The sequence below is a fragment of the Sinohyriopsis cumingii genome, chromosome 12 (genome assembly GCF_028554795.1).
Source record: "Sinohyriopsis cumingii isolate HCF-2022 chromosome 12, ASM2855479v2, whole genome shotgun sequence".
In the NCBI taxonomy this organism is placed as follows: domain Eukaryota; kingdom Metazoa; phylum Mollusca; class Bivalvia; order Unionida; family Unionidae; genus Sinohyriopsis; species Sinohyriopsis cumingii.
Genome location: NC_142972.1, coordinates 36,684,897 through 36,807,925, shown reverse-complemented (window position 1 = coordinate 36,807,925; position 123,029 = coordinate 36,684,897). Strand labels below are relative to the sequence as shown.

The following is a 123,029-nucleotide window of genomic DNA, read 5'->3' as shown; positions in this document are numbered from 1 at the left end:
AATTAAACACTTTACTCCAGACTTTGATTTCCGGATCCAGAGCGCGGATTTCGGATCGCGAGGTTACCGGTTAAACGGAGTCCGGATTAACGAGGCAATACACACACAGACACACGCACACTCACACACACACACACACACACACACACACACACACACACACATATATATATATATATATATATATATATATATATATATATATATATATATATATATATATATATATATATATATATATATGATGTGAAAGTAAATATACCTTATAATATTCTCAACTGAAAAGGTGGCTGCCTTGCTCTGCGTAATTCAAGACCATAAGTAACTTTCCATAATAAGAGAATAAATAACTTAAGAACTTTACATTTTCAGCAATATGACACTATCAGATGTTGATCACGTGATTATTGGCAGATCAGAAGTCATAGCTAGAGTATTCGGACAAACGTTGACCAACGCAAATCACAAACCATACAACTCTTTAAGACAGCAACTTTCACACGTGAAGGAGAAAACAGAATTTGAGAAAGGTTGTATGGTTTATTATATCAAATGTAATGAATGTTTGAGACTGACTTCATCGGAGAAACAAATAGAATGTTAGAAACAAGGATTAAGGATCACATCAGTTTGAGAGGTATCGGTCATACATGAACATAAATCGTTCCTAGTCACACCAATGTCATCAGATCAGAGGATAACATATGGAAAAGAAAGGTGAAGTAGGCCATCTAAATACGACAGCGAAGGTCAACATTAAACAGTTCCTCGTATCACGTGATCATTATAGGTCGCGTTATCAGCATGATGAAGGTAATATTGCCGAAAATGTCGTATTCTTAAGATATTTATGATCCACGTATGGTAAATAACTAATACATTATAATATGTATTGTTATATGCTATTTGTATTATCATTTATTTCGTATAGTCGAAAGAAATAATCATTATAATAATCAAAGTAAATAAATAAAAAATAGGCTGAAATCATCTGGAGACATTATTTTCCAGTCAACAGTTAAACTATATTATTTAAAACTGCCAAAGTAACACGAAGGTCACAACATAGTGTACGCCTGAGAACCACAAGTAAAAGGAAAGCTTGATGGATGGACATAGCGATATACGGATATGCTGTTAATGGTAACACTACAAGCACCACATTATAAATGTGATAAAAAAAATATTAAGTCCCCCATATATGTACAGCCCTGAAGGTTGGCTAGCACAACAAAATATATTTGTAGAAATCTTCATGGTCAAACCAAGCTAAACACTTCCAGTATCTAAGACTCGTACGTCATTGCTCATGGACTGTGCTTGTATGATGTTTAGTATGTTTTGTATCTATATACATCATAGGCAAGATGATAATTACTGTAAACATTGTGATCTTGAACCCAAGGTCAAACTGGTGATTGAGCATATCACAGAATTAATTACCTTTGCGATATTACTGATATGCCGATTTACCGCCGTCTTTTGTTTTCGGTGAACCGTACCAGGGTAATTTTTCGCTGTACCGGTACTTTGGACCTTTCTGTGAGTAATGAATGTACGGAAATTACAATGTAATATTTTAGGAATTCAAGGAAATTTATAGAATGTTTTCGTTTTTCATGACAAAATCATTCTAAATTATTATTATTATTATTATTGGAATAAAGCACTAATATTAGTAGCAATAATTTCAAATATTACAAATATAGTAATGCCCCATTAGTCACATGTTTGACACGTGTCATTAATGTCAATTGGTGGACATATGTTAGAAAAATATTAGAGCCAAATACAACTTCTGGACAAATATCGGATTAAAATAAATAATTTATTTTCATTATTTACTAGCGTATGCTAACGTGTTAAGTGCACGTATTCATGTGGTAATGCTAATCATTCAAAGATTTGATGACAGCACTTGTTTACATAATTTCAAGTCTATTGAATATATTTTCTTGTTTGTTGACTGTATTTTGTGCTTACTGACCCTCTCGGATGAATATCTTAACCGGGTATTGGCATGCCACTCAAAGCCTACATGTCTAATCTATAACAGTGTAGGTGTCAACACTTCTTATTTTTATCAATATGATCTCTATTGTTAGCGCAATGTATTTCATGGGGTGTCAACTAAAGTGTTTGATTGCCAACATTAGTTACATATTTTAGATTACAGTTTGTTCAACAATTAACACACACATACAAAATTCAAGTACTTAAAGTACTTATCATTCATTTGGGGGGGGGATGTCTGGGGAGGTTGTGCTACGTGGCCGCTGCAATTTTTGTATGAGCCGAGATATTTTGTTTGTCATTATTATTATTATTATTATTAAGAAACCGTAAGGAATAAAATCGATTAAAATGCTTTAGATCAAGGCAAGATATTATTTTTGCTACTCATAGAAGGACGTTTAAAAAGAAAATATCAGACCACAGACCAAGAAATTTAAATTATTGTTCCCTAATCCATACAATATCCATAACATATCTGCGGTTTACCATGGTACATACAGCGGTATGTTCAGAAATACCGCAGTGCACAATTGTTTGTGGTACCCAGCTCTAATAATGAGAATCTCTAGTCAAACAGAGCATATCAACATGGCTTAGGTCGTATAAGCACATGAAAAATTCGAGAATCAAAAATTGTAATGAAAATCTTATATGACTGCGACCTTGAAACCGAGGTCAAAGGGCCAAGTGAGTATTTCGCCGATTAAGTAGTCATTACTAGCCAATGATTCATCCCAAGTATCAATATAAACCGTCTATTGATTTAGGAATTAATAAGCAAAAGGAACTGACACGCAAATATCGTGGCAGTATGACACTGAGCACAACGTGGAAAGGGTGAGAAAATATAGTACTGACTAAATTATTTTTGCTAATTAACTATTCACAACATGTATGAAAAGAAATCCATAAAGGGATTTATGGCATACATGCATATGAAAAAGGCAAGCTAAAACCTTAGCAAAACTATTAATGCTGCTGTCGCTACGAGCAAAGAAGCTACTATTGCCTGGCCATTCCATTTATACAGGCGTTCAATTAGTTTGATTAGCATATATGCTATCTGAAATGTAAACTTACCGCTTCTGAGGCCTAGTGGTTAGAGGGACCGCCTCGGATGCGGGAGGTCGTGGGTTCGATCTCAGCCGAGTCATACCAAAGACTTACAAAAATGGCACTAATAACTGCCTCGCTTACCGCTCAGCGTTAAGAGGTTAGTGTTAGGACTGGTCAGCCTGGTGTCAGGATAATGTGACTGGGCGGGATATCATGCTCCTTGTCTGTGGCATGATGCCCCAGTGCTAGACATCACTATAAACTACCATACTGCAGACGTCGTAGTGATATGACTGAAAAATTGTTAAAGCTAAGTTAAAAATCCAAATAACATCACATGAACTGTAAAATTATACTCCTCAATTTGGATGAAGGAGTGCTACTGGTCAGCAATAATTTCCAAATTATTTATTTATAATTTATTTAACTTTGTTTCTAGTCTAAACTAATGTAGTACATTTAAAGAAAAAAACAAATACAAAAATTTAAAACAAAAATTTCTTTAGTGACACACGTTCTTACCATCATATTCTTATCTATTGTGCTGTCGTTCAAACTATTTAAACGAAAATACTTATACAATGGGTATCTTAGAGTAATTGAAAATAAACGAAAATACGTATACGATCACATCAGATTTTTTGTTTTAAATCAAATATAAAAAATCGTTGTGCGATTAGATATCATATTGTACTAAGTATGACTCCCACTCTCCTATCAAGATTTGAAATTATAACATAGTTAAACATCTTCCTGATGAAACTGAGAACGGTATGAGCTGCCGTATCGAGTGAACATTAAATTGAACTTAATGGATGGAATAAAGGGACGTCTGAGTGGCACTAATATTAGTACCCTTTCTCGTTCCTCGTGGACAGGGTACTAACATGAGCATATACGTGTTAATGGAGCAAGCCGGGTGTGATTCACACCTGGCACTCTTTTAGATTAATAATAACACTTTAAACATATTCCTTGCATATAATCCAATAAAATGAGTAGTCCTCTTATTTAATACCGGATGTATCGAAAATCATTGTAGAAATAGTTGTAAAATCTCGTTTACCTTTTTTAGGCGATATTTTCGTTTAGATCGTCCGCCGTATTATTTCAAATAATAATTACTTCCGCTCTCAGCTTCGTTTGTTTGTTTGCCATATAAGCACATTAACGCCTTATTTGGAAATGTAAACAAATCTTAGTAAAAATTTGGCTCCGTTTGGGTCAGAAATTCTGCGCATTAAAAGTAAATACGGTTTATCGGCAACTTTGAAATTCCACCAAGAAGCGATTATTCGCACTTGATTGATAATAATATAGCGTAGAATATCCAAAATATGGTCTGGCAAGCCTTACGTAGAAAAGGGGTCACGGCGAGAGTCTCGCGTTATCTGTCATGGCGGACAGGATACGGTTAGAGTAACCATGCCAATTTATTTTATTGTGTAAGGGCTTAATAAATTCAAAATAAGCCAAACTTCTTTCACAACATGATAATACTTATGTAGTTGATTTCTACAGTTTTTGTTTTTCTGACTTTAGTGACGATTTTTATTTGCTCCATTACATGATATGGGATCAGTTCGTAGCCTCAACCACAACAAATCAAGTTAAGGCTACGACATCGTAGCTAACGTCTGAGCAGAGATAGAATAGAAAAAACCGAGACCCCTGTATACAGAGAGAGAGAGAGAGAGACTGATTCATGTCGCATTTCTTTCGACTACATGGTATTCAACAAAGTGACAGAAAAAGAGCGAAAAGCGACAAAAGCTTAATAGAATTCAATAAATGGTTTATTTCTCTAGAATAGAAAGTGAAAATATGAATACAAAATACAATTATTCGTAGCATTTAATGAACACAAAACTAAGCAAAATCCCCCAAATTAAATGTACATAACACATTAAAACTACTTGAAGGAATGCATAATTGAATATTTATACAAAACTAAATTTCAATTTGTCCTTCATGGTCTAATACCAGTTATTTTACAAAATAAACAAAATTTCAATTGTTGTTTAATATCGTTATAGGGTCAGAAGAATATTTCCAGTAGAGCCAATTATAGCCTCGTTTCACGTTCTATTTCAGTGTGTATTTAGTCTTTCATTTTAGAAACAAATCTAACCCTATCGACATATCCAAACGGTTTACGCGGCTTAATAATAATAATAATAATAATAATAATAGTTCAGTAAAGTCCTTCTTTGGTCATCCACAAACCAGAAACGTGCAAATATATTTGAAGGAACCAGCTCAGATTGATCAGACACATTCAGCAAGATCAGAGTAATTTTTTATTCTACTTGAAACAATAATGAGGAGAAAACGACGACGACGAGAACAATAACGAGAGAAAACGAAACAAAAGATCAACGTATCTTTAGTCCATGTTTTTGTTTTGCTTTACTTAAGGCATGGCATATTGTATTTTTTCCCAAAACCAAGCATCGTCCTGGTTTACGTACGTATTTGTCTGTATATATTTTTGCAATTCAGGGACTAGCTTAGATTGATCTATATCACCTAACATAATCATAATGATCCTGTTTTTCTTTTCTGTTAGTAGCCTATGATGAGCTATCTGAAATTGGTAATGGCACCACGCACTCTCGACAAAATTATTCGATAATACCACTATTACACGCTTACTGGACTCAACGCTAGACATAATATTGTCTGCAATCGCTGCTCCGACCGGGAAATCCCTATAATTAACGCAGAGTCTGTACTCCAAATTATCTTCCAGAACCGGAACTAATTCGTGCATCACATAGTCCTCATCTTTACTGCTGTAGGAAACAAAAGCATCATATGGTTTTTTCACATCTGCTGTGTCCAATACTCGCTTATCGAATCGAAAGCCGAACTTCACGTAAATCCATACTTTCAAAACATCACGGTTCCAAACGACAACAAAGACAGTAATTAGTACAATCACGAAGACCCCAAGTAAAGTCGTTAGCGTCGACACCAAAGTGACACTATGAATCACTTCCTCAGTTTGATGCACTCTTACACTTGGGCATAAATCCACTATTGAGTTATTCGCCAGTAATATGGTCGTGTTGGAGCGTGAAGTTGTGTTTGTGGTGCAAGTCAGTGCAGATATATCATTTAGTTTCTTAACGTTGGACAATGTGAAATGGGCAAAGTCTATTAGAAATTCACAATCACATGTCCAGTGATGATGCAAAAGACATTTCGTAGAATAAAAATCGGTCTACTTTGCGGAGCAGGTTGTTGGACAAGTCCAGCTGGTATTTCGCAGTAAAATGGCTGAAAGATCCAGCATCTATAAACGTTATACGGTTGGAACTAAGTAATAATTGATGCAACTTGTTTAATCCAAAAAAAGTCTTTGAGAAAATTGTAGATATATAGTTCCCATTAAGTTGCAGTGTCTTCAGTGATGATAATGTCGCAAATGCGTAATCATGTAATGTGTATATATTGGAATCATTCATGGAAAGATATTCAAGGTATGTCATATTTGTGAAGAACTGTCTCGACACGACACTAATGTTATTTCTGTCCAGGTACACATGAGTTGCTTCTGGTGTTATTTGCTTTGGAAGTTCATCAAATCCCTTTCCGTCACATTGGACCGAGTTCACCGATCTGTCACTACTCCGAAAACACAAGCACTTATCTGGACAAGGGTACGAACATACACACTTATCTAAGGCACAGCACGAACATTTCGAAATGTCACAATCACTTTCATATTGACAAATAAAATCTTCGGTAGCAAGTCTGAAGAGCAATGAATAACTGGTACCATCGAAACCTGTACACGTGAGCATATCCAGATCCATAATAAACATACCATATGTATCTATAGAAAACAGCCATCCCTTTACCCATTCTATATTACAATCACAGTTGAATGGATTTCCTTGTAGTTTTACTATAGCATTCATTCTTGATGATGTCAAGGAAGATTGCTGAAGATGTCTTATCTCATTATATGTAAGATCGAGTTCACGAAGGTTAAGAAGTGGTTCGAACGCACCCGTATGTATTCTATGAATTTTATTATTTGAAATATTTAAAGTTTCAATATTTTGAAATTTGCTAAAATAATCAGGGGATAGAGACATTTTAACATTATTGAAACTCAGATCAAGCTTACGAAGATGTGGGAAATTACTATGTCGGAAAACATTTATGTCGGATATATTATTATTTCGTAAATATAGTCCCAAAATTGGCGAGTCTCCAAATGCACTATAGTCTATGAAGTCTATTTCATTATTTTCTATCGAAAGCTTGAACAGATTTTGTAAATTTCTGAACGTTCCTCCCCCGATAATTTTAATTCTGTTGTTATTCAGGTTGATTATTTCAATGCCACTGGTACCTGCGAAAGCTGAACTATCAAGGTACTTTATATAGTTATGCGACAGATCCAAAATAAGCAGATTATGGAGTCCTTGAAACGATGGCAGATGTTCTATAGTATTATAAGAAAGAATGAGCATGCGTAGTGCTAGGAGTTGTTGAAGACACTCTCTGTGTAAATTGCGGATCTTATTATGTTGTAAAGCAAGGATTTCCAATTTTGATAGCCCACTAAACGCTTCCTCGTCTATTGTGGCAATAACATTTCTTGACATATCTATTGCTATAAGATTCCTTAGGGACAGAAATACATTGTTGAGTAACGTTCTGATGTAGTTGCTAGAAAGATTCAAATATTCTAACAATGACAATGGACTAAAAAAGGTCATCACCAGGTTTTCAACACAGTTGCTTTTTAGATCCAGGATATGCAAATATTGAAGAATTTTAATCTCATTAAAAATGGACGTATTTAGTGATAGATCAGATAAGTGGAGATCCGTTAAGTTTCGGAGATGGCTCAGTAGTCCAGAATAAAAAGATGACATTTTGTTCTTCGTCAAGATCAAGCCATTTAAAGCATTGACGCCCTGGAATATGTAACTTGATAATGATGATATGAAGTTTTTTCCGATGTCCAGCCATAACAACGAATATAATCCTCTGAAAGAATGCTCTGAGATCTGTTCTATTTTATTATCACTGACGGAAAAATATTGAAGATTATCTGAAATTGCAGAAATATTTATTGCTATTTTTCGAAGGTTATTTTTGCTTAATTCAATTACTTGTAAGTTTTGGAAAGGGACATTGCACAGAAGACCCGTGTCGTCTAATGTTCCGATATTGTTATCAGTGAAATTGACGAATTGCAGATTTTGCAGATGGCACAAAGAAGGTACAGACGACATTTCGCTCTCTACAATCGACAACTCCTGGAGCGATTGTAGCATCTCAAATGCAGCCATGTGGAAAGTTATTTTTGTAGCATTTATTATGTAAAGTTCTTTCAGACTTATCAAGCCATGAAACGATTTTTCCGGCACATAATCCAAATGACAGTTTATAATAGCAAGTCCTAAGAATGAATGAAGTCCTCTGAACATGAAAGGATAAAGCTTGCTCTTCATCAAAGTAAAAGGGTCACAAAGAAGAAAGATGGTACTGGGAAATGTATTTCTGATGAAGACGTCGAATTTAGCTCCATCATGGATGTACTGAATAGTACAGGTGACCTGCACGTGGCGACTGGGATTCCCGATAAGCCGACACGTACACTCTGGGTGGCAAAAGTAGTTTTCTGTTTCATTGTCGATCTTACTTGCTGATGATTTGTGCTTAATTGAAGTGTATGATGTTAACGTACTGTTCACGGGAAGTAGTGAAGGTAGTTCTGCTTTTAATATTTGACTTGCAAAAATCCATTTTGCAACTCTTAGTGCCCCTTTAGTTATATTCGCGTCTAATACAGAGACTACCCCATTGGATGGAACCTGGGTAGTGTGAGACAGTGTGTATTGGATGGACTGAATTGCACCTGTTGCTTTGGAATGTCTTTCTGTAGCCATAATTCCTGTGTCACTGGTTGCTGCAGATGAAGTTGAAACATTATCATGGCTTCCCGTAGATAATGCAATCACTTCTGGCAAAATTGCACATAGGCAAAATAGTTTTGCTGAAGCCATGGACGAATACATTCCGAGGGCCACTGCGCCTGTGAGCCTGTAAAGAACATAAATCAGATATGTATGTTTGTTTTCTTCTAGACATGCACACATAACATCACACCACACGTATGAAAAGATTATACCGCCACCTGTTGGAAATTATGTGTTGTATTGGACAGTAAGTGTAAGACACTCTCCCATTTGTTTGTGTTTTTGTTGTATTATGGAATGATAGGTGTATGTATGTGAGCTACTTCCTAATTTTGCACGTGATTTGGTGTGTTTGTATGAAAATGTATTTGTGCACTACCTCTTCCATTTTGTATGTGATGGTATATACTTATATTATGATGCGATAGCTGACAGAGATTCTAGCTAAAGTGTATCAGTTCTACTACTAATTATTGCAATTGTTGGATATTCATGCGGGTGGATACTTAGGGATGCATACATTCCAGTTATGATATAGTATTTCCGTTATTTGATTTAGAACATATGTGCACCACTGTGTCATCCGTCCTGTTTGAATTCTTATTTCTGTACGTGCCAATATTGTGTTAGATATCAATACCCCACAAAGGGTCAGCCACAGTGATCGTTCACCCACCTACCCTGGTGCAATATCCTTAAACGAAAGTTACTCATCCTACCATGTTATTTTTTACCCATAGTGCCATCTAAAGTTACTTGCGTTAGATCGGTCTAGATCGTAGACTTTACGATTTCTTTTTCCTCGCAAACAACAGCATTTATTTTGAAATTTTGTCACACAACCTACCTTGTAATACTTAAGAGTTATACACATAAAGTTGTGTAGTATGTGAAAACAAGGAGCTTGAGAGGTGATGCTACCATATTCGGTAGTTGCAAGTGGATAATGAACTGGGAGAGTTTCGAAAAATTCCCTAAACTTGAAGAGTGACTAGATGCACGGCTGTAAGGTGTGGAAATGATAAATTTCTCACGTGGGCGAGAGCTCTGAAATCGGATCAATTAACTACGTCAGCTTTCGTAAGTTATTGCAGATTAGTCGAATCATAGATTGATTGTTCAGTTATTCAAAAACTTAGGGGTGTTTCTTTTCCCCTCCCTTTTACCATGTATAAAGTGAATTACAACGGCTGTTATAGAGACTGAGGGAAAAATGATCCTTTTACATTATAAAACTGTACTGTAAAAAAATTAAAACATTAATAACCCACCATGCAATGGGTCACATAGATCAATTCCGGATCACCATCAATGCGTCATTAATCACGCAGACAAACATACCATACAGCTCCCGTTCTAAAGATTTAACAATTTCCTTTGAATCAATATCAAGAATGCTTAAATCTTGCATCACTATTAAAATTAGAACGGAAAAATGCTCTAAAATAGAATGGTATTACATTTCCGAATACTGCACAGAGTGTAAACATTGCGACCTGAAACTTGTTGATTTGCTGTTTTTTTAGGTATTGATATTTCTGTGCCCTTAACCAATTGTCCCCGGCGACCGAGCGGTCTAAGGAGCTAGCCTCTTGAGATCACTAACATCTCACATATGTGCACTTTGTTTCGACCTCGAGCTCTACAAGAATGGATATATGGAAAAGCTTGTCAGCAGCCTTCCGTGGGCCTGTAGATCTTTTCGTGATTTTGCCGGGTGTGTCCTATAGCAGCAGAGGGGCTGTACAGACCGAAACTTTTTGCACAATAAACCCCTCCAGGAAACTATTCCTCGATAGAGGGCTTATTTCGACGAAATAAACCCTTCTATTCAGAATACAGGACAAAAAAAAATGTCCCCCGAAAACTCGAAGAGTTTCCAGGGACAAACTCGTTGAGTTTGCACTGACAACTTGGGTTACTTCAATAAATCTGAAACAGTTTCCGTGGCGGGGTCGTTATTGAAAAATCCATGGGTCGGGTCCATCCCCTCTGCTGCTCTGGGAAATGAGTTTCCAAGGAAAAACATTTTTATGTTAGCGGAATTAAATCATTGACAAATAAATAATGGCAAATATTGGAGAAGCACATACGACTAGATTAGCTCGAGAACGTCTCGAAGCAATTCAGAAATTTCTTCCTGTCCGTGATAGTGTCAGACAAAAATTACAACTAAGACAGCAAGCACGGGAAGGCTTTGCAGAGACTACGGAGGAATTATTTAAACCCGTGACCAAAGCTACTGAAAAATCCGCAGCTGTTACCAAAGAGGCTTTAATAGAGCAAAGGAAAATTTTACAGGATATTTCAGCTGGACTTAAACCCCCGCCTCCACCCGATGAAGTTGTTGTGTCAGTACCTGCTGGTAAGCGAGTAACAGGGAGAATTACTGACCCCGCCAAAAGATTTACGCCGGATTATATTGAACTTCTTAAAAATGTACCAGAAGAGAAATTACCTGAGACAATACTGTTAGGATTGATTAGAAGAGATGTGTCTTTAAACCCAGAACACGGTTCTATGACAGATGATAATTTTATCAAATATTCGTATCGTATACGTGAAAATAAAAAACAAATCAGCAGGGACGATACAAAATACGATAGACTTGTAGATGCTATACGTAAACTTGAAATTCCACCATCGCAACCTCAAGAAGAAAAATCACCGTTGCAACACACAGAACGACAACAATATCCTTCACGGCGAAGAGCAATAGATCCTGACCTAACTCCGTTAAGTGAATACGAGGCTGCATCTGAAGGAAGTCCGCGGGGCCAAAAATTCAAACAAACTAGGTCGCCGATAATTAGCTTAACAACATCTTCTGAAAGTTTGCCTCAAGACATTTTATCCCCAAGAATTGTACCATCAACAGGGGAGGGTTTAGGATCCGGTTTTATTGCCTGCCCTAATAATATCATCGATGATGTATCACGGTTGGAAGTTCTCATCGGAGGAAGACGTGCCGGAAACAATTCTCCGGAAATTATAAATGAAGCCGCAGATATCTGTCAGAGACTATTTCAGCGTGGCATCATGGATATCAGCATCTACCGGGGGCTCATTGATGAACTCGCAGACGGTTACCACAGCGACTAATAATTAAATTTGCTAGCAAATTCAGTTAGATAAACAATAATTAAATAAAATGATACTACACGATTCTTTTCGCAGACCAAGAAGTGTCAGAGTAGTAAACTCACGATTACCAGTATACGAGGTTGTTTACGGAGATGGAGTCGGTGATGTTGTTAGGGATTTAGTCACAAGAATCGCTCCGAAAGCTGGACCGTTAGCAAAACAATTCGCGATGAAAGCCGCTGATGTTGTCAAGGATAAAGCCATTGGCACTGTTGGTAGTCTTGCCGGGAAAGCATTTCAATCAATCAAGGATCGACTAGCACAGCTGATACGAAAAAAAAACCCAGTCGAGAGGTTGGTGCCAGTAAAACTACCATCCACTGAAGCTATGCCGGCAAATGTTAGTAGCGTAGTAAATAAGGCCGTAAATCAGAAATTAGCTGAGATCGCAACAGCAGGAATTACCTCCAAAGCGTTGCAAGATAGTGTAACTGCTAATTTGATAGCTGGTAGTGGTTTCCGGTGACGATAACATTTTAATTAGATCATCACAAATAATAATAATGTTTGCACGAAAATCCAATGACGCGTTTGATATGTCCAAACCAGTACTTAAAGATGATTCTGTACGTGATTTTCAATATTATTCTTATGAAGCACGTGATCCTAACCAACGCGGAAGAATTGAACTACAGGTCCAGGATACAAGTAGATACTTCTTGCCCGCTGAGGCCTTCATCGAAGTTGAAGGTAGGCTTTTAAAGAATGATAACACTAACTACGGAATCGGCGACCGAGTTGGATTTGTTAACAACGGCATCATGGCGTTATTTAAATCCGCTATTTACATGATAGATGGAAAAGAAATTGAAACAATTCATGATAACGTCGACGTTGCCACAACAATTCTCGGGTTGGCGAGATACTCGGATGATTACACCAGATCAGCCGGACCATCAATGATGTTTGCAAAGGATATAACCGACAGCCCCGAGAACAGGAATGTAACAATGAATAATGCCGGTGACGCAGTTGCATCGATGAACGAAAATTTTAATTTGGGTTTTGCAACACGTAGATCGATGTTAAGTGGAGATGAAGAGTTCTCAGGTGTGATTCCATTGTCTCACATCTTTGGATTCTGCAGAGATGTCCACAAGGTCATATTCGGTGCCAAACACACAGTTGTACTTGTGCGAAAACCTGATGATAATGACGCTATCTGGCGAGATGCTGCTGTTGCCCCTGGTCAGGTAATACTAACTAAACTGTGGTTGTGGATGCCAGTGTTGTCTCCGTCAATCACCGAAGAACAACGACTGTTGTCTTTCATGGACACGGGCGGTAAATCACTGCTATCCTGGAAAACAACAACCACAGACGTTATTCAGGGTGATAATGGTGGGTTGTTTACATGGCATATATCATCGCAACAAGGAGTATCAGCACCACGACATATTTTCATTGCATTTCAATACCGTGCTAGAACAGATAGCCAGGAAAGAAATCCAATGGTATTTGATACACTTGGAGTTTCTGAAGTTTCGTTGAGAATAAATGGGCATCAGGAGCCATCTGAGGATATATTAATAGATTTCGAACATCATCGTGTCGCACGCGCGTATCATCGTCTGATGTCATTTATGGGGCGCGACCTTAATGTAGACACTGGCCTGCAAATATCACAGCGAGACTTTATGAGTTTATATCCGATTTATTACTTTTCGCTGGAACATCTTGATCTGGTTAAACAATCTGTTGTCGACCTACATTTCCGAGCTCGTGTAGGTGTTCCTGCTGGTGGTTACAGAGCGATTGCTGTCATACTCTCCGATAAAGCAATGCTGCTTGAAGGTGTTGGCGGACGAATGAGGGTCATCGACGCTCCAATCGAGAATATGTAACGCAATTAAAATCAAACTTAGGATATAATGTCATACAGTCATGTTAATGTCACCTTGACTTCCGGTCAAACGAAGAAATTGCAATCAAAGAACGCAAGCACGTGCGGGACATCAATAACACTAAAACGAGATCAGATTACTGGTGGTCCAAACAAATTGTCGTTGACTAATACTCAGCTTAAACATTTTAATAAGGCACTAACAGCAAAAACCGGTGTCCGACTTGATTTCTCTGCTGCAGCTATCAAGGACATGACTAAAACCGGTGGAATATTTCCTCTTCTCGCAGCAATACCGGCGTTGATTTCCGCGGCAGCACCAGCCGTAGCAAAAGCCGCAGCACTCGGTGCAGTTGGAACTGCAGCTGCAATGGCACTAAAAAAGGCAACGGGAAAAGGATACAAGAAAAAAAAGGGACGCGGTCTAAGACTACCAGGAACTCCACCATCATGGTATCCAAAAAAATTCTAACGCCGTTGAGCAATTTTGATTTACTCGATGCTGTTAAAAAATTGCGTGTAAAACATTTCAGAGGCGTATTTATGCGAGATCAATTACCGCAACGACCGAATAATCCAGAAACTGGCATTATCAATCTCGACAACAAAGATGGTCCAGGAACTCACTGGGTTGCTTACGCGATCGATCCACGTGGAATTATCTATTTTGATTCGTACGGTTTAGCACCGCCAGTTGAGTTTCTCAAGTATGTCAGCAGATTTTCTAATGTTCCAGTGTGGCAGTCGACGTTACCAACACAAACATTAATTGATCCGCCCATTTGTGGGAGGGAGGTTTTAAATGTTCTTGATGCAATCTCAAGAAATCCAGCAACTCCTCCTCATAAAGTAGTGTATGAATATACCGCATCGAGAAATGCTAGCATTTGAAAAACAGCAATAAGAATAATGGTGGATATTTACGGAAGACCTTTCACACGAGGAGGTAAACCAAGCACAGATGCTGATCTCTCAAAATATGCGACCAAAGATGAAGTCGATAATCTTTTGAATATAGCTGGAGTTGACCCAGATGAAGTTGCTATTTTCCAAGACAGGCAAGGAAAACTAAGAACGAGCAACATTAAGTGGAATGATATAATTCGCAGAGTTCTTGGAGCTACCAAGGATAACTTCGTTGCATTTAGTGATGGCGGCCGGATCAAGGACTCGAATATATCAATCGCAAGCATCAAAGACAGTATTGATAAAGGTGTTGATAAATGTGTGAAAAAAGCCGGTGACACGATGACAGGCGAACTCAGCATGAGCGGCAACAAAATAACCGCGTTAGCGAATCCCGAATCCGACCAGGATGCGTCAAACAAACAATACGTGGACATCGTCAACGGTAAACTAAATACGCTGCGTGCAGAGCATGATGTTCACGTGGGCGCGTTTACAAGATTTCGAAGAAACTTCGTAAAAACTGATGAGGTCGTGGATAAGTTCTTTGGGACTCCTCCAGTCGTCGATGTAAAACTCGCTGATGTAAAGACCGACATTAACACGATCAAACAAACACAGCAGGATATCGTATCGGGTATTCCTGATATCGTTAACAAAACCAGTTTGATTAAAGTTCCCACTGGAGTTACTCCGGGGCATATCACCAACATCGTATTCACGGTATCATCGGGATTCGCAACATGGTCACGACAAAATAACACTATCAAATATACAGCAACAGCCACCGGTGTTTACAGGTTGTCTGTGTTTTCAGCCGCTAAATTTGAAATCTTCACAACATATCCTTGGAGACATTCCACCGATAAGTATTCCGGGGTTTGCACTGTAATACTAAACAGCGGAACCGAGGAAACATTTATGCTTGAAGCCGAGGACGATAGTTTAACAGCAACATCTTACTGGTTTTGTTTGGAATTCGTCGCTGCAACGCCTCAATTGGTTACCGCGTAATTGAATAACGTCAACGACGCCAGATGCTCAACAATATCGATACAATCAAGTCCGTGAGTGGCAATCTGAGTTAAAAACTGTCATCGAAGTAACTAGTCAAAAAGTAAAAAAATACAAGCGCCGCATAACAGTGCTGGATATTATGGTTTATTCAGTATCTGCCGTTGTTGCATCTGCCGGAGCAATACTATCAGCGGTCACTCCGGTAACTGCAGCAGTCGCCGCCACGATCTGTGTTTCCGCGGCCACAACAACAGCTGGAGTTTTCGGCATCATAGCAAAAAAAATATCATCATGTGCTAACACAAAATTACACGATTACACGACAAAATTAAATACAGCCACGACCGCATATCAGAAATTATCATCGCTGATATCATCATCGTTAGACGTGCAAAGTAGCGACGCTACGATATCAGATTCTGAATTCAAACTAATGTCAGATGCGTACAATGACTATTTGAAAACTAAACAAATAAATAATGTCAATAGAACTGCTTCAACAAATAGTCACAAACACAACACCGGTAAGGACCACAATGATCTCAGTGTCCTCGACGACACCAGAATTCGGTATTAATTTTCGAACTCCAATTCCAGTGAGTGAAATCGCGTTAGCAAAGCTCAGTGTGTATCACAGCTGGCCCAATGTTAGGTCGGCATCATTTGGTGGTCTGCAGCCAAATAATTCATTCGTGTTCGGGAAAAGCAAAGCCGACTCCGGCGAACAGGGTGAACTTGACTGGAATACAATTACACTTCCCACTGGGAGTTATCAGATCGAAGAAATCAATAATGAGATACAACGCCAAATAAAACGAATCACCGGCAAGGAAGCCAAAATATCTATAACAGCTCATGAACCAACGCTGTCTGCGGTCATTGAAATCTCAACGCCAGGATACGCCGTGGATATTTATAACAGCTCAATCCGAACATTATTAGGATGGCCAAAGGCCCCCGAGGTTAAACCTAGTCCACCAAAACCTGAAAAATCGGATTTTATGACCTATAAAGAAGCACTACACGACCTCGAGTACAATTATTATTTACTCCTTGCAGATCAATTACTAGCAAGAAAAAGTACTTTAATGCCCGATACTTGGAGTATAGAAGCTCCACGTGTTAAGGGGGGGCAGGAGCTCCGTGTTTACCGTCTAGATGATATAGAATCTGAATTATTTATTCCGATCAATCTAGTACATAAACAACAGCTACAACTCCTGCGAGTATATTTCCAAGATTATATTTCTGATTTAACAAGTCCGCGTGATAATATTATCACAACCATAGAAAAACTAAACAAACTCGCATCGGCCATGGAAACTATAAATCTAAGAATAATTCAGGCTTTACTGGATCTTAAAGACTATATCGATGATAATTATAGACAGATAGCCAGAGCAGATTTTGCAATTAAATATGGTATTCAAGTGAATGATATTTCAGATTTTAAATTTCCTGGATATAACGTGCCCGAGCTGAGAAAATCAGTCTCTGATCTCATCGATCAATCTTTCGAAGATATTCTTGCCGCGTACGAACGAATAAAACCACAACCTGTTATTCTCAAGCACGACAACAGTACAGCATCCGATGGCAGACACATCTCACCCGGGATCGTAAATATCACAGATGTTATTGCGGTCAATCTTGTATGTGACGTCATCGATGGCAGTTACAGCGCATCAGATACTACGACGGCACAACAGGGGTTTATCCTGTATACGTTCACACCAAGAGACCCCCCTGGTTTTCTGATTGTGCAAGAACCAATCAATCCGGTCTATCTACGGTGTCATAACCCGTGGTTGTCAACGATAAATTTCAAACTCACCGACCAGAGGGGGAATTTGTTGGACCTGCGTGACGAGACTGTTAGTATAAACTTACTGGTGAAGTCCTAAGTCAAGGGATCCATAATATTTATAATAGTTTTTTTTTCTGCACTGATCCATTTTCGTCATTTTATCGTGCAAATACCCTATCAAAACCAGCATAAGTTATCGTTGAAAGTGCTAGCACGCATTTAAAAAAAAACGGTTGTGTATAATGTATCAACCCGAGTACATTCATGCACGAGTTCATATTCATGATAAGCAAATTCTTTACGAGGCAATAAAAACCGCATTTCAAATACAGACATTCCCAGAACAGTATTTCCCCGTTAAAATAGTTATTGACGTGTATGGTGACGAAACTTCTTGTTAACTCCGTCACAATTAACAGAGCTACAGCAAAATCATATGATCATAGTTTGGTGTCAACGAGAACAGATTATGAACTATTCTCATTCCTGTATTGATGTTGAAACGCTTAAGCAAATCCTGAAAATCTGAAAGCGCCCTTCACTTGAGAAACTCTTTGAGTTTCCAAGGGCAAAAAAAATAATACACTTTTTTTTTTACCCGTGGAAATGTGCTTTACACTCCAAGCGGGGGGGGGGGGGGGCGCTAGCGTTCTCAGGTTCTACTTTCACTTTGTGCTGTGAGTCACACGCTATGCGGTTTATACTTCCTTGTCGGCCTCGTAGTCAGAAACACTAGTATTTTTGTCAGAAATGCAAGGCATTTCCGTGTCTAGATTCTTTATATAACCTTTTAACCGTCTCACCCTGGTGCTAATTAATTTTCGAGTCTCATACTCTTGTGACAATCCAAGACGAATCTTCTCAACTGCACGGCACAGTGGAATAAATTCAGATACCTGATTTTCAGTTATCCCGGCAAGTGATCTGTAAACACGATCTTGCAAACCCTTAATGAACCTATAACGAGCAGGGAGATTGTTCTTCCCCAAGCGTGATAGCTCATTCAAGGATTCAAAATCTGACATAATTGTTTCAGTGTCTAGTAAAATATTAAAACCTCGCTGTTGTAATTCTTTAATTTCAACAAGTATGGTATTTATATTTTCGTGATTCATATTATTATATATTTTTATATTTTTAATAGAAACACTTTGCATGAGAAACGCTAGCTTTCCAAAACAAAACGAGACAGTCGGAAACATTTATCCCCTGCAAGGGCCTAGATCGTCAAATAACGTTCTAGAACCCCACGAGGACTGCTTCCGACATGACAATACAACATGTAACACGAAACACTTTATCCCCTGCAAGAGCCTCTAGATCGTCAAATAACGTTCTATAGGCTCAAGAGGACGTGTTTAGTGAATTGACAAGGACAAACATATAACACGTAACTTATCCTAAGGACGGACCCCTCTGACTGCCAAGTGACTCAGAGGCACATTTATTTACAAGACGAGACAGCCCTGGCTTCTAGGATCGAGTTCTCTAGCAGGCCCGGCAAACATTTATTTGACAACACAAACAACCTTTACCTCTGATTCGAGTATCACAGCAAGGAAAGGTACAATGAACATGTAATCTTATCCTAAGAGACGGTACAGAACAGACAACCTTTACCTCTGATTCGAGTATCACAGCAAGCAAAGGTACAATGAACATGTAATCTTATCCTAAGAGACGGTACAGAACAGACAACCTTTAACCTCTGATTCGAGTATGACAGCAAGTAAAGGCACAATGAACATGTAATCTTATCCTAACTTATCCTAAGATCTTATCCTATGACGACACAAACATACACAGGTGGGTCATTTTCTACGGTCAGCAGCAGAGCAAAACCATCCATTGAATCGACCATTGGATGGTGCACAAAAGACACCCGCCATTGGCGGATTAAATTTATGGTTTTGCTTGCGCGTGCTGACTTTCGATCGACCCAAAGGTCTTAGGGAGCGATTTCGTATATAACCCAACTGTTACTTGCGAGTTGGAAATTCGCTCTAGCAGTGGGCGGGACTTGTTTAAAATATTTTAATTGTATGTTTTCTTAAGCGCGGTCATATAACAAGCACAGAAGAGCAAAACAGTCGGATATATTCAGTAAAACGAGGATATTGTTTGTAAAAAAATATATATTCTACGGTAAATAAATGATTACATGTTATGAACTCGATAAAATATTTTATCAAGGTGGCTTTCTTAGGGGGAGCAAATCCTCTGACCAGCAACGACAACTCTGCAAAGCGTTACACACTCTCGGAGGAGTTATCGTCGTTTGTGTCAACGATAAGAGTTATATAACAGAATGAAATCTTCTGTTTGAGCTTCTTTGAAAATGCTGTTTTGTAGATCCCATCTGCGACATGCTGTACAGAAGGTGGACAAATACCGAAATACCTACCGGCTGCGCTCATTGATTGAAATATTATTTCTTCACGAGTCTCAACATTCACAGATTTCACTGCTCTTCTTATAGCTGTTTTACATTTAACTCTTCCTCGTATGGTATTCTTGCTCTGAGTGATCGCTTGAAGGTTTTCAATACTGTTATCAAGTCTGTTCCCGTTAATATGATCAATGACAAGGCCTTTAGGGATCTCTCCGTTAAAAACCTCATAGACGAAACGATGACATAAATACCTCCCTTTCCTAACAGTAAATCTTAAATAACCAGCATTATCAACTGTACCAACTTGTTTCCTCAGCCTGTAGTTTCTCACTATGCCATCTCGGTTTGCCTCATAATTTGGAATAGTTGGATGTCGGACGAATTCTTGATTCATTATACTATAAGCAAATCATTGTCTAATTCATAATTTGTCTGAAAACTTATTTATGTAATCACGCTCGCATTTGAGAGCGTTATCACAGTCTGGATTTTTTTTATCATAATACCGTTTTAGTTCTCGATAGCGTTTTCCACCACACGCTGAACATAATTGCGTTTTTCCTCGTACTCCAATGCCGCATCTGATACACGGTATCGGTCCTAGACTCCCACCGCGGACCTGTTGAGCATGTTGTCCACAGTATTCGCCTCTGCAGGGTTTGCTACACGGCGCTGATGAATTTAGTTTGATCCACTTGCATTGGTTCATCATATAATATATTTGTCTATTTAAATATTTGTCTTAATTATAATAATGGGTTTTGAAAGACTATCCAGAATAAAACCCATATCAGGTTCTAGATTCGATCTTGACCGGTTAACCGCTGATCCACGACGAAGAGAGTTAGCAGAGGTAATTGGTGTTATCAAGAATGCCAAAGAAGAGTTTCGTCGTGATGGTGCCGCACACACGTGGTCTTCGTATAAAATTATCCTCGGAAACGCGAGCGTTTCTCGGGAAATGCAAAGCATTTCTCGTGACCGTATCATTGATGCTACCATGAACGATACAATCGCGCGTAACATAATTGGGTATCTCGACGATAGAAGATATTTCGTACAGATAAAATTTATTGTTGGAGTCGGCGAGGGAACGTGGATTATCAGAGACAAACTAGACCCTGTTCTTGATGCCAGAGGCGTTCGTGGAAAAACCGTTCTGTTAAGTAAAGACTCAAAACCGGGAGTACTTGTTGGGATTGATATACCATATTATGCCAGAGCGTATCCTGTGACCGCAGTTGTTTATGGAATTTATCCGATGAAGAAACCACGCGTTGATAAACTCAAACCGATGAAGGTGTCGGTGTTGAATTGTGTAGCTGAGCGAGTAATGGAACATTTTAAAAATGCAATGCGAGGAAACGGCCTAACACCGCTAAGACAAACTAAAATAACAGCGTGGGCGACACGAGTAGCGGATAAAGGAGCGTCAATAAATGATGTTGCTGAGCTAGAGCGATTACTAAAATTTCCTATAACGGTTTCATCGTTAACCGGTGAGGTATTGTATGAGTGTAAATACAATTCCCGTGGAACACCAATAACTATTATCGATCATAACAGTCACGCCTGGACTGACTCGGTTAGGATATTTCCGCAAGACCGTGTTGTGAAGTATTATCCGGAATTGCAAAGCAATTCTGGGAGCATGTTTGATTTTATTTATCAGATAAGTAAAACCGATCCAGTGTCTGTGTGGTTATTCAGAAGTAGCGAAGATGGAGAATATGATCAGTTTGTGAGACCCAACGGGGAAATATACAGAACAATGGCGTTACAGCAGGAAATGAAAAAACTCGCAGAAAAATATCATGCTGGCAACACTGATACGTTACTGACACACTGTTTTACTGTCCCGGGTGTTGTCGCGCATGTAGCCCGGGAACGAAATTCATGGAGACCAACTCCGAAAAGTTTTCTTGCTGATATCCAGCAGAGCTGTGTCGAATACGGACACGGCGGTTTGTGGAATACTCAGTATGATCACCGCGGTATGATATCCGTGGACATGACGGCGTGTTATCCAGGAAGTTTCCTTGGGCGTGGAGAATGCAGCGAATATTTTAAACGGTTTGGCCACGCTGGCAATACCATGACAAGAGTAGCTGTCAACGGTGTTTTACCCGATTTTGACTTGACCGGATTTGCTTGTGTGTCGTCGTTTAAATTCGCTAAGGATTTACATCCTGTGTGTTATGTTTGGTTTGGCAGACATTTCGTTGAGAAGCGATGGGCACCGATAGTGTTATTGCGATACATGCTTGACAGTCGAATACTGTTGTCGCTGACGGTCAGCGAAGCGATTATATGTTATTGTCGTCAAACCGAAGTTTGGTTGCCAACTCCAACGCCGGTTACGTTAGAAGAAGTCATCGAAGATTGGTCACGAGAATATCCAGAAACTTCTATCGACGCTATCATCAAGAAAGCTCCTGAAGTACTTAAAAGCAAACTCAGAAATGATGAAAGCACAGCAAAAGATCTAGGACGAAGAATAATAGGGAAATTCACTCAAGGTGGAGCGTATGATCATAAACAACATCACAGTCGATTAATCATGGACAAGACTGAATTGGATCTTATTGTCGCTGATGCAGCCACGAACAACATGTTCTGTAACCGCAAAGATGTGTTTCTGTCAAACGGGGAAAAACTAGGGACTGTTTTTAGTTATATTGACGGAGAATCATCTCAGTACATACATTTGAGATCTTCGATGCTGGCTTATGTATCCATAAATTTGTTGTCGATGATCAATAGATTCCCTGTTGCCGCAGTGAGAGTTGCAACGGATTCATTTTATATTGATAAAAAACACTCAGCGCTGTTGGATAATGTTATATCGGATGATCCATCGTGGGGCTCGTGGAGAATAAAGAATGAAATGTTACACGGATATTGTAAATCGGCTGATGTTGAAATCGAGGATGAGTATCGCAGCGCAGAAATATCTTCGATGGTTTCGTCGGGGGCAACTTCGTTGTTGCCGCCGGTGCACGATCCTGTTACAAGACACAAAACAGTTTATCTGAACGGTCCTGGTGGTTCTGGTAAAACAACTCGAGCGATTGAATTATTTAGAAACTCTGACATGATTGTGCTAACACCCACACACAGACTTGCCAGGGAGATGAGACAACGGGATGTTAACGCGTGCACGTATCACAGTTTTTTCAAATACAGCGGCGGCACGTGGACACCTGAACGAATGGGAACGAAATATATTCCCGAGAAAATCATCTGGGATGAGATAGACACTGTGCCGTTGGATACATTAAAACAGTTTCTGGATTGGCTGCTAAAGAAAAATACCGCAGTGGTGATGTGCGGCGATCATGGTCAACCACCCCCATTTACAGGTGAATCTCCACACGAGTGGCTGAAAACTTTTGTAGATTATTATGAGGAAATAACTAACGATGTTAGAGCACTCGATGAAACGCTGAAAGAGTTTAAGGCACTGATCAGGCTACAAACCAATAAAGTCCAGTGTGAGATAATGCGTGAAATAATTCCAGAGACTTCGCTGAGCGACTTTTGGGAAACGTGGAAACCAGGTGATTTAATTGTGGCAAGTAGAAAGATAGTCAGGGACACACTTCAGCAGCGGTTATTTCAGTTACATCAGAAGAAATTTCCCATGTTGCCAGTGCCGTTGTGTTATAGACCAGCTGATACGCGATTGCAGAATATTGATGTTGATATTCCAGGGCGCCTGACTGCGTCGGGTCCGGAGAAACAGAATTTAGTATTAAATGATATTGTCACAGTTGATGTTGATGCTGTTGAACAGGCACTGAAAATGAGCAAATCCCCGTGGACGCTAGGATACGCTATGACCATCCACAGTTCGCAGGGACTAACTATTTCAGATACAACAGTTTGGATTGTTGATGATCGCATCGAGTGGTCAAATTTAGTTTATTTAGCCGTGTCAAGAGTAAGAAGGATAGGTCAGTTACGAAGAATTGTATTAGATGATGTTGTCAACGACAGCTCAATCGCTGATGACACAATAAGAAAGAAATTAGCCGGTTACAAACAGAGCGACAAAAAAAATGGTAGAGAGTTTGATCCCAAACAAAGTTTGGATGTTGAATTTGTAATACAATTACAACAACAGCAGAATAATCACTGTGCGAGTTGTAATTGTTTATTGCTGTGGCAGTATTCGAAAAACGACCCAAGGCAATTCACCGTAGATAGAATAGATAGCAGTCGCGGTCATACACGTGAAAATGTGATGTTGACCTGTCTTGAGTGTAACCGACGCAGAGGTGTTGCTGCAGTTATTTAAATGATTGAATCACTTCAGTGCGGATCACTTTAGTGATCGGGGTGGTAATTGTGTATCCTCGGGAATCACCTGAAGTTGCTCGCGTTTAAATCCGCGTTGAGGAGCAGTCGAATCTAATCTGTAGATTGCGTTTCTCCCAGTTGATCTGGTTATGCTGGATATCTTATGTGTAGTAACACTCCATGTGGGATCGGTTGCTCTTTTTTTTCCTCCTTCTAGTTCGCCTGGTTCGTATAAATACCTAACGGTGACATTACCCAGCAGTGGGGACGCTAGCGTCCCTGGCTGCGTTGAAACATTTTGTTGCTGTTGTCCGCGTTCACTGACGCGGGGTATATATTTTTTTGTGATTGCATTTACAGGTCTCATGTTTGTTGTTCTGGTAATTTCATTATTCAGTGCGGCTATCACGTTTGGCAGTCTTGCAACCCATTCACGAGATCTCGTATCGTAAATGAATTCCCTCGCGTGCTGGTATCCGAATAATCTCTCAGCGAGTGTTCTATTAAATCGCTCAACAATTGCCTGATCCCGATGAATTTCAGTATGTCCTCGTCGTATGGTAACGTTATGCTGCTTTGTCAGTGATGACACCGCGCCCTGAAATTCCTTGCCAGGATCAACTTGTAATAATCGTGGCCAGTTTAGAGGTCCTCGTTGATAAATTCGTTTAAACGCAGAGGCGACTTCGGACGCTGTTTTAGTCGCTAACGGTTCTGCTTCTTTGTATCTACTGGCAACATCAACTACTGTTAGCGCGTATTTGTATATTTTTCTACGGACAGTATCATGAGGCAGGAATAGTATGTCAGCCTGATGAACTTCATTGGGCACACTAACATCAAAATGTGCAAAGTTGATTTGTCGAGGTGGTGGTAAGTAGATTTGCCATATTGCTTGTTTTGATAGCCAATTTTTGGCAACCTCGCGTGTTACTGATGCCGCGTTGGCGAGTTTATTAATTGCTGAGTTACCTCTCCAGTATCCGATTGGGGAATAATAAATCGCTTGCATTTTTATTTAATTATCCAGCGCCTAATACTAATTTAGATTTCATCGCTGATCTTACTAACCAATTAGCGAGTGACTCCTTAAATGATTTATTTTTTATGGCGCTTAGTGCATGAATTAATTTCACATCCGCGATATGCCTGTCTTGTAGATCTTTACTTCGATAAGCAACATCATGTATGTGACACGCTGCGTCGATAGCGTTTATCGGATACTCTCCCGGTTTTGGTTTAGATTGTTCATCAAGTCTGATATCTAGTCGGGTCCCTGGACCGCAGTAATTGTATCCTGGGAGATGTTTTTCTCCGGGATACTTTGCCCAGGGAGTTCCGGGGAGCTTTCCAAGTTTGGCTGCAATGTCACCTCCGCTAAATTCTCGCTTTTTTTTTGAAATCTAAATTTTTTTGTGCCACATCGCGTACACTTACCAGAAAGTGCTTGTCTGTTATTTTTTGTTGTAATGGTTGTTAGATCATTCGTAGGGGTTCGTGCCTTACACTTCACACAATATAGATCCATAATTATTATTCTTTATATACAAATGGAAATTACAGATTTTTCTGCGACAAAAAAGAAAGAGCCAGTTAAGCATAATTCAGTGCTACCAAACTCTATCCGCGCGATTATAATTGGGCCATCCGGTTCAGGTAAAACACAGCTGTTGCTGAACTTGATAATGAAGTGGATGAAATGGGATAAACTGTATTTGATAGCTCCATCTGTAGATGATCAACGATGCTATAACGTTATAAAAGATTTTAATGAGAGTGCAAGCGCGCTGAGTAAAGACGGTGAGGATGTTGTTGAATTTATCACTGATATCGAAGAAGCCCCCAGCGTCGAGGATCTTGATGAATCAATTAACAACCTAGTAGTGTATGATGATGTTATGTTGGACAAGCAAAAAAATCCCGCAAGAATATTTTCCCGGGGACGTCACAAAAACACTGATGTGATTTATGTTACTCAGCGTTATACACAAATTCCTAAAGTAATCAGGGATAATTGTAATCTTCTTGCGATATTCAATGGAGTTGATACACATACACTGAGAAATATTCATCAAACCTGGTGTGGTGGCGATATGGATTTAAATAAATTTAAAAATTTCTTCAGTCATGCTCAAAGAAAACCTCACGGATTTGTGACAATAAATTTACACGATCCCAGAACAAGATACCGTATTGGACTTGATACACTATTTGCAACATAAAAATGTTTTTCCTTGGAAACTCATTTCCCAGAGCAGCAGAGGGGATGGACCCGACCCATGGATTTTTCAATAACGACCCCGCCACGGAAACTGTTTCAGATTTATTGAAGTAACCCAAGTTGTCAGTGCAAACTCAACGAGTTTGTCCCTGGAAACTCTTCGAGTTTTCGGGGGACATTTTTTTTTGTCCTGTATTCTGAATAGAAGGGTTTATTTCGTCGAAATAAGCCCTCTATCGAGGAATAGTTTCCTGGAGGGGTTTATTGTGCAAAAAGTTTCGGTCTGTACAGCCCCTCTGCTGCTCCTATTACTGTCCGCCATGCACAGCCTATGATGTCCTGAAACACTACGTTAAACCCAAAACATCAACAATATTATATCCTAAATCAGTCTCACATCTATTCAGTCACAAGTTAAACGAGTCTTAAATTATTGGCCCATGAAGTCGAGCATTCTTCTTATATGCCTGAACAGAAGAAACCTCTGATCACCTTATTATATCCATCAATGTACGAATGTTGAATGTTGTACTTTTGTCGCTGTCTTAAAGGTGCAAAAATTATGTCTGACTTTTCTTTGAAATTTGTCCGTTTCTAATAGATTGCCTTATAACTGACTCACTATCAAAGTTAACATCTCCTGTAGCGGAAGGAGGTTTGTACATGATAGTATTAGGAGTATTTTTCTCCTTGAATAAAATAGGAAGAACTTCAGCGAGGACATACATAGGCGTCTGTTTGTGGTTCTAGTAACTCCACTTCCCCTGTTTTAATGACCTATCGCTTAAAACTTTGGATCCCATGCGTAGAAACTAAGACGAGATGATAAATACGACTAACAGAAAAGCAGTACCAATCTTCGTATCCTATTGTTTTCTGCAGTTACAAGACCCACCCATACTGTACTCGCAGTTTCAGTAGAATCATATAACATCTCCGTGTAGACCACAAAATGGTGTCAACAGTACCATTTTCCAAACATTTATTTCCCAGCTTCTCAAGGTATCTGACCATGAGACCGAATAGAATAAGTACGTATGATAAAAACTGAAACCAATCTACCGAGGAAAGAATTTAGAAATGAAGAATATGCGTCTGGTTTCCAGGTGCCATACACTTGCAAATAATTATTCATTATATAAACAAAACAAATAAATACATGACTAGCCTCTCACCATTAATAATAATCAGACTTTATTCGTATCTAGCTTCCATTAAGCTTGTTCATGGAACTATCTAGAATACATATTTGTTTTGTTATTTCCAGCAGGCTCATATTCCGCTGACAAACGGATGACAGTTATTTTGTACCGTTCGCAAATTCCTTGACTTGGTCATTACATTCAAATGACAACATGCCATCTGTTTCATGGTGTAATTATTAACATAGATGTTGTCACTAAAACAAACTGACATGTTTCTGGACAACATTCCTGACAGCAAGAATGAGTCACCCACCATTTATATGACCAAAGTGGTACATGCTGGTTTGTTCAGTGTAGGGTGCAAACAATTCCATTTTGCAAGCAGATGTCTTGAAACAATTGTTCTCTCCATTTAAATCTCAAACATTGTTAGTTTTATAGAGGAGTAATATATTCTTCAAAATCAATAGATGACATGAAGCAGTTTAAAGTTAACATTTTTTGATCAGTTTCTAAAGTGTATATATGTTAAAAACTGATATTTGATATCGCCATTAAAATATTACGTATTAAGAATGACTCTAAAATTGTCATTCTTTCTAGTCCGATAAATGTTAGTTTAATAAATAGTCTCTCTTATGCTTCAAAAGTGTATGACTATTCCCACTGTGTTGACAAAAAATTGTTATGTGTATTTCTTGATCAATAACGCACATTCGTGTCAACTAAAGTTAAAAGAGTTTTTAACATTTTCATTGAACAGGCGGGATACCATTTTGAACCTCTGTTCGGTCGTTTAAGCAGCATATAAAACGTTCTCGTCACATGCCTTTTCTTCCTATGATTTTATAAACTACTTGAAACTACCTGCCTGAAAAATTGCCTTGTTTTCTCTGTAGGTACCTGATCGTTATGTCGCTGCACTGAAACTGTTTTATGTACTAGCTTCAGCTGAGACAGATCTTTGCATAGGTCCTGCCATGACACCTGTAATGAACTCTAAATACCCCCGATTTGACCTATCCTGCCGAAGAAATATAACCCACCTCTTCCTCTGTATATGTTTCGTGGTTCTTTTGCTTTGACGCCATTTTACAGGTTAGGATGGCTGATGGCAGAAGAACCCTGAAAAACCCATGACCAATGGGAAGTAACTGGGATCGTTTCAAACATACCTACACTGGCCTAGCTCAGGACTCGAACTCAGGCGGACATGGGAAAGATGCAAGTGATAGTAAAAGGCGTGGGCCTTATACCAACTGACCACCCGTGGCTTCGTTCCGCTGGATGTCATGCACCAAGCAATATCGAACACCCGACTTGATCCAATAATTCCATTCATTCTATTTACGTCCTGGTTCTTATTCATACCTTTACAGACATCATCACCATAGACAGTATTGCTTATGGCCTACTAGTCGACGCAAGGTGTGCACATTCTTCCCAATATCTCTACGTCTCAGATATAGGCCCCATTGATGCTATCTAATTGTTTGAAGATCACCTTGAATTAATGTTATGCAGGGTTTGATAGTCAGTTGTGGACAGGTCAATTAGCAGCCCAACATATGGTTCGATTTGCATAATCCCCTACCGAACAAGAAAATATAGCTAGATTTTCACCTCACTCAATAACTCCCAATATATATGCTAGTGCAAACGCTTATATATATATATGACTAGGAATGGACGATTTGATAACGGTTATATGTTGTATACAATATAATATATCCTTAACACATTCTTTCATCTGGCACAGAGTTACATTTTCTTGTAGAGCATCTTTTCAGTATGTGTGTGTATTTGATTTGGCTTTTTATGTCGCTTTAACAAATTTTTTGTCATATAGCTACGATATCTGTAGTGTGGCAGTTCAGAGTGATGTCTAGTACTGGAGCATCACGTCCCTCCCAGTCACATTATCCTGACACAAGGCGGACCAGTCCTAACACTAACCTCTTAATGCTGAGCGCCAAGCTAGGCTGCTGTTGCTACCAGTTTGATGTATTTGGCATGACCTCCGGCATCCGAGGCGGACGCCCTAACCACTTAGGCCATTTGCGAGATTGTTTGTTGTTTCTAGGGAGCATCTTTTTATTAGGCAGCATAATATTTATATTAAGCAGACAAACTAGATCGCATTTCAATTCTAAAGATAAACTCCTCTTGGAAGCTATGGTTAAATGGCCTTTAGTAACCCTTACAATTGGAATAAATCAACAGTGAAGCCTTACTTAGATGACACAGTTAGATAATGGTTATCAGTAAAAAAGACGTTCTCGTAACAAGAATTCAAGTTAGTCTTTGCTTGCAGATAAACTCGGTTTTCCCATTGGAAATCTATAACATTATAGGTTAAGTGAAAATGTATATAAATAGGGATTTGATAAACAAATAATTCATTCTATTTCAAGTCAGTCTGTGGGAATCCATTTTGATCAGAGTCTGCAGTTGTGTTCTGACATAATACGAGAGAAAATATGTGCTAAAACATTCATTAGATTTTCTAAGTGCTCATTAAATTTGTATTAACACATTATTGTGAAATTATTGCGAACTGATTCACAGGCAGTGTGGTACACCAGGTCATTGAAAACTATTATAATTGATTCAAAATATTATATTTGTTTGGAATTGTGATAATACATTTAGGTTAGGTCGAGATTAATTCAAGTGTTCCTTGAATTTGCTATTTACATTGTAGAGAAAAAAAATCGTGATTTTACTTCTTTCTGGTACTTGGTTTAAGACCTAAAATCCTCACAAAGGTTTGCATCAAATATCATGGAAATTAAGGATGGTTATATATAAATGTCCAGATACACACCATATCATTCTTGCACGGAATTGTGTATATTGTTTTTATTTTATGAATATTTGGAATAAAATGTACGCAGGTTTCGCTTCTATGTAAAGCATTACCTGATGGTGGTTTATCCATATCATACATTATTTCGATGTAGTGAGTTCGATTGACTCCATGCTGCACGAGTGAGTGCTTACGGTGGGAAAACCGATTTATCCTAAGCGCACAAGCCGTGCATTGCAATATAGCCAGTGTACAATATCACAGGTCATTGCACAAAGACACTGCTTGTATGGTGTTTGTAATCTGCAGTATCTGTCGATATATCTAGATCGTATGCAAGAGGAGAATTGCTTTAAATCTTGTCAATGTGACGCATATATGATTCTTTAATCACATGATTACACGGGTGTCGCATATCTTCGTGGTGTCCCTATTGAGAATGATATTCGGACAAATTCGACTTTTGGACAAATTTCGGATTAAACACAAAAGTCATATTTTGGTTATTTACTAGCGTATGTTAATGTGTTAAGTGAATGTATCCTTTTTTAAAGATTTTCATGACAGCTTTTTTTTAAACATAATTTCTCAAGTCCGTAAAATAGTTTCTCTTTTGTTGAGTAACTGCGTTCTAGGTTAAGTGGCACTTTCTAATATCTTGCCCAGGTATTGGCATCCCACTCAAAAGTTTATCTGCCTATTGTATCAACAGTGCTGGTGTTGATTTCAGTGTAAGCACTTTCTACATTGATCAGCTGTCTAATATTAGCACGATGACATTCACAGGTGGTCAATCAGGGTAAGCTTACTCATTCCAACTTTGTACGTACCACTGTACTTTTTTACAGTAAAGGTAGTTCGATCGTTACGGTGAATAACGAATGAACGGGAATTCCCGAGGATTCTTACGAATTTAACGATACTCAGGTCATTTTTCCATTTTTCTTAACGTGATAATAATAGTAGTAGAAATAATAATAATAATAATAATAATAATAATAATAATAATGATGATGATGATGTTGATAATAATGATGTCGATAATAATGATAATGATAATGATGATACTAGTGATGATGATTATGATAATAATAATGATAACAATGATACTAATAATTTACAAAACAGTTAAATTAGTAATATTCAGTATTTTTTTATATATATGCTCCTTTTAATTTTGCTTCATTCCTGACATCGTGGTGGATAAATGTGAAACATATTCGGGTCAAATTCATCGTTTTGATAGATTTCTGATCTTAATGTTTTAGTTGCATATATTTTTGTGTGAAGATATTGATAACAGCATTTGATTACTCAATTTCTCAAGTCCATTAAATATTTTATTTTTGTTTAGTAAGTGTGCTTTATGTTGACTGTCCTCTCTGATAAATATCTTGCCTGGGTATTGTCATCCCAAACAAAGTTTCCCTGCCTATATGCGTGTTTGTGTGTGTGTTTGGATTTTTAACGTAGCGAGGCAGCTGTTAGTACCATTTTATAAGTCTTTGGTATGACTCGGCCGCGGTTCGAACCTGCGACCTCCGGCATCCGTGGCAGACTGTCTAACCACTAGGCCACCGGAGCAGTTTCCCTGCCTACTATTGTTTTGATTATTATTTGACATTAGTGTAAGTTTTGACTTCAGTATCAACACTTCCTAATTGTATAATCAATGTAACGTCTGTTAGCAAGATTACTCATCCCAACTTTAGCTGTAGTTTTTACATTACAACTTATTTGAACAATTAGCATCGGCATAATGGGAAATTCATCTACTATAAGGCACAGACCACTCATTTTTCGGGTTTTCGAAGAGAGTTTGAAGAGAGTTCGAAGAGAGTGCGAAGAGTGTTCGAAGGGTGTTCGAAGAAAGTGCGAAGAGTGTTCGAATTCGAAGAGGGACATTAACTTCATGGATAGTTGATAATGATGTTATGAAATTGCTTTATATGTTCAGCAATGACAACGAATATAATCCTCTGAAGGATTACTTGGAAATCTGGTCTTTTTTATTATCACTGGCAGCAAAATAAAGATTATTTGAAATTTCGCAAATATTTATTGCTATTTTCCGAAGATTTTATTTGCTCAAAGCAATTACTTGTAAGTCTTGTAAAAGGGTATTGCATTAAAGACCAGCATCATCTAATGTTCAGATATTATCAGTGAAATTGACTAAACGCAGATTTTGCGATGGTACAAAGATTCTGCAGACGATATTTCATTCTCTACATTCGTTAATTCCTCGATCGATTTTAGCGTCTCAAATGCAGCCGCTTGGAAAGTTACATCTACTGCATTGTATGTATTAAAATCTCTCAGAGCTGTCATTCACAGAATGTTTTCTCCGGCAGATAATTAAACTGAGTATCAAATAGTAACGACAATTAATGAATGAAGTCCTCTGAACATAAAGGGATAAAGATTGTTGTTCATCAATATAAGATGGTCACAACGAAGGGTTAGCGCACTTGGGAAAAGTAGTTCTGTTGAAGACGTAAAAATCCTTCACCTTATACATATGCTGAGGTGCAGTGGATTCACACGTGGCGACCGGAACATTTGTGTAGCCAACAGTCACACTCTGGTGGTGGTGGTGGTGGTGGGGGAAGTAGTTATGAGGTTCATTCTCATTTTGAATCGTCCTTGTTGATTCTTGTATGATTGAAGGGTTTGGTTGTATCATACTTTGTACGGGCAATAGTGAACGCGATTCTAATTTTAAGCTTAAACTTGGCAAATTCTCGCTCAAATTTCCTCTTCAGTTGTCCTCGGTTCTGATAAAAAGAATATCATACTGGTTGGAACTTGGGCATTTTTAGATGGGTATCGGATGGCTTCAGTTGTATATCCTGTGTTACAAGATCGTTCTTAAACTATGACTGCGACAACGCTTGCTGCAGATTAAGCTGAAACGTTGTCATGGTTTCCGAAAGATATTGCAACCACTTTTGTCAATGTTGCACATAAGTAAATTAATTTTAAAGAGGATAAGAAGGAATTCATCACGACGGCACTGCGATTAGGAGTCTTAAAACAACACACATGTATGTTTAGATTCTTAAATATCTAAATTAGACATAATATAATGCAGAAGACTAAAGGTAAGAAATGAAAATGTTAATTACTGATTTCCTAAGAATCATTGATATTGGAGTTGAACATTATCTTTTAGAAAATGCAAACAATCATGCGTGGTCATAATCAATGTTTGTGCATATGAATAAATATGCCCCAAACCCTTTGTACAGGTCATAGCATGTTGGATAGTACAAGCAAGGAGGATACTTTGTGGTTTGGTGTTTTATATGAAACAATGTAGACGCTATCTCCTCACTCTTTGCGAGTGATGCTACGTTGAGATTTTGTTTTGTTTCCTGGTTTTTCAGTGGGTTGTTCTCAGTAGATGGCGGCCAGTATAACTGGTAGAGATAGAACCCCTTAAATCCCCGGGAGAAACCAATGACCCTAGGAAATCTAATTACAAGCTTTCTCACAAAGCCACTTTGGCCGAGCAAACCTCGCAAAAGTGGACTTTCTACAACCAGACAAAGATTGCGTGAGTTGCACTTTATTAGATTAGTTTCATAAATTCATTATTAAATCATGTTCCATTTCCGGATGTATTTGTATATGTGTATATGCATATATATATATATATATATATATATATATATATATATATATATATATGTATATCAGTATATGCATATGTATATATCAGTATATGCGTGTGTATATACATGTATATGCATATGTATATACATGTATATGCATATGTATATATGCAAATGTATATATGTATGCATATGCATATGTACATACATGCATATGCATATAAATATGTATATATGCATATATATATATATATGTATATACTTGGAGAGGATGTAGGTGGCCGTTGACCCACAGTTACGAGATGAGCAAGAGGGCTTCCGGCAGAACAGATCGTGTAGGGACCAAATAGCGACTCTTCGCATCATAGTCGAGCAATCGTTGGAGTGGAATTCTTCACTCTACATCAACTTTGTCGATTATGAGAAGGCATTCGACAGCGTGGACCGAGAGACACGTCTTCGCCACAATGGCATCCCAACCAAGCGGGTGAACCTGATCAAGAATACTTACAACGGAATGTCCTGCAGAGTCATTCATGCAGGACAGCACACAGACAGCTAACTAGTGCAGACTGGAGTGAGGCAAGGCTGCTTGCTGTCGCCGTTTCTCTTCCTTCTCGCCATCGACTGGATCATGAAGACGTCCACCAGTGTGCGGAGAAATGGAATCCAGTGGACATTGTGGAGTCAACTTGGGGACCTGGACTTTGCCGATGATCTAGCACTCTTGTCCCATAGACAGCAGCAAATGCAGGAGAAGACCGACGTTCTTGCAGCCACATCAGCACAGGTTGGCCTCAACATCCACAAAAACAAGAACAAGATCCTCAAGATCAATTATGCCAGTAACAACTCAGTCACACTGCAGGGAAGTCCCTTGGAAGCGGTAAAGTCCTTCACGTACCTGGGCAGCATTATCAACCAGCAGGGTGGCACAGACGCAGATGTCAAGTCAAGTATCAGACAGGCGAGAGATCTTTCATACAGCTCAAGAACATCTGGAGCTCCCAAGAAATCTCCTTAACTACTAAGATCAGACTGTTCAACTCCAACGTGAAGTCAGTCCTAGTATATGGAGCAGAGACCTGTAGAACCACCAAGTCGACTGTAACGAGAGTTCAGACCTTCATCAACAGCTGCCTAAGAAGAATTCTCCTGAACCTCTGGCCAGACGCCATCAGCACCTCAGGATTGCAAGGAACAATGCCCAGAAGACTGCCCGCCGCTGTGCCAACACCTACTGGCTGAACCTTTGCAACATTATACAGATAGCTGCTGACACCGGGGATACAAGAGGAATGTATGAGGGTATCAAAAAGGCGACAGGCCCCCACCCCCCCGCTACAAGACCGCCCCCTCCTCAAGTCCAAGACGGGCGAAGTCATCACATACCAGGGGAAACAACTGCAGCGATGGGTTGGGCACTATCTCGGGCTATATGCAACCCAAAACAATGTCACTGGAACTGGTCTGGACCCCATTCCAGACCTGCCTGTAATGGAGGAGCTAGACACACAGCCCACCCTGGAAGAGCTCGGAAAAGCCATCGATTGCCTTGCCTGTGGGAAGGCTCCTGGAAGCGACGGCATTCCGCCTGAAATCCTCAAGAGCGGAAAACCAGCACTGCTCCAGCCCCTACACACACTCCTCTGCCTTTGCTGGGAACAGGGATACATCCCACAGGACATGCGTGACGCCAACATCGTCACTTTGTACAAAAACAAAGGAGACCGTAGCGACTGCAACAATTATCGGGGCATCTCCCTCCTCAGCATAGTTGGAAAGGTTTTCGCCCGTGTTACCTTGGCGCGCTTACAAATCCTAGCCTCCCGCGTCTACCCAGAGTCCCAGTGTGGATTTCGAGCCGGCAGGTCAACTGTAGACATGATCTTCTCACTACGTCAGCTGCAGGAGAAGTGTCGCGAGCAGCAGATGCCCCTCTACATCGCCTTCATAGACCTGACGAAGGCGTTTGACCTGGTTAGTCGGAGTGGACTCTTCAGACTTCTGCAGAAGATCGGCTGCCCCCCACGTCTGCTTGCTGTCATCATGTCGTTCCACGAGAACATGCACAGCACAGTGTGCTTCAATGGCGCAACATTTGAAGCATTCCCAGTCATCAGCGGAGTCAAACAAGGCTGTGTCCTTGCGCCGACGCTCTTTGCCATCTTCTTCTCCATGCTTCTCCAGTACGCATTCAAGGACTGCAGCGAGGGAGTGTACATCCATACCAAGGCTGACGGCAAGCTGTTCAACATCGCCCGTCTCCGTGCTAAGACTAAAGTCACAGAGGTACTCATCCGTGAATTGCTCTTCGCCGACGATGCAGCCTTGACATCACACACGGAAGATGGACTGCAGCAGCTGGTATGCCGCCTCTCCCATGCTTGTAAGGAATTTGGACTGACCATCAGTTTGAAGAAAACGAACGTCATGGCGCAGGACGCAGACTCCCCTCCCTCTGTCACCATCGATGGGTACAACTTGGAAGTTGTGGAGAACTTCACATACCTCAGGTCTGACATCTCCAGCTCACTCTCCATTGATTCTGAGGTGAACGGTAGGATTGCCAAGGCAGCAGCAGTGATGGCCAGACTTAACCAGAGAGTCTGGAACAACCCCAACCTCACAGAGAAGACCAAACTGCGTGTCTACCAAGCCTGCGTACTCAGCTCACTTCTCTACAGCAGCGAAACATGGACCACCTATGCAAGACACGAGAGGAAACTCAACAGCTTCCACCTGAGATGTCTGCGGCGCATTCTGCACATCCAGTGGCAGGACAAAGTACCCAACACAGAGGTTCTAGAACGCGCCAACATGAACAGCATGTTCTCCATTCTCAGCCAGGGGCGCCTTCGTGGCTTGGCCATGTCAAAAGAATGGACCCAGGTCGCATTCTCAAGGACCTGTTATATGGGGAGTTAGCAGAATGTGCACAACCAACTGGACGACCACATCTGCGCTACAAAGATGTTTGCAAGAAGGATATGAAGACGGCAAACATCAATGTCAACGAATGGGAGAGCTGTGCAAACAACCGTTCCAGCTGGCGCCTAACTGTCAGGCAGGGAGTTCAAAACGCAGAGGAAGAGAGAAGAATAAAACAAGCTGAAAAGAGAGCTAGAAAGAAGGATAGACAAAAACTTACTTTGGAGCTACGCCATCGTCTCCCGTAGACGGAGGGATGCCAAGAAATATATATATGGTGTATATGGTGTATATGTCTGTGTGTGTATGGGTGGGAGGAATAGACTGTATATGTGTATGTATGTGTGTGTATGTGTCTATATGTAAATGTGTGTGTATGGGTGGGAGGAATATACTGGATTCTGCTTAAATTTAAGCTATCACGAGGCTATAGGCAAACAGGTATACGATTAATAATGATGTGAATAATTAATCTTTAATCTTAGATGCACATAACTATTTATTACGTTTGCTTGCAAAATAAATGTAACCGGTCATGTACACCATTAAGTTGATTTTATACAAAGGTCGATCACAAAATGCTAATGTACACGGCATACTCATATACTCATCAAGGAAATTCAACAAAAGAAAAACAATTTAAATATACATAGCAACTGAAATATATCACTTATTTCAGCAAAACATAGCAACTACGAGAGCACAATTTTGTAGAAAGACTTGTAGTTAGGACGTTAACGAATTAATAATACTTTTGGATGGAAGGATGGATAGATGGATGGTTACGGGGATCGTTTTAATAATGGAATATCCAGTATAGCTTTGAAATTATATAATATTCACCCAAATTAGGGCTTTAGACGCCTGCCCCATAACATCTAAGATATTGTTATTTTTACACAAGGGCAAAAGTATATCAAAACTACTTAATAGAGAGGGGCCCCGAGTGGCCGAGTGGTCTTTAGCGCTCTCCGTTCCGGATCACTGCTATCTCACCTCTGTCTGCGTGGGGTCGTGTCTTGGATTCGACAAAGGTTGGTATGTGAGAAAGCTTGCTAGTGGCTTATCGTTGGTCGGTGGTTCTTTCTGGGGTTTTCGCGGGTTCTTCCTCCACCATTAATACTGGCCGCCATGTATAGCTTATCGTGTGCTGAAAAATGGCGTTAAACCCCACAACAACAACAACAACAACTTAACAGAGGCTAAATCCGGGTTCATTTACAGTCTATAGTCTTGCTTTACAGTGATGGCAAATACAGACTGCCACATACCAGCTCTTTGGCACGTTCCGCGTTAACATTTGTGATACAATGTTTCGATTTAGGCTAGGTATACATTAGACGCCAGACTGGGTCCTTGTAAATAACATGCAAGTGACAAGGCATAAACTTGTCTTCTTCAGCTGGTAATAAGAATGGCCAAAAATATACTTACAGTTTTACATCCTGAATTTCCTCAAAATGTACTTTCTTAGTTCTGCAAATCCGAATTACATAGCCATGTCATGATTTCTCAAGCTTGATTACACATTTCGAAATAGTACTGCAATTTCGACTACATTCCACGTTCAATTACATTCTCTTAACTGCACTCAACATGAAATAAACATTAAATTCAATAGCGTCTTTTTGATGATTGCAATTGAAATACTTCATATGTTACCCACATTATGATTTCAAATAGTCAATGACAGAACAAACACACTTGCAGATGTCAACACGCGTTTCCCACGCTGCTGCAATCCGATGTATTTATTGTGCAATTTGCACAGATGAATCCAATCCATGGTCACGAAATTTCGTAGAATCGACAAAAATACCCAAATCTATTCATTCCAGATTAATGGAAAACTTGTTGCAATGCGCATTCAGTCACAATATGACTCCAAAGTTCAAATTTAAGTTGACAAAACACCATTTTCTTTCGGAACTTATGTCTAGCGCTAGACAAATTCAAATTTATCTGGGCGGAGTTATGTACGCATTAACAATGTTGTTGTTGTGTAATGATGAATATGCGCTTGTGTATTTAGTTTGGAATACGGCATACATTCATTTACTTTGTTTCTTGCAGTGTACTTTGATTTTATAATTAAGCCTTAGGTAGAATAAGAAAATGAGCATATAATAAAAAGGTTACTGTATTTGTATGGGAAAATTTGAACTCGTTTTATCGGATGGATATACTTCACTCCCATGGTCGTGCAGTATTTCATCCGAAAAAACTCGTTCATCTTTTCCCATACAAATGCAGTAACCTATAAATACAAAACATGAACCCCTTCTCCCATTACGATTTGAAATCATTAAATAGTTAAATATCTTCCTGTGTAAATTGAAACATACTTGCTTGTTAGTTTTATTTAAAATTTTTATTGAATTATAGTCTATTGTTTTGTAACATTGTATATTGAACTGAACACTGTCGAAAATCAAATTTATTTTCTACTTGACCTAAATTGTTAGGCTTTTTAATGTTGTAAACAACTAATATTTAGCTAAAATATTATATGTATGGATTTTATGTCAAGATCGTTATTAATAGAAGTAAACATGTTTATTTCAGTTCGGGTTTAGGTTCTTGTAATTCTCCTACAATTTAGCTGGCTTGTATGACATAATACAGGTTATCTATTATAATTGTAGTAAAATATTTTCTAATCATAACTAATATTTTATTAACATTAAGAAGTTTCTAGAAGGTTATTTCCATTAGATAAAAGTTTGTTTTAAAACATGCTAATTGTGACCCAAGGTCAAGTAGAGCACCATATAGGCTTATCACTGGAACGATTGTTCATTCGTTCTTTAATAACAATCAGAATCAGTGATATATTGTTGCTGTGTCCAGAAGTTCATTTAGGCTTGAATACATTTCTTCAAATTATTTAATTAAGTAAATTTTGTTATCTGGAAACGCAGAGTGCTCATAACAAATATGCTTGGGCAGAGACATTCACTGGGATTTAAACCAGGAACCATATTGCAGTGTACTGTTGGTTTAACTACATGATACAGGTCGTCATTGGCACATCAACACCTTCAGCGTTGCACCTTATATGGACTTTCACTAAGGTGAATTCAGGATTTTTGTTAGAAGGGCTTGTGTATGTAATTCTTGTATTTTTGGGGGATTTAATTCCCAATATCGTAAGTTCTTCTTTTGATTTTCACTTGTTATTCCACAGAAATAAATTAATTGTTGAATTTTGCAAAGCTTGTTGCTCTTTACACGTTTCTGTTACTTATTTTAGGAGCATAGAATCGTAACAGAAATAAAGATAACTCAGAGCAGAGAGAAAATATCATTTTATTTTCTTATTTTCTACAGGTCCGTTTCGTATGCTTACCAATTGATACGGAAATCCGCAACTGCTGGTTTTGTCTTTAGCCGATGTACGTCCTTCAAAGTACTCCAGTTTATCACGAATATTCAGCCGAATTTAACTTTAATACACACGTATTTTTCTCAGATCCGTTTATGATGGCGGGCCTGCCACACTTCATTATTGGATGATTTTGACCGCTACGTGCGAAAGTTGTTATGTTTAGACTAGTCAGTAACTAAACTTGTCGAACGTATCACATCACTACTTATGGTACACTCTCGAATTACGAGCGACATTGGGGATTGAATTAAGAGGTGGCAGCTCTTAATTTTGAACTGAGAATTTGAAAGTCATTTAAACTTAACTTCTCCGTTATTTCAAAGAACGGTTACTGTCAGGTATTTTTTTGACAAACCATCTCTGTCTTTCTCGTCTTTAGTTAAATTACATTCGAGAATCGATGAAAGGTATGGTAATTGTTGCGTTTGGACTTTTTACACGCCGAGTGACTACATGTATTTCAGGAAAGTATGAATGTCATTTAGTCTCTCAAGTTTGAGAAAGCATTGTAGTTGAAACTGTTACTCAAGTAAACTTGAGTAAGTTATTTTAGACTAGCCAATGCATACACTGATATTTTTAAACTTTAAAAGATCAGGAGTGTCGCATTTTTATTAAGCTGTTTTTACGGATAAATTACAACGATTGTTATAGACGCAGGGGGAGAAAATCATCAATTAACAAATAATAAAATACATATATTAAATAATTGTGGATACGTTCCTTCCCAAAAGGTGTTTATATTTGAACTAGCTATGTGTGCGTTTTACGTGTCATTATTTGAACGTAGATTATATATAGCAAAATTACTATTCTGCACAAAATTTCGAGTATCAAGAAATGTTACCTTTGAATCATCCTTCGTGTGACAGCCTGGAGACACGATCTGCATACAGCCTTTCCCAAAATAGATTTCAAATAAAAAAAATGCTGTTTTCGAGTATCTCTGGGTAGAAATCTGAGCTTCAGGTTCCTGAATGAATCTTTGCCCCTAGTTATGTGGCGTTCTCCTAGCAATAGTCAATTTCACATACATGTACTATACAGGTAACAATTGGGGTTACCCGGTATTGTTGATGCAATACAATACACTCCAAATGGCCTACACGTGAACATACTCGGTTGCCGAAGGGTCAAATACATGTCAATGAAAGTAAATGTCCACCTTTTCCATGGATCTGCTTATATGGACGATAAACATTATTTGTTTTAATGACGAGTTGCCTCGTGTAAGTGGAGATCATTAATTTATGAAAATGTTAGAACGCTGACCCATCAAGTTTGCTCTTACCCGGTTGAAAAATGACAGAAACATTTGAAGATATATAATACCAGTATTATTTCGTGCACATTGAAACATTTTTGAAAATCACCCCTCCTCCAACCAACTTAAAAGAGTCTCAAGGAAATGTTTGAGTTGGATTCTGTAGAGTCATATACAACAATGAAGAGACTTAAATGAGATGCATACTGTCCATGAGTTAGATCAATCTTCAAAGCGTTCGTTGTGCCCTAATATGCATTAAATTGCAGCCCAAGAAAAGGGAGTTAAACACTAGTCATATTCACAGAGTATGCTAATTTTGATCCACTCAAAGTTCGAAGTAACGAAGAGAAGATTCCTTTAAGTAGTATGCGTGTACGTTTTGGATTGTTTGTCTGTGTGCGAGACTTCCGTATTATGGCATTATATTACTTTGATGGTTCTACGAGAATTTGAGGCAGGTACGTAAACCCGGAGTAAGAAAACACACCCTGATTCACTGGTATGTATGCATTAGCATGTACAAATTTACATTGAAATAAAATAGGTATACTATTATATGAAATATGTACAACTTTTGCATTGCTATTAGAAATGTGTCATGCTTATTGACAACAGCTTTATCAAACAATGTGAAAATGCCTTTAGTTGAGCATCCGGCTATCGTCTATTTGCACAATACTATTACTATTCTCTGAAACTTGAGTACTTCATATAATTCGTGTGCGTGTCGTACAATTGGTCAACGTCTACTAATTATGCATGAGTGTTACAGATTCGTATAGCTTTACATATCTGACGGAGTACTTCTTATTAAACAATGATGTTCTTCTCAAATATTAGTTTTCAGTTTAAAACACAGGTGCTGTAAGCGAGCTTGATGTTGAGGAAAAGAAAACAATAATCTGAAGGAAACAAATCATACAGAGAGACACAAATACCTTAGATTACCCCATGACCCGTTCTGACATAGGACCCTCTCTATCATAATATATACGAGAGAAGGTATGTAACTTCCAAATACTTAGTTCCACCTATCAACCTCGATTTCCTTTTGCTATTTCCGTCTTTAAAGGCACACGTGCATACTATATAGTTGTTTTATTATATTTTTATATTCATCAAGCCATCATTGACTTTTCTGCGTTGTACCAAACTGAAGTTACGGGCTCCGAAACATATTTATATTATAATGCTTCATAACAAACCGAACACATCACTTGATCCAGTAGATTCACGTATTATATTTATGTGCCGAAATTCTTTCATACGTTTGCAGTCGTAATCAATATAGGAAGTGTTGTTTCTGGCATACTATTGAACGCAAGGTGTATTTCTGACATCTTATTCCTACAACTCACTACTTCTGAAATGTAGGACCCAATACCCTTATATAACTTGTTCAGTTACATAATGAAGTCAACGATTCACAAAGTTTACTTTCAGATGTAGATAGGTTAATAAGCAAAACAAAATAACGTTCAATTTGAGATCGGCAACAAACAACAGCAGCATCACACAAACATAAAGCAGTGCTTTCAACCGTCGTTGATGATTTCAAGCATTTTTACTCCAAATATAAGTGGTAGCACAGATGTTTCTACAGTCAGGACAAAGGTCAATATATGAGAAAAAGATGTAACCCAAATACTAGATACTGGTAACCCCTATGTAGTACTGGGTAACATTTTAGCGTAGAGAGTCTTTTCAGTAGGTAGCAGGACATTTCCATTCACCAGACAAATTGAGATCGCATGTCAGTTCAAAAAAAATAAAATCCGCTTTGCAACTAGTTAAATGACAGATAGTAATAGCTAGGAAGTGGAGTTAAACCTATAGTGCAATCTTACTCTGCGGAGACAGTATATACCACCTGATAAGATGAACTAAATTCGTGAACTGATCAATAATTACGCGTTTAACAGCAGTATCTGTGGTGGTTGTCCAAAAGGCCAGCATTTTACAGTCCATTGTAAGGCAAAATCAGATTACAGCATATCCATAATAAAAAACAATGCAATTTGATTGATGGCTTCTGCCCCCCCCCCCCATTCCAGCCACGGGGGTCCAGGAGCATAGGGATCACTTGATCCTCCTTTACATAACATTTACATTATATAGCAATTCCCGAAATCACTTACATTTAATGTTCCTCTCTCTCTCTCTCTCAAAGATGCTGCTCTCTCTTTTCATTCTTTATTTGATGACATGATTTTCAGCACACACATGCATTTAGATCAATATTTAAACAACCGTCAGTGACGCAAACGAGGTATTATAAAACACTGCAGTACAAGATATTGATTTATTATGCACATTTCTCGAGTGCATTGTTAAGGGAAACATTAATACGTTATTGCCAAAACCAAAGAAAATATGTTTGTGCATTACGTGTGTGCATTAGCATCAGTAGAACAATCGAATGGCTATTTACCCCGTACAGTACAATAAATAAAATACGTTGAATAAACAAGTTAGGTTTCTTTAAAAAAAGAAAGAAATCTAGGATAAACTTAACGAAGTTGGGTTCTTTCTGGACTTGAATAGATGCATATGTCCCGCCAACATTCCCAGTATATTACCGATGGGTAATCATTGCTAATGGTTAGTTCCATGGCCTTACAGCGTGAGGTATATGCTATATTAAAATTATATCCGATTCGGTCACCACTATCATAGGATTGCTCATATCCTTTTAATGAAATTCACATATAAAGTCCTGGTCTTGAAGATCTATAATATGGTATGTTAATACATGTGAGCTGAGAAAAAAAATATTTATTATGTTTGAGTTTTGAAGTTCATTTATTGCCCGAAACAATTATTTTTATATATAAGCTTGGAAATAATGAATCACTTCAATATTTGGATTAAATGATAGCTGGCTATAACACCGTACTCATACCCATAGCAACAGACGATGTGTGTATTCGTTGAAATTAACGTAGTTAAAACATGTAATGAATTTCATTCATTTATTTGTGTAGTTGAGACGAGAACGGAACTGTTATATTGCGTGTAATGTTAATGGGAATCAGTAATTAATCAGCCATTAGGAAGTAGATTAACCTTGTGATACTAGGTTTTTTATGGTGTGCCATATTTAGTTTGACCAGATAGCCTCTGGTATCTGTTTGAATTCCGATAGAACGATATCTAACATAAGGAGAGTGGAGTAATGATCTGTTCCCAGTCTGACAACTGACATAATATTTAGGATGTCTCTGTTTAATTTGTGTGGGGAAATAGCTCCACGGACGTATCCACTGAAGTACGTACTTACTTTTCCGCCTACCCACATATAATTTGAGGGCCGAAAAGAGGCGAGACAGTAGGGATGTCGAAAAAGTGGGGAAAAAACCCCGAAAGAACCTGGAGGAACCATCATAGTGAAGTTGGAGTCTACCGGAATAAGCAGGTTATGAAATTGTACCAGGTAACGACCTCCATCGTTCACTCGATTACATGATGAACCAATTCTATCATTTAAACATATCGGCTGTTTAGATAAATATATTTGTTTTTGCCTTCAATGAAAGATTTCTTCCAAAATGAAGCGTATCTTCCTAATGTAATGTGTTATCCCAGTTGTTTATATAATTATTAAATGTTTTGTTTTTCCATGTACGGGTGCTCGTGTCATTCGGTTATATATAAATATATATATCTGTTTAGATCTCAATTTATTCCCTCTATAAGTCTGACACTTTGTTTTAATATTCACTCGATCCGGGCAACAAAAGCGAGGGAGATTACAGACAATAGATAACGATAGCCAAATAGATACCTTTTACGAAGGTACAACATAATAATACCAAACCACCAGTAGCATACCGCTACAGTTAGGTTAATGAGATTATAGTCAAGGAACCGTGGAACAATAGTTGTAGTTAGGATAATGGAACGGTAGTCAGGCACTGTTGGAACAATATTGTTGACTATAATCCTGGTATAGGGGATGTAATGGCCTCATTCAGTCCCAAATTTAATATTTGCAGAGGAAGTATAGGGATATATGGTTACCCTGTGAACCATCTGTTGAATCGTGAATCTCCCCATACATAAACATTAATTTTCCATTCCATAAATCACTTTTAAGTAGTTATATGTTTTACTGATAAATGTTGACATATATCCATCTAAACTAACACAGATGGTTATTACTGCCTAATGACTAAATTTAATTTTATCTTTGTAAACGCTTTCTTTAATTTCGATCTTGAGTGTTTACCATTTGTTTTCGTAATTATCAGTATGTCCTTTGCTGGGATGTTCTGAATGCTAGTATTCTTTCTAGGCACGGCTAGATACAAGATTTGTTCCGTCAACATTCCTTGCACATTGCTCACTGGAGTAATTATTGATAATTCTAGTTTATTGCGTGTACGTGGTTGAGAAGCGGACCTTTATAAGAGTAGGCAAATATGAACATTATATGCGTTTGATCACTACCATTTCAATCAAATTCAATACCTCCTATCAATGTAAAATGATCCCAAATCATTGCTCTAAGATAAATATCAATGTTCTAAGAACACAGGTGGGCTCAGAAATTACTTAGTTTCTGTTGATTTTTTAAATTTCGATATACTATATCTGCCTGTAATAATCTTGAACTGAAATATTAGCGACGTATATATTGGTTTCCCCATAACAGTTCCAGGAGTCAAGTCTTATTTGGAAGTAGTTGGAATATCCATATAAGAGAAGAATTATATTTATGAACTGAGATGATATCTAACAAGTGGGAACCCAGAAATATTAAGCGCTGACATTTTTACGATGGGTAAATCTTTTATATTAGGTTATACAACTATGTCCATAACTTCACCAATTGAATACGGAGTTGATCTTATTTGGAGACATAAATCATAAGCTCCTTCAGATAGATTAGTAATCATAGCTCCTTCAGACAGATTAGCGATCGTGAGCTGATTCAAAACGATTAGTAGCCGTGAGCTGCTGTTTTTATCAGATGATTCAGACAGATATTGATGAGTTTTATATCGAGTTCGGACTTACACAATAACTTCAATGAGCAAACCTGCATGCGTTTGAATTTATCACCATTAGAGTGTAGTAGAAAGACGTCGGAATTTTCATTTTCTTTTAATGTGTTGATTTGAAGTCCTTATTTAGCCAGTTAAGTAAATTAAAAAAGTTGAAATGTTTATATTTTAAAGTGTTAATTGTAATTGCCTTTAGTGTTCTAGAAATAAATCTTCATTCGAGTGTCGGAAAATACAATCTTTCAAACTGAGCAAAGAATAATTTTTCCCTAAGAAACGAATGTACGGAAATTCCGAAGTTACGTAGGTGCGAATATAGTGATAATAACACCATATTAGCATTTTTCGTGACAAATTTTTTGTTGAAATTATTATTAAATTTTGCGCAAAAAAGTTGAAAATGTCCACAATTATTTTAAATATTACAAATACATTTATGATCCTTTAATCACATGTTTGACATGTGTCATATATGCCAACGTGTTTGCCAAATTTGAAAGATATTCGGCCATTTTTCCGACAAATGTTTGATTAAAAACAAAATTCTATTTTAGTTATTTATTAGCGTATATTAATGTGTTAATTGCATGTATTTATTCAATGATTTACAGGACAGCATTTGCTGACGTAGATTCTCAATTCCACATAATATTTTCTCTTTTGTTAAGTGTTTTTTTTAGAATTGACTGAGCCTTGCTGATAAATATGTTTCTCTCGTATTGACATCTCACTTATAGCTCATCTTCCTGTTATATCAATAGTGTACTTGTTGGTTTCAGTGTCAATGCTTCCTATGTTCATCAACAACTGTTTAATCAAAGCAAGATGGTATCAAATGGATGTCAGCTGCAGTATAAGCTTACACATCCCAAATTTAGTTACAGCTTTTAGGTCACATTTGATTCAACAATTAACATATGCATAGAAATGCATATACTATATGGTACGAACCATTCATATTCCAGGATTTGTGGAATGAAGCGAGGTTTGTTGCGATTTTGCTTTGACCCGATTTTATTATCATTTTCTTTTATGCCAAGCGAATAATAATAATAATGATCTTTCAGATAATACAATGGATATAACATAGTCATAGTTTGCTATAAATCACCGAAAGATATTTTCTCTTCCATTGGTACTCGGAAATATAAAAAAGAAAATATTAGGCCCCTGCTAGAGAACAGTAAATTATTGTTCCTTAATTTAACTGCGGTATACCATGGTGCGTATAGAGGAACCTTCAGAAAGGCCGAGGTATACCGCGGAAAAAATGCTTAGATAGTACCCAACTCTAATGAGAGGAATGCCTTATCAAACAGAATATATCAAGAGAGTTTGTGACCTGAAAATACATGAAAAACGTGAGAACCAAAATTTGAATGAAAATCTTATCCGATTCCATCCTTGAAACAGTCAGTGTGTAGCTAACTCAGCATCGTTTGATAATGATTAATTCCTACCATAAACACAATTCAACTAAGTATTTAGAATGTTTGCCCAAATAAACTTTCACGCAAATATTTTATGATTAGGACCTTTATCACAAGGTCGAAAAGATGGGTAAGTATATTGCAGATTAAATTATCATTTCTTATTAAGACTTGATGCTAAGAATGAATAGAAATCGGTCGAGGTGTTTAGGAAATAAATGCTAAAAATAATCAAATATATATATGACGCGTACGCCTTTCCAGTATAGCAGGATTTTTACTGATTTTGATAAGCAAATATTCAATCTTAACAAATAAAAGTAGTCTTATCTTTAGATGACGGTAGGATACTGGTCAGCAATGATTTAAAAACACATAGTTTTAATAGGTATTAACTTTGATACATCATACAAAATCAACTTTGAAACAAATAATTAGGATTGAGGGATTTAGTTATTGTAGTACATGGGAAGCATTTTAAAAGAACAATTACAGAAAATTTAACATAGAAAATATCTTTGCGTATTTAAATTGAGATGGGGAGGATATGGCAGGTAAGATGTGGATCAATAAAAACACCAAAATTATTTTTTTTAAAACTGAGCTTTATATGTGTATAATTATTTTAGCTACACTTGGCTAATTAGTGGATTAGGACAGAACATGTAAATAAAAGTATTAAGAGCGAAATTTTCTCTAAATTGTACTGAAAGTAATTTTTTCATTAAATTATATTAAAAGTAATTTTTTCAGTAAATTATATTGAATGTGATTTTCCTCTCAAATATATTGAGATAATTTTTATCTATTTGTGTACTGTAACTATATGCTATTTTATAAAGATCGCACTTTACGAGCATGTGCAGAATTCTATGATATACATTGCAATTGTGTCTAAATGTCAGCAATTGTCAGCATAAAATAAATTTCGCTCGTATCTAAATGTCAGCAATTTGGAGGGGGGGGGGAGTTGTGGAACAGACAAATTATAAAATCAATAATGGATTAGTTACGCAGATGGTTCACAAGATGGCACAGGTAAAGGTCAAGAGTCTTGTTCTGAGTAGACTATTATAAATACAGAAGCTGGCTTACGAATGGTTAGTTCGTTCCTCGAGTAAGAAGAGCTCTGACCTTTCCTTACAGCTATTCCGTACCTCATTTCCCAAAATGCAGCCGTATCTACACGGTTATTGGTGACACCCGTATTAGAGAGCCTTAACTCCTTCTTCTCTCTCTCTTTAACTGTGGGCAAAGACATGTCTTAACTTATGAGTAATCCCTTGTCATATCAAGAATTGAAACGAAGGATATGATGCAAATCGTATCATAACAGTTGGTGGAGAATAAACAATTAGTGGAGAATATCATGAATACGGGTGTCACTCATAATTGTGATCAACGGAACAGACTCGCATCGAAACTCTTGCGACCATCACATATCACGCCTCCAAGCTATGCTACATCAACTCCACAAGTGACAACACCACCATATTCGTAAGACAAATTCCTGATTTCTAGAAATTCGATCCTATTGGATTGTGCAGCGGCCATCTACACATCTTCAGTGACAATCTATCCACTACTGACCACCTTGCGGACCATTTCAAAACGTTCAACAGGAATCTTGTCCACACGTAGGTCCGCACCTGTGATTCAGCCTCCATTTGACCACTGGTCAAATGACCTGATACCACAAACTCCCAGTCTAACACCAGTGATCCAGCGCCCAATTGATGTGACCACAGCAACGTTCGAAAGTTTCAGCCAGTTACAGGGAACGTTTCTGGCAAATTTTCCACTGAACATTACACTAAGTTTGCTGCTGTGTCAGAAACTAGAACATGTACGGTTCAGCCGTGTGATTCAGTGCTTGTAACTCTAACTCCGCCAGAATATTTTTCTAGGAGTACTAATATTTTTGGAAACAACCGATCCTTGCAAACATGTATGTCTTCTGCTATCAAATTAGATGTTTTTAATGGTGATCACTCTCAGAATCCTGTTAAATGGTTAGATCATTTTGTGTAATGGGTTAAGTTTTATGAATTGTCAGATGCTAAAATCTGGTACGATACCGTACCAGATAATGTTACAAATAATTGGCACATTCTAGTCACAACTTTTAAATCTAGATTTCACAATGGCGATGTCATTTTGTATCGATCATTTGTACCATTATATTAAATTTTTAGCTGCCTAAATTTACGTCATTTTTAGAAATCAAATATTTCCCAGATTGTAGGAGCCGGTGGTGAACATCATGGTGTTTCAGGTCTAGTTCAACTTAATTTGAAAATAGCAGGCATACGCTTCTCTCATGCATTCTATGTTGTCCAGGATTTGCAACATTCGATAACTGTGGGTATAGATTTTTGACTAAATACAAAGCTGTTGTGAATATAGATACACAAATGCTCTCCTTGCTAGACGATACGGTAACTATACATTTAATCAAGGATCAGTCTGGTCTAGTACGCACCACGATATTTGCGATTATTCAGCCTAACTCAAAATTTACAATCGCACTACGTATCAGTAAGATCTCAAAAGGAACATCTCTTTTACTTGAAGCGTCTTATAACATGCAAAACTTTACAATTCTTCCAGCTAGAACAATTTTGACAGTTGCCAAAACGAACTTTGTACAAATTGTTAACCCTAGTCCAATGGCTATGCATCTACGTGCCAAAACCGTATTGGCATGTGTGGACGCACTACACCCACACACAATATTTACCATCAATGAGGACACTCTTTACAGGAATGACACCCCTAACCTCATGAATACACAATCTAGTCAACCACAAGAACCAATTAATTTTGATTTACACTCTTCAGATTTGACAGAAAACCCAAAACAAGAACTTCGTTGATTTTTGAATCAACATAGGGATGTTTATGCTATTAACTTTGACGAATTGGGAAGTACTACTGTATTCACCCACCGAACAGAAACAGGCGATTCCATGCCAATTCGTTGTCAACCGCACATCAATAAGGAAATGGATAAACAGGTAGAGGAATTATTAGAACATTAACTAATTGAACCCAATTCATCTAGTTATGCATCTCGAATCGTACTGGTCAAAACGAAAAACGATGAATATGGTTTTGCTATTGACTATATGAAATTTAATCAGGTGACACAACCGATGACCCCCCCCCCTTCCGCGATTACATTACTCAATTAGGTCCGAATAATACCTACAGATTACGCCATTGTTCCGACAATAAAGAAATGAAATCACTTGTACACGCCAACAGACTTAAGCATTCTAAAGATCCTAGGGATTATCGACCTACAACACCGGATGCAGCCGACACTGTCCCACAGTCGACTTAGGCACGACATAATCAAGCGAGTAATGGTGACGCACCAAGTGACAATAGTACAGAATGATAATCAGTTCATACACCTTTGAAATCCAAATGGATATGGGGGAAGAAACATTACTTGGTTAACTGGACCGAGGGATCCATGTTATCCTGGCAACCAACGGATAATGTCTGCCAGGCATTTAAAGAAGCATTTTACATAACAATCGAATGCACGTCGCAAACGACTAGGTGGAATATTTCGTAATTGAATTCAATACGAAATTCAGAGGGGAATTTCTTCGCAATTGGGAGAGATACTTCTATTCATTTTCGCCAATCCGTCAATTCCTCATGCCTTCTATATTTTTTTTTTTTTTCTCTTGCCGGCAAATCTCTCAAACATCTTTTTTTTCTTGAAGGTATGGGTGAAATGTGGATTTGGGTCGTAGGGCTGCTTCTCCTGACTCTGAATACATGGCCTGCCGTGGATGAGCAATGATTGAACTATGGAGTTATCTTCCAGTCTCTCCCATCAGTATATTGTTCAGCCGATAAGTGTATCCACACTTTTCAAATACAGCTTCCAGAGAATATTTCAGTCAAACCTATATAGTATTGTGTTAAAGATGTAAAATGTAGCTACAAATCTCCCTTCTTCAGCAATTAAATGCAATACGCCTTACACGATGAATGCAGAATTTAACTCACCAATCTGATTAATTAATGAGTTAATACCAGAAGGTGTTTTTCAACCTTCAAATGTGTCAAAAATTGCTGTTTTGCTTTTCATAGGTGAAATAAGTAAACACCTATTTGGGTTGGCCACAACGGGGGACGTATCCAAATTAGCAAGTCACATAAATATGCTGTTGAGACAGAATAATACAATTCTAGGTGCTTTTGCTCGACATGGAGCTGACGTTTCCTCCTATATCTCACAAGTCGATTATCGATTTAATAATATATTAACAGAGATTGATCGAAACTCCAGAACGCTTCTCCTTTTTGAGAAAGCGATGATTAAAAATGAAGAAAATATACGACAACAAAATCAGAAATCAGAAGAAGTCAGTGCCACTCAAATGCTCGAATCTCAGCAAATTAACCATGACTTAGACAAATTACAATTAGTAATAGTGGATTTGGCGGTATGCAAGTTACCGCTATACTGATTTCACCTTATATTTTTAAAGGAATCAATCAATCAAATCGAGACCATTATATATACCGATTATCAGGGTTATTCAATAACGCCGAAAGATCCACGTTAGTATTTTCAGTTTGCGTCATTTATAGTGACGCGTAAGGATCGCGACCTATATATTGCACTACAGATTCCAGTTTCGTCCCGACAGCGACTATTCGAGACGTATCAATGCATTTTACACTGTAATATCCGTCCTACACTTAAACCTTTGTCTGAGCCTCAACGTATCAATAGTCTATTTATAGAAGATAAGGATAATACCCATCAGACCTGTAACTTCCGTTGTATGACAAACAGCGTCGTACCACATATTCTCGATATCTCCTCAAACCAAAGTCTAGGTCGAGTTTTTAAAGATTGTCGTTTTTATATTATGAATATTCCGTGTCACTGTGCAATCGTTACTACGTCTATGACATATGACGGACACATCACTACTTGTTCTGACACTTCGACAGACGTTACTCAGCTTCACCCAGTTAACTTAGCCCTTTTACAACAATTTTTCAATTCTACGCATTTAGTAGCCGTCGTGGGTAACACCTCTTTTGACAATCCCTTGACTATTATTTACCTGAATTCAAACTATATGAGCACCAAATGTCACAATGTTTCGCTACAGTTAAGATATTGATTTAAGTCTTAAGAAAGTAGCTGCACGTGCTAAAAGCAATCAAAGAATCTTTTCGTCTTTAGCTGAAACAATATTGAGTGGTCAAATCGTGATTGACAGCAAGTTTTGGTTTGATTCCTTACATACATTGACTATAATAGTTTTTCCTTTTCTATTCTTAACAGCTTGGCAATTGTGTGGTTCCTATGGCGTTTTAGAGTATTGTCGACTGCACTGTTACTAGCAAAAACGATAAAAGCCCAGTCTACAGTTCTCTTCCAATATACCATAGTATCTACGAGTTCTCCTCCTGATTGGTTTACTACTGTTTCGGATGTACTCACATGGGATCATTTGATCTTTTCAGTTTCAATCGTGACTTTTACAATTGCCCTTGTCCAGGTTTATAAAAGGATTTCACAATCCATGTCACGGGTTATCTTCGACCACGATTACATGTCAGATGGACAGGTTTTAAGCCTACTAAAGTAAACAGTAAATCTGAGCTAACCATGCCTACCTCGCTTCGTATTGATCTTGTATCCGCATACAAACTTCATTCAATTTTTTGCCAGCCTTTTTGTGCTTACGTTATTTGGAAACACGATGACTTTTCTATAAGAAAATAATTAGGTCACAAATTATATATGTTTTGTTTTGATTTTGTCGAAATTAGCACTGTAGCACTGGACATATTCTCGAAAGGTTCCTGCGGTTGGAGACAGTTTTAATTCATTTTAAAGTAATACATGTTTGACTAGGATCAGCTAAGGCAACTGTTAAGAATGGAAGGAGTCAATAACATTAATTTTCGGTACGAACAAGAATATTGTTCTGCGATCCCCTGTACTCGAGAAAGTGGTTGACCATTCACCGGTGTTAAAAACTCTTCAGAATCCATGGTGGAGAGGATCTTTTCTACGTATGGATAAATTCAACATCACTATAACTAGGCGTATATTGTTTTCGGTTGATAAATGCACGACATTGTATAATAATCCAGATTCCTTATTTAACGTTGTTAATATTGCAGCTTACCATTTATTCATTGAGGAAACATTAGGACAATTACTCACGGGTATTGTACCCCTTTCTGCTATAATTCCTAGCTTTCTAGAGTTTTCTCATCAACTTCTAACCCATGCTTACACTGACTGGCCGAATTATATACTCCTGCCGATAAATTACCCCTTTCATTGTTACAGAACTCACAAATTCCTTATCACAAATTCAAAAAGTAATTACGATATGCCCATAATCTCGATTAATATTTGGCTGAACGTGTGAGACCACGTTGTGTATGTCCACGATGCACTCAGCACCGAACATAACGTTGTTAACCATGTCCCAACACATATACATCTCAACTCGTTTATCCAGGTAGAATACGTATCTTTCCCCAACGGTTCGCGTTACATTCATATTTACCACTTAAGGATATTCAAACCAATCCTGCACAAAACACAAATACACAGTAAGATAATCAAAAATGTTAAGTGCTTCTGTTTTTAAAGAACCAGACAGGAAATTTCCTTGATTCGTAGAATGTCTACGACGGCAACCGTCTAGAATCCTCTTGTTATGGCGATAATCGTCTAACAATAATAGTCGTAAATGTGGATAACGTAGAATTTTATTGAAATATTTTAAGATGGTTTTTTTTTGTCATTGTATCCTTTCAATTTTTATTTTGTGTCGTGGCATGCTTTTTTCCTTGTACGTTTGAAATTTATTTTATGTCGTGAAGTAGTTCTTTGGACTCTATTTTTATTTGAATTTTACTAAATACTCTGCAATGTACCTTTCATTGTATTTTTTATTTTTTCTTCTTTTTTTAGTTGTTTTTTACTGATTATTTTGCAGTTTTTCCATTGTATTTTTTAACTTCACTAAATGTCTGGCAATGACTTTTATTGATTATTTTGAATTTTACAGACTGTTGTAATTATTATTGTACTTTTGATGTTTCACCCTTATAAATGTAATTGTTTATTTCTCCTCCATCGAACTTTGATGACTCGGCTCAAATGACCCGAAGGGTATTATTAGGACAGAACTTTTAAACAAAAGTATAAATATTCAAATTTTGTCTAAATTGTATTAAAATTAATTTTTTTATTAAATTATATTAAAAGTAATTTTTCATTAAATTATATTGAAATCACTTTTCCACTCAAATTTATTGAGATAAATCTTATCTATTTGTGTAGTATAACCGTATACTATTTTATAAAGATCGCGCTTTACGAGCAGGTTCCGAAATCCCTGAAAAACATTTCACTCGTATCTAAATGTCAGCAATTTAGATTTGGGGGGAAGCTGCTGAACAGACCAATTATTAAATCAATAATGGACGTGTTACGCAGATGGTTCACATGATGGCCTTGGGAAAGGTCAAGAGTCTTGTTCTAATTAGAGTGAGCGAAAGCAATACCTTTTTAAATAGAGAAGCTGGCTTACGAAGGGTTAGTTCATTCCTTGAGTCAGGACAGCTCTGTCTTTTCCTTACAGCGATTCCTTACCTCATTTCCCAAGATGTAGCCGTATCTACACAATTGTTGGTGACACCCTTGTTAGAAGGCCTGTACTCCTTCTTCTTCTTCTTCTCTCTCTCTCTCTAACCATGGGGAAAGACATTTCTTAACTTATGCGTAATCCCTTCTCATAGCAAGAGATTGGAAGAAGATTATGATGCAACCCGAATCATAACACGTATGTATGATTCATTTAAACGCATATTAATTTTATCCACATGAACCAATCTTCAATATAATCTTTCTATGTATTATTATTATTATTATAATTATTATTATTATTATTATTATTATTATTATTATTATTATTGTCTTTCTATGGGCCTGTACAAAATACAAAAAATATAAATATTTTGAAGAAACCAGTTTAGATTTATCAGACAATTCGGCAAGGTAAGAGCAATACGCATCAATCATTTATAAGCAGTAAAACGACGACAACGACAACAACATAAAGAAAACAAACAAGCAGGAAAACGACGACAAGTACAACAGCAACAATAAAAAATAACCAAGCAGGAAAACGACGACAGGTGCAACAATAACAACAAAAAATAAAAGCAATGAAATCCAACATGTCTATAGTACATGGTGTTACTTAAGGCATAAAATACAGGATCTTTTCCCAAGAACAATCATCGTCGAAGTTTACGTTCGTACTTGTCTGCAAATAATATATCAATTCAGGGACAAGTTTAGATTTATCAGTTTCACCCAAAAGAATAATAATGATACGATTTTTCTTTTCTCCTAGTAGCCTTTGATGAACAGTCTGAATTTCGTAATGGCACCACTCACTCTCGAAACAATTATTCGATACCACCACTAATACTCGCTTACAAGACTGTACACTAGACACAATGTTGTCTACAATCGATGCTCTGGTGGGAAATCCCTATAAGGAACGCAGAGTCTGTAATTCAGTTTCTTTTCCAGAACTGGAAAGAACACATACACAACATAGTCTTCGTCCTTACTGATGTAGGAAACAAAATCATCATATGTTTTTTATGCATCTGTTTGGTCCTCTTCTTTATCGCAGATTCGCCAGCCGAACTTTACGTAAACAAAAACTTTCTGAAAATCGCGGTTCCGAAAACGCCAAAGAGAATAATTAAGATAATCACGAGGGCCCCATGTAAAGTTGTTAGCGCAACACCAAGGTAACTTTATGCATGAGTTCCTTTCTTTGGCGCACGATAATAACTGGACAACAATCAGATAAGAATGTAATTAACAATAATATAGTTGTGATGGAGGGTGTAGTAGTGTTTTTGGTGGAGGTCTATGAAGAACAGACTCTTATTGTTTTGAAGTTGGACTAAAGGAAATTGTCAAAATATATTAGAAAATCAAAATGTCCATTGATTACCAGAAAGTTTGAGCGATGCTGGAAACGATATTTCATACAAGAAATATCCCTCTTTTTGCAGAGCAAGTTTTGGAAACGTCCAGCTTGTATGCTGCAAGACGATGACTGTAAGATCCAGCTTTTATAAAAGTTATTATGTTTTTGCTAAGTGATGATCGTTGCAATTTTTTCAGTCTAAAGAAAGTCTTTGAGGAAATCAAAGATTAAAGTTTCCATTAAGACACATGGAATTATTCATAAGACGATACTCTAGCGTATCGTATTTTGAAAGGAATGTATCGACCCTGCAGTAATGCTATTTCCATCCAGGTACAGACGCGTTGCTGACGGAGGTATTTCTCCTGGAACTTCATCAAACAGTTTTCCCTCACATAGGACCGAAATCACTGATCTATCACTACTTATAAAACACATGCACTTCTCGGCCTGACACACATTTTATGTACTGGAGCCATATGGGGTCCTCTATGAGTGATCTGTCTCTTTTTCTTTGACACGTCTGGAACTAGACTTGTACGGGGATGTTAACGAAGTGTCAGTCTCAGTCATTTATTCCTTGGCAAGGCCGCTTGGCCGTTCTTATGGTCACTGATACCGACCACACAACTACTTTTCACGCACACGGTGAGACAGTCAACCCACAACCAAACAACCTCAGTAAGTCTCTGCCTCGGAGGAAAGACGATATACATGGGTGTGACAGGAGGTCATTATCTGGGCAAAAATGTCACGAACTCAATCCAGATTAAAGTTAGATCAGCCGGAACAGATTATGAGTCGGGTTTTATCGGAAGAGGGACGGGGTCAAGAAACGTTACTTCCACCCCCAATAATCCCACCGTTTTTCTAAGTAAATCATGTTTCTGGGACTACGTGCATTTAGACGTAAATACTTCATGAACTTTCTGGAGAGTTGACCCTCATCTGGGAATCATTTTTGCGTGTCAAGTTACTGTACAGCCTTTGCTTTTAAAACTATTTCTCCGTTGATGCTTTTTCTTTACACTGGAAAGTGTATGTTTGTGACCAGTTTGGGAATTGCATTTTAATTCGCATTCGAATTTTTTGGATTCTAAAAGATTAATTCTTTCCTCTGGAAATATTTGAGTGCTCATACAGAATTATTGGACAAAGACATTTATTTTAATTGTATTTTGAATTTCAAATACCGGAATAGCATTGACTGTGGAATAAAAAAGTACTGTAGACGAAACAACACCATACTGATTACATTATACGTCATCGCCTTCCATTTTGTATTATTCGTCGGGACTCGAACTTGAATTTATTAGAACGTTTCATTATTAGGACTTCTAAAATTCAATTCTTGGATTATTCTTGGATTATTTTTTTTGATTTTGATTATTAAAACCGTAAGTTCTTATTTTTCAAACCGTGTTGTTTTCACTTTTTCTTTTGTTACTGTTTATTTGAGCTTAAACATAGTTACATAAGACTATATAATCTTAAAGTAGGAAAGTGGAATTACATATATCAGTTGTTAATGGAAGTAAGAGTGTTTCTTATTACACTGGTCAACAGTGAAATCATTACTGACTTGAAAAGGCCCTAATCTGTAGTATTTTGGTGTGCCGAACACGAATATAACCGTGAAAAATTTGTATTGGCTCTCGTTTTGAAGATATTCATATACCTCATTTTCTATGTTTCACTGTGTAAATTTCTCCAGTAGGACTGCAGCAACATCCGGAATAATGATGTAACATTGCATAATACCATCATGCTCACATCATCCACAGTTGATTGCATCATTTTCTGATGCAATGCAATACTAATGCCATGCGGCTGCTGAAGTAAGTTGACGTTAGCAGTGTACTATACATGTGTAGGCCTATTATACTAATGCCAGGCGGCTGCTGAAGCTGACGTAAGCAGTGTACTATATAAAGCCCAATCAGATAGGTTCAGCATTTAAAATATTTTAGACGTTGTGCGAGACAGTTCAAGCTACTGTTACATAAAACTTATTATTTTATCCATTTACGTACAATAAAGAACAGTAATGCCTCGAAAGTGTGTTAATACCGCGGACAATTTTTGCTATATTTGTGGGGAAGTGACATTTGCCAACCAGAAGAAAAGTATCAATTCTCAAGTGAAGAAGGCATATCATCTTTACTTCGGATGCAAGGTTGGTGACCAAGAAAAGCCTTGGGCTCCGCATATATGCTGTGCTACATGTACAACACAGCTTTCACAGTGGTTGAATTGCAAAAGGTCATCAATGCCGTTTGCAGTCCCAATGGTGTGGAGAGAGCCAAGCAACCACCTAAATGACTGTTACTTCTGCTTGGTTCCTCCTCTTTCCGGCGGAATAACGAAGCGAAAGAAGTCGAGAATAGTCTACCCAAACATTCCGTCTGCATTGAGACCAGTTCCACATGGTGAGGGACTTCCTATTCCAGAACCTCCAGCAGAATATTCTCTTGATTCATCTGACGAAGACAAAGGTGAGTCGACCTGTTCTTCTCCTGGTCCATCAGCATGCAGTGATCCAGATTTTCACTGTGGTGCATCATCAACCCCACACAGAATAACACAGGAAGAACTAAATGACCTGATTCGTGATTTGGACTTATTAAAGAACAAGGCAGAATTGCTAGGATCAAGACTCCAACAATGGAATCTTCTAGAAGAAGATGTCACAATTACTGCATATCGAAAGCGCCACCAGCAATTGGAGCCTTTCTTCAGAAAGGAAAGTAATCTGATATTCTGTTCCGATATTGAGGGCCTCATGAATGCTTTAAAAATCACTCATGACCCACAAGAATGGAGACTATTTGTGGACTCTTCGAAACTGAGTCTCAAGGCTGTGCTTTTGCACAATGGAAACATTCTTCCATCTATTCCAGTAGCGTATGCTGTCCACATGAAAGAGACATACGATAACTTAAGGCAGCTACTGAATTCCATTGAGTATAACAAGTACAGCTGGCACCTCTGTGGTGATTTGAAGGTAGTTGCCCTTTTAATGGGACTGCAGCAAGGATATACAAAATACATGTGTTTCTTATGCGAGTGGGATAGCCGAGCAAGGGAAATGCACTACATGAGGAAGGAATGGACTCACAGGCAGAATGTAGCCATTGGAGAGAAGAATATCCAACACCCAGCTCTGGTTGAGGCTCAGAAAATCTTGCTACCACCCCTTCACATCAAACTAGGTTTGATGAAGAACTTCGTGAAAGCCATTGACCGGACTTTGCCAGCATTCCGATACCTGCATGAAAAATTCCCTCGACTCAGCGAAGCAAAGATTAAAGAGGGAGTTTTTGTGGGTCCTCAGATTCGAGAGCTTTTCAAAGATGACTGGTTCAACAACTTGCTGGAAGGTGACGCGAAACAAGCATGGAATGCTTTTCGCCTAGTTTCTACAAACTTCCTCGGAAATGTTAGGGCAGAAAACTATAAGGAACTAGTAGAAGACATGTTGATGAAGTATAAGAAACTTGGCTGCAATATGTCTCTAAAGATTCACTTCCTTCATTCCCATTTGGATTTCTTTCCTAGCAACTGTGGTATTGTTAGTGATGAACACGGCGAACGTTTTCATCAACATATCGCAACAATGGAACAAAGATACCAGGGAAAATGGTCCACTACAATGCTGGCTGACTACTGCTGGACACTCCTCAGAGATGCTCCCGAACAGCTGTACAAGAGACAGGCGAAGAAATCTAAGATGTAGTCAATGACTTGATTTTTTATAGGTAGGCTATTACAGTTGACCTTTTACTATTGGAATGCATTTCGTTATGTAAACATTAATTTCTTGCAGATTACAAAAAAACTAGAGCCAATTTTGCAATTTGACTGTCATATTCGTGTTCAGCACATAAAAATTGATAAGAATTGACTAATTTTATTTCAGTAACATGACTTTTGTAAAAATTTGTTGTCCAGTGTTATAGCTCCCTCTTTCGAAAACATGTACAATTTCTGTAATACGTCTTGTATCTGGAGTGCCCTTCACACTCACCTCAATCAATAGTCTTTAAATCAACAAATACGCTTGAAAACATTGTGCATGTTGTTGTTGGTTGGGAGGACGATAGTTAATTCTGCTGATTGACCTGTCCATTACTGAAAATAGAACCCTGAATATCAATGATTTCAGTACATCTTTGAACAGGTAGATATCGGTAATGGGACCTACATTTGTGAAGTAGAGATGCCATGAAATCAGATATCGGGGAGAACGTTTACACCTTGCTTCCACTCGTAAGCCACACAAAACACTGCAAACGTATTAAATATATCCAAAACAGAAAATAGAGTATGTGTTTATATTGAATTATGCATATAGTTTGTATTGTATGAGGCATTATTTACAGAGGTGCGGATGTTACGAATCTATACTCTTAAAAAAGGTAACAGAAAAGAATGAAAGACAACAAGCTTTGTAAAATTTAACAAATATATTTATTTCCCTAGAAAACAAAGTGAAAATTAGAAAATACAAAAACGGTTTGCGAATTAAATCCCAAAATAATCCAAGAATTACAGACACAAGTCATAGTAATTTAAAGTCCTGAATACAATTCAGTAACACTCAAGAAAAAATCCAAAACTGAATTCCATGATGTGTCTGTTGTAGCTATTAAAGTGTTGATGTGTCAACAATGTTTTCTTGAATCAATGAAATATAATTCCAGCTTAGAATATACTATAAATTTCAGTGGATTTATCCATCCACTACAAGGAGTCCAAACCAAAACAATTGTTCAGAACATATAATATAATTTTAAAATGCTAGATGTTAAAGCACGGATGACCATGTCCTCACACCAACAATAGTATATAGATCTCTATTTGACCTCAGGTGGTCACAATTATATTTTTCTGTAAAATAAATTATCTAATGGAAACTATAAGGATGCAAATTTCTGTCGATCTATGAGGAACACATTAATTTGGGCCAGAGAACAATTAATAAGGTTTATGGGGACAGATGCTTTTTAAACCGTTATACGGCAATGATTTATAATTTCTTTGTCGAGAGATGAAATGATTGTTAATTAAGCCTTCGTTTATTTAGCTGTCCGATACACTAGAAAGGGAAGGTTGTTTTTTATTTTTTGCAACGGTGTTACTGGTTGTGGTGTTGTGAGGATGTACATTCTTACATGGTGTCCGCTTTGTTTAGCAATCGTTATCTAGAGGGTGATCGCAGTACATGATATACATGGTGGTCAGTATCTGGATATGGAAATAAAGGCCGAAAGAACAACCGATAGAGAGGAAGCTACTCCATGTTTTCTCACACACCCACACTGGCTGAGAATAACACTCGAAACCATGCAGACAGAGGTGAGAAGTCAATGAGCTGTAAAGGAGAGCGCAATAGACCACTCGGTCATCTGGTGTACCTGGTTTAGGGTATAGTATAATCAATAGACGTGAAAGCAAAGTATTATATGGCGTATTTGTGGTATCACATCTAACGCATTAAGTCTGCCTAAAGGCATTTTTCTGTGTGACTAATATTTGAGAAGAACATTTTTGATTCACAAGGAGAATACGCTGTTATCCATCCAGTACTTGAAGTTTTACGTATCTATAATATGGATTGGCTCATATATTGTAGTTGTTCCTTTGGTTATAATGCCAATTTATACCATATGATAGGCTACATGTGAAGCATTTCGGATCTCTGTCATGGTTGAGGAATGTTAAGACACGAACAGACATTGACTGTACATTGAATGCACCTCATTGTTTATAAGATGTTCAATTGTCAAAGGCAGGTACTAATCTTTTGCGATTGGAAGATATTCTACAACAGCTGAATGCTCAAATAAAGCCATTTAGACTGTTCTACAACAAACCTATTGTTGATGAGCATGACATATTTCAATATTACAAATTGAATATGGCATATACTAGTAATTACGGTATTTTATATTAATGCAAATTCTACATGTTAATGCTTATTTGACAGTGAATAAAGATGCGTTATCTGAGTCCGCGTTTGTGTACCTGCTCTCGTGGAACCTCGGAAAGGGTACAATACGAAAATAACACACACACACGCTTTTTAAACAAGTCTTTTCTTTGACAAGGCAAGGTTTGAGTGTGTTCTGCTAAATCGTATAATAATGAGGCTATAAAATATCTTTCCATATGCGTAGCATTTTCCTGCCTTGTTTAGGTCTATAGTGTAACGTCTCTTAACGCTCAAGCCCATATTTCAAGATTGAGCTCATCGTGGGAAGGATGCGTCTAGTGTAAACCCCTTCAATGTTATATATGTTTCCAGATAAACTCACTGATACTTTGCATTGGACGCTTTTAAGGGTGTGGGTAGTGAACGGGGTAAGCGCCAAAGTCATAAATACTTTTTCAATTTAAACTAAATAACGCTGCTTGTATATGTTTACAAATTTAGCCTGTAAATATAAATCTTCGATATTTTGGTCAAGTAAGTACAAAGTCGATGGATCAGCTTTTTAACGACAGTTTCACATATCAATGATGTATATTGTGCACGAAGCAGACAGAGATTTCTCTGTACTAAACATAGTACATGACTACGTAAATAAGACCAGCCCTCAATAATGTTTAGCGTCTTAAAGCCGATCGAACAGGTAAACATTTGCTTTCATAGACATTTACCTGACCCTTCGGCGAGAGAGTATATTGACGTACAGGCCATTTGGAGTCATAGTATAGCAAAAACTATATAAGGTAACCTGGCTATTTTCCTTGTGTATTACTTGTATGTGTAAACATCATACGATTCGGCGTAGAATTGATAGATGAACGCGTAACACAGATTTCTGTTCTTGGCCAGAGAGAGTAGAAAACTACATACACGTCAAGGTATTTTTATTTTGAAATTTTATCTGGTAATGGCAGTTAATAGATCTAGTTTGCCGACTACCACGACTGGTGTATCAAATCTAACATTCTTTTGAGATCCAAAAGTTTGTCCAGAATTGTTATTGTATCTTAACTAATCTACTTTCAAATAGAAATTGATTTAAGTGGAATGTCTGCCAAGTCTAAAGCACGCATTGCTACAATAAAATTCAAACAGAAGTTGTGATGGCATTGATCCTCAAATATTTATCATAAATAATTCTTATTGTATAAATTGCTAACTTTTTAGCCTCTTTAAAAACTGGTGTAGTTCAACTTAAACGTGATATAAATAATGGGATAAAAATAAAAATTTAAATTAATAAAAGATCAGTTTATGTTTCGACTAGTTTGTACTAACGTACGTGGACTTATACGATTAACATATTCAAAATTCAAAGACGTCACCTGCTTGAGAGAGATGGAACAAATTCCACACGCTTAAACCGAGTACTTAGTTCACTACTAGTTGCTTTACGACATGAATAGAGTTATTTTTTGAGTTCAGTTCTCACTGATAACTGAAACTAAGCCATCAGTACTTCCCAGGATATGTAGTTTTTCATGTTTACATATACACGACATTATATGTGTACTGAAATAACTTTTTGAAAAATAATTACAAATAAATTCAGTTAATGAGAAAAAGAATATAGACCGATTCATGGAAGTGGCTTCGGGGAGCACCATGGGCAAAATAGTATCTGAAGATAAGGATTTTTATGTTACAAAAATTTTACCCGGTATGGTTATGTGAATGAAACCAATGGCTGACCCTATGTGGCCATGAAGTCTGCACAATAGTGACACTCTGGTGTCCTCAATTAATATCTGAGTGTGTGGCAAATTTAAATTAGCAGTATGAATGCCATAGGAGAACTGCGAAAGAGAGGTGGCGCAATATTTAGGCGGGAAATTCAGGATTTGGTTGGCACAGATCTTTCAAAGCCAGGCATCGTCCTTAGCAATAACACGTACATTGAAGGTAAGGCAGAATAGGTCAGTAATTTACAGAAGATGATACCCTAATACATTAACCGAACAGTAACCTGTTAATCGAGGTCTGAACAGCTCTTGCACAGAGTTTGAACTGGCAAGAATTGTATCCCTATAAAAGCTTGTTAAAAATCAAGTGAAACTTGCTAGGTACAACTGCGGATGCAACGATTGTTTCTCACAAGCAGTAGGAATAGGTCATTCCTATAAAGATATTGTCATATCCCACGCCATTGCATGCAGTAACCAGTCAGGCCAATCGTCAAGGTAACCCAAATGCGTAGTGTAAAACTTATGTATTTTGATCGTTTCAAATGCTTTAGACGAAAAAACGTTATAATATAGAACTATCAAGGGAAGAAAATAGTTCAATTCTTTGCGAGTGTTTGTAGGTATGCATAAAGTACATACAATTATTATTGTTATTATTCTGTATCACATTTTATAATAGTACATCAGGATTTAACACATATTCGGTTCACATTACATGGAGTGTGTGTAGTTTAATATATTTAATATCACAACTTGTTTACTTAACATCTTGTGTGATTCTGAATGATCCAAATAGCCACTTGTAATTTTGCGCAATATACGCTTTACTGATTGGCTGTGACCTTAAGAGGTTTCCTCGCAGAGCCTGTTGGAACCTGTTCTTTTCCACAATCAAAATCAACGATTTCAACAGCCATTTTTCGAATCGATTGCACACACGATACATTGGAAGCAAAAGGTACTTCTGTCCGAATATGATTACTTTTAGAGCGCTGGGGAGAAGATGGGCGGGTGCCGTAACATAGAGACAGCTCTGTGAAAAGCGTAGTTTTAAGTGTTAATTTATTACTAGAAATTAAACACGCCTCTGTTTAGGAACTATGTCTCCCACCTGACAGAATACTATTTAGATGCGTAGTATGTGCACCAAATAGAGAACTAATGGTTTTTATTTATTTATGCAATATCATGCAAAATAGACTCTTGATAAAATGTGTTCATTTCTTCATGTACTGTTCGAAAACAAATAATGCAAATGTCCGGTCACATAGGGGTTATTTCTGTATCCAGTAATCGTCGAGTCTCAAAAATATCCAAAAATTATAATGCTTAATAGTGGAATAAACATTCTGTAAGTTGAAACACTGCAAATAATATCATCGATATAGAGATTGGAGCTAAAGCAAGTTATTCGAAGTCAACTATGTGACAACACGGTATTTTCATGGTGTCTGATGATACTGTATGTGTTTTATATTTTATTGCGTTAGAAGTACAGATGCCCTTCGAATTATATTTTGAATGGATCTGCATGTTACTAGTTATATAACTGGTCATTATTAATTTAACTACATATGGGACTATTTTAGTTCGCGCAATATATTGGAACTAAAATTAAACTATGTGGGAAACAGAATCTCAAATAGGTAATAATTTAATATTCAATTAATTCAGCTGATTGAATAAGGTCCTGTTTTTGCGAGTCGATATTAATTAATTTTAAATTTGAGATCCTTTTCACCTGTATAGTATTTGGCTGCAACTGCGACAGCGGTATTACATTTTCTGAATTCATGTCGAAAGCATCATTTTAAAGAAAGACTGGAATAAGATATCGTATTCAGATTTTTAATTTGCAGAAATATTGTCTTCATCTTACTATGTAGTTTTCTCGCCGGTTGTCTCTAATATTCGAACCATTTAATCGATACGTTAATTGGAACAGATACACATTGTTCAGGCACACTTTGCCATCACAGATAAACACCGCTTATTTACAGACGATGGCTTAGTTTTAAAGGAATATCAGGGGACGAATTAAATATGAGAACATAATAGAACACATACGTATAGTTCCCATCCAGCATATATTTACATCAACAAGGAGAGGTGATAGCACCACACTTATATTTACTATGGAGTTTGCCATCATGTTTACAAAAGAGAAAGTGTAGGAAAAACAAATATTTTCAGGCTAACACCTAATCATATGCAAAGTGAGGAAGTAGCTCACATATGTATACATACCATGCAACATATCACCAGGGCTCCCGGGTTTCCGAGTGGTCTAAGGTGGTCATCTTTACAGATAACGTACATGTCTCACCCTTTTGTTCGCGTTGTTTCAATTGTGGGGCCCGGTATGTTAAGTAAGCTTGTCATTAGCTTCCCATGCGTCGATGGTTCTTCCCGGGGTTTTACCGGGTTCTTTCTCGATGACTTTTACTATCCACCATCGGTTAGAAAAACAAAGACAAACAGGTATAAAAAAGAACATTCCATCAATTGCACAAAACGAAACTAAAATATATACTATATGTTTTTTCCCCAATACACCACAGCACAAACAAACCTGGAAGGTATCTGACTTAACACTTACTATCTAACACACAATGATCTATATCAAAGGGTGGAGTAACATATTTTCATACATGCAAATATAACGACTTTCAACACGCATGACTTCATGCATAATCTCTTTTTCACACTGATTAAATCAGTACAATACACGCTTAGGATTTAAACATGAAAGATGGTTTTAATGATACAGGTAGAACAATACAAACACATGGTTAACTAAGCAATTCACATGAAAGATGAGCCATGGAACTTAATGTTGCTACCAGATTGTTTTTAATGTACGTGATTCGTATACATGTATATATATATATATATATATATATATATATATATATATATATATATATATATATATATATATATATATATATATATATATATATATATATATATATATAATGTGTTAATTATCTTCTTTGCAGGCATATAGTTGCTTTTGCATTCATGATGAATTGGACCATGACTTCAGTAAAATTGTTGTTCTTATGTGCAATTTTATCTGAACTGATTGCATTTTCTACTGGAAATCATGAGAACGTTTCAGCTTTGACTTTCACAGGAACAGTGCTTTCAGAAAGACCTTCCAATACAAGGGATACAACTGAATCCATCCATTACATACTACATCAAACTGCCGAGGTTCAAGCCAGTATGAAATCGCCGGCTTTAGAAACGAATTCAACTGAAGGGACAATCATGGCTACGCAGGAGGTTTCGATAAAGCCAAGATTAAAACCTGAACCGCCTTCACTATTTCCGGTATTGAGTACGATGCAACCAAACCTTTCTATCATACGAGAATCAACAAGGACGATTCAAAATGAGAATGAACCAAGTAACTACTTTTGCCCCCCAGAGTGTGATTGTTGGTTGAACGTAGTTCCCAGCCGCTACCTTAGTATCACCTGTAGTCTTCAGCACATCAATGAGATGACTAATTTCGACGTTTTCAACAGAACTGTATTATCCAGTACCCTAACACTTCTTTGCGATCCTCTCAGATTGATGAAAAGTAAATTGCATCCCTATATGTTCAGAGGACTTCATTCTTGCATTGCCCTTACTATTTTAGATTGTCAGTTTGATTATTTGCCGGAAAAAACGTTCTATGGCATGACAACTCTGAGAGAACTTAAAATATATAATGCTGCAGAAATAACTTTCCACACGGCTGCATTTGAAACGATACCATTTCTCGAGGAATTATCGATTATACAGAGCGGAATGTCTTCTGCACCATCTCTGTGCCGCCTGCACAATCTGCGGTTGGTCAATTTCACTGATAACAATATCGGAACATTGGATGAAACTGGTCTTTTATGTGATGCCCCTTTTAAAAACTTACAAGTAATTGACTTGTGCAAAAATAATCTTCGGAAAATAGTTATAAATATTTCTGATATTTCAGATAATCTGCTACATTTATCTGCATGCGATAACAAAATAGAACAGATCTTAGAGCACGCCTTTAGGGGATTATATTTTTTGTCATCGGTGGATATAGGAAATAATCTTATAGCATCATTATCCAGTTACATATTCCAGGACGTCAATGGGTTAGAAGTCTTGAACTTAAACAAGAACAGACTGACAAACGTTTCTTCTGGACTACTGAGCCATCTCCAAAATTTAACTGTTCTCGATTTATCTGATTTATCACTAAATATGCCCATCTTTAATGAGATAAAAAATCTGCACAATTTGCAAAAGCTGGTTCTGAAAAACAACTGTATTGAAAACATAAAGATGTCGTCCCTCAGCCACTTTTCACGGATGAAATATCTGGATATTTCCGACAACGACATCAGGATTTTAGCTCCGAATATATTTATGTCTCTACAAAATCTTGAAGAGCTACATATTTCTGGAAATGTAATCGAAACAATAAGTAAGGATGCGTTTAATGGACTATCAAAAGTGTTTTTTCTGGCTTTGCAACGTAATAAGATCCGTACCTTACACAGAGAGTGTCTTCAACCTCTCCTCGCATTGAGTGTTCTCAATCTATCTTATAATGCCATAGAAAAGCTACCATCGTTTCAAGGACTCCATAATCTGTTATATTTGGATCTGAGGCATAACAACATAAAGCTCCTTGATAATTCAACATTTGCGGGTACCAGTGGCATTGTAGTAATCAACCTGAACAACAACAGAATTAAAACTATCCGGGCAAGAACGGTTAAATATTTACGACGTCTGGAGAATCTTTACATTAAAAATAATGAAATAGATGATGTAGAATACGATGCATTCGGAGACACAACAATTAAATATCTGAATTTACGAAACAATAATATATCCGACATAAATTTTTTTCAACATAGTAATTTCGCAGGTCTTCGTAAGCTTGATCTCAGTTACAATAATATTAGACAGAATATTTCCTCTAATTTCTTTAGGACATTTCAAGGGATTGAACATTTATTTATTTCTAATAATAAAATTCAAGGGGTATATAGTGGTGCATTCGAATCCCTTCTTAATCTTCAGTCTCTAGATATTTCCTATAATGAGATAAGACACCTCGATGAAACTGCTCTGAAAACATCATCGATATTTACGACGATAAGTCTAACAGGAAACCCCTTCAATTGTGATTGTAACATGCAATGGATACAAAAATGGCAGTTGTATCCCAAATTAAATGATAAACATCTTATAGATCTGTCTACGATCACTTGCACAATATTCGATGGTACCAGTGATTCCTTGCTCTACAGAGATGCTATCGAAGATTTCCTTTGTCAGTATGAGCGTGAGTGTAACGCTTACAAATGTTCGTGCTGTAACTCAGATGCCTGTGCATGTTTGCACATCTGTCCCGATAAGTGTGCGTGCTTTCACAGAGTTGACGGATCAGTTAACTTGATCCGATGTGAAAGAAAAGGGTTTGATCAAGTTCCAGAAGAAATACCTCCGGCATCAACCCATCTCTACCTGGATGGAAATAATATATCTGTAGTGTCGATATATGATTTCCCAAAGATGTTACACCTCGAGTATCTTTCCATGAATGATTCAAATATACATGCGATACATGATTACACATTTGCGAAACTGTCACTAATGAAAACATTACATCTTAATGGAAACTCCATATCTACAATTTCCTCAAAAACTTTCTTTGGACTGAACAAGTTACAACGATTATCACTTAGCAAAAACAGAATAACGTTTATAGAATCTGGATCTTTCAGTCAGGTTCCTGAGATATACTATCTGGATTTGTCCAAAAACTTGCTCCACGAAGTAGAAGGATCTGTGTTGTACGAAATATCTTTTGCATCATCGCTCAATCTTTCTGGTAATCCATGGACTTGTGACTGTGAATTTATAAAACATTTTGTCAATTTTATGTATTCCAACGTTAAAAGATTAAAAGATTTTTCTGAATTGACGTGCACCACAAAAACTACTTCACCCACAAACACGACTATAAATTTGTCGGATACATTGCTGTTGGATTTGTGTCCAGTTATTAACGTGCGTCAAAGTAAGGAATTAACACATAACGTTATCATGGTGTCGATGCTAACGACTTTACTCGTGGCTGTCGTGATTGTAGTTATTTTTGTCTTTGCCATTTTCCGGAACCGCGATTTTCTGGAAGTTTGGATTTACGTGAAGTTCGGCTGGCGAATCTGTAATAAAGAAGAGGACCAAACAGATGCATACAAACCATATGATGCTTTTGTTTCCTACAGCAGTAAGGATGAATACTATGTGGTGCATGAGCTAGTTCCAGTTCTAGAAAATGATTTGAATTACAGACTCTGCGTTCATTATAGAGATTTCCCTGTCGGAGCAGCGATTGCAGACAACATTGTGTTTAGCATTGAGTCCAGTAAGCGTGTAATAATGGTATTATCAAATAATTTTGTCGAGAGCGATTGGTGCCATTACGAATTTCATATTGCTCATCAAAGGCTCCTAGCGGAAAAGAAAAACAGGATCATTATGATTCTTTTGGATAACATTGATAAATCAAAACTCGTCCCTGAATTGAAAGATTATATACAGACAAACACGTACGTACACCAGAACGATGCTTGGTTTTGGGAAAAGATCAAATATGCTATGCCTTAAGTAAAAACAAAACATGGATTAAAGTATTTGTACTATTGTCATTGTTTTTTATTGGTTCATCAGCAATTCGTCTTCTTCTTCTTCTTCTTCTTCTTATTATTATTATTATTATTATTTCAGATAAAAATATTTTATTGATACATCTACGTTGGCCACTGGTTTGAACTGTAACTGCCTGATAACAACGCGTGGTTTAGGAAAAATGTTTGATATGCTGTGTCATGATTGAAGTTTGAATCGTTTGTTTGTCTGACAAATGTCATTGCTAATGTTTAAAAGCCGCATACATCATAGTTTATGCTGTACTATTGATTAAGCATCCAAAAAGCCACCTTTGCTGAACAATACATTTAAAACACCAGGGGACCTTTTCGTCTCACCCGTTGAGTATAATTCGTTTCTGACATGCGCGAACCTAAATGACGAAAAGTAATCATAACTTGTGAAAACTACATTTAATCCAAAAGCACCTTATCCTTATATAAGTTCTCCATGTTGTATGCAAAACTAAAGAAAGAAAAATATAGCGAAAAAGAAGAAAAGCAAAGTAGTGTTTGTTTGTTGTAAGAGTGTGCTCTACCTCGCTTGGGCCACATATTATTGGCTTCACAATATTATTCGCTTCTTACTCAGTTACCCTAACTCTATGGTTTTTAAAAGCAAGTTCTCCGGTAACCAATACTTGTATTAATTAAGCATACAAGAGGATTGATAGAGGACAAATGTCTTACTGATCTCTCTAGTGGGAAATTCCCCGTCAATGCTCCATTTATATAGTACGTGATGTTGTTATACATAGTTTGTATCCATTTACATTTTTTTCCCTTAAACCCACATTATGTAAGACTTTGTTATCAATGAAACCATGATAATTTCGATCAAAATATTTTACTTAATCGAAAAGTGCTCTGGTATATGTTTTGAAATGTATATTATGAACAAAGTCTTCTATAGTTCCTGGATCGAAATTGTGATACGTGTATTTTTTAGGAGGTAATTTCGTATCTCATGTAGAATTGGTTTATATATTGTGTTAAATAGTATTAACTCGTATCTTGTCTATTTTCGTATCCTTGCCTTTTTTTCGTTTATAATATTCCATCTTCTATATATCCTTCTCCCTATTGTGTATTTATTGCAGAATTTGTCCGGTCTTATCTTTGCACCTTAATTCATATAATTGTCACGTTCTTTCATTCGCTCCTCTATCCTCGTTTCCTCATCCTTTATGGACCATCTTTCTTATATATCTTTTCATATTTCTCTTTACTTCCATTCTCACTGGATTTTCTTCGTTAACTATGATATTTTTTGTAATATACCTATACGAACTTCGTCTTTAAAGTATTCTCGTTTGTGGGTTTTTTAATAGATTCAAATCATCTGGATCATCTAAGTAAGCGGTGATCTTTTTCCGTACCACACGCTCTGAGTGAGTGACATTACTATTTTGATTTGTAAGATCAGCGGTTTGTGATCGACTACCATATCACCCAATATGCTACAGTCTTGTATATTTACTTCATTTCCCTCTGTGATATAAAAAAATATCTAATTGGCTTCTTCTATTCTCTCCGTACTTATGCGTATATGTCTCCTGTTGGCTTTTTTCTCTGTATGTGTCAGATTTATTATGAAATTAGTCCTTCAAATAATCATGCTATTAGGAACGTATAAATTGAATAAATGCCAGTTATTTAGTCATATGACACATTCTTCCTGACACAGTCGTTGAATTTTCATTTATTGAATGTTTAAATCCTTGGCTGCACGTTGTATTATTGTGGATACCCAAAATTTTAAATCGATTTGGTGCTCATTCACTCAAACTAGAACGGAAAGTTTCGCTTCCAGGTTTTAGATGGTTTCTTTAGTCGTGTAATGAGTTTCTTTGATTAGGATAATGTCATAACCCTTAGCTATTCTGGTTACTGTATCTATTCCCCCACTGATACCACTGTCATTAATAGTGAAGATCTTAAGGTTTATTCCCTCCATCTTGCCTATAGAATATAGTACTTTGTTTTGCTTTTTTTATTTTGCCGTTAAGTTACATGTTTCTTAAATTCTCTTTCATTATTTTTTGTTTGCTTAATCAACACATCTTCTTCAAAACTTATCTTGCTCTTATTTATGTCGTCTCTTGTCAGAGACAGCGCACGTCTTCGCTCCGGACAGGCCACTCGGTCTTGTGTCTTTTATTCTCCAGAGGTTTTTGTGTTTCAAAAGTTTCAACTATTTTCTTCTGAGGATATACGTCTGCTCTAATGAAATACACTCCTTCAAGGTATCTTGAAGTTTTGGGTTCTGAACGATTGTTTGGCGTTAACGTTTGCGGGCAGTAACATTGTAATTGTAATCCCCCGATGGAATTTGAATTTTGGTGCCATATTCTATATGCATGTTTTGTCTTTAATATGTTTTGCCCATGTTATATTGCAACAAGCAGGTGTATGTTTTTGCTTTCTGGAATGTTTTAAGCGTGAGGTATTATCTGATGTGGTTGTGTTTTAGAATCCATATTGTTCAATTTAATTTCTTCTTACATGATAAAACATTATATTAGGTTAATTCTAAATCTTCTAGAACCGGATCATTTGTGTGATTTCTTTCCGTCGGTTCCTTATCTTGTGATTGTTTCAAGCGATATTCACTCTCACCCACCACAGTTAATGCCGCTGTTTGTGAGTCCGAGATGTCTTCAAATGTAATTTTCTCGAGTATGTTCCACGGTGCCTTTGTATTCTCCAAGTAAATTTTTGTTGTTGTTTTTTTTCATTTTGTTCTTCGTTTTTCTTTTGCGCTTTCTTTTTCGCTTTCGTTTTCTCTCTTGCGCTTGTTTGCTCATCGCTCTTTCATTTTCGGGGAGGTGTCAAACATTCAATAGTTATAACAGCCATAGACGCGTCTGAGTATAGTGTGAGCAGGTCGGGCTGAATAGACAACAATACTCGGTCAAAATAAGGCTTCTAATAAAGTTGGTCATACGGGGAGACGGTCCTATACCACTTTGCTACAGGTTCGTACAAATAACGCTTCAAGAAAGTGCTTGCGACTAATGTCACGAAAAATCGCGGTTAAATGAATTGACCTTTTAACCGAACCTTCTCACTAGAGTAGCTGAAATGTAGCTCAACCAAAGATTTTATAAAGCCGAATGCGATATCGTGTTCTTGGATCGTGTAAATTTATGGATTACCTGGCTTTCTGATCATTAGCAAAGACGTTTTCAAACCTAATCAGGTCCATATCACCGAGACACCAAATCAGATCAATATTTTGCCGCGAAAGTGTATCAACGCTATTAAAGACAACCAAATTATTGCAGTTTCTCTAATGACTTTAGGGATATGAACGTATCGCTGTGTGACGAAAATGACTGCACTGTTTTCATGTGTACATCGTGAGAACATTCTGGCTGGATTTGTTTGCTTATCGATCATAACATCATAGCATAACACTCTTATATTAATAAAACCGCGAAGGACATCGACTCGTGCTGCATTATCTTTGACAGTGGTAAATTAAATTACGTCTACGTCACCGACGTTGTTGTTTTGTAAAGCGTTTACATTTTCATTGAATTCATCAAGAATATTATTTCATAGCTGGTCATCACACTGAGTTTTACCAGACCTATGTGTGCCGCTGATGAATTTAAAGTGAATTTCGATTGATCATGCGTGTCATGCTCATGATCGCTTATACAATTCAAGATCTGCAACAACGACATATTGCCTATATCAAGTTGCTTCATACACTGACATCTATAACTAATAAAAATATAATGGACTCTCTGACCAGTTGGATGATAAGATCGGCGATGAGTGGTAAATTTGCGGTGGTGGGTCTAGCTTTCCCCAACCCTCCTGGACGGGTAATTGATTGTACGATAATTACAATAATGGAACCGAGTTATTAAGGTCTAAGAGGATACTGGAAGGGCAGAGCAGCGATAAAAAACTCCCTGAGGCAGCAGGTATTCATCGTGATGCTGGAGATGGGCTCTTCAGACAGGCAATAAGGCAAATTTATCTGTCGTCACCTAAGACACTTCGATACGGACGGTTTACTGTTACCACTCCCAATGAAGTTCATCAGACATAAATTTTGTTCTTATCCCATGACATTGCTGTAACTGGCTCAGTACGTAAATGTGAACGACAGAAACGCATATACAAATACGCGTTGACGGTCGTCGATCTTGCGAGTAGATACAAAGAAGCGGAACATCGTGATCATGAAATACTTGAAACCCATTGATGCAATCGCGAATAAACACATACAGACTAAATGCCACTCTTCCTCACAGAAACCGTTACGAAAGAGTGAATTTGAAGGTGATAGAAAAAGACCAGTTTATCTTATCTGGAGTGTAAACACAAATTACATTTTCAGCGTGATTACATTTACGGGCAGGCCTACGATTTAGAAACTAGATTTATTGGCTCCTCAGCGTGGATTTGTCAGTGAACAATTACAAGTAATTCCTGAAGATAAACCATTACGAGAAGCATGGATTAATCAGCAAATCAAGACACTAGCGACCATACTTCTCTTACATTCAAGACAGGTGAGTATCACATTCATGCGTGTATGGCCCAAACCATTTTGATTTTGTCCACAGGAAATTATCATGTGTCATTACGAAAATAACCTCAAGACATTATATCGTTATAGAGACTGTTTTGCCGCTGAATAATTCAACATGACGATCAAACCCGCGTTTAGTTTGTTTTTGTAATTTCGTTGATAACTAGCTAATGTTTTTCTTGCCGGTGTCTTGTTAATTTTCTGAGGCCGATTATCTTCCACAGTATAAACCATCCTGTGTAGTTAATACATTTCTTGTAACTCCCGATGCTGCCAGATACCCTAAAGTTTACATTTCGACACGATCATCGATAATCCAAGCACTGGTATCTGAGCACGCATATAAAATCCCTTAATTCATCAATCGCTGTCTCTGGATTATAAATGCGCATCATCACACATTGAATCTTTTTGGACTTAATTCTCATCCTTGCTTTTAGCCTCTTAAATGATTCACTGGTGGTCCTGTGGTCTTATAACATTTTCGATAGCGCCGACATGTTCTTTAAACAAGTCATGTGGCGATTTACATGTGATTGCGGAAGACTGACCATGATCGTTGCACATGATAATCACTGTTGGTTTTGTAAATAACAAATAAAGAAACATTTTTAAAGTATCTTCATATACTTACCGTATATTTCATCCCAGATAATGATGTTTGGAATTTTTTCGCACCCATTTTTTTCTGGAGTCAACGAATCACCGCACCAGCGAAAGAAAATGTGATACGTATAAGACTTAACACTTCTCTCTTTCGTCACCATGCTAGGTCGGTGAGCTCGTGTTAGCACCAGCATGTTGGTTGGGGATCCTGGGATCCAGGTAACCAATCTTCGTACAATTGTAGTTTTATCAGAACCACCAGGTTCATTAACATAAACCGTTTTATGACGCGACACGTTATCTGTTACCGATGATGCTGAGGATGGTTGCGACAATTGCCCATTTCGTTAATAATTACATATTTTCTCATTTGTAACTCGCCAGTGCCCCATGGAATTCCGTCTACATTTATTAGAAGTGTGTCTTGCAGGCCTTTGTATGACTGTGGAGACTCTGTAGGAATCCATAGGAAATAGATCATTGATAACATATTTATTGATATGTAAAAGAGCATTGAAGATCTCAAATGAACAAACTTCAGCGAATCCCCATTTTAGCTGATAATAGTACCTACCGTAGTTACATTTGGTAGGTTTGTACTCTCCATGGTGGTTAATACACTTTATTTGCCGTGTCAGCAATGATAAAGTCGAATTCTAGCTCGTCTATGATTAACCTTGTAGCGGCACGTATTGTCAAGTAAGGCTCCATGTTTCTGCCTATGACTTTTGCTAAAGATATTTCCTTTCTTGTCGTTGCTTCCCTGTTTTGGAAACCAGACCTCGTATTGTGGTCTTTATGAAAGTATAGTTTGAAACACTGTCAGCGATAATAATATCTTCATATCATGCATATATCACAATAGCACTATTGAGGCCGAACACGTTTATTAGATATATCTCCGGATGCGGTTCGTTAAAATGTTGACCACACGAAGCAGGAATGACCGGATGAACATTCTCGGCAAATCCGAGTGAGTCAATCTTGGAAATTCCTGTAGTCAAACTCTCCAAATAAGGTTCACATTCATCCATTCACAGAAATCTTCCGGGATAACATGAAACCATGTCAATGGAGATAATATCCCTGGAATCATATTAAGTGTTCCAGATAACTCCATGTCAATATTCAATACACGAATTCTTCAAGAAATTCTCGAGGTGTTGGTCGCCATGAATTTTATCCTGCAAAACTGAGCAAATACAAATGAGAGAGCGAAACAATTACTCAGTAATTCACTTAATAGAATTTTATCGTTTGTGTATTTTAGTGCAACTTACGTCATTTGCTCATGAAGACAGTCCCTACCATAATGACACCAATTTATCAGATTCACCGGGGGCGAAACAGCCACATCAACACTGGATCGGTTTTGCAGATATTATAAATACACTCAAAATTATCACCGTAGTAAAGTCTAACATTTTGTATGGGTTTAAATTTAGTTATGCTCGTGGTTCATGCTTGGGAGAAGTGATCAGTTATAACTATATGGGACCCTATCTTTTAATACTGGGAGTTTAACAAGATCGTATTGGTACTGGTCAATACTTCAATCGTGGATTTTAATTGTGTTTCTAACTGAGCAATATCTTTTATTCTGGCTCCATTCTATCTGACACCTTCAGCCTATTTGTTTATTAATTTGCGTCGCGGATATATTAGACATTTACATCGTAACGCGTTGAAGGTATATATTTTTGGACCTTACAATTAGAAATAACATGCTACGATACCATTCTTGACGAAGCTCCAATCCCATATGATGTATGATTTACTTTCAAATTTTCCCTACGATCCCAATGAATGCATCTGCGGACAAAAAGTATCTGCTTGTGTCATGAACTTGTATAACGGTATGAAACTATCAAATGCGGGATAAGACACACGCTTGATCATTTTATTATATTTACTGTTATCTGCAATTATTTTCCGAAGATAGTGCGAGATCCTCACGATCAATTAATGATCAAAGTTGAATCCACGACGACGTCGATCAGACCGCTTACATTTATTAGACAAGCTTTAATATTTTTCCTGTCTCGGCGGTTTCTTTTGTGACAGGCACGCTAGCGAATGTTTTAAGCCGTTCTTTTGCAGCTTGATTTATTATTTTACTGACACTTGCTGTCATCACTTTGGTCCTGGGCAGTTTACTGGCTTTGGCTTTAATCATATCAATTATGCGAGTCTGTCTCATACTGCTGAAAGTGATTTATCATTGTTTTGCAATCGGTATTAATTTTAGATCTACCGTTATGAATAGACCTTGAACGACATCATTGAATCAATCTTCATAGATAACATTATGTGTTGGTAATCGTGAAGTTGTCATCATGACCAGCACAGGTCCGCGTTGGGCCTTGTTCATGATCATGTTATTTTGCTGTCATTGATTTAATTGCATACCTAATAGCTGTAGTAATGGATGGTAATTTCATCGGTATTTGCCCGATAAATGTTCATTTCCATGACACCACCTGTAAATAAACGCCGAGAAATCGCATCGCAGTAGCTTCAGTGATGATTTCGGGGAAATTACCACCAGTCAGAATTTCCAGTCGATCAGTATTATCAGGTACGTTATCAGAGCAAACGTTATCCTGTAGAGTGTTAAGGCCACTTCCTTGAATAGCAAGGCCACTTCCAGTGTTCTTTCCTGATGGAGGATCTTTGACATAACTTCTACATTTTCCATCTTTTTTCAGATCTATTTCTTGCTCTTGCTTTTCACCTTGCTTCTTTTAAATTTCGAAGTTGACGATTCATTTCGTCTTGTTTTCATTCCCTTCCTTGTTGAAATTTTCAACATATTATTCTAATGCCTGGTCAAATAATTTAAAATCTCCATCGTCATCTCTGACATAAAGGGCAATGCGATAAACATATGATCAGTGAGGTGATCTGTCCCTCGACTTCCCCCCCAAATGGCCAACTTTGTTTAAAACCTTATTTTCACGAGTAGCTTGCTCTATTAAGAACTCGGCTCACTTATCCTCAGACGAATGCGTAGAAGCTATTTCACTGGTTCGTTTGTTTCAGCGACCATATTTGTCCGAATGTTTTCGTCTATTCAGCTCCTCGCTGCTCTTAGTCTCATCCTCGGTCATAATCCTCTGCATATAGTTGGAAAGCACCAGAATGTTGCCATATTGTCTCTGGGTACGAACATCATCTCATATAATTGACCCTGGTGTTTTATTGAGTCTGCTGCTATGTTTTAGACATAGCACGTTGTAAGCTCGGTCACAAATTGTCGTACAATGATATTTCATATTAATCCTAGACCGCTTCGGTTGCCTATTGGTTAGAGCGCCTGTCTCGAATGTGGGAGTTTGTGGGTACTAACAGCTGCCACGATTGGCGCTCAGGATTAAGGGGTTAGTGTTAAGACTGGTCGGCCTGTTGTCAGAATAATGTGATTTTGTGGGATATCATGCTACACGTTTGCGACATGACGCCATATTGCTAGGCATCCCTATCAATTGCTACGCAGCAGACATCATACCGATAAGCCCCATAAATTGTTAAAGCTACGTTAAAAATCAAAATCACACACACACACAAACACACACTCACGCACACACAAACACATTGATCAATTATGGTTACTTACAACGAATAACGTGAATATATATTATGTAATATACTACGATCTATGTAATAAAACTAATACCACGGCTACATGGTTCTATATAAACACGTTTTTTTAAAAATATTAAGGAACGAGCAGTGCAAAGCCACTGACATTTTTAGATATTTAAAAGACTGGAGATTTAAGGGCTGATAATTAGGACTTGTAGAAGAAAGGCTACTTTGTCTAAGTGTGCAGTACATCCATCCATCCATTCATACATGCATGCATGCATGCATGCATACATACATACATACATACATACATACATACATACATACATGCATACATACACACATACAGACATGCATACATTTAAACAAAATCGGCATCTGACAGAACATGTAGGCGTGAAAATGTTCTACATGAACAGAGATTTATTTTTGAACGTTTCTTTGGTCTCATATTAAATGACATTATTGTCGTTCAAATCAACTGCAAGAAGTTAGACATAGCACGTTGTAAGCTCTGTCACAAATTGTCGTACAATGAAATCGAGGCCGTATGAAGATAAATACATAATTTGCGAGGCGAAGTTGTGAGACAAAACGAAATTGCGGCCAGTACTATTATCAAGCATCAAGACGGGTGAACAGTACGATTTGATTAGAAATGCACGTGGAAAATAGAACGCACTTGGCACAAGATACCGCTTAGTATTTAATTTTTCAAGGATTTGAATCAATCATATACACCATTCCGTGGTAATTGGTTCTCGTTTTCGTTTATGGAAGCAGAGTAATGTATTTTGTTGTTGTCTTCTACAGTATATTATCTGTTCTGGTTTGGTTTAGTTTCTTTTGTTTTGCTTTCGATCTATTATTAACGCCCAAATGAGGAGGATTCAGTGGCATTGTAGGAAATTAATTTAATAACAAAAGAATTAAAGCTATCCGGGCAATGCCTTTCCGAAATTTACAACATATGTTAATACTTAACATTGCAAATAATGAAATTGACCTTTTAGAATACAGTACATTTGGCGACTTGCCAATTATGGAACTAAAGTTACGAAACAAAAATATATACGACAAAAATGTTTTCCGACATAGCAATTTCGCAGGTCTTCGTAATCTTAATCTGAGTCCCAATAATTTTAGACTGCATATATCCTCTCATTTTTTAACACATTTCAAGCAATTAAACATTGATTGATCTCAAATAATAAACTTGAAGGATTATTTATTCGTGCATTCGAAACCCTTTTTAATCTTCAAATTCTCGACCTCTCATATAATGAGGTAATACATCGCGATCAAACTGCATATACAACATTATTAATATTTACAACATTAAAACTACAAGGAAATCCTATCAATTGCGATTGCAACTTGCAGTGGGTTCAGAAATGGCTTTCGTATCCAAATATATATGGTATGCTTATTATAGACAGTGTTACGCTCACGTGCACCGTATTTAATTGTCCGATTGATTCTGTGATCTAGATGCTTGATACCGGAGATTAACTTTGTCAGCATAAAAGTCATTGTAACATTTTTATTTGTTTGTGCTGTTTCTCAGATGTATATGCATGTTCGCACATCGTCCCGAGGAGTGCATGTGTTTTATAAGCAGTGACAGATCAGTGAATTCGGTCCTCTGGGAGTGAAAACTGTTTGATGATGTACCAGGATAAATACCTCTGGCAGCAACGCGTCTTTACCTGGATGGAAATAGCATTACAGTAGGGTCGATACATTCCTTTCCAAATACGATACGCCTCGAGTATCTTTCTATGAATAAATCCATGCGTCTTAATGGAAACTTTAATCTTTGATTTCCTCAAAGACTTTCTTTGGTCTGAACAAATTGCAACGATTATCACGTAGCAAAAACAGAATACCTTTTATAAAAGATTTATCTTTCAGTCATCTTCTTGCTACATACAATCTGGACGTTTCCAAAACTTGCTATGCAAGACGAGGGATGTTTCTTGTATAAAATATCTTTGCTGCATCGTTCAATCTTTCTGGCAATCAATGGTCAGGTGATTTTGAATTTCTAATATATTTTGACAATTTCATATAGTCCAACGTCAAAACAATAAAATACATTTCTACATAGACCTGAACCAAAAGCACTGCTTCACCCTCCATCACAACTATATTATTGTTGATTACATTGTTATCTGATTTGTGTCCAGTTATTATCGTGCGCCAAAGTAAGGAACTCGTACATAAAGTTACCTTGGTGTTGCGCTAACAACTTTACTTGGGGCCCTCGTGATTATTGTAACTATTCTCTTTGGCGTCTTCGGAATCGTGATTTTCTGAAAGTTTGGATTTACGTAAAGTTCGCTGGCGAATCTGCAATAAGGAAGAGGACCAAACAGATGTGTACAAACCATTTGATGCTTTTATTTCCAACAGCAGTAAGGATGAAGACTAGGTGATGCATGAGTTAGTTCCAGTTCTGGAAAAGAATTTGAATTACAGACTCTGCGTTCCTTATAGGGATTTCACAGTCAGAGCATCGATCGTAGACAACTTTGTTTCTAGCGTACAGTCTTGTAAGCGAGGATTTGTGGTGTTATCGAATAATTATGTCGAGAGTGAATGGTGCCATTATGAATTTCAGACTGTTCATCAAAGGCTACTAGCACAAAAGACATGTTGGATTTCGTTGGTTTTATTTATTGTTGTTGTTGCTGCACCCGTCGTCGTTTTCAAAGCTTGGTTATTATTTCTTGTTGCTGTTGTAGTTGTTGTCGTTTTCCTGCTTGTTTGTTTATGTTGTTGTCGTTGTCGTCGTTTTACTGCTTAAAAAAGCCGAATTGTCTGATAAATCTAAACTGGTTGTTTGAAAATATTTGTATTTTTTGTATTTTGTACAGGCCCAAAGAAAGACTAACGGAACTATAATAATAATAATAATAATACACAGAAAGATTATATTGATAATCCTCTTTGTACGATGAACTGGATTGTAAATGACTGGTAATGATGCTTTGCTTAAGGGAATATATTCGATATTATGTTTTATGACTGAAGAGAAGAACTGAAGCTTTTGATTGTCTCAAAAACAGCATTACTTATTGTTTAAAGGCCGCAGACATTATAGTTTAAATTGTACTATCGATTGACAATCACCAGCCTCTCTTACCCTGCATAAAATGTAAAACACAATGGAATCGCACTTGTTGAGCATAATAAGTTCATATCAATGCGCCAGTCTAAATGAGCGAACATAATCATAACATATTAAAATCTACATGATAGGTGGATGTGAGAAATAATGTGCTGTGAACATCTCTCATTATTTTTCACTAAAAATTCTGCTAACATTTTACTATTCAGCTCGAAATACAAGACCCGATCTGTTATTGATCCTTGATGTGCCGTTATTGAAAATATTGTCAGTATTCTGCACTGATAGCCACAAAATCATGTCATTGCATTATATGAAGTTTACGTCTTTTCGGTAGTGATAGCGGCAAAATATGGCTTTAAGAAAAAGTGAAGATTTTCTACACATATGACACAAACACATACGCACACAAACAAACACACACGTACAATAGCTGCACTGAAATTCGATATGTGCTTTAAGGTGCAACTTGGTCCGAGATCTCCATGAACAAACGACCGTTTCCTCAGTAGGCGGCAACATTTAATGAAGTCTTTCTATCGAAGACAACATTCAGGTTTGGTAGCAGCCCATGCCTAATGAGAAAGAAATTTGAACTCGGTGTACTGGGTGGATCCAAATGATAACTACAGAAATATTAATTCGCTCAAGCGTGTTGTTGCAATGCTAATATATTCTCTCTCTCTCATTTATATATATATATATATATATATATATATATATATATATATATATATATATATATATATATATATATATATATATATATATATATATATATATATATATATATATATATATATATATATATATATATATACTCCGTCTATGTTACCATATGCTCTCAGGATATCCATATTATACGTAGCGGAGCATGATGCACGTATCCAACCCATCCCCCAATTATGGGTCCGATTGGTTCATGTGGATCAAATTAAAATGCGTTTAAATGAATCACATATAAGTGTTATGATTCGGGTTGCATCAAAACCTTCTTCCCAGCTCTTGCTATGAGATAGGATTACTCATAAGTTAAGAAATGTCTTTCCCCATGGTGAGAGAGAGAGAGAGAGAGAGAGAGAGAGAGAGAGAGAGAGAGAGAGAGAGAAAGAAGAAGGAGTTTCGGCTCTCTAACAAGGTTGTCACAAATGACCGTGTTGATACGTCTACATCTTGGGGAATGAGGTAAGGAATCGCTGTAAGGAATAAACAGACATGTTCAGATTCAAGGAACGAGCTAGCCCTTCGTAAGCCAGCTTTTCTATTTATAAAGGCTTTGCTTTCGCTCAGTCTAGTTAGAACAGAACTCTAGACCATTCCCAAGGCCATCGTGTGAACCATTTGAGTATCTCATTTATTATTGATTTAATAATTTGTCTGTTCAGCAGCTTCCGACCAAATCTAAATTGCTGACATTTAGATACGAGCGAAATGTATTTAATGCTGACTATTGCCAACATTTAGATACGAGCGAAATTTATTTTATGCTGACAATTGCTGACATTTAGATACAAGCGCAATGTATTTCATAGATTTCTGCACCTGCTCGTAAAGCGCGATCTTTATAAAATAGCTTACGGTTATAGTACACAAGTAGAAAAAAATTTATCTCAATAGATTTGAGTGGAAAATTAATTTCAATATTTATACTTTTGTTTAAAAGTTCTGTCCTAATAATACCCTTCGGGACATTTGAGCCGAGTCATCAAAGCTCGATGTAGAAGAAAAAATATTACATTTATAAAGATGAAAGATCAAAAATACAGTAATAATTGAAATAGTCGGTAAAATTCAAAATATACAATGAAAAAAATATTAACATTCATTTAGTGAAGTTCAAAAAGTAAAGAAGGAGAAAACTGTAAAATACTCAGTATAATGAAACTAAAAAAAGAAGAAAAAATAAAAAATACAATGAAAGGTACATTGCAATGTATTTAGTAAAATTCAAATAAAAATAGAATCAAAAGAACACTTTACGATATTCAATAAAATTTTAAATTACAGGGAAAAAAGGATGGCACGACACTCAATAAAAATTGAAAGGATACAATGACCAAAAAACGTTTTAATATATTTCAATAAAATTCTACGTAATCTACATTTACGACTAGTCATGTTGGACGATTATCGCCATAACAAGAGGATTCTAGACATTATACGATCAAGGTAATTTCCTGTGTGGTACTTTAATAACAGAAGCACTTAACATTTTTTATTATCTTACTGTGTATTTGTGTTTTGTGCTGGATTGGTTTGAATATCCTTAAGTGCTAAATATGAGGGTAACGCGGACCATTGGGGAAAAATACGTATTCTACCTGTATAAACGAGTTGAGGTGTATATATGTTGGGACATGGTTAACAACGTTATGTGTAGTGATGAGTGCATCAGGACGCATACAATGTGGTCTCACACGTTTAGCCAAATATTCATCGAGATTATGGGCATATCGGCATTACTTATTGAATTTATGATAAGGAATTTGTGAGTTCTGTAACAATGAAAGGGGTAGTTTAGCGGCACGAATATATAATTCGGCCAGTCAGTGTAAGCATCGGTTAGAAGTTGATGAGAAAACCCTAAAAAGCTAAGAATCATGGCAGAAGAGGGTACAATACCCGTGAGCAATTGTGCTAATGTTTCCTCAGTGAATAAAACGTAAGCTGCAATATTAACAACATGAAATAAGGAATCTGGATTATTATATAATGTCGTGCATTTGTTTATCAAGAAAATATATGCCTTGCTACAGTGATGTTGAATTTATCCATACGGAGAAAAGATCCTGTCCACCATGGATTCTGAAGCGTCTGTAACACCTGTGAATGGTCAAACACTTTCTCGAGTACATGGTATAACAGAACAATATTCTTGTTCGTACCGAAAATTAATGTTATTGACTCTTCCATCCTTCACCCGTTTCCTTAGCTGATCATAGTCAAACATGTATTGCTTTAAAATGAATCAGAACTCTCTCCCACCGCACGATCCATGCGGAAATATGTCCAGTGTTACAGTGCTAATTTCGACAAAAACAAAACAAAACATATATAATTTTTGACGTAATTATTTTATTATAGAAATGTCATGGGTGGTCCAAATAACGTAGTCACAAAACGTCTGGCTAAAAAAAATTGAAAGAAGTTTGTATGCGGATACAAGATCAATACGAAGCGAGGTTGGAAATGATAGTTCAGAGTTACTGTTTTCTTTGGTGAGCTTAAAACATTTCCATCTGACATGTAATCGTGGTCGAAGATAACCCGTGACATGAAAGTTGTCAATCATTTATGGTCCAGTAAGATTACAATATGAAGGACATAGGAAAAGCTGAAGAATACCAACCATTACGCATTGAACTCCCGTATTAATTTCAAGACGAAGTTTAGTTCGCGCATTGGATTGTGAAATCCTTTATAAACCTGGACAATGGCAATTGTAAAAGTCACGATTGAAACTGAAAAGATCAAATGATCCCAAGTGAGTACATCCGAAACAGTAGTAAACCAATCAGGAGGAGAACTCGTAGGTACAATGGTATATTGGAAGTGAATTGTAGACTGGGCTTTTGTTGCTTTTGCAAGTAACAGTGCAGTCGACAATATTCTAAAACGCCGTATGAGCCAAACAATTGCCAAGGTGTTAAGAATAGACAAGAAAAAGCTAATTATAGTCATAATATGTAGTGAATCAAAACAATAATTGCTGAAAATCACGATGTAACCATTCAAAATTGTTTCAGATAAAGACGAAAAGATTCTTTGATTGCTTTTAGCACGTGCAGCTACTTTCTTAAGACTTAAATCAATCTCTTATCTGTAGCAAAAAATTGTGACATTTGGTGTTCATATAGTTTGAATTCAGGTAAATAATATTCAAGGGATTGTCAAAAGAGGTGTTACCAACGATGGCTGCTAAATGCGTAGAATTGAATAATTGTTGTAAAAGTGCCAAGTTATTTGGGTGAAGCTGAGTAACGTCTGTCGAACTGTCGGAACAAGTAGTGATGTGCCCGTCATATGTCATAGACGTAGTAACGGAATATTCATGATACAAAAACGACAACCTTTAATAACGCGACTTCGACTTTGACATTCGAGTATTATTTCGTCGATGAGGTAAACTAATATTTGATTTGAGGAGATATCGAGAATATGTGGTACCACGCGGTTTGTCATTAAACGGAAGTTACAGGTCTGATGGGTATTATCCTTATCATCTAGAAATAGACAATTGATACATTGAGGCTGAGACAAGGGTTTAAGTGCAGGACCGATATTACTGGTGTAAAATGTATTTACCGGTACATTGATTTAGAGTTGATAACGCTAGTGTTGTGTAAAATTGATGGTCATCAGATACAAGCATTATATTGGATAAATAATAAGGACCGGAAAAGACTGAATTCGATACGTCTCGAATGGTGGCTGTCGGGACGAAATTGGAATCTGTAGTGCAATATATAGGTCGCGATCCTTACGCATCGCTATAAATGACGCAAACTGATAATGGTAACGTGGATCTTTCGGCGTTATTGAATAACCCTGATAATGGTAGATAAAATGGTCTCGATTTGATTGATTGATTCCGCTGAAATATGAGGTGAAATCGGTATAGCCGTATCTTGCATACCGCCAAATCCGCTGTTACTAATTATAATTTCTCTAATTCATGCCTACTTTACTGAGATTCAAGCATTTGAGTGGCAATGACTTCTTCTGATTTTTGATATTGTTGACGTATATTTTCTTCATTTTCAATCATCGCTTTCTCTAATAGGAGAAGCGTTCTCGAGGTTCGACCAATCTATGTTAACATTTTATTAAATCGATTATCGACTTGTGAGATATAGGAGGAAACTTCACTTCTATGTCCAGCAAAAGCACCTAGAATGTTATTATTCTGTCTCGACAGCATATTTATGTGACATGCTAATGTGGCTAAGTACCCCGTTGTGGCTAACCCAAATTGGTGTTTACCAATTTCACCTATGAAAAGCAAAACAGCCCTTTTTGACACATTTGAAGGTTAAAAAACACCTTCTGGTATTAATTCATTAATTAATCAGATTGGTGAGTTAAATTTTGGATTTATTGTGTAAGACGTATTGCATTTAATTGCTGAAGAAGGGAGATTTGTAGTTACATTTTACATCTTTAACCAATACTCTATAGGTTTGACTGAAATCTTCTCTGGAAGCTGCATTTGGAAAGTGTGGATCCACTTTTCGACTGAACAATATACTGGTGGGATAGCCTGGAAGATAACTCCATAGTTCAGTCTTTGCTCTTCCACTGCAGACCATGGATTCAGAGTCAGGAGAAGCAGCCCTACGACCCAAGTCCACATTTCACCATACCTTAAAGAAAAAGAAAGAGGTTTGAGAGATAGATTTTGCCGGCAAGAGAAGACAAAAATAACATAAAATAGAAGGCATGATGAATTGAGGGATTGGCGAAAAGGACTAGAAGTATCTCTCCCAATTACGAAGAAATTCCCCTCTGAATTTCGAATTTAATTCAATGACGAAATATTCCACCTAGTCGTTTGCGATGTGCATTCGATTGTTCGTGAAATGCTTCTTTAACTGCCTGAGAGACATTCTCCGTTGGTTGCCAGGATGGCGTGGATCCATCGGTCCACTTAACCGGGTAATGTTTCTTCCCCGAAATCCATTTGGATTTCAAAGGTTTATCAACTGTGTACCATCTGTACTATTGTCAGTTGGTGCGTCACCATTACTCGCTTGATCATGTCGTGCTTTTCTGATAACTCTACAGGTATATGAGAGATTTGTATGTGGATATAATCTCCAACGCGAAAGGACGGTGCCTTCGCTTTCTGATCGAACCTTTGTTTGGTTGTGTTTTGTGCTTAGCGGGTGTTAGTTTTAGCTAGTTCTTGAACTATTTTTAATCTTTGAATTAATTGGTCTATGTATTGTTGTGTTTGTATCTGGGCATTCTCTCTAGGTATAAGAGACACATCTAGATGTAAAGTCATTTCTGTCCCAAAGACTATGTAATGAGGTGAGTAGCCAGTTGAGTTAACTGCTGAGCTTATTCAGAATGCCATGATTATGCTTGGCAATATCGACGGCCAACCATATTGTTGTTTACTAAAGTAGGCTGCTAATTCTGCTATTCAAACGCTCATACGCAGCTTGGTGTGAGGGTTATATGAACTGGTGTGGTGACGTGTTACTTGAAATAGTTCACAGAGAGCTAGGACAATTTGATATAAAATTTCGTCCACGATCACTGACAAATGTACGCGGTGCACCATAACGTTGAAGATTTTCTTATACAAAACACTGGCGATTTCCGTTGCTGTCTGAGAACGCAAGGGAAAGGCTTCATACCAATGTGACAAACTGTCTGTCACCAATAAGATATACCGGTTAGCTTCCTTAATGTTTGGCATGCACAAAATTTTCATGTCACACCGAGAAAATACATCTTCCGGAGGCAATGGGAATGTCGGGGCCTTTCGAGCATTTGTGTCCCGTTTAATGAGTTGACATTGAGAGCATGAAGTAATGTAGTCATACACATGTTGATACATTTTAGGCCAAAAATATTTTTGTTTGATAGCTTGGTATGGTTTTTTTTAGCAACTAAATGACAACCACCTGCTTTTGAATCGTGATAAGACAGTTTGTTGGTAGAGCAACGTGTTTCATGAGTTGATCTGAGGAAGATTTGTGTTTTGCTCGAGGCTGGAAAAAATGATACAAGTCAACTTGATAAGTTCATGCTGACCTACTTGATACGGAATAGTTTTTGCGCGACAAGTATTTTCTGGGAATATTCCTTGCACTAAGTTAACATACATGTCCTTGAAAGTAAGGCACTGGCGTCGATATTAGGCACTATCTGGTAGTTCTGAAGATGGATCATTAAATGTGATATCATTAGTGTCTAATGCAGATAGGATTGGGATATCTTAGCTAGTCTAGTATAATGTAATTTCTGCGAATTCTTTTTCTATAGACTGAACAGCTGGCTGTGATTGAGTAGTATATGTAATCTGGAGATTTCACTGTGGGTGTTATCAGTTTGTTCGTAGTGTCGACGTGAAAGTGCATCATCATATGTGTGTTTATGTTCTGGAGTGTATACGATAGTTTGTTATAAGCAGGATAAGTCAAAATAGGCTCTGAAATCAGAGCTGTCTTAAGAGTTTCAAATGCTTTTTGATACTTATCTTTTCAAAGGAATGAACTTTTTTAAACAATTTATTTAATGGTCTTTCTATAGTGGAATAACCATTAACACATTTCCTGTAACAATTGCACAAACCTAGAAAACTCTTTCTGTTGAGAATTTATGATCAAGATAAACAGCTTCAGATGCTGCAAATACACATCGTTAAGGCTTAAGTGTCACGTTTTTCTTGACTTAAACGATCAAAGATGAGCTCAAGATGTTTGAAGTGGTCTTCAAATGAATTGGAAAAAATGATAATGTCATCAATGTATGCAAGACATGTTGACCATGGTGTACCCCTAAGAACATGACTTAAAAGAACACAATAGGTGGCGGGTGCATTTCTAAGTTCATACGGCATTACATTCCACTGGTAAAGATCACGTGATGTTTTAAATGATCTCTTACTTTTCGTATGTGGGTCCAATTTAATTTGCCGAAATGCTGAATTCAAATCTAAAGTACTGAAATGACATGGTTGAGTTTGTCCAACTGCATTGATGACATCTTCTAATCGCGAAAGAGGGAAGGTCATCGGTTGTATCACCTGATTAAGTTTTCTATAGTCAATTGCAAAACCATAGTCATAATTTTTCTTTTTGTCCAGCGCGATTCGGGATGCATAACTAGATGAACTGGGTTCAATTAGTTGATGTTCTAATAATTCCTCTACCTGTTTATCAATTTCCATGAAATCGCCTGTTTCTATTCGGTGGGTAAATACAGTAGTACTTCCCAATTCGTCTAAGTTAATAGCATAAATATGCCCACGTTGATTCAAAAATAAGCTAAGTTCTTGTTTTTGGTTTTCTGTCAAATCTGAAGAGTGTAAATCAAAATTAATTGGTTCTTGTGGTTGACTAGATTGTGCATTCATGAGGTTAGTTGAGTCATTCCTGTTAAGAGTGTCCTCATTGATGGTAAATATTGTGTGTGGGTGTAGTAGGTCCACACATGCCAATACAGTATTGCCACGTACATGTATAGCCATTGGACTAGGGTTAACAATTTGTACAAAGTTCGTTTTGGCCACTTCAAAATTGTTCTAGCTGGAAGAATTTTAGAGTTTTGCATGTTATAAGACGCTTGAAGTAAAAGAGATGTTCCTTTTGGGATCTTACTGATACGTAGTGCGATTATGAATATTGAGTTAGGCTGAATGATTGCAAATTTCGTGGTGCGTACTAGACCAGACTGATCCTGGATTAAATTTACGCTATCGTCTAGCGAGGAGAGAGTTTGTGTATCTAAATTCAATACAGCTTTGTATTTAGTCAAGAAATCTGTACCCAAAATTATCGAAGGTTGTAAATCCGGGACAACATAGAATGAATGAGAGAAGCGCATGCCTGCTATTTTCAAATTAAGTTGAACTAGACCTGAAACACCATGATGTTCACCACCGGCTCCAACAATTTGGGAAATATTTGATTTCTGAAACTGACGTAAATTTAAGCATGCACGATGAAGGAAAGTTAAACTAATGGCCGAAATAGTCGCGGCTGTGTCTGCTAATGCATGTGTTGGTTAGTCTCTAACAAAATTTGGAACCAGGTCTTTGTGAATGGGGTGATTAAGGTAATTTGTGGATGTTGAACATACTCACGACAGGTTTGCGTCCTCTCGTGAGATGCGCATTCCTTTTAATTCGAGTTGTCAAGCACACACGCGAAAAGTGACCTATCTTGTGACAAAAATGACATTGTATATTGAGTGAGCGAAAGGCTGAACGTGTCGTGCATCGTCCGTTACACACAAAACAAGTATTGGGAGGACCATTTTGTGGTCATGGCTGGTAACGCGTATCTGAGTAGTTATGACCGGTTTAATTGTTTTTAAATGCTGGTGGTTGTGCTCTAAAATGTGTATTTTGTTTGTGATACATACCGCGGTGTTGGTAGTTTGAATGTTGAGGGCGAAATTGCTGTTTATTGGCATTAATATGTGCATGTGCTTGAGAGCATGAATCGATGTAAGGGCTTTGTTTTGAGTTTGCAAACTTAACTTCATTTTTGAGTTGGTTTACTTCATATAAAATTGTGTTAAGGGCAGACAGGTCAGTGTTATCATTAGTGGCAATGGATCTTTCTGCTAGAACTGCTGCTTGGCGTCAATGTGCCATGTTCGTTTGATTTTAGTTCAGTACGATCCTTTTTACGAAAGGTTTCAATCCATTCAATGCAACCGCTAATAAATCTTGATATGGGATAGTTTTGTTGCGATTTGCAAAAGGCGTCTTAGATAGTCCATAACTGATTCAGAACACCCTTGTTGAGTTTGCAAAATTGATCAATCAAAAATGACATCGTCATTGTGAAATCTAGATTTAAAAGCTGTGACTAGAATGTGCCAATTGTTTGTAACAGTATCTGGTGCGGTATCGTACCAGATATTAGCATGCTCCGGAAGATGAAAAGGAAAAGCATTCAAAATTTTAGCTTCTGACAATTTATAAAACTTCATTGTACAAAATGATCTAACCATTTAACAGGATTTTGAAATTGATCACCATTAAAAAAATCTAATTTGATAGCAGAAGACATACCTGCTTGCGAGGATCTTCCCTGTAACTGGCTGAAACTTTAGAACGTTGCTGTGGTCACATCAACTGGGCGCTGGATCACTGGTGTTCGACTGGGTGTTTGTGGTGTTAGGCCAGTTAAACCGTGGTCAAATGGAGGCTGAATCACAGGTGCGGACCTAAGTGTGGACAAGGTACCTGTTGAACGTTTTGAAATGGTATGCAAGGTGATCAGTTGTGGATAGAAGGTCACTGGAGATGTGTAGATGGCTGCTACACCATCCAATAGGAGCGAAGTTGTAGGAATCACGAATCTCTCTTGTGAATATGGTGGTGTTGTCACTTGTGGAGTTGATGTAGCATAGTATCGCGGTGTGAATTATAATGGTCGCAAGAATTTCGGTGCGAGTCTGTTCCGTTGATCATAATTATGAGGAGTGACACCATTATTCATGATATTCTCCACTAATTGTTTATTCTACACCAACTGTTATGATACGGCTTGCATCATAACCTTCTTTTCATCACTTGCTATGACAAGGGATTACTCATAAGTTAAGAAATGTCTTTCCCCATGTTTAGAGAGAGAGAGAGATAGAGATAGAGAATAAGAAGGAGTTAAGGCTCTCTAACACGGCTGTCACCAATAACCGTGTAGTTACGGCTACATCTTGGGAAATGAGGTACGACAGAGCTGTTCTGACTCGAGGAATGAACTAACCCTTCGTAAGCCAGCTTCTCTATTTAAAATGTTTTTGCTTTCGCTCAGTCTAGTCAGAACAAGACTCTTGACCTTTCCGTGGGCCATCGTGTGAACCATCTGCGTAACTCATCCATTATTGATTTAATAATTTGTCTGTTCCGCAGCTTCCCCCATGTAAATTGCTGACATTTAGATATGAGCGAAATGTATTTTATGCTGACAATTGCTGACATTTAGACACAAGCGCAATGTATTTCTTCGATTTTTGCACCTGCTCGTAAAGCGCGATGTTTATAAAATAGCATACAGTTACAATAAACAAATATATACAGTTTATCTCAATATATTTTACCTGAAATTTACTTTCAACATAATTTAATGAAAAAATACTTTTAATATAATTTAATGGAAAAATTACTTTATTTCCTAAACACCTCGACCGATTTCTATTCATTCTTAGCATGAAATCTTAATAAGAAATGATATTTAATCTGCAATATACTTACTCATCTTTTCGACATTGTGATGAAGGTTCTAGTCATAAAATATTTGCGTGAAAGTTTATTTGGGCAAAGATTCTAAATACTTAGTTGAATTATGTTTATGGTAGGAATTAATCATTATCAAGCGATGCTAACTGAGTTAGCTACACACTGACTCGGTCCTTTGAGCTAGGTATCAAGGATGGAATCGAATAAGATTCTCATTCAAATTTTGGTTCTCACGTTTTTCATGTATTTTCAGGTCACAAACTCTCTTGATATATTCTGTTTGACTAGGCATTCCTCTCATTAGAGTTGGGTACTATCTAAGTATTTTTACCGCGGTATACCTCGGCCTTTCTGAAGGTTCCTCTATACGCACCAAGGTATACCGCAGTTAAATTAGGGAACAATAATTTACTTATCTCTAGCAGGGGCCTAATATTGTCTTTTTTATATTTCCGTGTACCAGTGGAAGAGAAAATATCTTTCGGTGATTTATAGCAAACTATGGCTATGTTATATCCATTGTATTATTTGAACGATCATAATAATTATTATTAGCTTGACATAAAAGAAAATATAAAAAATCAAAGCAAAATCGCAACAAACCTCACCTCACCCCAGAAATCTTGGAATATGAATGGTTCGTACCATATAGTAAATGAATTTATATGTATATGTTAATTGCTGAATAAAATGTGACCTAAAAGCTGTAACTGAATGTGGAATGAGTAAGCTTATGCTGCAGCTGACACCTATTTGATACCATCTTGCTATGATTAAACAGTTGTTGACGAACATAGGAAGCATTGACACTTAAACCAACAAGTACACTATTGATATAACAGGAAGATAAGCTAAAAGTGAGATGTCAATACGCGAGCAATATATTTATCAGCGAGGCTCAGTCATTCTAAAAAAAATCATACTTAACAAAAGAGAAAATATTATGTGGATTTGAGAATTTACGTCAGCAAATGCTGTCCTGTAAATCATTGAACATATACATGCACTTAGCACAATAATATACGCTAATAAATAACTAAGATATAATTTTATTTTTATTGAAACATTTGTCCGAAAACTGGCCGATCATCTTTCAAATTTGGCCACCACGTTGGCATATATGACACATGTCAAACATGGGAGTAAAGGAGCATAAACGTATGTAATATTTGAAATAATTTTTGACATTTCCAACTATTTTGCACCAAAAATTAATAATAATATCATATTTTTTGTCATGAAAAATGCTAACATGGTGTTATTATCACTATATTCGCACCTATGTAACTTCGGAATTTCCGTACATTCGTTACTTATTCTGTGCTCCGTTTGAAAGATTGTATTTTCCGACACTCGAATGAAGATTTATTCCTAGATAACTAAAGGCTATTACAATTAACACTTTAAAATATAAACATGTCAACTTTATTAACTTACTTAACTGGCTAAATATGGACTTCAAATCAACACATTAAAAGAAAATGAAAATTCCGACGTCTTTCTACTACACTCTATTGGTGATAAATTCAAACGCGTGCAGGTTTGCTCATTGAAGTTACTGTTTAAATCCGAACTCGATTTAAAACTCATCAATGTGTATCTGAAGCATCTGAGAAAAACAGCAGCTCACAGCTAGTAATCTTTTTGAATCAGCTCACGATCGCTAATCTGTCTGAAGGAGCTATGATTACTAATCTATCTGAAGGAGCTTATAATTTATGTCTCCAAATAAGATAAACTCCGTATTCAATTGGTGAAGTTATGGACCAGAGTGGTATAACCTAATATAAAAGATTTACCCATAGTAAAAATGTCAGTGCTTACTATTTCTCGGTACCCACTTGTTAGATATCATCTCAGTTCATAAATATAATTCTTCTCTTATATGGATATTCCAACTACTTCCAAATAAGACTTGTTTCCTGGAACTGTTATGGGGAAACCAATACATACATCAGTAATATTTCCATTCAAGATTATTTCAGGCAGATATAGCATATCGACACTTAAAAAATCAACAGAAACTAATTAATTTCTGAGCCCACCTGTGTTCTTCGAAGATTGATATTTATCATAAAGCAAAAATTTTGGATCATTTTCCATTGGAAGGAGGTATTGAATTTGAGTGAAATGGTAGTGATCAAACGCATATAATGTTCATATTTGCCTACTCTTATAAAGGTACCCTACTCGACCACGTACACGAAATAAACTAGAAATTAACAATAATTACTCCAGTGAGCATCGTGCTAGGGATGTTGACGGAACAAATCTTGTATATAGCCGTGCCTATAAAGAATACTAGCATTCAGGACATTCTAGCAAATGACATAATGATGATTACTAAAGCAAATGGTAATCACATAAGATCAAAATTAAAGAACGCGTTTATAATGATGACATTAAATTTAGTCATTAGGCAGAAGTTAACCATCTGCATTAGTTTAGATGGATATATGTCAACATTTATCAGTAAAACACATAATTTAAAAGTGATTTATAGAATGGAAAATTAGTGTTTATGTATGGGGAAAATCACGATTCAACATATATATATATATATATATATATATATATATATATATATATATATATATATATATATATATATATATATATATATATATATATATAAACATTTAATCAATTATATAAACAACTGGGATAATGCACTAGGATACGCTAATTTTTGGAAGAAATCTTTCAATGAAGGCAAAAACACAAATATATTTATCTAAACAGCCGATATGTTGAAATGATAGAATTGCCGAGTGATCGATCGAAGTAATTACCTTGTACAATTTCATAACCTGGTTATTCAGGTCCACTCCAACTTCACTATGATGGTTCCTCCAGGTTCTTTCGCTTTTTCCCTTTTCCAACATCCCTACTGTCTCGCCTCTTTTCGGCCCTCAAATTATGTGTGGGTTGGAGGAAACGTAAGTGCGTACTTCAGTGGATACGTTCGTGGAGCTATTTCCCCAAACAAATTAAACAGAGAGAGAGACTTAATATTATATTCGTTGTCAAACTGGGAACAGATCAGTACTCCTCTCTAGTTATGTTAGATATCGTTCTATCGGAATTCAAACAGATAACACAGGTTATCTGGTCAAACTAAATATGGCACACCATAAATAAACCTAGTATCATAAGGTTAATGTACTTCCTAGTGGCTATTTCATTACTGATTCCCATTAACATTACTTGCGATATAACAGTTCCGTTCTCGTCTCAACTACACAAATGAATGAATGAAACTAATTACATGTTTTAACTACGTTATTTTCAGCGAATACATACATTTAAGTCTTTAGCATACATTGAATCATCTTAGATTGGTGAATTCAAATGGATTCTTGTAACTCATATCAACTAAAGTAATGCATGAAATTCTTAGAATACCCAAATAATATACAAAAACAACGACTGAGTCAAACAATTAGTCAAACTCCTGTAAAAAAGATCATTGTACGAATTGAGATATCTGAACTCAACACAGTTATACGCATATAAGGAATATTGATCTACTAATTTAAGCAAATAAATTTATGCAATGTAAACAATTAATTTCAAGCAATCATTATATTGGTATCAGCGAACTACATGGAATTGACGCAAATACCTTGTGCTTTCAAGCTTTGTTCGCCTGTACCGTGGAAAGTGTGTTCGTTGACTTTCCAGACATCAGGTCCGTTTGACCAATTTTTTTACGAAATAATTTATCCAAATTCAGTATCGGAGTCCCTTATATTTTCACTCTTGCAGACTGATTAGATTTTTCGATGGAGGCAATTTAAGACCCAGAAATTAGTGTGGGAAAAACGCCCCTTATTTAGCATAACCTATCAGGAATAAATAAATTAACCGCCGTTTTATAACTAGACGCCTAAATTTCTGTCAGTATGACTTACGGAATTCCAAACAACAGATATGAAAAATCTCAGCTTCTGAAAGTTCCGATATAAAATCGAAGTTAACTGTCCCCTTTTCTAGTCAACTAACGGCTAAGTAAACGAGGACTTAATTAAGAATCACTTCCTCTCTTGACACAGACAATACAAATGATAGCAGTATATCGATTTAACAAGCACTTGTCCCCAAAAATCGTATTAAATCTTCTCTGGCCCCAAGTGTATGCGCTCTTCATAGATCAACATAAATTTGCATCCTTACACTAGCGAACTCTATTATTCTAGCAAATCCTGGCTACAGTCTCATTTTCCGAACTAGCTCTAATGTACCATTAATCCCCTGCTAAAGTCCAACCTGATTAAAATCCGATTTCCATTGTCCCACGTAAACATCTGGCAGCAAGCGGTTTTGGATCATGTTCTGGTGACCTATGTTATTACCATAATCGCTTTTTTTATCAGTCAATCAGAAGAAGCCTTTTATGTTTCTATTCGGTAGACCGATCAGTATGGCTGAAGAGCATCAATGTGTGATGTGTGCCAAACGAATTGACACTTTTATAATTTTGAAAGCTGCATTTATGTTGCCTAATTTAGGTAGCAGGTGATAGTTTCCTAAATTGATCGCTGTCAAACTTGGTAAATTGGTGCTATTGTGAGACCTATCAGCCGGTAGTGTTTAAAACTTATTGATAATATATTTATGAAATATGTGTTTCAAATTTGTGTTGTTCTCAAATTTGTTGTGAGAATGTACGCCTCCCATAATTACTTTACAGTACGTAGACACTGAATTACCAATATTCGACTAAGGAAAAAACCTTCCGGTGGTCCATTTATTTCAAGCAACCGCAGAGGATGCGGATGTCGAGGGTTCGAACCTCGATCGTGTCATATGGAAAAAATATAAATGGTACTAACTGTTGCTTCTCTTAGATTTTAATATTTAGAGCTTAGTAATAGGACAGGTTGTCTTTTCTCAGAATAATGTGATTGGGTGTCCCTTTTGTGGCATTTTCTCTGCATCATGCCACAATGCAGAACTCGTAGCCATTTGACTAAAATTGTTAAAGCTACGTTAAAAATCCAAATCACACACTAGAACCCACACGAAGAAAAGGTAGCCATCCAGAGCAGGGGTATGACTTGGATTTTTAACATAGCTTTACAACAATTTCAGTCATATCGCTACGATGTCTGCAGTGTAGCAGTTTTTAGGGATTTCTAGCACTGTGGCATCACGACGTAGACATGTAGGATGATGTCCCACCCAGGCACAATATCCTGACACCAGGACGACCAGTCCTACCACTAACCTCTTAATTGAATTGATCAAACTGTTTAGTACACAATGTTTAGCAGAATTATCACCTGGGAAAGGTGTTTGTGTTTGCACTGCGAGCATCACATGGTGTCGAAAATGGTCATCAGACGCGACAACATGCATTTATATATTTGGGGATGTGGTGCACTTATTTTCCTATGAACGCTGCTGGTAAAGTGAATGATATTCTTCTGCCTTGTTTAACTATCGCCTTGTTTAACTATCAGCTATCCAGAACTATTGACCTTTGCATTTCACTTCCGTATTTTACTTTTTATGATTTTGCTTATACTAGGCAGATGTATGAGGCATTGCATATATGCATACACACTCATGTATTCACAAAGGTTAGCAAGACCCGATTGCTAAGCGGTCGCTATCAGAACTCCAAGTAGGACAGTGGAGGTCTGACTTTAATCAGATTGTGTTCCAGTCACATTATCATAGGTATATTTGTTGTCACAGCAGTCTCAGCACTTCTTGATTCAAGAAAGTTTGATTGTTTTTTCTCTTCCAAAGACTTGAGAAAAGTGCATCTGTTATTGTTTATATTCTATATATTCTTCATTATATTTCAACAGTGATCCCAAAGACACACTATGATGCAAAAGATACACATTCACCAGGTGTACTTTTTCCATTCGCCATAGATGCAAACTTCTCACGTTAACATTTTTTATTTATTTTTTGCAATGTAGAGTGACTTCAGTCATTTCGATATATGAAACGCGAAACAGAATATGATGTCGTCATTAGATATGTTCCTCTAGAAGACATCGTACATGTAGCAGTTGAATACGTTCATGATAATTTTACCGCCCATATTGATATCTTAATTGTTTTAGGAAAAATATTGGGTACTATAAAAAAAAAACAACTATTTTATTTAATATAACTATTTGTCGTGAATGGTTAACTCGTGTATATATGTACTGAAAAATGAACTTTCAAGGGGAAACAAGTTTAGTTAATATAAATATTTTTTGGTGAATCTATCTAAAACAACAATTTTATTTGATATCAATTTTTTGTGGTGAATGGCAAACCCACGTGGATATGTAGTGAAAACATGTAATTTCTTGAGCAAAAATTTTATTTAATATAAATTTGTTGTGGTGAATGGCTAACTCGTATAGATATGTACTGAAAACACGTACTTTCTAGAGAAACAATTTTATATAACAGTAGTGAAGTGGGCCACCTTAGCCTCAAGGGAAATTAGCATTACGAGGACCCCTGGGCCACTTTAGCCACAAGGGAAATTAGCATTACGAGGACCCCTGGGCCATTTTAGCCTCAATGGGACATTTAACATTACGAAAACCCCTGGGCCACTTTAGCCTCAAGGGAATTTAACATGGAAAAAAGTTTTGGGCTGGTTGAGCCTCAAGGGAATTTAACATGGAAAAAATCTTGGGCTACTTTAGCCTCAAGGGAAATTTAACATGGAAAAAATCTTGGGCCTGTTGAGCCTCAAGGGGAAATGGAACAGGGTCGGGACCCTATTTTAATAGGGTCCCGACCTGATGGGTCTATGGATATGGAACAGGGGAAAATTGAAACAGGGAGGGTCTCTATTTTTAAAAAAAATAATAAAAAATGGGGTGGGCAATGAAAGTCAAGATCTTTTCGAGATATTGGAGTGGCCCTGAAAAGGACCTTTGGGTTTATGTTAATATTAAGGTATATTAACATAAAGGGCATCTGTGACTTCTTCTTGTCCTTAGGCTTCGCCTAACTGTAGGACCATATACCAAAATTCTTTTGAGGCATGCTTGCCTCTCCACATAGATCCTACGTATTCATAGGCTGGTGTCTGTCCTATGGACAGCTGTCCACTTGGATCGGACATACATTGGTATGTAAGTCCGGAACATCATGGATGATACAAGCGTGGAAGATTGCACGTCGGTCCACATGTTGAGGCGCCGAGAACAGGTGAAGGAATGCAGTGAACTGCACTTATTTATAGGGAGAGGAAGGATTGAAACGGATTGAGTTCGTTGACCAATCCAAACACGCGTTACAAAATTCAGTCAGCCCACGTCCAATCCGAAGAGAGCAGTCTGTGACGTCACGTGGTCTATATAGATTCGCTAGCGCCTGTGCGCAGTAAATTCATGCGACAGTTTTTCAACATGACGGAAACTCAGAAAACGATAAATTGGGGTGCACCAACCGTGGAGACTACCCAAGGGAACCCGGACTTACTTTCAGAAGAGGTGAATTGGGATTTTGTGGATTTTCTTACCTCGCAAGAATTTGTTCCGGAACCTTCGTCACCTTCTCCTTCATTACCGCACGTGGAGAATTTTAGACAGAGACAGAAAGAAGAATTGGAGAAATTTATACAACGGCATAAGGAAGCGGAACAAGCTTTTCTCCTACAGCAACAGCAGCAAGAAGAAGAGGTAAGAGAAAAACAAGAACAAGAAGAAGCAGCAGCAAAGAAACAAGGGTGTGAAAATCAAACGGTCACGGTACTGTTAGACATTTTAGCGGAGTTAAGAAGTCTGAAACAAATGTATCAGACTTCTTTATTACGACCGAAGAGAATACGACCTTCCCGAGCTAAACACTCCAACCCTGTGACTAAGCCTACCGTACCACCCTTAGTGATTTCAACTAAATCATCACCATCAACAGTACGCAGTCCAGAAATAGGCCTTGGCCTTGGCAAAGGCTTAAGGCAGTTAAAGTTGATTGCTTAACTCACCCCTGCACCAAAAAAGGCCCTTTTCAGGGCCACCCATGTCTCTCGAAAAGAGATAGACTTTCAATTGCCAATAACTAAAAAAAAAAAACATTTTACCCCTATAGTATGTGTGTATGAGTGCGTGAGTGTAGGTTCTTATTTTAAAATCAAAACCCAAAGACACTTACTTCTTATAGACTTTCTATTCTGGTACAAATTTTACAATTCAATTCACAATTCACAACAGATCACTTTAAAAAGTTCATACACTTCTTCTGTCTCATTGTTTACTCTCTCTGATTTTTAAATTTCTTCACAGTCACAGTCTTTTCCTCCTCTTTCTCCTTACTTTCTTCCCTTCTTCTTTTCTTCTCCTGTTTCCTTTTCCTCACCTGTCTGTTTTCTTCCTCTTCTTCTTCCTCTGAAGAATCCCTCTCTTCTTCTGACTCCTCTTGTTTCTTTTTTGGGCAATTTGGAGACCAATGTCCTTTTTCTTGACAATGATAACAGGTATCTTGACTTTTGTTTCGTCAACCCATTTTTTGCTTTTCTGACGGTCTGGACACTCTGAAGACCAATGCCCTTTCTTCTGACAGATATAGCAAGTATCTTGACTTTTATCTCGAAAGGAAGGAGAGTAGTCCGACGACTGGTCTGAAGAAAATTTTCTAATGACCCCTCGCAACGCTCTGATGAAACGTTCGATTTGTGTAGTCTCTTCCATCGTTGTGCTCGGTTTGAGAGTGAAATGAATAGTGAAAGGACAAGACACATACCCTTTATATACACCAGTCTGCTATGACTATAAATTAGTCCATGGTTTTTAAACTTTAGTCATTTGACTTTTTGCTATCAAGATGAAACGATCCAATTCATTTGAGAAGAAAGAAGAAGAAAGTAAGAGACAGAAACGTGATCTATCGCCTCGTACCAGGGCTGAAGTCTTGGCACAAATTCATGCCAGTGATTTTGAAGAGGACATGAGTGAACCAGAATCCAAACCCTCTAAACAAGGTTCACCACCCTTAGTCAACACTGAAAAGTACTATTCCATTCAAGAGACGGAAAAGCGTCCCTCTAGAAAATTTAGAACTACGGCTTACAAATACACGGTGAAGTTTAAAGATTTCAAGTCCGAAGTACCGTTAGAGAAAGCAGAAGGGTTCATCACCGAAATGTGGGATTCTTTGCTCACCACACTGAAGCGACAATGTCAACCCAAAGAAGACGATCGCTTGAGACTTTCCATACAACACGACGGTTTGAAATCCCCTGTTTGGATCGAGTTTAGCACCCCTGCAGAATTGACCGCTTCCAAAATCATGGACAAGATTCAACACGTGCAACAATCTAATAACCAGTTTGACATCACCGATGGAAAAGCCACACTCGACATGACCCACGTCTCTCCTCCTCAAGGGACTGGTCGCAGAAATGTCTTATTGGTGAACGACCTTCGCAGCACCAACAAGAGTCTCGACCGAATTAACAACCCTCAAGACCAGATGTGTTTAGCCCGTGCCATCGTGGTGGGACGAACCTATGCCAACAAGAACGACACGGTAGAATGGAAAAGAGCCTGGAAAACTATTCGACAATCGGACCGAGCCGAACAACGAAACGAAGCAGAACTCCTGTTACAACAAGCCGACCTGTCCAAAGACACACCCTGTGGCATTCCTGAAATGCAAAAATTGCAAGATGTCCTAGCTCCACGCTACACCTTGAAAGTGCACCCTCAAGAAATGCGTGGGCCTCTGTTGTTTCGAGGGAAAGACTTTAAGGATGGAAAATACATTCATGTCTATCATCACGATGACCATTTCGATACCATTACCAGTATCACCGGATTCCTGGGATACAGATATTACTGTGAGAAATGTGACTATGGCTATAACAATCGAGAGCAACACAAGCATTGTGGATCGAAATGCTCAGGATGTTTGGCCTCTCCACCCTGTCTGAGCGAAGGACAAGAACGAGTGCATTGTTCAACTTGTCTGCGCACGTTTGTCAGCCCTGCCTGTTACCAACAACATTTGAAGACGCAAGGTTCACAGAAGAAATGTGCTTGTCAGCTCCTGAGATTGTGCCCTACGTGTGGACAAGGCATACTTACCAATATTACCAAGGCACAGGTATGTTCAGGAAAGAAAAAATGTCACATTTGTCACCACATCATGGACTTGGAACATCAATGCTACGTGCAAAAATACCAACCCCAACAAGAGAAAGAGGACGGTCACAAGAAGAAAAAAGGCAATTTCATCTTTTTCGATTCTGAATGCATGCAAGAGACCGGCATTCACATTCCTAATTTCTGCATGGCTCATCGAGGGTGCGAGAAGTGCATTCAAGAACCTATTTTCAGTCATTGCCCTCACTGCAGCAAGATTCCTGGAGGGCGTGAAAAAATCTTTCGAGGACCGAAAACGCTAGCCGATTTCGCTCAATGGGTCTTAGACCCCATCGACAAGACATGGAGCCAAGAGGACATCGAACGTTACGGAGATTGTTATCGTCATGCCACGGTGATGGCTCACAATTTCTCCGGATACGATGGACAGTTTCTTTTGAGATACTATACGGAACATGGTACCGAACGTCCTAAAGTGACTTTGAACGGAGCCAAAATCATTTTCATGCGAGTGGGACAAGTGCAGTTTAAAGATTCGATGAGTTACTTGGCCATGCCTTTGAGTCGAATGCCTAAAACGTTTGGAATGACAGAAATGGCTAAAGGGTACTTTCCTCACTTTTTCAATACGGAAGCCAATCAACATACCGTTCTACCCCATTTGCCTGAGGCTCACTATTACGACCCCGACAACATGCGTACCGAACAACGAGAAGCTTTCTACGCTTGGTACCAGGTCCATGCCTCCGACCCTTTCGACTTTCAGGAAGAAATGTCAAAGTATTGTCGTTCCCAGTTGGACATTTTACGACGATGCTGTGGAAAATTTCGAGAACTGTTCATGGAACACGGAGGGGTCAATCCTTTGAAAGAAGCTTGCACCATTGCCAAAGCGTGTTCCTTAGTGTACCGACAACAATTCATGCCTGAAAACACCGTGGCTGTCATCAGTCCTCAAACGACCAACTATGTTAAACGTCAATACTCGGTCAAAGCCCTACGCTGGTTACATTACTTGTGCGACAAGGAAGACAAATGGATTCAGCATGCCCGCAACGGAGGGGGTGAAAAGACCATCGGAACTCATTCGGTCGATGGCTGGGACTTAGAAAACCCCAAGATCGTGTACGAGTTTAACGGTTGCTTATTTCACGGATGTCCCGTCTGTTACCCTAACCGTGACACTAAAAATCAGTTTTTACAACGAACCATGGAAGACTTGTACCAGGCCACTTGTCAGCGACGCCTAAAGTTAGAACAGGAAGGATACCAAGTGGTGGAAATGTGGGAACACGAGTACGATCACCGTTTGAAAACTGATCCCGAGTTTAAACGCCTCGTGGAAAGTTACCAGTTCATGGACCCCCTGAACCCGAGGGATAGTTTGTACGGAGGAAGGACCAATGCCACCTGTTTGCTGTACCACGCTGACGAAGAGAAAGGAGAATAAATCAAATATTTGGACGTGTGTTCGCTGTATCCCTACGTGTGCAAATATTGTCGCTTTCCTGCTGAGCACCCGCAATTGTTCACGGAACACATCGACCTGAAAAACATTCGACAATACGAAGGCTTGATCAAATGTAAAGTTTTGCCTCCCACCGGCTTGTACCATCCCGTGCTACGTCACCATTGTCAAGACAAACTGATGTTTCCTTTGTGCCGTACTTGTGCCGAAACGTGCAACCAAGACCAGCCTTGTCAGCACACCCAGGAAGAACGCGCCTTGACGGGGACGTGGTCAGCGTAGAATTGTTCAAAGCTCTGGACATGGGATACCAACTGTTAGAAGTGTACGAAATTTGCCACTTTCCCAAGACACAACAATACCACAAGGGTGACCCCACGCAGAAAGGCATTTCGCAGACTACGTGGATGCTTTTTTGAAACTGAAGCAAGAAGCCAGTGGCTATGCGTCCTGGTGTCACACTCCCGAAGACCAAAAGACATTCAAAGAGAAATACTGGGCACAAGAAGGCATTACTTTAGATCACATCGAGAAAAACGAAGGCAGGCGATCGTTTGCCAAAGTGATGTTAAATTGCTTGTGGGGTAAAATGGCACAACGACCGTGTTTACCCAAGACGGAATATTTGACCGAACCTTCCCGCTATTTCCAGATGATTCACGACAAAACCAAATACATGAAACACGTGGACGTCGTTCGCGAGAATTTGATCTTGGTCAATTACGAAGAAGATCTGGACTTTGTACAAGACGACCCCTTTGGAAATGTCATCATTACGGCTTACGTGACAGCTCATGCTCACTTAAAATTGTACGAAGCTTTAGAACTGTTAGGGGAACGTGCCCTGTACTTTGACACGGACAGTTGCATTTACATCCATCATCCGAGTCAACATCAGCCTGACATCGAAGGAGACCGTTTAGGAGCCTGGACAGACGAGCACCCCGACGACAAGATTCTAAGTTTCGTCAGTGGCGGTCCCAAAAATTACGGCTACGAATACCGGGACAAACAAGGAGAAGTGCACACGAAGTGTAAAGTGAAAGGATTGACTCTGAATTATCGTACCAGTCGAGTGGTGAAAATTTGACGTATTGAAAGAAGCCTTACAGTCTAGAGAAGATGAACACTTTAAAGTGACTACCTATCAGCCCAACAAAATTGTACGTTAACCCACCCACCACATCGTCAGTCGACCCTTGGAAAAAGTCTATCAAATCGTGTACGAGAAGCGAGTGCGGCTTCCCAACCACTTTACATTGCCGTATGGACATGTCGGTATAAAACATTGGTTGTAAGAGGATAGCCACCCACCAGAAGGATGACTTCGCCACAGCAAGAATCGAGTGAGAAATCCAGTGAGAACTCCAAGTTCAAACCCTACCATTTTCCGGTTTTCTTGCCTGACTATTGTGATTGTGCCCGTCGATTGGACTCGTTTCAAAAATGGCCTACGGATAGGAAAGGATTACCTACTTCGCATGTTTTAGCTAGAACAGGATTTGTCTACTTGGGACCTGAGACTGGACTGGGATACGAAGTACAGTGTTTCAGTTGTGGCCTGAAGTTACGAATAGATCTATGTATCTATAAAGATTCAGCTATTCTGGAACATACTCGATAGTCTCCGCACTGCCCTTACCTTTCTATGGCCTTTCCACCCATCACACTACGGTACAATTATGACGGCACCTTAGAGACGGTACCTTCCAAAACAAGACATAAAAAAGGAACGATGTACAAGCTTGAGACTGCATTGCGACTAGTATTAAAAGCGGGCTATGGTCAAGATCGATAGTTCATTGTGACTACCAAGACCAAGCGAACAAGATGAATACTTTCAGAGAAACACAAAACAAGTTCAGACAGGCACAATTCAAGACTGGGGTCTCTGAAGTGGAATGCGATTGTGAGCCTTGCGATGGGAACGATGGTGTGCCGAGAAATTCACAAGAGGAAAGTTAAAAAAGTCAACCAGGGTGTTAGATTTCTCTGGGTCAAGGGTGCATTCATCCTATTACATCGCTTTAGACCGTTTACATCAAAATAGTTCAATTAGATTCTTGGACGTTACCCTGAATGGCAGTGGTCAGAAATTACTCACTATGTGGATTACTTTTGCTCTAGGAGAAGATTGTGAATTGTACGGACTGACCTATTCATGGATACTTTACAAGAGAATATTCGTGCTTTGCCTGTGGAGTTGAGAGAACGCATTTACCGAGAGATGGTCAAAATACAAGTCAAACGTAAAGAACAGTTGCATCCGTTACGTCACCGGTGTTTGAGCCACTGGTACCTGAATGCTATACAAGGATTGATTGAGTTTTAAGTGTTCCATTGGACAGACATTGATCAACGACCCCCTGGTTTTAAAAAGGATTGGTTTGCTATTGATGATTCTATCTACTACATTGTAAACTTACTGCATCGAATTCCAGAGGAAGGGTTAACGAATTACCAACATCTTTTACACAATGTCAACTTAGTGAAAGAGGAAACTTCTGAACGAATTGTAATGTGTAAATTAGTGATTAAACGATTTAGATTCAACAATGAGTTAAAACCATGTCTGTACATTTCTTGTGTCAGAAAGAGGATTTAGTATGACCTATTCATGGATACTTTACAAGAGAACATTCGTGCTTTGCCTGTGGGGTTGAGAGAACGCATTTACCGAGAGCTGGTCAAAATACAAGTCAAACGTAAAGAACAGTTGCATCCGTTATGTCACCAGATCTTTAACCACTGGTACCTGAATGGTATAAGAGAACTGATTCGTCAGAAATTGTTTCAATGGTCAGACCTTGTTCAATACTTCCAGGCCACCGATGATCCACGTGTTCATCATTTTGGTTACTTCGAGATTCACCTAGTGCAACGCATTGAGGAAGACAAGTTAAAGGATTACCAACATATTTTACGTGTAATCTACTTAGCGGAAGAGGAAACTTCTAAACGAACTCTGAAGTGTAGGTTACAGTATGCAAGATTTAGATTCCCCACTGGAGAACGAAGATCTCTGGGTAGAATGTACGTGTATTGTTTCCGAAACAAAGAGAGTATAAAAACAGGCTGCCATGCCACGACTTTTATCACATGTGATTGAACAGATTCCGTGGAAGGAACTCAATGACAATATTTAAACCGTGGATCATTACCATCAATTATTACAAGAACTGTATCCATTCAATTTGGGTCGACGCATAGTGTGTGTCTTAGTGACTTGTTTTCTGGGATTTCGTTTACCAGCCGATTCCTTGTGGACTCTTTACGAACAGTACTTACCACCCAAATGTCCTTAAATGGTCACGAAAGACTACTTTTGCTGAAAGCCTTACGTTTTCATCTGGATACTTCTCGACCTCAACGGGAAAAAAAGATTCGTCAACTTTTAGCTACCGAAGACGTGTATGACGATGTGTGTGTAGCTTGTGACTTACATCCCCATTGGACAGATGTCCGTGACTGGAAAAAAGGGGGTTTTGAGGCTTGGAAACAAGAAGTGGCCCAGTATGCACGAGAGTTGTTCAAGGAAAAAAGTTACTTTTCAACCTGTGTTAGTGACAGTGCCAGAAGAAGAACCCGTCACCCAGGACAGGACTGTCGTGAACATGCCTGAAAGACCCTTTCGGGAGGACACTTGTGTGACCTTACCCCCTATAGAACTGGTCAGAACATTACCCAAAACATGTTGTACAGACACTTGTGTTTATTCCACGTTGATGGTTTTCATGTGCCTTTTATCGTTGTACTTAAGCCTTTGGCTTTTATGTATTTTTGTCTTTCGTGTTCATGTTTAAAACATTCAATAAACGTGTCCTGAAAAAGTATATAAACTCTTGTCTTGTCTGTTTTTCGTGTCACAAGTGAGATTCCTAACACTATGGCTACCTCTGCTGTCTCTGCTCCCTCTTCCTCTACTGTCAAAGTCATCGACGAACACTTAGACCGTGCCAGTTGGGAGGCTTTGTATCTTCGACATCCCTTTAACATGCTCATTGCTGGACCTAGCGGTTCAGGCAAAACCGAATTCGTCAAACGTTTGATCGAACATAAAAATCATTTGATCGATCGGCCGCCTCAACGCATCGTGTGGTGTTACAAAGAGTGGCAATCGGCGTACAGTCTCTTGCGAGAAAGTCAAGGCGATTCCATCGTGTTTATGGAAGGCATTTCTAAAGAAGACGACGGAATCATCTCTGACTCCCGTCAAACCCATTTGGTCATTTTCGACGACATGTTAGGAGAAGACGAAGAAGAAATTAAACTGTGGTTCACGCGCAAAGGGCATCATCGTAATGCCAGTGTCGTTTACATCACCCAAAATTTGTTTCAACAAAGTAAAGCCCATCGCACCATCAGTCTCAATGCGCATTACGTGGTCTTGTTTAAAAGCCCTCGAGATAAATCGCAAGTGCAAGTCTTAGCCAAACAGTTAGGAACGCCTTGGCTGACTCAGGCGTACGACGATGCCACTCAAACTCCACACGCCTATTTACTCGTCGATTTGAAACCTACGAAACCCGATGATTTGCGATTTCGTACCCACTTGTTTCACCACTGGTGCCAAGACGGAGTGCCTGTCCCGTACACGTCTCCGTCCTCGACTTAACTTCACTCCAAAAAAATCTATAAAAACCTCAGATACTTTCCGTCTGTCTCACACAGTTTGAACATGACGTCCCTTCAGTCGCATCTTCCCGTCAAATTGATTCGTGCCTTATATGGCATCAGTCGAGAAAAAAATCCACAAATACGGGTTCGTGTATTAGAAGCTAGTCTCAAAGAAGTCTTACGATGGTTCACAGTGACAGCACGTCAATTACTCCAAGGGATCATTCAGATTCCTCATCAAACCAAACGCTTTTTTGATCGAAATAAAGTCGCTCTGACCCAAGTGGCCGTCCTCGCATCGACACTCAAACCAAAAAACAAATCATTTTGAAGCCTGGAGGGAGCGGTACTCTAGAAGGGGTAATCATTCGCTTTTCTTAAGATATGATCCTAATGCTCCCAAACTTCTCTCCAAGAAAAAAGTCAAACGAAGCTCCAAGAAGAAGAAAAAGAGCCACGGTGTCAAGACCAGGTCCCCAAGGAGACCTGTGTCTCCAAGAACTTCTCCAGTGGCGGGACCCTCCTCTTACCAGACACCACCCCGGAAAAAGAAAAGTCCCCAGAAAAAGAAGCAGAGAAAAAGTCCCCAGAAAAAGAAAAGTCCACAAAAAACTAGTCGCAAGAGAGGCACTTCGGCCAGGACGCAACCTTACACTCGCAAACCACGACCTGCAACGACGGTGACTGCGTCTCAGGTAGCCTCAGGTTCATTCACTTCTCCGTTGATGACACCAAGAAGTGAAAAGTACTTGGAGACGTTGATCACCCCAAGAACTTCACCGTTGATGACCCCAAGAACTTCTCCAGTGGCAGGACCCTCCAATTTAGTGACAGTGGCTGCTGCTCACAAAGTACCTGCTCCCAAAATCAAAGTTCAAGAAAGATCGGGCATGTTACAAAGTTTACTGGATTTGTCCAAGCAAGAACTGGATCGATTTAGTCCGTTGCGTACCCCTGCACGGCGTGTGATGCCTGTCCTGAAGTTAATACGACGTAAAGACAACCAGTGGCGACGCGTTCCAGTATAAAAAAGGTGTGTGACCGAGTAGGGGTATCAGTGTTTTGGTGCTCCTGAAGATGTCACCCTCCAGAAAACATCCCTCTTCTAAACAACCCCAAGGAAAGAAAAGGAAAGGACTGCCTCCACGTTTAGTCAAACATGGGGACATGATATCTGTCCTGTCCAAAGCTTCTCCACCCCTACGAAAAAAACTCGTTCAATCGGCCTCGAAAGAGGTCATCGATACCGTGTGCGAATGTTGTTTGAACGTATTGAAATGTACGATCCCTTTGTCTAAACACCAGAAACAATGCTTAGGCAAACATCGTCACGTTCTTCGCCAAATGGTTCAGAAGAAAATTCCCATCGGACAAAAGAAGAAGTTGTTGGTCCAACGTGGAGGAATTTTACCCCTCTTGTTAGGTCCCTTACTAAAAGGAGTCTTGGGAACCATGTTGGGAGGACTGATGGTAGCAAGATAAAAAGACCCTCTGAAGTCCCAAGATCTCAGAATCGACCCCTGACATCCCATGGAAGGACGAAAACTAGCTTTAGTGCCTTAAAAACGATGGATGGAATACCATCGTTGGCAAGAACAACGCACCCCGCATTTGCCTCCCAGTCCCAATTTGAGCGAGATGTCCCAGTTACAACACGAGTTGCAAACCTTGATGGATCGCCAAGATTTGTCCGAAACAGAAAAATCGCAAAAGTACGGTCAACTCTTGCAACGACTGCAACTCTTTCACCAGAAAGCCTCAGACGAAACAGCTCTTCCCACTCTGAAAGATTTTAAGACCTTGATGAAAAGTCCAGCACCATCACCACTACCACCACCACTACCAGTGACCAAGACAGAAAAAGGAGAAGAAGAAGAAGGGTTTCAAACTCCACCAGAAAAATACGCAAGTTAACAACACCACCTACCTCCAGAATTGGATGGATTAAAAAGATGATGACCACCCCTTCTTCATCACAAGAGAAAAAGAAGGTGAAGACAGAAGTGAAACAAGAACCGATATCACCTGTTCAGATATCCTCCTCCTCGACACCTATTGCTGGTCGCACACGCAAAGCATTGCAATCCAAGAAAATACCCCAAGAGAAAAAGAGTAGCATCCTCTAGGAGTGGGTGTCTTATTAACAAACAAACAAAAAATGGAAAAATTGTTAGCCAGAATTTACTACGATCCCTCACATCCTGCAGGTTACGCAGAAGTCCAAAAATTGCATCGTGCTGTCAAAACTCGACTGAAAAGTCTCCGTTTACCTCAAGTGCAACGATGGTTACAAGAACAAGCTACTTACACTTTACACAAACCCATTCGACGCAAGTTTTCCAGAAGTCGCACCCTAGTGGAAGGCATCGATCATCAATGGCAAGCCGATTTAGCCGATGTCTCTCATTTGGCCATCTACAATCGTGGCTAAAAATATTTGTTTTGTGTCATCGACGTCTTTTCCAAATTTGCCTGTGTCGTTCCCTTGACTTCCAAATCGAGCAGTGAGTTAGTGCGAGCCCTGCAACGAGTGTTGAAACAAAGCTGTCGTCACCCTCTTCGATGGCAAACGGACAAAGGCACCGAATTTCTAAACCAAGCTTTCCAAAAAGAATTAAAGAAACGTGACATTCATTTTTTTTACCACCGAGAATCCTGAAACCAAAGCCAGCATCGTGGAACGTTTTCAATGCACTTTGAAAGAACGCATGTGGAAATATTTTTCGCATCACCACACTCTGAAGTACATCGACAACTTACCGCACCTGGTGCAAGCGTACAACCAATCTTACCAATCAAAGCATCGGACGTGCCACGCAAGAAGTGACTCCCGAGAACGAAGTGCTGGTGTTTGAGCGCCTGTTTGGTACGTCCCCGACGAGGGCTGTCCCCAAAAAAAGTGAAGTGCTGGCCGTAGGAGATTGGGTGAGCATTGGCAAAACCAAACGCACTTTCGACAAAGGTTGCTTACCTAACTGGACGACCTAATTGTTTCGTGTCACTGAACGAGTGCATGGCCGTCATCCTGCCGTCTATAAATTAGAGGACATGAACGGAGAAGTGCTCAAAGGAACGTTTTATTTGCCCGAGTTACAACGTGTCACCAAAAAAGAAGACGACGTGTACGACATCGAAAGCATTCTCGAACGCAGAACCCGTAAAGTGGGCAAACGACGTGTCAAAGAAGCCAAAGTACGTTGGAAAGGATATCCACCCAGTTTTGATTCTTGGATCGACGCTTCGCAAGTCATCGACTGTAAAAAGAAGTAACCATCATGCCCTTTCACACAGACGCAGCTACGTCGACCACTCCTTCACCCAATTCTTCTCTGCAAGATTTACAAAAACAACCCTTGTGGGTGTGGTATGGAGAACGTGTGCCTAAAACGCAAATCGTCTTTTTCTGCCAAATCTTCGCGGTGTATTGTGTCATCGGGGTAGCCATTGCCAATTTGAGTTTGCAACAAGGAGACAAACAATTGTGGACCATTTTATTGAGCAGTTTCATCGGTTACCTGCTTCCCAATCCCTCTCTGAAATTCTCTTCCAACGGGAACAACGGGAACCTTGTGTCCAGTGCCAGTGTCAGTCACCACTCCAACAACAACAACAACAACCCTATTTTGGGCGGAGACACGCCTCTGACGTCCAGTAACCCCTCGGACAGCCACAGAACTCTGGAATTATGAGCAATAACAACCAATTTTACTTAACCTTACCCAGTGACAGTTCCATGGAGGTGTTTCCCAACAACACGTTGTGCTGTTACACGGACAAATTACCTCAGGCCATCCCATTAGATCACGAAGCCCATGGGAAGTGGCTTTAGTGGAAATCATTCACCCGACCCAAGTCCTCAATGTCCTTCCCAGTCAAAATATTTTTACGGTGGAAGTTCATGACGAACAATTGCAACTGTACTTGGATACCCACGTCAAATATAACTTTAAAGCCCTTAACACAAAAAAATCAAAAGTGGACCGACTATCACTTGTCCATTCCTCTAGGCTATTATTTTAGTTGTCAACATTGAGTCAGCACCATAGCCTTCAGGTTTAATGTCGTTTTTGGGAAAGCTTTGGAGAATGTCAAAAAAAAGTGTCACCCTGGAAGTCCATAAAGTAGCTCGTCGATTCCTAATGAAATTTCCTGAGGGGGGTAAAATCGTGTCTTTTTTATTTTGTCCTGAATTGTTTGCCATGTTGAGCGGGGACATGGAGCTGAGGAAGACAGCAGAACAACAAAAAAAAGAAAGAATTAGTAGTCATTTCCGACAAAGATACTTTTGCCAAGTATTTTTGTACCCCGATAGAACTGAACCAAGGACTGAATTTGATCTTTGTGTAATCCGATGTGGTGGAGTACAATGTGGTGGGACACACCTCCGCACCGTTACTGCGTGTCATTCCTTTCAATGTGGATTCTGCCACGATCGCTGACGAGGAAGGTGGAAACACTTATCACGTTCACCGCGAATTTGTACATCCTCATTATTTGCCTGTCAGCAAGTCTGATTTGGACACGGTCAACATTGCTATAAAAGGAGATCTGGGACAAAATATTCCATTCACCAAAGGAAAAGTCACGGTGAAACTCCATTTTCGAAAACGGTTCTCTCACGACTCGTAAGTCATGTATCCAGTGTACCGAGGGGTTGCTCGACAGCGAGGACACGGTTTAGGAGATGTGTTAAAATCGGCCTTTCGTTCGGTGGCCCCGGTCTTGAAACCGATGGTGACAGGCGGATTGCACGCCTTGAAAGATGCCGCACTGACGCAAGGCAAAGTATTTCTCCAAAATGTCATCATCGACAAACAAAACCCCAAAGCGACAAACAAAACCCCAAAGAAGCCTTCTTGAGGGCAGGCAAAAATGTCTTGATGCAAAGGGGTTAGGACCTTTTGGGTCGACGAGAAACACCTATAAATGCCCTGCACGCTACTGAGTCAGGCATTCAGAAAGGACAAGGCAGAAAGAGACGACGAAGAAAACACCCTTTTACCAGACTTCACACTTCTAAAGCTAGAAAGACAACGAAAAGAAGAACCGTTCGAGACCTAGACGTTTTCGATTATTGAGAAATAGAAAAAATGATGCACCGAGAGTCTTGCGCTTGTTCCAAGTCGGAACTGGATCTGTTTGCAATGCCCCGCCATGATGACCATGCAAGAATTCCAGTGGGTGGAATTTCACCCCGTCTCTTCTTTGACAGCCTCAGATCCCATCGAGTTTGAAATCAAAGGACAACCCGAAGATTACATCGATCTGAATAGCAGTTACTTGTACCTCAAAGTCAAAGTTCTAGATAAGACAGGAGGTAATATAGACACTGAAGCAGTAGCTCCCGTCAACAATTTCATGCATTCCTTGTTTAGCGGAGTGGACTTGTACTTGAATAACAAACTAGTCAGTAGCAGCATGGATACTTACCCTTATCGAGCGTACCTGGAAAATCTCTTGACGTACGGAATAGATGCCAAAAACACCCATCTCAATGCTTGTGTGGTATGGGAAGCTGACGATGCGGGCCAGTTTGAAATATTGGAAACTGATACAACTGATACAAACAAAGAATACAGTGAGAGATTTGTAGAACGAAGAAAAAAATCATGGGAGTCAACAAAAGTTTAGAACTGATGGATCGTTTGCATTTGGACATGTGGTTGCAAGAAAAGTATTTGCTGAACGGGGTGGATGTTCGCCTGAGACTGAATCGTAGCAGTACCGCTTTCCATTTGATGGCTGGTGCTGACGATTACAAAACTGTCATCGAGGAGGCTAGACTTTACGTACGCCGTGTGGAAGTGTTACCTAAAGTGGGAAACGACATCAGTCACACGTTGAGCAGAACGACCGCTAAGTATCCAATACGACGCGTGGAAGTGAAAACCTTCACCATTCCCAAGGGTCAGCGATCCATGATCGAAGATCATCTGTTCCAAGGACAGCTACCCAAATGTTTAATCGTTGGTATCGTCGAGAATACAGCCTTCAATGGAGCTGCCGATAAAAATCCTTTCTACTTTCAACACTTTGGCGTGTCCAAGATCGAAGTCAGTCGCGATGGCAAGACCTTGTGTACCTGACCCTTCGAACCTGACTTTAGTCCAACGAAGATGAATTACTTGAGGTCGTACTTGTCTCTGTACGAAGCCGCCGGACAGTTAGGAACCAACACCAGTCATGGCATTACGTACGACGATTATGCAGGAGGCTACGCTTTGTGGGCTTTTGATTTCACTCCAGACCAAGACAGCGACGAGGGACATTTCCACCCTATAAAATCCGGTCAGATTCGAGTGGAAATTCAGTTTGCAAACCGAGACCCTGATGTAACGGTGAACGTCATCCTGTATGCAGAATTCGATAATACGATAGAAATCAACAGTTTGAGAGAAGGCATTCTAGATTATTAGAAGCTGTGGAAGACTGTTATCCCTCTTTACCTAGTGGAGAAACTTTGAAGATAGAATGTGAGGAGACCGTGGAAGAAGAAGAATCCCAAGACAAAGACTAAGAAATTATCATGATGAAGTCAAGATGGCCAGAACAAGAAGCCCATTTAGTCTCCTGTTTTGCTACATTCCTGGTAGATATAATAAAAGAATTGATCAAGGAAGAGTGCTATGGATGTTACAACGATCATCCCAGTCAAATTCAACACGACAAATGTCTGATGTTGAGTCATGAAGAAAAGTTGGACGAATATCTGGACAAAGCTTGGGGTCTCATCGAGATAGAATTCGTGTTGAACGAGTGGTATAAAGGCTTGGATAAACATTCTTCTCCTCCATTAACGTCTCTGGAGTGCCGTCGAATCGAATCTCTCTTTGACCAGAGTAAGAATTCGGAGCTAAAGGCCTTTTACTTGTCAGACATTTGCAAGCAAAAAGTCAGGATCGAATTGATCACTTATCATTACCTGTGAAGAAAAAAGAAAACCACACAAATAAATGGATACCTGGGAACTTTATTACCTTTTGAACCACAGTTCGTACACTGCTACTTGGAATCATGTCGTCTGTGCTAAAGATGAACTCCCTCATCGCAAACCTCAAGACCATCAAGCTTATGTGATCAACACGGACGACAGCCATCTCCCAGGAACCCACTGGGTAGCCGTCCACTTTCCTCAAGAAGGATGTGTGGAATATTTCGATTCGTATGGATTACCTCCTTTGGAAGACGATATCATTGACGTTATGAGAAGGAATGCTCAGACCACCCGATTCAATAATGTGAAATTACAAGGCACAGATTCCTTGGTGTGTGGACAATATTGTGTGTATTTTCTGCATCATCGCAGCCTGGGTTATTCCTTAGAACATTTAGTGACTCATTTTGGTCCTCGTTCTTCTTCTAGAAACGATGTGAAAGTAAATCAATGGTTTTGTGACCATTATGCTTATCTTTTGTCTCAAGCTAGGAAACGTAGTGTCCATCAATGGCCTAATGACTTCCAACAGTGGAAATCACAATTTCATTCACAACGTTGTCAGCCCTGTCCAAAATAATGTGTTAGTTGAAAAAAATGTTTGTGATTTGAAAAAATGTTTGATGTTATATTGTTGGATTATTGTTAAAAATGTTATAGTTGTTTGTTAGTGTTAAGTGATTTTGAATAAAAAATGTTGCGTTTTGAAGAAAAAATGCCTTTGTGGTTTGTTTGGCTATAGGATTCTTGATTCATGCTCTTTGACTTTTCTCTATCCCTCTCATGACACTCATTAAACGTTCCGACTCGAAAACCGTGTGGGGATGTTTTCCTTCACGTCCGCGCTTTGACTTTAAAAACCGGGGCAGTTTCCAGTCTAACCATAGTCGCGTCGAGCAGAGCAAGAGGTGACACGACAGCGATGGAGAGCAGAATTGCACAGAGCGAACATAGCCAGCCAGGCGTCACGAAAAAATGGCTGCCGGCTATAGCAGCAATCCCCGCACCAGCACTGAGAGCCATTAGAGCCATTGGTCTCCAAGAGGCAGCTAATTGGAGCTTACGAGCTGGGACGAAACGTACTACATTACTACTCGTTTGGGAAACCAGCAATGAGGGAGGCCACTTAATCGACGAGAAGGAAGACCTATACTTCGTGAAACGGACTACACGTAAAAAATGGCAACGTAGGCAGAGAAGGAAACTGGACCCACTACAGGGGACTAACCACTCTACCATGCCTGTTACGAGACCGTACGAAACAGAGGGTCACCTTCACCCGAAAAAGACGCCTCTATTAACTGGGACTACCACCACCACCACCATCTCCACTCAAACCAACGAACTGCAACCAACCCAAAGGGCGGCGAACACCAAGGAAGCTTCTACAACAACTACAACTATAGAAGCACAGCAGATTGAAGCAGTCATGAAATCACCACCACCACCACAAATTTCACCGATGTTAAAAAGCATCCGGAGTATGACTGAAACACCTATTCTTCCAACTGCGAAGACGAAAAAGAAGCTAAAGCTAACTCCATCACCGCCACCACCACCACTACAAGCCGTATCTCCCGAAATTTCAACAACCCTAACTGATCAAGCTAAGTCAGCAACTCCAGCCATATCTCCACCTAAAACAGCAAACCCAGCAGATCCAAGGGTGGGCAAACGCAGTCTGTACGAGTCAAACAGACATATTGCTTGGGGATACTCAGAAGATTACGGCATAACAAATATTTGGCACAGCAAAAATGAAGCCATTCTCTTTCTAGACGAACTTAGCACCCTAATACTACACAAATGGGAAGAAGCAATTGGCCCTATCACCAAGCCAAGTAAAACTAAAGCCAAAAGATCTTTGACGGCTTTTAAAAAGAGAGGAGAACTACTTTAAGAGTGCCCTTTAAATCTAGCAGTCATGATCGCTACCATAGTGAAAGTACACCACGGGCTGGAATCACAGAACATTTCATACCAGGTTCGAATGCATGATTGGATCCTGAAAGACCTAACCGATCCAGGTCTACCACCAGCAGACCGCCCCCGGAGACGATACACGCCGCCAAAAACTTTCGTCTATATGAGTGGAGTACGATATGCGGACCCACCACCACCACCAAAATAGTCCTTTTAAGGGCTAACAAATTGCCTTTTTATCTAATAGGGAAACCTAAATTGGCTTGGTTTCCCTCTTTGAATTTACCAAAAAACCTACAAATTTGAAACATTGGACCACCGCTCAAAATTCACAACTATCTAAAAACCTACCAGTGACAAAACTTTTAAATTTCGCTTAGACATATTACATTAAATAAGCAATAATAGGGAGTTCGTTTATGTACACTTCTATACTAGATTAGATAGAACGTTTAGGGATAGGAAATTCAACAGACTAGTCAGGACTTGAACTTAGTACACAGGTGGCTTACACAATATTGGTATTTACTGTCCATTAGTACAACTGGACTCGATTTGAAATAAAAATACGGGCTAGCGTTTCAGGAAGTATGCAACATCCATGGCTGGCTTGCTTAGCACCTCGTCCTACTTTACCACGCTCGGATTTCGTACAAAAGTGGCAAGATGTGGAACGATTTCCACTTGCCACAAGCCCTGGTGTCCTAATGTGACGTCATAGCTGGCCAATGGCACCTGACGTTACATACTGCTTGGGTTGACACCTGGGGCAGCTAAAAGCAACTGAATACATGAGAGTGGGGTTGTACTATTCCAACTCATGACTTAGGCCTTACATTTGGTATCGTTTGGGCACGCCACTACTGTCTACGAACTAACGGCCCAATCAAATAGTACTCTGTGAGTACATAAATGCCTGAGGGGTGTGGCACCATTCCTCCCCTCAGGAGTAATCAAATATTGCACCGTGTGCAAATAAACCAGTGGTACATGCTCACTGCGAGCGAACACCACTTTAATCCAATTCAACAACAACAACAACAGTCTAACCATCCATTATCGACTCATCCTCCTACGAAGATGTGCTCCAGACTAGCTAAGCTAAACGAAGCCTACGTGAATTTGCATAGGGTCAGACATAGTCTGATACCGAAGCCTGAAGAGATAGAGAATGTGAGAATGTTAAAAGTCACTGAAGACCTGATAGAAGAGCTCTTCAGAGAAGAAATTAACAGGGAGAAAGAAGAATGGACAGAGAAGTACAGACTTCAGAAACAGTAGAGAGAGCAGCAACAGCAACAACAACAGCAGCAGCAACCTGAACCTGACAGAGGCTTTGTCGACTGTCGTATCGACACCAAAGAGTTCTTCTTCTCTTTCCGAAGAAGCAGACCTATCGTCAGAAAGTCTATCGTCAGAGGACGTCACATTCTTAGAATATAAAAGATCGCCCTAGCTTCAACTTCGCACACAAAAAACATCCCTTTTCAGGGCTACCCCAATCTCTAGAAAAGAAATAGCAATCGATTTGCCAATGTGTGTATGTAGAGTAGTGTGAATATAAACACTCACTCTTTTTCTGGTGCGATTGTATGTGTTTGTGATTGTAAGCGATCAAGTACGTTTGTGTGGATAGTAGATAATGATAATGTTTTTTTGCTGTTTGACGTGTGTGGAGAGCAGATTTTGGTTTTGATTTGATTGCTTTGCGTATGTGGATAGTATAATATTTATTTAAATGGCTTGTAAATTTTTTTAGAATAGTGATGGGTAGTATAAAAAAGTGAGTGAGTGTTTCTTTTAGGTCCGCGCGTTGTTTGGTCGTGATCTAGGTAATATAAGTTTTGTTTTAGGGGATGTTTTCCTTCACGTCCGCGCGTTTTAAGTGATGATCTAGGCAATATAAGTTTTGGGTTTTAGGGGGATGTTTTCCTTCACGTCCGGGCTTTAACTATAAATTGAAAATCGCTCGGCAGTCTAGCTACCCTTGTTGATTCATCAACACTAGAGAATGAGCAGAAGGCTAGCGAAACTGTTAGAACTTCATGTGCACCTGGAATATGCCAGGCTCATACTGAATGAGCTGGCCGCAGACGCTATAGTGGAAGAAGGAAGGATGAAAGAGGAGGAGAGAAGAAAAAAGGAAGAGGAGGAAAAGGAGAGAGGAATGGCTGTACCACAGACACACCAAGGAAATTTCAGAATCCCAGAGACAGAAGATTGGGATTCTGAAGCCACTCATTCCGCCTCTGCACTCCCAGCAAAAAGAGTGAAAGTAGATTGGAGTAGGAGATGCCTTTGCGGTGCCAGGCCGGGGAGGTGCAACCATTAACCAGGTGCCCTGGAGTTCAAAACAAACAGTCCTTTTCAGGGCTACCCAATACTCTAGAAAAGATATAGTAATCCATTTGCCAATGTGTTTATGTAGAGTAGTGTGAATATAAAAACTGACTCTTTTTTCCTAGTGTGAGTGTATGTGTTTGTGTTTGTAAGCGCTCACGTAGGTTTGTGTGAATAGTAGATTATTGGGTTTTGTAAGTGATCAAGTAAGTTTGTGGGGATAGTAGATTTGGGTTTGATCTGACTGCTTTACGTATGTGGATAGTAGATTTGGGGTTTTGTAATTGCTGCTTCACGTATGTGGATAGTAGATAATATGAAATGAGAAAAGTAGGGGATGTTTTCCTTCACGTCCGCGCGTTTAAGTGATGATCTAGGTAATATAAGTTTTGTCTTAGGGGAATGTTTTCCTTCACGTCCGCGCTTTTCGTATAAGCAGCCATAACGTTCGTCGTTCGCACCATTCTACAAAGAATAAAAAAGAAGATGGCTTCGAACCAGATTGACAAAATGAAAAAATTGCAAGACGTCCTTGACAATTTGGGCATGATTGAGCAAATGTTAGTTAACCTAAACGAGGATCACTATTCTTATAGTCCCCATCGAGTGAAGATGGAGATCAACAATTTAAGAAAACTAAAGGAAATTATCAGTGATCTGTTGAAAGAAATCAAGGAGGAGAAGGAGGATGAAGAGGAAAGGATAAGGATGAGAGAATGGAACGAAAAAATTGAAAAGGAAGAAGAAAATGAGAAGAGGAAGAAAGAAGAGGAGGAGAAGAAGAAAGAAGAGAAAAAGGAGGAAGAAAAGAAAGAAAAGAAGAGAAAAAGTGTAGGACAGAAAATAAGAAGCTGGTGGAGAAATAGAAGAAATTAGAAGAAGAAGAAGAAGAAGAAGAAGACCAAAGGTCCTTTTCAGGGCCACTCCAATATCTCGAAAAGATCTTGACTTTCATTGCCTACCCCATTTTTTTATTTTTTTTAAAAAAAATAGAGACCCTCCCTGTTTCAATTTTCCCCTGTTCCATTTCCATAGACCCATCAGGTCTGGACCCTATTAAAATAGGGTCCCGACCCTGTTCCATTTCCCCTTGAGGCTCAACAGGCCCAAGATTTTTTCCATGTTAAATTTCCCTTGAGGCTAAAGTAGCCCAAGATTTTTTTCCATGTTAAATTCCCTTGAGGCTCAACCAGCCCAAAACTTTTTTCCGTGTTAAATT

General features: G+C 38.3%; 1 protein-coding gene and 1 pseudogene across 1 annotated transcript; one reads left to right on the top strand and one right to left on the bottom strand.

The window, feature by feature from the left end:
• Positions 1 to 5,485: 5,485 nt before the first annotated feature.
• On the bottom strand, positions 5,486 to 65,859 carry LOC149786268 (uncharacterized; annotated as a pseudogene).
• A 2,095-nt stretch (positions 65,860 to 67,954) lies between these two features.
• LOC149786267 (toll-like receptor 6) lies at positions 67,955 to 71,652 on the top strand. The gene has a single exon (XM_089978166.1). The coding sequence runs from the start codon at positions 67,967 to 67,969 to the stop codon at positions 71,609 to 71,611; it is 3,645 nt and encodes a 1,214-aa protein (XP_089834292.1). The 5' UTR covers positions 67,955 to 67,966; the 3' UTR covers positions 71,612 to 71,652.
• The last annotated feature ends 51,377 nt before the right edge of the window (positions 71,653 to 123,029 follow it).

Excerpts from the sequence above, each read along its gene's own strand:
- LOC149786267 (XM_089978166.1), top strand. The coding sequence starts at position 67,967 with ATGATGAATTGGACCATGACTTCAGTAAAATTGTTGTTCTTATGTGCA.